Source organism: Podarcis bocagei (genome assembly GCF_964188305.1).
Source record: "Podarcis bocagei genome assembly, chromosome: 14".
Classification (NCBI taxonomy): Eukaryota; Metazoa; Chordata; class Lepidosauria; order Squamata; family Lacertidae; genus Podarcis; species Podarcis bocagei.
Window position 1 is genome coordinate 15,060,652 of NC_138139.1, and position 120,228 is coordinate 15,180,879.

General features: G+C 45.4%; 3 protein-coding genes across 4 annotated transcripts; 2 read left to right on the plus strand and 1 right to left on the minus strand.

Moving 5' to 3' along the window:
• The first annotated feature begins 2,575 nt into the window (after positions 1-2,575).
• On the plus strand, positions 2,576-25,636 carry HDC (histidine decarboxylase). The gene is made up of 12 exons (XM_081170026.1): positions 2,576-2,819; positions 4,327-4,499; positions 8,519-8,632; positions 10,955-11,077; positions 15,086-15,220; positions 16,544-16,687; positions 17,675-17,741; positions 18,049-18,211; positions 18,308-18,398; positions 20,243-20,341; positions 23,689-23,790; positions 24,675-25,636. The coding sequence occupies exons 1-12, from the start codon at positions 2,792-2,794 to the stop codon at positions 25,425-25,427; spliced, it is 1,992 nt and encodes a 663-aa protein (XP_081026152.1). The 5' UTR covers positions 2,576-2,791; the 3' UTR covers positions 25,428-25,636.
• SLC27A2 (solute carrier family 27 member 2) lies at positions 16,743-57,695 on the minus strand. Of its 2 annotated transcripts, XR_014002003.1 has the most exons (11): positions 57,144-57,695; positions 50,721-50,930; positions 48,362-48,520; positions 45,838-45,962; positions 38,047-38,241; positions 37,331-37,421; positions 35,829-36,027; positions 34,363-34,460; positions 30,887-31,017; positions 28,232-28,556; positions 16,743-17,139 (listed from the first exon to the last, which is right to left on the minus strand). XR_014002003.1 is itself a non-coding variant. In XM_081170029.1 (10 exons), the coding sequence occupies exons 1-10, from the start codon at positions 57,619-57,621 to the stop codon at positions 28,380-28,382; spliced, it is 1,863 nt and encodes a 620-aa protein (XP_081026155.1). In that variant the 5' UTR covers positions 57,622-57,695; the 3' UTR covers positions 27,408-28,379. The 2 variants fall into 2 exon arrangements, 1 of the variants encoding a protein (XP_081026155.1); XM_081170029.1 differs by lacking the exon at positions 16,743-17,139 and having other exon boundaries at positions 27,408-28,556.
• A 21,843-nt stretch (positions 57,696-79,538) lies between these two features.
• GATM (glycine amidinotransferase) lies at positions 79,539-114,795 on the plus strand. The gene is made up of 10 exons (XM_081170074.1): positions 79,539-79,687; positions 91,750-91,974; positions 98,462-98,657; positions 100,186-100,376; positions 101,909-102,046; positions 103,536-103,700; positions 107,668-107,731; positions 107,845-107,961; positions 110,716-113,348; positions 113,457-114,795. Exons 1-9 carry the CDS (start codon positions 79,619-79,621, stop codon positions 110,826-110,828), a joined length of 1,278 nt encoding a protein of 425 aa, XP_081026200.1. The 5' UTR covers positions 79,539-79,618; the 3' UTR covers positions 110,829-113,348; positions 113,457-114,795.
• The last annotated feature ends 5,433 nt before the right edge of the window (positions 114,796-120,228 follow it).

Here is a 120,228-nt window from a genome sequence, read left to right on the forward strand (position 1 = left end):
TTAACATTTTATTATGTTTTTACATATGTTGTAAGCTGCCCAGAGTGTCTGGGGCAACCCAGTCAGATAAGCGGGGTATAATAATAATAATAATAATAATAATAATAATAATAATAATAATATCATATTTTCATCGCAGAAATGCTGGAGCGTAAAATAGGAGGCAGGGCTTAGGTCGCTTAGGGCTTTGAACTGCTTGAATTGCAAAACTATTTTGATCCATCACCCTAGTGGGAAAGAAACAGAACAAAAAAGAGAAAAAGGTCAAAACTTCTAGAAACACTGGCTTAGCTTTATTTTGTATTTATCTCAGAGACAACACTCAACACATAGGATATATTCCAGAGGGGCCTTCTGGGGTAAATTGTATATAATGTTTATTATTTTCTGCATTTTATATCATAACTTTTGTTTTCTACATGGTTGCACCATGGTTGGACCCCATTATTATTATTATTATTATTATTATTATTATTATTATTTACTGTGTACAACATTAAGAGCACATTTTATGGAGCATAATAATAAAAACATAGTAAAATGCATAATAATGAAATGATCATAATCACAGTCCCTACCCCAGCTTTAACAGACCATAGAAGATCATTTAACGACCAAAGGAGTGTTTTTGCCTAGAACTTAAGGATATGTAATTGTAATGGGAATTGGGGTTGCTTGTGCGTAAAGGATGCTGAAGTTCTAGGCAACGTTGCCTGGCTAAACCTTTCCCTGGCTGGACAGCCCTTCCTCCGTGGCTGTGTCAGTCACTGGCAGAATCCGTCAGTGGGCGTTTCCTGAATTTCTTCCAACATAAAAATTCCTTGACGCCCAGTCTCCACCTAGCCTCCCTGCGCGGAAGCTTTCTGCGCAGAGTAGGCGTAGCCAGCGGAGGTCCTGGACTCTCCCCGCTGGTCTCTGTGGAAGAGTCTTGGAGCTCTCTCTCCGAAGTCCTTCCCTGGTCCCCTTCCTCCCCGGTGTCACGCTGATAACCTTCCCCAAAGGGAGTGTTCTCTCTCCCTCTGCTGGTTCCTTCTCCTGCATGGTCGGGGAGCCTTACCTCCACTCTTGGCTCCGATGGCAGTTCCCTGACAGTAATGATGGCACCAGGTGAGCCTCTTTGGGGAGAACATTCCACAGATGGGGAGCCACCACAGAAAAGGTCTGTTCTTGTGTTGCCACCCTCCAAATCTCTGAGCAGGGACACAGAAAAGGCCCTCAGATGACAACTGCAGGGTCCTGGTGGGTTTCTAAATAGGCTGGCCTCAACTAGAGCCAGGGCTTTCTCGGCTGTGGCTCCAATCTGGTGGAACGCTCTATCACAAGAGACTAGGGGCCTGACATCTTTCCGCAAGGCCTGCAAGACAGAGTTGTTCCACCAGGCCTTTGGTCAGAGCCCAGCCTGACTCCCTCCTCTGGCAACCTGCACAGAATTTTGCTCAACGGTTGCCATTAATTTGATATTAATTAATTTTTATAATGAAATGTTTTTAGAATGTTGGATTATTTGATTGTTGTTAGCCGCCCTGAGCCCGGCTTCGGCTGGGGAGGGCGGGATATAAATAAAATTTATTATTATTTATTATTATTATTATTCTATGAGGAGAGGCGGTCCTTAAGGTATTGAGCTGTAGGAGGGCCAGGGTACACTTAGCCATTTTCAAGTGATCCAGGGAGGGAAGAGGGTAATTCTTCACAGAACTCTAGCCCAATGGTTGCCATCAATTTGATTTGAACTGATTTTAGAATGAATTGATTTTAGAATGCTGTATTATTTTACTGTTGTTAGTTGCTTTGAGCCCGGCTTCGGCTGGGGAGGGCGGGATATAAATAAATTATTATTATTATTATTGATCTATGGTAAAAAAGGTAAAGGTAAAGGACCCCTGGACAGTTAAGTCCAGTCAAAGGCGACTATCGGGTATGGCGCTCATCTTGCTTTCAGGCCAAGGGAGCCGGCGTTTGTTCACAGACAGCTTTCCAGGTCATGTGGCCAGCAGGACTAAACCGCTGCTGGTGCAACGAAACACCGAGATGGAAGCCAGAGTGCACAGAAACGCCGTTTACCTTTCCGCCGCAGCAGTACCTATTTATCTACTTGCACTGGTATGCTTTTAAACTGCTAGGTTGGCAGGAGCTGGTACAGAGCAACAGGAGCTCACCCTGTCGCAGGGATTCGAACCGCTGACCTTCTGATCGGCAAGCCCCAGAGGCTCAGTGGTTTAGACCACAGTGCCACCCATGTCCTGATCTATTGTATGTTATTTTGGCTTGACCTCTGCAATGAGCTTTGGTTGAATTCAAAACAACAGAGTACTGTATTGCGTCTGAGGAATTTCCCCAGTGAAGAACTCACTCAGTTCCAAATATTTAGCTTCGTGCAACTTAAATTTCTCTCTCTCTCTCTCTCTCTCTCTCTCTCTCTCTCTCTCTGTACCTCTTCCTTCCGTCACTGTTGCTGGTACTACCCTTGTTGGGCAACCTATCGTAGTCATCTTTGTTTCCTGTTGCATTGAAAATATTAATAGAGTCCCTAATTTACTCAAGAGAAGGATGCTAGACATCAAAGGTATTCTTGAAGAGAATCAGGGGAGCAGCAGTTAGGCAGGGAGTCATCATTTCCTAATAACTTGCTGACGTGCAATCTACCATGGCTGGCAGATAAAGGAGGGTATAAAAAGGGGTGGAGAGCGAAGGAGCATCAGTTGAGAAAAGGCAGAGGTGTCTGCAACCCACTTATCCGCTCACACCACAGCTCAGTTTGGAAGAAGAGATTCCTTAAGAAAGCAGAATCATGGACCAAGAGGAATACAGACAGAGAGGTGAGTAAATGGATGAAGTCTTGCTGGAATTCCCACCGGGTTATGATAGTACTTTATAAACTCAAATGGTGCTTACGTTGCTGATTACGTTTACTGTTGTTGTTGTTTTGTCACATTATTATTATTATTATTATTATTATTATTATTATTATTATTATTATTATTTTCATGTGACTTAAGTTGGTTGCGTCCATTAATTTCAGTGGTCTCCTCTTAGCAGAACATTGGATGCAATCCATTATTATGATTTCTAGAACATGCTCGGATTTTTATTGTATTTTTGTTTTTACATTGTGCATCATTTTGTGATTTTGACAAAAATGCTATGAAAACATTATCTATCCATTCATCCATCTGCATCTATCTGTCTAATTATACATACATGCATGCATGCATGCATGCATGCATACATACATACATACATGCTATAAAATAAAGAAAGGTGAAACAAAATCTGCTATTCCTAATAAGAAAAAGTGCTCCATTCAGTCGGACTACCAGTACACGAAATGTGGTGAAGTGCTGTGGGACAGGTCCACTCAGAAGCAAGTCCCAGTGAGTTCCACAGGGCTTACGGATAAATGTGCAGAGGACTGCAGCCTTGGACTCCAACTCCCATCAGCTGCAGCCAACACTGGTAATGGTCAGGGACAATGGGACATGAAGTTCAGTAAGATCTGGAAGACCACCAGTTCCTCATCCCTCCTTTACAAGGTTATCGCATGTATGTTTCTTCAGAAGCACCACTATGTTAAACCAATTTAATTCCCCCCATATCATTTTTATTAAGTCTCCAGCTATATTTCAGAGCACTTGTCATCATATACCTTTTTTTTTTACATGTAAAGTTTCTTCTTGAATTCCCTCACTCCTCCTTTCCTGTTGTTTTTTACTCTTTTTTATCAGCTGCTTTATAACACACATATTTTTATTATCTAAACCCCACTAGCATCAAATCTTTCAATATTCCACTGCTCATTTTTCAAATCCTGCTTGTGACTTCATATATTGGTGATAATTTGATAGATATTCCATCAGCGATTTCCAATCCTACGTAAACACTTTATTGTTATGTCCTCTTATTAATTTGGCAGTCACTTTCGCCGTTTCAGCATATTCCATCAGTTTCACAAGCCATCCCTTCTTAATTGGCAATCCTTTCGTTCAATCAATTTTATTGATAGATAAGGACACGTAAGATTGCAAAGCAGTCATCAGAAGTAAGCTTACACCCTAATAAGCAGGTGTAAGGATTGCAGGCTTAAACCCTCCATGGTTTCATGGCTTCTAGAACAGCATTGTGAGAGCTCTGGCTCCATCAAAAACTGTGAAGTTGACATCAGGCGACATTGAAAGAAATCTCCGTTTGTGGCGATTAATTGGTAGTGGCTGATTCACCCATGCAGGTCATTGTTTTGATACCGTGGTGATGAGCATCTGGGGTGAACTGAGCCCAAAATCGATAGGAAAAGCTGTCTCAAGAGTTCACAACTCCTTTTTCTTCCAGGAAAAGAGATGGTGGACTACATTTGCCAGTACCTGACCAGCCTTAGGGAGAGACGGGTGTCTCCTGATGTGCAGCCCGGTTACATGAGAGACCAGCTGCCAGACAGCGCTCCTTTCGAGCCAGAAAGCTGGGACAACATCTTTAAAGACATTGAGAAGATCATCATGCCTGGGGTAAGGACTTCTAGTGAGATGCAACAGCAGGTGTGGTCTAATTTCATCCCCTACACAAGTCCTTCCTTGAGACCCAATTCTAAGGATCTGTTTGGAAGACTGTTCCTAAAGGAAGGGCAAACAGGGCATCTCTCCCCTTTCATAACAACTTGCATGAAAGCATCCTCCCAATTTTTGTCACAGGCTCATATAAGTTCAGCACAAACAGTTGGGCCTGGTGAGCATTTAATAATAATAATATTATAATAATTTGTTATTCATACCCTGTCCATCTGGCTGAGTTTCCCCAGCCATTCTGGGCAGCTCCCAATCGAGTGTTAAAAACAATACAGCATTACATATGAAAAATTTCCCTAAACAGGGCTGCCCTCAGATGTCTTTTAAAAATAGGATAGCTGCTTATTTACTTGATATCGGATAGGGGGGTGTTCCACAGGGCGGGTGCCACTACCGAGAAGGCCCTCTGCCTGGTTCCCTGTAACCTCACAATGAGGGAACCGCCAGAAGACCCTCGGCGCTGGACCTCAGTGTCCGGGCTGAGTGATGGGGGTGGAGACGCTCCTTCAGGTATACTGGGCTGAGGCCATTTAGGGCTTTAAAGGTCAGCACCAGCACTTTGAATTGTGCTCGGAAACGTACTGGGAGCCAATGCAGATCTCTCAGGACCAGTGTTATATGGTCCCAGCGGCTGCTCCCAGTCATCAGTCTAGCTGCCACATTCTGGATTAATTGCAGTTTCCGGGTCACCTTCAAAGGTTGCCCCACGTAGAGCACATTGCAGTAGTCCAAGCGGGAGATCACTAGAGCAGGCACCACTCTGGCGAGACAGTCTTTTAAATGATTGCCTGATTTAATGATAATGTGTTATACATTTGATGTTAGCCGCTCTGAGCCTGGTTTTGGCTGGGGAGGGCAGGGTATAAATCATCATCATCATCATTTGCCCTGGGCCAAGGGTTGCAGGGTGGTGCCGGCCAATGTGGCTGGCAACCCGGCTGCTTCGCCAACCCTCCTGCCCACCTGGTAAGACTCCTCATCTCCTCCCTTTTTAGAGCAAGCCAGGGAGGGAGGAGGTGGAGGACCTCTGAAGCAGCAACAAAAGAAAAAAATAAAATGTGAAGCAGAGGAGATCTAAACTACCAGTTCCAAAGCAGCAGCAAAACCCCCAACAAAAAGTAATTGGGGGTCAGGGAAAGGAGAGGATACCACCACCATTGCCATAAAGAGGAGGAGACAGAGACTCACAATATGATTCCCCCCAGCCACACACCCCTTAGAGCATGGGTAGGCAACCTAAGGCCCGGGGGCCAGATCTGGCCCAATCGCCTTCTAAATCCGGCCCACAGACGGTCTAGGAATCAGTGTGATTTTACATGAGTAGAATGTGTGCTTTTATTTAAAATGCATCTCTGGGTTATTTGTGGGGCATAGGAATTTGTTCATCCCCCCCCATAGAGTCCGGCCCCCCACAAGGTCTGAGGGACAGTGGACCGGCCCCCTGCTGAAAAAGTTTGCTGACCCCCGCCTTAGAGATTGCCCTGCCTATGTGCTTCCAGCTGCTTCTTCTTGAATGAAGATCTTCATGGGCTGCTGCACTTCTGATGCTACTGGAGTCTCCATAGTTTTTATTATATCTTACTGTTCTCAATGAACTGTATGCTGATCATGTTTACTATTATGGTTGCTTTGCTGGCTCGCACTTTTATGAGGTACTTTGGTTTTAAATTTGTATTACAATGTGAGTGTAGGTTCTTTAAACTCCCGGTTTTCAGAGGGACAGGGCTGGAAGTTCTCTAAATGAAGTCTAACCTGGGTTACAAATTTAGCGGAGGTTCTTAAGTAAACGGGGCCTTCTCTGCAGTGGCTCCCCATTTGTGGAATGCTCTCCCCATGGAGATTTGTCTGGCGCTTTCACCTTTAGGTGCCAGGCAAAAACATTCCTCTACAACCAGGCCTTTCACAGGTTGACATCTGATGTCCTTTTAAATAAGTTGTGGGAGGAGGGGTTATTGGTTCTTATATTTACTATGTATTTTGTGGTTTTTATGTAGTGATCCACCCTGAGATCTGTGGATGAAGGGTGGTATACAAATTAAATTAAATTATTATTATTATTATTATTATTATTATTATTATTATTATTATTATTACAGTGGTACCTCAGGTTACATACGCTTCAGGTTACATACGCTTCAGGTTACAGACTCTGCTAACCCAGAAATAGTGCTTCAGGTTAAGAACTTTGCTTCAGGGTGAGAACAGAAATCGTGCGGTGGCGGCGCAGCAGCAGTGGGAGGCCCCATTAGCTAAAGTGGTGCTTCAGGTTAAGAACAGTTTCAGGTTAAGTACGGACCTCTGGAACAAATTAAGTACTTAACCCGAGGTACCACTGTATTATTATTATTATTATTATTATTATTATTATTATTATTATTATTATTTAATAATCTGTCAGACTCTGGCATTTGCAATATGGAGATAATGCTGTCCTACCTTGTAGGGTTTTTTTTGGTAATGTACATGAAGCATTTTGAAGATTCGAAAAGCGTGGTATCAATGCTCATTAGTTATTATTTTTGTGATGAAAGATAGCAATAGCTGCAAAATTAACAAATGCATTCTGTATAATGGCAAGGTTGCAGAGTCGATCCCCGTATGGGTCAGCTGCATATTCCTGCCGACACACGATAAATAATGAACATAAACAAGAAGAAAACTGTACTGTGATGGCTTTCTTCTTTGAAAATCTGTATCGCTTCCTCTTTATGGATGGGTTTCCATTTCCTCTTAACGGGCATGTTTCGTTGAGATAAATGGTTTTGCTTTAGTGAGACATTTATCTACCAGTCCCACATTCTTCTATTTCCTTTGACATTAAAAAAAAATGCACAGATGCTTCCATCAGATCTGAGATGCACTCGGCGAGGACTGCAGTCCTCCCCCCTTTGCGGTCTAACAACCTAGGGTACTTGAAGATCTTGTGCCTTTAATTCCGGAATTCCGGGGTAGACATCTTCCCCTATCACTTGCCAAGCACCGCATTTCCCGCAGGGGAGCAATCTGCATGACAGTGGTGGGTGGAGCCACAGCCCAAAGTGGGCAGGGCCAAAGTGGGTGGAGTTTGCAAAGTGGGTGGAGCCACAGCCCAAAGTGGGCAGGGCCAAAGCCAAAGTGGGTAGAGTTTGCAAAGTAGGCAGGGAGCTTTGAAAAGCAGCCAAGAGCGACATAGAACGAAGCTGTAGGTTTCACATGCATCCTTTAAATTGTGAAGAAGATAGAACATCACTAGAAACAACAGAGAGGGCATTTGCAGGTGTGGCTCTCTGCTTTAGACCCTCCAAATGTTCCTATTTTCCAGGGACAGTCTTGGATTTACAGAAGCCATCCTGGTTTCTGATTTGATCCCGGAATGTCCTCATGTATCTTTATATTTGTTGGAAGCTGCCTAGAGTGTGTGGGGCTACCCAGTTAGATGGGCACGGTATAAATAGTAAAATTAATAGGATGTCCGTTCAGGATATATCTGAAGGAGCGTCTCCATCCCCACTGTTCAGCCCGGACACTGAGGTCTAGCGCCAAGGGCCTTCTGGTGGTTCCCTCACTGAGAGAAGTGAGGTTATAGGAAACTAGGTAGAGGGCCTTCTCAGTGGTGGCACCCGCCCTGTGGAACGCCCTCCCAGCAGATGTCAAGGAAATAAACAACTATCTGACTTTTAGAAGACGTCTGAAGGCAGCCCTGTTTAGGGAAGTTTTTAATGTTTGATGTTTTTTTATTATTATTATTATTATTATTATTATTATTATTATTATTATTATTATGTTGGGAGCCACCCAGAGTGTCTGGGGAAACCCAGCCATATTGGTGGGGTAGAAATAAATAATAATAATAATAATAATTTTCATGTGAGAAATGTAGGAGGGCAAGTTAAGGTAACCTTTGCTCCTTTTCACTTGTTTTCTGCAGTAATCAACCCTTTCTCACCCTCTCATCAGCTTCTCAACTCTTGTTTTTAACCCAGGTTGTCCATTGGCAGAGTCCACACATGCATGCCTACTTTCCGGCTCTCACCTCCTGGCCTTCACTCCTGGGCGACATGCTGGCAGACGCCATTAATTGCTTGGGATTTACCTGGGTAAATTACACCGCTTTTCTTGGGAGTTTTTATGTTGAATTGATGCTGCTCAACAAAATCATGGTTGTTGACTGCTGAAAGACTTTGTACCTGATTAACCTTTTAAATATACATTTATTATATCAACATTTGTTTCATTTAACTACCTATGTACATGGCTGGCATTTTAATATCATTGCCTCTCTGAGATATTGTCTTCTCTTCAACTAGGCCTTTAGCTAATTAATATTCTACAGCAGTGGTTCCCAATTAGCTAATTACTGAAGACCCCCCTATTTATCAAAAGCCAAGTCAAGGACATCCTACTGGCACTGTCCCTCTTGGGCTTGCTGATCAGAAGGTCGGCGGTTTGAATCCTCCCCCAACAGGGTGAGCTCCCGTTGCTCGTTCCCAGCTCCTGCCAACCTAGCAGTTTGAAAGCACGCCGGTGCAAGTAGATAAATAGGTACTGCTGCGGCGGGAACGTAAATGGCGTTTCTGTGCGCTCTGGTTTCCGTCACGGTGTTTCGTTGCACCAGAAGCAGTTTAGTCCTTCTGGCCACATGACCCAGAAAGCTGTCTGTGGACAAACGCCGGCTCCCTCAGCCTGAAAGCGAGATGAGCGCCGCAACCCCATAGTCGCCTTTGACTGGACTTAACTGTCCAGGGGTCCTTTACCTTTACTGTTTTATCCTGCATTTTATTCTGTGAACCGCCCTGAGATCTTATTATGAAGGGAGATATATAAATCTAAATAATAGTAATAATAATAATAATAATAATAATAATAATAATAATAATAATAATAATAATATCTTTATTGTCATGGCTCCCTCTCGGGAACAACGAAATTACTTGGCTGCTCCATCCACCCAGGTAGGGCACTCCACACAAAATCAAAACAACTATAAAAACACTAATTAAAACAATACAGTATAATACCGCAAGGAAGATTAGATGACTTTCAAAGTCCGGGCTTCCCATTCAGGGCCGAGATCGCTCTGGAGAAGAAGCTGTTCTTAAGACGGCCCGTTCTTGTCTTCATCGTCCTGTATCTCCGTCCCGACGGCAGGAGCTCGAAGAGACAGTGACCAGGATGCGATGGATCTTTTACTATGTCCAGTGCCTTCCTATGGCACCTTGTGGCATAAATCTGCTCTAAGGTGGAGAGTGGGCAGCCAACAATGCTCTCTGCTGCCTTAACAACTCTGCACAACCCCAACCTGTCCTGGGTAGTACAGCTTCCGTACCACACACATAAGCCATAAGTGAGCACGCTCTCAATGGCACAGTGATAGAAGGCAAGCAGCAGTTTCTGCGGAAGATGGTTTTTCCTTAGAATTCTCAAAAAGTACAGTCTCTGCTGCGCCTTCTTCACAAGCCCCCTTGTGTTGACACTCCAGGACAGATCCTCTTGTAATTCAATGCCCAAAAATCTGAACGTTGTTACCCTCTCCACACAGACCCCATCAATCAAAAGTGGCTGGACATTGCTCTTCTGTCTCCTGAAGTCCACCACAAGCTCCTTTGTCTTCCTTGTATTTATGAGCAAGTTGTTAGCTCTGCACCACTCTGTCAGCCGCTCCACCTCATCTCTATAGTCCATTTCACCCTCCCTTTCAGAGATGAGCCCAATCACGGTTGTGTCATCTGCAAATTTGACAACCCTATTACTAGGGTGAGCAGCGACACAATCGTACGTGTAGAGAATATAAAGGAGTGGACTGAGTACGCATCCCTGTGGTGTTCCTGTGGGAAAAAAGATTTTAAAAGGTTACAAAGAACAAAAGAAGAAAAGAAAAAGAAAAGAAAGAAGAAAAGCAGAAATCTAAATAAATTACATAAACTAATCCAATTAAATCTTAATGAAGGTAAGAAAAAATCATAGATGGATGTTTTAAAATTTGCACTTCTCCAAATGTGACAATGCCATTTTCCAGCTAAACAAAACACATACAAAATCACAAATATGCAAAAACAAAACAAAACAAAACAAAACACCACAACCCATCATATTAAGGGAAATTGCTTTGCAGGAATATGCATGGGAAGAAAACTTGCATACAAAGATGTGCATGCCAGGAGAATTTGCACTAAAATGATGATGAGTTTTCACTGGGATTTCAAAAAAAACACAAGCTGCTGTGGGAATGTTAAGGGCTGAACTTAAGAGTGGAAAAAATGAGAAGCTGAAACTGAGAGAGTCAAGTATCCCTACTCACAAGTAGGCTGCAGGTTTAGCAGCTTCCCTTTCCCTACACAAAGCATATTCGTTCATCGGTAGGCTTTGACCCAGTAAAAAGAGATCCTTTCCCTCATCCTGTATCTCTTTCACACTTGCAGGCATCTAGCCCAGCTTGCACGGAACTGGAAATGAACGTGATGGACTGGTTGGCTCAAATGTTAGGTCTCCCAAATTTCTTCTTGCATCATCATCCGGACAGCAGGGGTGGAGGTATCCTGCAGGTAAGTAGCTCAGGAGGGCTGTGTGTTTTCCTTGGTTTTATTTAGTCTGAACATGCTCAGAACTTCTAGTGCAAGAGATGGGGAGCCTGGGGAACCCCAAAACTCCCATCAGCCACATCTAGCATGACCAATGGTCAGTGATGATGCGAGTTCATCAACATCTGGAGGGCCACCATTTCCCTACTCTCTCTTTTTTTTAAGCCTACGGCATCCAGTATTCCTCAGTGGTCTCCCATCCATGTACTAACCAGGCCTGACCCTGCTTAGCTTCTGAGATCAGACAAGATTGAGCATGTTAAGGGTAGTATGTGTCAGGAGCTCGGCCTATACTCAAGTAGGACCCTGGCAGAGACACATGGCCAACTGGCATGTTCTCTCCCTCCTGATCGTTCGGGAGCTTCAAAAGCTTTCTTCAGCCCGAACACCACAGCGACCGATGCCAACCAACACCGGCACACTTAGGGATCCGCAGAGTTTGCGCAACTTGCGTAACAGAGCTCAGCAACTCAGCATTTTGGCTAATCTACTTTATTTACATATAAACACACCCGGAGCACTGCAACATGGCTCCTCTCTCTAGCATCAGACAGCAAAGAGAATGAACAAAGGACAATAGTCCCACTTCACCCAACACATTAACACAAACATCCTGTCTCCGTCACTTCCCACTCTGTGGAGTCAAAACATATACCGTCATGTGATAGACAACAGTCCCATGACTGCAGTCATGGAGCAGGAATTCTAACAGTATGGCCATAGACATCATTTCCCTATCCTTGTTCTACCGTCTTGTCTGGACATGTCAAAATTGATTTACATCCTTCTACTGGGGAATAGTTTGTGACACGCCTCAAACAAAAAAAGAAGCATTATTATATATTTATTTGGTTTTTCAGATTAAAGTTTTACAGTCACATATCCAACATACAACATAGAAACAAGATTCCAAAGAATCTCTTGGGCTTCCCTCCTCCTCTTTGTGGGCCCTATTGTTAGTCATTTCCTCCTGCATCTTTTATAATAATCCAAATCTTTTACCTCTCCACTGTGCCCAAAATTCACCATTAAACTACAACTGTTATTCCAATCCTACCAATGGATTTTAACCATTTACAATGGCTTTTAAGATAAATTATAAATTTTCCCCATTCCTTATTAAAATTTTGGTCTCCCTGATTTCTGATTCTCCTGGTCATTTTAGCCATTTCAGCATAATTTATCAACTTGATCTGCCATTCTTCTCTGGTAGGGACTTTATCTTCTTTCCATCTCTGGACCAACAACATCCGCACAGCCGTGGTCGCATACATAAATAATCTTTTCTAAAAAGAAGCATGATTATAAATGAGAGAGATTAATATCATTTCTTAGAGCAAACAGTAGGTGTCACCACTGGCCTATGATGAAATGATTCATAGATTGCAACATGCAGTGGGGACAAAATGAATTAGCAGTTTGTAGATTAAAACAGCAAGGTACAGTTTTCTAGCGGAAGGAGCCCGTACAGCGGCGTAGCGTGGGTTATCAGAACCCGGGGCAAGGCAAGTAATTTGCGCCCCCTAACCCGGGGCAAGGCAATTAATTTGCGCCCCCTAACCCGGGGCAAGGCAAGTACAGTAATTTACTCTCCCAAGCAGCAGCAGCGAGGCTTCTCTTTCCCCCGCGCTCTCCTGGAGCTGCCTCTTTTCTTTCTTTTTTTCCCCTTCTCCAAGGCTTTTCGCTTTCTCTCCTTAATTGATTCCTCCTCCACACCGCAGCGTTTCCTGGCTGCTTCCCCCCCCTTCCCCTCTCTCTCCTCCTCGCTCTGCTTGCCTTGCCCTGCCCTGCCTGAGGGCGCGCTGAGGAGACTCCGCTCTCCTTTTTGACCAGGCGAGGTGGAAAAGTCTCTTTCCGCCCCCTCGCCAGACTCCCTGCTCGGCAGCGGCAACGGCAGCAGCAGGCGCAGCCAGACGCCAGCCAGCCAGCGCGCCCGCCCGCCCGCCCGCCCGGCTTCCTCTCCTTTTTTTGCCCGCGGCAGAAGGCTTCGCTCTCCCCCTTCCGCGACCTCCTCGCCAAGGTCGAGCGAGCGCGGGCTCCCTAACCCGTGGATTTTAGTAGGGGCAGAGAGCTGCTAGTGCGAGCGCGCCCCCCGCCCATGTTGCGCCCGGTGCGGCCGGCCCCCGTGGCACCCCCCACGCTATGCCACTGAGCCCGTAGTTCAGAGACACAGCGCAAGCTCTGCATGTGTAAAGTCACAGGTTCAATCCCTGATAATTTCCAGTTAAAAAAAGGAGATGGCTAGTACGTAGATGGCAAGAGAAACCTCAGCCAGCTGCTATTCAGAAAGCTTTAGCTGAACTAAATAGCCTGACCTGTATCACTTCCAGACAGAGGCGAACCTAGGCTCCCTTGCACCCAGGGCCAGATTTAGGTTGGATGAGACCCTAAGCTACTGAAGGTAATGGGGCCCCAGCTGTCCTTTGTCAACAGCAAATTGTTGCTGTTTCTTGTGTTGAATATATGCTGTATGGTAATTTATGGACCTAATAGGTATCTAAAGCCATTTGCACTTGTTGCCATGGAACCAGTCCATGCGGAATGTAGGCACCCTGTATATAGAAATGAGCAAACCAGTGATATTTTAGGGAGCAGGCTAACAGGCCGGGCCCGTTACTTACATCATAGGAGCCTACGCAACAGAAAATACTGTTGCTGTATGTAGGTAAAGCTAAAGGGATCCCTGACCATTAGGTCCAGTCGTGGCCGACTTTGGGGTTGTGGTGCTCATTTCACTTTATTGGCCAAGGGAGCCGGTGTACAACTTCCGGGTCATGCGGCCAGCATAACTAAACCGCTTCTGGCGAACCAGAGCAGCGCACGGAAACACTGTTTACCTTCCTGCCGGAGCGGTACCTGTTTATCTACAGTGGTACCTTGGGTTACATATGCTTCAGGTTACATACGCTTCAGGTTACACACTCCGCTAACCCAGAAATAGTGCTTCAGGTTAAGAACTTTGCTTCAGGATGAGAACAGAAATCGTGCTCCGGCGGCGCAGCAGCAGCAGGAGGCCCCATTAGCTAAAGTGGTGCTTCAGGTTAAGAACAGTTTCAGGTTAAGTACGGACCTCCGGAACGAATTAAGTACTTAACCTGAGGTACCACTGTACTTGCACTTTGACGTGCTTTCGAACTGCTAGGTTGGCAGGAGCAGGGACCAAGCAACGGGAGCTCACCCTGTCGCGGGGATTCGAACCGCCGACCTTCTGATCGGCACGTCCTAGGCTCTGTGGTTTAACCTACAGCGCACCCACGTCCTAGTTGCTGTATGTAGGTTTTATTTTATTTGTTTTTTATCTTATATTATGGAAATGTACATCCAGGGTTTTTTCCTTTAATTTTTTGGGGGGCCCCCAAGAGAGTAGAGCCCTAAGTTATAGCTTGTTTAGCTTATACGTAAATCCGGCACTGCTTGCACCCTTGGCAATGAGCTCTGCTGAAGCACCCAGAGGAGCCTCTATGCTTCACCCAGCCACCCAGATCAGAGGAGGAGTGGCCCAGGGAGCATGAAAGGGGGGGGGCTTCTAGCCTCCAACATTTCTCTGGTGAAAATAGGGATGTCCTATTCAATAATAACTGGACAGGCGATAAATGATCTGCTTTGGCCTCTGGCCCCAGTTGCCATTGCCATGTGGCCTGGGAAGGCTACCCAGAAGTCAACATGACCCTCAGGCTGAAAAAGGTTCCCCACCTCTGAGGTCAAACAATTATTATTCAACACTTTTGCAGTGTTGAATATGCAGTGTTGAATATTTGATGCAGTTTCCATCGAAACTTGAGTTAATGGGGTGAAGGTGCCAAATCCACTTTAGTTGTGTAGACTGAATATACCAGTTTGTGACTGAATCGCACTCATAAAATAGTGACAGTCTAGAAGGGACCTGGGTATATAAGAGGGCTTCCTATATACCTGTGTGTGTTTGTGATATAGGTTGCTGTTAATAATAAGAGGGTTTGTTTCTTTCTGCAGAGCACAGTTAGTGAATCAACCTTGGTTGCTCTGTTGGCTGCAAGGAAGAATAAAATTCTGGAAATGAAGGAGTCTGAGCCAGGTGCAGACGATTCTGCTCTGAACTCTCGTCTCATTGCTTATGCCTCAGATCAGGTAAATGAGAGTGTGTGTCTGCATGTATATGAGTTAGGCCCCATCCGGACTATATATTTAAAACAGTATCATACTGCTTTAAACAGTCATGGTTTCCTCCCAAACATCCTGGAAACTGTAGTTTGTTAAGGGTGCTTAGAGTTGTTGACCCCAGTTCTAGGCACCAAAGGATAGGATACAGTGGTACCTCGGGTTAAGTACTTAATTCGTTCTGGAGGTCTGTTCTTAACCTGAAACTGTTCTTAACCTGAAGCACCACTTTAGCTAATGGGGCCTCCTGCTGTTGCCACGCTGCCGGAGCACGATTTCTGTTCTCATCCTGAAGCAAAGTTCTTAACCTGAGGTACTATTTCTGGGTTAGCGGAGTCTGTAACCTGAAGCGTATGTAACCTGAAGCGTATGTAACCCGAGGTACCACTGTATTGGTAATAAGTGCAGAAGATGACCAAAATGATAAATGGTCTGGAAACCAAGCCTTATGAGGAATGGTTGAAGTAGTTGGGTATAAATAGCCGGGATAAAAGGAAACTTTTATGTTATGATAGCCACCTTCAAAGATCTACAGGGCTGCTGCACAGAAGATGGAGCAAAATTGCTTTCTGCTACTGCAGAGGGTAGGACTCGAAGCAGTAGGCACTCATTCTGATTTGTTTGCAATGAGGTTAAATTACTTTTCATCCATGCCTTAACTCACATGTTCCTCATCATTAAAAAGTCTGATCTGTTGGGGAAGTGAGTTTGTTGTGCACGACTTCCCGATCAACTCTGATTGTGCAACATGAATTTAGTTTGGATGCCACTCAAAATTATCAACAGTCTGGAAGTGCCCCGTGTTTTTGATGAAGGCTTGCATGTGTAGGGGTGTCAGTTTTGGAAAAAGAAGGATGCATAAAGGTAAAGGTAAAGGTAAAGGACCCCTGATCGTTAAGTCGAGTCGTGAACGACTCGGGGTTGAGGTGCTCATCTCGCTCTATAGGCCGAGGGAGCCAACGTTTGTCCGCAGACAGTATTTCCGGGTCATGTAGCCAGCATAACTAAGCAGTGCACGGAAACGCCATTTACCTTCTTGCCGGGGTGGTACCTGTTTATCTACTTGCACTTTTTGGCATGCTTTCGAACTGCTAGGTTGGCAGGAGCTGGGACTGAACAACACCTATCCTTTAAGATATATGGGCTGAATATATGCACCAAGGACAAATCTGCTCAGGCCTTCAGCCAAACTTAATTGTAATTGTATTGACTAAATCTTGTTGTAGTATGGGCTCCTCTTGAACAACATTACCAGCACTTGAGTCCCTGGAATCTCCTTGCTTGTCTTCTCAGGCTCACTCCTCAGTAGAAAAGGCGGGATTAATTTCCCTCGTGAAGATGAGATTTCTTCCTGTGGATGAAAATTTTTCCTTGAGAGGAGAAACCTTGAAAAAAGCCATTGAAGAAGACAGAAGCCGTGGCCTGGTGCCCATCTTTGTAAGTTTTGTTCTCTATATACTTGGAAGGCTATTGGCCTTGGCGGTTCTCCTCTACTTCCTTGCAGCGGCGTAGCGTGGGTTGTCAGCACCCGGGGCAAGGCAAGTAATTTGCGCCCCCTAACCCCTAACCTGCCGCCGCTGCCAGCTTCTTCTTGCTGCTGCCTGGTCTGGTCTGGTGTGGTTCTCTCCCGCGCTCAGCGCTGCGCTGGGCGGCCGCTGCACTGTCCCTCCCCCAGATAGTCCCTCGCTCTCTCTCCGCACCGCACGCCTGGCACCCACCCCCTCCACAGTGGGCGGCGACCCGGCGGCTCGGATCGGATTCACACAGCCAGCACTGCAGTGAGAGAAAGTGAGTCAGGTAGGGGCAGAGAGCTGCGAGTGCGAGCGCGCCCCCCCCCAGATGTTGCGCCCGGTGCGGCCGGCACCCCCTGCACCCCCCACGCTACGCCACTGCTTCCTTGGTTGAAGTATTGCTTCTAAGTGTCAGTTTCTGGAAAGGAGAATGCTATTGTGCTTCGTTTCTGCATGAGGTTTTCCCAGAGGCATCTGGGAATAAGATATTGGACCAGAATAAGATACTGGACCAGACAGACAGACAGACAGATAGACAGACAGATAGAACAGCAACTTCTTTAAGGAGCATAAAACTATGGTTGAAGAAAGACAGGTGACACTTGCTTTTCAGAGCTGAAGGTTGTGGGAGCCCTGACGTTGTTTAGAACATGTCCAGCCATTCTTTCCATCTCTGGTTAAAACAAGTTGTGCAGGCTTTTCTAACACTTGCAAAACCTGTTTTCTCAGCAGCTGCCATGGGTCACCCCATGAGCACTGACGTCTCTCCCGTATTGCCTTCAACTCCCTGAAAACTGATGGCCGACTTATCTGCGTCCTGCGAGCAGACATTTTGTTAACCAATAAATTCGTGTCTCTGGTTGTTTTTGGATGTTCTGCTGTGCTTTCTTGACAACGCCCTGTTTTTGTCTAGGTTTGTGCAACTCTCGGAACAACTGGAGTCTGTGCTTTTGACAGCCTTTCGGAGATGGGACCCGTTTGTAAGTAGTCTCAATACTTCTCAAAAGGAACCGTTATAACAAGTCTTAGATGGTGACCAACCCTTTCCCCAAGCAAATCTCTGATTCTAGATTTTATGGCAACGCAACAGCTTGCGCAAGTGTCAGCCAGGAATCAACTTGTGCAGGAATCAACTGTTGCGCAACAAGCTTTCACTAGTGCAATTGTTGCATTAGATCTCATTGTTGTGCAGCCTTTAAATTCGGTCATCTGCTAGTGCAAGGGCAGACAGAGAACATTCAATACATCTCTATACCTTCTCAAACATCACCTTCAATTACTCTTTAGGCTCTAAAGAGGGACTCTGGCTTCATGTCGATGCTGCCTATGCTGGGACAGCGTTTCTCTGCCCAGAATTCAGAACATTTTTGACTGGAATAGAATACGCAGATTCCTTTACCTTCAACCCTTCCAAATGGATGATGGTTCACTTTGACTGCACAGCGTTCTGGTGAGTGTGAGGCTCAAAGCTTGCACACACGTGAAATTCTAAGTCTCTCAATTGCCCCCAATGACCAATTATTTCCCCCGGTCCCCATTTGTATAGGATCAAGGATAAAAACAAGCTGCAGCAAACCTTCAGTGTTAATCCCATCTACCTCAGACATCCCAACACGGGGTCAGCCACGGACTTCATGGTGAGTAAACTGAATGCAAAAGGAGGCTGTTGTAGACCAGACACCAGATTTCTGTGTTTGTTTGCAAAATAGCAGTAGGGGGCTGATTCTCTCCTCCTTTGTCTTTTCTCCCATGAGAAATCCCCCAAATTATTTACCTCCTTAGGCAAAACATACACCATCACCGTCATTAGTAGTTCTTACATATTAGTCTTCTTCTTCTTTGGTGATCCCTCTTAGCCGAGTAAGATTGTCTTCCATGAACACAGTCTTAACAGTAAATCCATAAGTGGCTGTGGAAGCCAATTCTGGATCCACACATCCTTCCATAGTAGGGACATAGGGTTCCAGGCGGGAGTTGATCATGGTGAGAGTTTGCCAAACGTGCCTCCTTCTTAGCATGTTTCTCCCTTTCGTCCTGAGTTTGAGCATCTTCAAAGTCCATGACACCTTTGGTAAAGGCTGTTCTCCAACTGGAGCGGTCACAGGCCAGTATTTCCCAGTTGTCAGTGTTTATACTCCTTTTTTTGTTGTTGTTGCCTTGAGAGAGTCTTTAAACCTCTTTTGTTGACCCCCAGCATTACGCTTTCCATTTTTAAGTTCAGAATAGAGTAGTTGCTTTGGAATACATATTAGTCTCACATTAGTCTCATATATGTCACATATTAGTATGTGACATGTGACTCCCATCAAATTATCCTGGGAATTGTCATTTGTTGAGGGTGCTGAGGTGCTGTGGGTTAAACCACAGAGCCTAGGGCTTGCCGATCAGAAAGTCGGCGATTTGAATCCCCGTCACGGGGTGAGCTCCCATTGCTCAGTCCCTGCTCCTGCCAACCTAGCAGTTTGAAAGCACGTCAAAGTGCAAGTAGATAAATAGGTACCACTCAGGTGGGAAGGTAAACTGCGTTTCCATGCGCTGCTCTGGTTCGCCAGAAGTGGCTTAGTCATGCTGGCCACATGACCCAGAAGCTGTACACCCGCTCCCTCGGCCAATAAAGCAAGATAAGCACCGCAACCCCAGAGTCGTCCACGACTGAACCTAATGGTCAGGGGTCCCTTTACCTTTACCTAAGGTTGCTGAGAGTTGTTAGGAAACCCTTATTCCCCTCGGAGAGTCCCACTCTTGGGAAGATGTATTGATTGTTGAACTGCTTTGAGCACTGCACCTCTGGGAGGGGAATAGGGGGTCTCCTAACAAAAACCCTTAATGAACCACAGTTCCTAGATTCTTTTTTTGGGATGGAGAAGCCATGACTGTTCAAAATGGTATCCTAGTGCTTGAAATGTATGGCGCATATGGGAACTTGGTTTCTGAAACAAGATGGGCTGTGTTTGGATGGGCTGTGGCTAGGAAGGCCTTTGCCCTAATACAATTCTCCAGTTATTCAGTCATGAGGGGGATATTTACTTATTTGCCTGATTTATATAGATTTATAAAAAAATTGTACACCACCCTTCATCTGTAGATCTCAGAAGGAGGCACCACTTTTTATTCGTTCTTTGTTTACCGGGGGGATACTAGGAGAGATTCCTGTGCCTGTTCTCTGTTTAATTCTAACTCAAATGAGGCCTTGTGGGCATCTGGTCTCTGTTTGGATGCACACCAAATGCAGACCATGGCTGATGGGAACTATAGTCCAAAACAGCTGGAGGGCAGCAGGTTTGGGAAGGCTGCAGGAGTGTATTCTCGGAAACGCAGACAGATGCATGAGCTTTCTCTATTGCCAAGGTACAGTCGCTCCCCATCAATAAGTAGAATGAGATCCCAGATATGTAGCTTTCGTGCCCTTGGCAGGTTTCGACATCCAACCCTTCTCCACCTTTTTCTCCTGGCTGAGCTCTGACTGTTGTTTGATTTACAGCACTGGCAAATCCCCCTGAGCCGAAGGTTTCGTTCTCTGAAGCTCTGGTTTGTGATCCGCTCGTTTGGTGTGAAGAAGCTTCAAGACCACGTTAGACATGTAGGTGAACTGGAGGTGGACATGTGTGACTGGGCAAGAGGGAATCTGTCAATTTTGGTTTCTAATTTCCCCCACTCTTAAGTGCAGTTCTAATGAAAATCCATTGTGTGTAGAGACCACGCAGCCAACCCCCTCATTGGAAATGACTCACACAAGGACAAATAATAATAATAATAATAATAATAATAATAATAATAATAATAATAATAATAATAATTTATTATTTATACCCCGCCCATCTGGCTGGGCTTCCCCAGCCACTCTGGGTGGCTTCCAAAAGAATATTAAAATACTGTGATACATCAAACATTAAAAGCTTCCCTAAACAGGGCTGCCTTCAGATGTCTTCTAAAAGTCTGGTAGTTGTTGTTCTCTTTGACATCTGGTGGGAGGGCATTCCACAGTGAGGGCGCCACTACCGAGAAGGCCCTCTGCCTGGTTCCCTGTAACTTGGCTTCTCGCAGTGAGGGAACTGCCAGAAGGCCCTCAGTACTGGACCTCAGTGTCTGGGTAGAATGATGGGGGTGGAGACGCTCCTTCAGGTATACTGGACCGAGGCCGTTAAGGGCTTTCAAGGTCAGCACCAACACTTTGAATTGTGCTCGGAAACGTACTGGGAGCCAATGTTGTCTTTCAAGACCAGTGTTATATGGTGTCGGCGGCCTCTCCCAGTCACCAGTCTGGCTGCTGCGTTCTGGATTAGTTGTAGTTTCCGGGTCACCTTCAAAGGTAGCCCCACGTAGAGCACATTGCAGTAGTCCAAGCGGGAGATAACCAGAGCATGCACCACTCTGGCGAGGCAGTCCGCAGGCAGATAGGGTCTCAGCCTGCGTACCAGATGGAGCTGGTACACAGCTGCCCTGGACACGGATTTAACCTGTGCCTCCATGGACAGCTGTGAGTCCAAAATGACTCCCAGGCTGCGCACCTGGTCCTTCAGGGGCACAGTTACCCCATTCAGGACCAGGGAATCCTCCACACCTGCCCACCTCCTGTCCCCCAGAAACAGTACTTCTGTCTTGTCAGGATTCAATCTCAATCTGTTAGCTGCCATCCAGCCTCCAACCGCCTCCAGACACTCACACAGGACTGTCACCGCCTTCACTGGTTCTGATTTGAAAGAGAGGTAGAGCTGGGTATCATCCGCATACTGATGAACACCCAGCCCAAACCCCCTGATGATCTCTCCCAGCGGCTGCATATAGATGTTGAAAAGCATGGGGGAGAGGACAGAACCCTGAGGCACCCCACAAGTGAGAGCCCAGGGGTCTGAACACTCATCCCCCCCCCACTTTCTGAACACGGCCCAGGAGGAAGGAGCGGAACCACTGTATAACAGTGCTCCCAGCCCCTCAAGACGGTCCAGAAGGATGTTATGGTCAATGGTATGGTCGCGGAGAAGTCAAGTTGCACCAGGAAGTGGTCTGACCATGGCACTTCTTTCGTTTCGCTTTTACTTAGTGTCAGATCACCAACATCCATAGAGGTAAACACCAGGTCCAAGGCATGTCTGCGGCTATGGGTTGGGCCAAACTTATTCAGGGGACAGCCCCATGGAGGCCATGCTTTCCACGAAGTCCCGAGCGGCCCCTTGTAAGGTCGTGTCGGCATGGATATTAAAATCCCCTAGGACAACCAAACTAGGTGTCTCCAGGAGAACATCCGCCACGACCTGAAGCAGCTTGGGCAGGGAATCCTTGGTGCAGCGGGGAGGTCGGTACACCGAAAGGAATCCTGTACTGCCCCTATTGCCCAACTTCCAGAACATGCACTCAGAGAACTGGGTCTTCCCAATAGGACGCCTGGTGCAAACTAATGACTTCCTAAAAATTACTGCAACCCCCCCTCCCCGCCCACAAGGCCTGGTTTGCTGTGCGTAAGAGAAACCTGGTGGACAAGCAGCGGCAAGAACAGGCCCATCTGCTTCATCCAACCAAGTCTCTGTTACATATGCCAGGTCAAGTCCTCCATCCATGATCAAGTCATGGATGGCAGTGGTCTTATGAATCATTGACCTGGCATTGCACAGCAGCACCTTCAGGTCATGTGGGTATTAGGTTTATGTTATTGGGCAAATTTTGGCCACAACTTTATTGAAATTACAGAATTTGAGCGGTATTGGCTTAGGCATTGATTGGACCTGACTGTATCTGACTCCTGCCCATTGTGCAGGAAGTCCAGTAAGGGTAAGCCACTGGTAGGGGGAGCCCCGTCGATGCGAACCATATATCCAGCTGGGATAGCTCAGTTGGTAGAGCATGAGACACTCAATCTTAGGGCTGTATGTTCGAGCCCCACATTGGGCAAAAGATTCCTGCGTTGCAGGGGGTTGGACTAGATGACCCTTGTGGTCCCTTCCAGCTCTACAACTCTATGATTCTATATACATCTTTGTTGGCAACTTTGTGTAATATGCAGAACTTTGGCTAATGAATCGGATAGGAAAGCAAGCTTGCTAGCTAGCAGCCAGGCAGAGTTTTTAAGTGCCAATGGTGAGTAGGTACCCCAAAGTTTCTCCAGCCTTTCTGCATGTTAAAATGTTAACTACATAAAGCTTTGAGGGTGGTCAGGGACATCTCATTGGTTCTGGGCAAGATCATGTTTTCATTTTAATTCTGCATCCTATGAGTTTTGCTCTGTTGGAAATGATAATTGCTTATGCTAAAATAAGAGGACAAAATGATGATTTTTTTTTAAATAGAAGAATGGAGGCCGTTGGTGGATTATACCTATCAAACTATATAACTCATATGAAATCACGTGCAGGATTTGAGATAGGAGCAATGGAAGAATGTAGAAAATGGATTTTGTGGGCTTAAAAAATAAATGTACAGTGGTGCCTCACAAGACGAAAAGAATCCGTTCTGTGATTCTCGTCTAGCGGTTTTTTCGTCTTGCGAAGCAAGCCCATTGACGGATTAGCGGCTTATAGCGGCTTTTAGCGGCTTATCTGCTGATCGGATCAGCTGATAAGCGGATTAGCGGCTTAGAAAAAGGGGGGGAAGGGGAAAAAAACCAGCAGGAACTCGCAAGACATTTTCGTCTTGCGAAGCAAGCCCATAGGAAATTCGTTTTGCAAAGCACCTCCAAAACGGAAAACTCTTTCGTCTAGTGAGTTTTCCGTCTTGCGAGGCATTCGTCTTGCGGGGCACCACTGTAAATGAGTTTTAATGCAGATATTAAGGGGGGATTTAAAAAATCAAGGAAGGAGGGGTAGGAAGTCAAGAGGAAAATTTGTAAAAAATAAACAAACCAATACCTAAGTTTGGAGTTATGTAATAATTTGGAAGATTGAATCAAAATCATTGTAAAACAATAATTGCTTATGCTTTTTTTGGAAACTGTAGGGCACTGAGATGGCCAAATATTTTGAGTCACTGGTTAGAAGTGATCCCCTGTTTGAAATCCCTGCTAAGAGACACCTTGGACTGGTTGTGTTTCGTTTAAAGGTAAGAGCAAATGTTCCCCCTCTAGAGTTTAAAACAACCCACTTCATCCCCACAAAAACAGCTATGAAGAAAGAGCGTAGGAGAGAATGAATCACTGTGAGCATCTCTAGTAGACATCAGATCTCCAATGAAAGGCTGAAGGGAGGTGGAATATAGCCAGGCCATTAACAAGGCTGCTTCCTATCCCTCAGTGCAGATACAGTCTAAGTTACTGGCTGTTTCCCCATCCTAGTTGCTATGGGTGAGGGAGAAAAATCCGCTAATTTATCCACTTCAAGTATAACTTTATAAACTTCTGTCATGCATCCACACCATCCACCAAGTCATCTTTTAATAGGAAAAAGCATAATTTAAGTTCACAGACCTGACTTCACTGGTGTTGGTCCAGATTCCTGGGTTAATCAAAATCTATGATGGGAATTGGTGCATTCAGTTGCATGGCCTCTCTCTTTGGTGCTGACCTTTAAAGCCCACAATGGCCTTGGCCCAGTATACCTGAAGGAGCATCTCCACCACCATCGTCCAGCCCGGACACTGAGGTCCAGCACCAAGGACCTTCTGGCGGTTCCCTCCCTGCGAGAAGTGAGGTCACAGGGAACCAGGCAGAGGGCCTTCTCGGTGGTGGCACCCGCCCTGTGGAACACCCTCCTATCAGATGTCTATGAAATAAACAACTATTTGTCTTTTAGAAGACATCTGAAGGCAGCCCTGTTTGGGGAAGTTTTTAATGTTTGATGGTTTATCGTGTTTTTAATATTCTGTTAGGAGCTGCCCAGAGTGGCTGGGGAAACCCAGCCAGTTGGGCAGGGCATAAATTATGATTATATTATTATTACTTTGAAAACAATTTGTACGTGGATTATCACAATATCTTTTGAAAACAGGGTCCTAACTGGATGACAGAAAAGGTCTTAAAAGATCTGAACAAATCGGGAAAGCTCTTTGTTATTCCGGCAACGGTTCACGACAAGTTCATCATTCGGTTCACTGTGACGTCTCAGTTTACAACCCGAGAAGACATCCGACGAGACTGGGCCCTCATCCAACAGGCTGCGGTGCAAGTCTTAAACATGCATCATACGCCCAAACCTGTCGCCATCTCAGAGGAAGGGGTCCAAGTTCCCAGCGTGATAACCAGCCCCATTTCAAAATCCATAGGTGCTGCTCCCTTTTTTGACTTAGAGGAAGAAGAAAGCAAAAGGCCCCCATGTAAAATAACTGTGCAGCCTCGAAGAGGCTCTCTAAGCCCTTCTCCGTGGTTGTTCGGGGAAAATGTCGCCGTGCCTGAGGATCCTCATTCGGACGACTGCTTCACAGAAGGCAGCCTGAGCCCCACCAACCACAAAGTGCCCTCGTTCTCTGCTCAAAGCAAGAAGAAGACAGCTCGCTCTCTCAGTGTGCCAACAGCTGGCTTTTGGGAAGCGAACCACCCAAAGGCCATGGGCTTGGAGGTCCCCGGAAAGAGAGGATCTTGCACCAGCGAGAAACTCCTTTCCCAATTGCCCAGAGAGATACTGATGCTCAAGAAAAGCGCCCTGAAGAAACACCTGAAATTTTACAGCGTGCCCAGTTTTCCGGAATGCACGATTCAGTGTGGGCTCCAGCTGCCGTGCTGCCCTCTACAGGCCACCGTGTAGTCAGTCCTCCACCCTCAACGGCTGTCCCCCTGCTCTCCTCAAAGCAGCGAGAACCAAAGCCTGCTTATTCTCATGCAACGCAATAATCTATGACCCTCTCTAATAATATATAAAATAATTATATTAGTTACAGAAGACTCTGTGCTATTTTTTTTAAAGCCTGTATATTTAATAAGTTTAAAAGAGAAATAAAACTATTTAGCATTGTGCCTGGCGTTTCATGTTTCATTGCAGATTCTCTGCTTCCATATGGAATTTTTGCATTGTGGGTTGGTAAGCTATCATACAAAAGGGGGTCAGCAACTAGAGGCCATTAGTTCAAAACTGGCCCCTTGAGATTTGGTGGGGTTTTTTTTGTACAATCTTTTTTATTCAGTTTTACACTACGCATTTAAATTCAAACATTAGACGTCAGCATCAGCATTTAGGATTTCCTGAATTTCCTGAATCCCTTCCACCCTTCCATGGTTTCCATATTCAACCTTTTTCGATTGCATCACATATTTTCTCTATTTTTCTTAAATAATCCATTTTTACCTTAGTTTTTAGCACATTACAAACGTTACTCAAATCCTGCCAAAGTTTTTAGTTGTTTACAGTGTCAACAGATGTCATTTTCCTCATGGTATTTTCAGGCCAGGAAACTCTGTACCTGTAGGATTTCTGTCTTTTTGATGCACAAAAACCTTTGCTAGGATGAAAAGTTGTCAACTGTCCTCAGCCTTTTCTAGTTTCAGAAGAAGGAATAGCATCAGCAAATGTTGCAACAAGAGATGCTGTCAAGGAAACCATGTTCTTCTTTCTGTTGGAAAAACACCACAAACCAACAGCCAGAAATAAGTTATACTTGAAACTCGTGGGATCTGTTTTGCAAAATGGTAATTTGTGGAACAAATATTTTACACATGTTAGTACATCGCTGCTGAGTTAGGCGCAGCTACTTTATAGAACAAGGATATCCTGAAATGTGGGGACATTGTCCCAATGATTGGGCAATCTAGAAAAGGGTTGAATAGGTCAAGGTGGTCTGAAGGTTAATTCACTTCCTCCAGGACCATTTTGGTTTCCAGTGATAATGGAGACGTTCATTCAGGACTCAATAAGCCACATGGCAGGAACTCATATGCAGATCATGCAGATTTTAGTGCTAAATTTAGAAAACAGCAAAGACCTGATGAAGAGAGCACAGCAGAGGTTATATTTTTTGAGAATCCTCCGAAAAAACAATCTCTCAAAGGACCTGTTGATGGCATTTTACCATTGTACTGTGGAGAGGGTATTAACTTATGGTCTGTGTGTGTGGTTTGGGAGCTGCACGGCCAGGGAAAAAACAATGCTGTCCAGGGTTGTAAAGACTGCAGAGAGAATAATTGGGTGCACTTTTCCCACCTTAGGTCAAATCTATGCTGCCAGGTGCCATAAGAAAGCTGCAGAGATAGTGCAGGATAGCGTGCACCCCAGAAATGATCTCTTTCAGCTTCTGCCTTCTGGAAGAAGGTACAGGGTGATAAAGACTAGGACTAGCCGCCTGAGAAACAGTTTCTACCCAAATGCAATTCTGGTTTTAAACACAGTATAAGGAGTCTCTATAGGAGTATATTGTATTTTAAAATGGAGTTTTATAGTTTTTAGGGGTTTCTGAATGTCTTATGTAGATTTTCCAATTTCATTGTTCTGTATGGGACAATGACAATAAAGATATCGTATCGTATCGTAAAAGGAATGTGTATGTAAAACAAGAATACAGGAAATCCTATGACAGGAAAGGAGAACATCAGGTCCTCTCTAGCCCAGGATCCTGTTCTCACAGATACTTATAAGAAACCCACAAATGGGATCTGAGTGCAGCAGGACTCTCTCGCCTTGTGATTCCCATTAACTGGCATTCGGGAGCATACTGCCCAGAACTGTGAAGGCAGAGTTGTAAAACAACTTCACCATCACCACTAAAATATCTGTTAAACAAAGAATGTAATGGCATTTAAAATTTTATTTATTTATTTGAATTAATATACCGCCCTATACTCACAGATCTCAGGGGGGTTCACAAAAAAGATCACAATATATAAAATCAAAATAAGAATAACAAAATAACATGCCCCCCCTCCCAAGCTACATTTTAAAGGGTATAGGATGTCAATCAGGTCAACCAAAGGCCTGGTTTAAAAGGAACATCTTTGCCTGGTGCCTAAAGGTATAAAATGAAGGTGCCAGGCAAACTTCCCTGGGGAGAGCATTCCACAGACGGGGAGCCACTGCAGAGAAGGCCCTGTTCTTGCGTTGCCACCCTCTGCACCTCTCAAGGAGGCGGCACATGAAGAAGGGCCTCAGAAGGTGATCTCAGGGTACGGGTAGGTTCATATGAAAAGAGGCGGTCCTTGAGGTATTGCGGTCCTGAGCCGTTTAAGGCTTTATAGGTCAAAACCAGCACTTTGAATTGGGACCGGACACTAATTGGTAGCCAGTGCAGTCAGACCAGGATCAGTGTAATATGCACAAAGTGTCTTGCTCTGGTGAGCAACCTCCCCGCTGAATGCTGCACTAGCTGAAGTTTCCGAATGGTCTTCAGAGGCAGCCTTACGTATAACGCATTGCAGTAATCTAGCCTTGAAGTTACCAGAGCATAGACAACAGTAGTTAGGCTATCCCTGTCCAGATAGGGGCGTAGCTGGTTCAGCAGCCAAAGATGAGGGAAGGCACTCTGGGCCACTGAGGCCACCTGAGCCTCAAGCGACAACAAATGATCCAGGAACACCCTCAAGCTACACTTCAGGAGAAGTGTAACCCCATCAAGAGCAGGAGACCTCGCAGCCATCTGGTCCAGGGAACCACCCACTAGATTCTAGATACAAAGACACAATCACTTTCAAATCAATTTTGGTAACTTTCTAACATTATATAAAAACTGATTCTTGCTTTTACAAACACCACCAACGAGCCGCTTTGGGTGCATTATAGTTTCAGTTGGTTGCTACATATTGAATTATAAATGTCTTCCGTTAGCGGTAAGTATGTCTTTTCTTTGTCATTCAAGAAATACAGGGTGTCTTTGATAGCTGCTGGGTCAAATCCTTCTTGGGCTAACTGCACCTTCCGGTGTTTGAATGTTCCGGTGACCTCAATGGCATCCTGCAACGACAAGGGAAAAGGCAAAATTACAGTGCAATCCTATGCATGTTTACGCAAGTGTACGGCACAGTATTCAGAGGGGCTTACTCTCAGGTAAACAGGATTGTAGCCTTAATATTATCAGTTGGGCGATATCTTTACTGGAATCAACAAAAATGCCAAAAATAATGACAAGTGTCTGAGCTCTCAAGAACTCTTTATCAGGCAAGATGTTACACAAAATATGAGGAAGTGGGGGGAAAGGAAAAGTACAAAGTTTGCCAAAAAATAAAAAAGGAAGTATAAACATTAGTCTGGCTGGTGTAGCTATGAAGTCAGCTTTTAGGTTCAGCTCCAAGGTGTAGGTTAAAGTCGAGTCCATCTCTGTTGGGTTTCAAGTTACACACCTAGGATTCTGAGACTAAGGACGGAATCGCACTGTACATTCAAAGCACACCCCACACATATTTAAAGCACATTCCTTCCCACAGAGAATCCTGGGAATTGTAGTTTCCCCCTCACAGAGCTACAATTCCTAATAATAATAATAATAATAATAATAATAATAATAATAATAATAATAATTTATTTATACCCCGCCCATCTGGCTGAGTTTCCCCAGCCACTCTGGGCGGCTTCCAATCAAGTGTTAAAAACAATACAGCATTAAATATTAAAAACTTCCCTAAACAGGGCTGCCTTCAGATGTCTTTTAAAAAGAAGATAGCTGCTTATTTCCTTCACATCTGAAGGGAGGGTGTTCCACAGGGCGGGCGCCACTACCGAGAAGGCCCTCTGTCTGGTTCCCTGTAACCTCACTTCTCGCAATGAGGGAACCGCCAGAAGGCCCTCGGCGCTGGACTTCAGTGTCCGGGCAGAACAATGGGGGTGGAGATGCTCCTTCAGGTATACAGAACCGAGGCTGTCTAGGGCTTTAAAGGTCAGCACCAACACTTTGAATTGTGCTCGGAAACGTACTGGGAGCCAATGCAGATCTCTCAGGACCGGTGTTATGTGGTCCTGGCGGCCGCCCCCAGTCACCAGTCTAGCTGCTGCATTCTGGGTTAATTGCAGTTTCCGGGTCACCTTCAAAGGTAGCCCCATGTAGAGCACATTGCAGTAGTCCAAGCAGGGGATAACTAGAGCATGCACCTCTCTGGATTAAGTATCCTTAATCAACTATGCCCAAAGAAAAAGCACCCTCTCCTCCTGTGGCGTCCAGGATTCAGAGTCATACAGCCTCTGACTGTGGACATAGAACACATCCATCAGGGCTAGTTGCCACTGGTAACATTATTCTTCATGAATTTAGAACCACAGAATTGTAGAATTTGAAGGGACCATGAGGGTCATTGAGTCCAACCCCCTGGCAGGCAGGAATCTTTTTGCCCAACATAGGACTCGAACCCACGAGATCAAGAGTCTCAGGTTCTACTGACTGAGCTCCTCTTTTAAAGCCATCCAAGCTGCTGGCCATCACCGCCCCTTGTGGGAGCAATTTCAAACGCACTGTGTTAAAAAGTATGTTCTTTTGTCCGTCCTCTTCCAATGTTTAGAATTCGAGAGTTATGATGCATAGGGAGAAAAACATTTCTCTGGCCTTTTTCTCCATTTTATGCATCATTTTATACCTTTCTAAAGACGCCTGCTTCTTGGGAGGAAAGCAATGACAAACCTAGACAGCATCTTAAAAAGCAGAGACATCACCTTGCCAACAAAGGTCCGTATAGTTAAAGCTATGGTTTTCCCAGTAGTGATGTATGGAAGTGAGAGCTGGACCATCAAGAAGGCTGATCGCCGAAGAATTGATGCTTTTGAATTATGGTGCTGGAAGAGACTCTTGAGAGTCCCATGGACTGCAAGAAGATCAAACCTATCCATTCTTAAGGAAATCAGCCCTGAGTGCTCACTGGAAGGACAGATTGTGAAGCTGAGGTGCCAATACTGTGGCCACCTCATGAGAAGAGAAGACTCCCTGGAAAAGACCCTGATGCTGGGAAAGATTGAGGGCACAAGGAGAAGGGGACGACAGAGAATGAGATGGTTGGATGGTGTTCTTGAAGCTACCAGCATGAGTTTGACCAAACTGCGGGAGGCAGTGGAAGACAGGAGTGCCTGGCGTGCTCTGGTCCATGGGGTCACGAAGAGTCGGACACGACTAAACGACTAAACAACAACAACATCCTGTTGACTCTTGCTTGCCTTTTCTCTAAAAAAAAAAAAGCCTGAATGCTGTAATCTATCTTATTACAGGAGCGGTAGAATCATAGATGTGCAGATTCCTACCGTAACTTCCACTAATACTAGAACCTGTTCCATGGTGAAAATGGTCCTTAGTAAGGCAGACTTACCTGGATCCTCACAAAACAAGGCCTTGCATAAGCAGGCAGGTAGTCTACGACGTGTTTGTAGAGTTGTCCCCCATCAAATTCACAGCCGTCTGTTAGGCGTATGGATGCCATGCCTATCCTGCCCTCGTGACCTGCAAAGCAATCATTGGTGCTTGCGTTTCTTTTTTCTTTTTAAATCTCTATTGCATTTTAAAAATTACAAAGAAAGCATAAATTAAACATTACATCCAAATATTCAAAAATCAAAAGGAAAAATACAAAAATGGAAAAAGAAGAAGAAAAAGAAATTAAAAGGTAGATAATATAAAACAAAAAAGAATTAGTCAAGTACACTAAATTGTTCAAAGGGCACAAACAGTAATTTGAATATTCTATACACCAGGTCTCAGAAAGAAATACATTTGTAATCCTTATTTTCTTTCTTTCTTTACAGTTCCGGAAAAACTAGTTTGAATCCCTGCTATATTAGTTGACTTCCCTCTATCTCTTTGAGGCTTCAGCACTTCTCTTAAGTAACAAATATTCTGTAATCATTTATTAAAATCAGTTTATCCCATTATATCTGTTGCTTGTGTTTCTAAACCGCATCTCAAGAAGTTCCTGATACAGCTTACTAGAAAATTTTTCAAACAGTGTAAATAATAAAAAACAGACTGTCTTGACAAATTGTCAAGTAGTCAAGGTATACTTGACTACCTCAGTATACCTGAAGTAGCGTCTCCACCCCCATCGTTCTGCCCGGACACTGAGGTCCAGCTCCGAGGGCCTCCTGAAAGTTCCCTCACTGCGAGAAGTGAGGTTGCAGGGAACCAGGCAGAGGGCCTTCTTGGTAGTGGCGCCCACCCTGTGGAACGCCCTCCCATCAGATGCCAAGGAAATAAACAACTACAGTAGTAGTTGGGTTAAGTACTTAATTCGTTCCAGAGGTCCGTTCTTAACCTGATACTGTTCTTAACCTGAAGCACCACTTTAGCTAATGGGGCCTCCCGCTGCCGCCGCACCGTCGGAGCACGATTTCTGTTCTCATCCTGAAGCAAAGTTCTTAACCCGAGGTACTATTTCTGGGTTAGCGGAGTCTGTAACCTTAAGCGTCTGTAACCTGAGGTACCACTGAATCTGACTTTTAGAAGGCACCTGAAGGCAGCCTTGTTTAGGGACGCTTTTAACGTTTTGATGTTTTATCGTGCTTTTAATATTCTGTTGGGAGCCGTCCAGAGTGGCTGGGGAAACCCAGCCAGATAGGCAGGGTAACAACAACAACAACAACAACAACAACAACAACAACAACAACAACAACAACAACAACAACTTAACCCTCAGACCTTTTCTGTGCAAATCCAAATGAGTTGGAGAAGAGGACCATAGCTGCCTGAAGTCTACTGCTGCCCTACATCAAGAGCGTGAACTAAAAACAGCCAAATTATCAGGCCCATCTCTCCAGTTAGGTAACTGCTTTGGCTACCTGGAGGTTTCAGCTGAACCACGGCTGTTTGACACTGTAGTCATGCTATGTGTGGGATGAGACAGCTTCCTTGTACACATAGGTGAAAGGACTACAGTTTTTAAAGCCACAACCTAAGGGGAAGGGGCTGGAATCGTCTTGATGGAACCAGCCTCCTCCCAGGGCTTCTAAGGTCTATGACCTTGAATGTTATTGACACAGGAGCCCCTAGCCAGGGCTGTGAGAACATGGTTGCATACTTTCTTCTGAGCTAATCTGTGCTTTTTGTCACTTGGAAAGGAACACCTGGCATTGAATACTGTTTACTCAAAGGATTTGTGGTTTGGGATAGAATATTTGGTGCTCACACCTGAATCTGCCAGATGGGCTTAAGTGTTTAGGAGAGATTCTGTCCCTGTGAACTTACGTCAGGTGGCAAATATATAGGATCTATTTAAAAGGGGTGAAAAGGTTTAGCCTAAGGATAATAAAAAAATGTGAAGGGTTACCACGACTTGCTACTCTCCCCCTTGCTGCAAGACCAGTTTGCAATTAGGCATTTCAGTCTTCTATTTGGTTTTTTAGGCCCAAGGGGAGCTGAGCTATATTTCCTTCATCTGCTGTAACATAATCTGAGGAGAGGATAAGGAACTCTGGACTATTATTCAGTTCTCTTGTTGGCGAAATCTTTCCCATGGCAATTAGGTGTTTACCTCTTCAACAGAGGTAGGTGAAAACAAAGGAAAGCAGCTTGAAGCACACTTGGTAATCAAGCTCTAAATGTCGGTGGCAGAAATGGAGCACCCGGCAAAAGACTCCTATTGTTTGCTATTTTTCCTTTTTCTTTTTTAAAAAAGCCGTTTACTGAAAACATAGCACATTTAATCACTTTAATTCTTCTGATTGTTGTGCTTTGTAATGGTTTGTTTTATTGTTTTTAATGTTTGATGTTTTATCGTGTTTTTAATATTCTGTTGGGCAGGATATTATTATTACTATTATTATTATTAATCATGATAATAATTGTATTTTTAAATTTCGTATTCATTGCATTCATTTCTATTTAACTGGGGGTGTTTCAATGCCCCAATGGAATTGTTATTGTGTATTTTAATTTGCATTGATCTTATGATTTGTAATTACAATTTTATTGATTTTATAATTGTAAACTGGTTAGATGCCATTTCAGCATATAAAGGGTATATAAATAAATACATATTTTTTTTAAAGAATGTGCATAATTGTATAAATAGAACTTGTCGCTGATCTGTCTTTTATTCTTTTAGAGAAAAGAAAAGCATATAGTAAAATAAGGCTGCAATCCTTTGCACTTAGTCCTATAGAACTTAGTGTGGCTTTATGTTTGAGTAGACATGTATCCAGTGGTACCTTGGTTTACAAACTTAATCCATTCTGGAAGTCCGTTCTTAAACTAAAGCGTTCTTAAACCAAGGCGTGCTTTCCCATAGCAGCGGGGGACTCAATTTACAAATGGAACACACTCAACAGGAAGCAAAACATGTTCTTATTCCAAGGCAAAGTTCACAAACCAAAACACCTCCTTCTGGGTTTTGCAGCATTCTTAATCCAAGTTGTTCATAAACTAAGCTGTTCTTAAACCAAGGTACCACTGTAAGTTAATATTTCGGTTCATACAAAATATCCACTTCTGTCACGGACTTCCCAATATTTAAAAATTGATTGCATTCATCCTAATCCAACTTCTCTCCTCTGCAACTCAAAATGTGTTTACAAATGCTGAAAAACAGTATTTGGTTTTGTCTAGAAAGTTAATGACTCCCTTCTCTGCTGCTATCTTTTTTTAATGTTGATACATTACTCTGCAATCATGGTTACAAAAAATTCAAATGTGTTATGAGGAAAATACAGAAGGTGGGACAGAGATCTTCTGATCACTTAGGATGAGTGTTAAGGGAGTGTAGCAGCCACAATGATGGAAAGAAGGCCATTTTTCTCTCTCTTTTCAAGAAGACACAAAACTATCACCTTTGACACTAGAGCATCCATACTATACCTGGAATGGGCACGCCATATACATTTGCCTCCTGAATAAAGTTGATCAGTCCCAGAATATCTGCAACTTCAGTTGTAGCAACGTTTTCTCCTTTCCATCTGAGATGGGGGGGGGGCAGCAGGGGAGAAAATCCCATTAAAGCAAACAAACTCAGAGCAAGTAACATTGCAAAATAATGGACACTTGCGCCACTTTCCTTTGCAGAGATGTAGCCATACAAATTAAGTAACTAACCTGCAAGTAATATAGGTAAAGGGTAAAGGGACCCCTGACCATTAGGTCCAGTCGCAGACGACTCTGGGGTTGTGGTGCTCATATCGCTTAATTGGCCAAGGGAGCCGGCGTACAGCTTCCGGGTCATGTGCCCAGCAGGACTAAGCCGCTTCTGGCGAACCAGAGCAGTGCACGGAAACGCTGTTTACCTTCCCGCCGGAGTGGTACCTATTTATTTACTTGCACTTGCTTTCGAATTGCTAGGTTGGCAGGAGCTGGGACCGAGCAACGGGAGCTCACCCCGTCACGGGGATTCAAACCGCCGACCTTCTGATCAGCAAACCCAAGAGGCTCAGTGGTTTAGACCACAGGGCCTAATGGCCACCCTGGGTGGGTGGGGCTAGTTCAGAGCCTGAGACCATATAAACCTCTGGAAGATGCCCCAAACTGAACTTCTGACTAGCTACCACATAGGGCATCCATGGAAATGTTTTCCGGGTTCAGCTTTCGTGGCTCCAGCCCCGACACAATAATACGGAACCCCCTCTTCAAGGCCATTTCATGTTGCCATTTCTGCAAGTCAGTATGTGGACTGACTTGGAATAAGTCCACACATTCATCTGCTGACTATTGGCATCACTAAGTGATGACTTGCATGTTGGTGCTACCCATTTCCGACAGAATATTTTTCATTGTAAGCTCACATATTCAGTAAGAGGTCAACAAAAGAGGGTGTGTGTGTGTGTGTGTGTGAGAGAGAGAGAGAGAGAGAGAGAGAGAGAGAGAGGTGTGTGTTTGTCCCCCAACCTGCACTGCATAGTGACATGATCACCCAAATTCTCTGCTGCACATCATCTTTCTGATGAGCTGCATACATTAAAAGGTAAAGGGACTCCTGACCATTAGGTCCAGTCGTGGCCAACTCTGGGGTTGTGGCGCTCATCTCGCTTTATTGGCCAAGGGAGCCGGCGTACTAAGCATGACTAAGCCGCTTCTGGCGAACCAGAGCAGCACACGGAAACACTGTTTACCTTTCTGCCGGAGCGGTACCTATTTATCTACTTGCACTTTGACATGCTTTCGAACTGCTAGGTTGGCAGGAGCAGGGACTGAGCAACAGGAGCTCGGCAAGTCCTAGGCTCTGTGGTTTAACCCACAGCGCCACCCGTGTCCCTTGCTGCATACATTAAGAACCCACAATTATTTGCTTTCACCTTTTAAAGGTCATAAATATACATAAAAAGCCAACAAACCGGAATGTGTCTCCAACTCGGTCATGGAAATAAATGAAGTTGTTATGGTCAATCATTAAAAGATCACCACTGTTGAAATATAAATCCCCTTTCTGGAACACATCTCTGAGCTTTTTCTTTTCAGTCTGGCTCTTGGCTCCCACATATCCACTAAATGGTGCAAACCGTGTTATTTTACAAACTAACAGTCCCACTTCACCTGTAGGGAACAAAAAACAACAACAGGCAAGTATAAAAAGGCAGCCCCATACTGGGAAGTTTTTAAGGCCTGATGTTTCACTCTGTTTTGTTATGTTCTGTTGGAAGCCGCCCAGAATGGCTGGGACAAGCCAATCAGATGGGCTGGGTACAACCTATGTATCAATCCATCTATTATTACATTTGTTAGTTGCTTTAAAAAATAAATTATCTCTCGCTTGGACTACTGCAATGCGCTCTATGTGGGGCTACCTTTGAAGGTGACCCAGAAACTACAATTAATCCAGAATGTGGCAGCTAGACTGGTGACTGGGAGCGGCCGCCGAGACCATATAACACCGGTCTTGAAAGACCTACATTGGCTCACAGTACGTTTTGGAGCACAATTCAAAGTGTTGGTGCTGACCTTTAAAGCCCTAAACAGCTTCGGTCCAGTATACCTGAAGGAGTGTCTCCACCTCCATCGTTCTGCCCGGACACTGAGGTCCAGCTCCAAGGGCCTTCTGGCGGTTCCCTCCCTGCGAGAAGTGAGGTTACAGGGAACCAGGCAGAGGGCCTTCTTGGTAGTGACACCCACCCTGTGGAACACCCTCCCACCAGATGTCAAAGAGAAAAATAACTACCAAACTTTTAGAAGACATCTAAAGGCAGCCCTGTTTAGGGAAGCTTTTAATGTTTAATAGGATATTGTATTTTAGTATTTTCTTGGAAGCTGCCCAGAGTGGCTGGGGGGACCCAGCCAGATGGGCGGGGTATAAATAAATTATTATTATTATTATTATTATTATTATTATTATTATTATTATTATTATTATTATTATTAAATTAATGAGATAAAATAAAACAGACAAAACCAATCAAAACCCACAAATTTAAAACAATGTATCATACAAAATACCCAAAATGCTCATCTAATAATGTAATATTGACAAGTCCTAGCCACCCCATATAAACACCACCGTAGAGGAAGGCTCTCTTAATTACAAAATATTTGAGTGAATATAAAGGTCTTAGTGACGGTGTCAGGCATGTTTCCTTGGGGATAATGTTTCACAGATGGAGTTGTTTCGTTCACAAGTAGGGAATTTGTGGCCTTCCAGATGTTGCTAGACTGCAATTCCCATCAGCTACAGTGAGCATGGCCAGGGTTCAGGGATGATGGGAGCTGCAGTCCAGCAACCTTTAAAAGGCCTATTGTTTTCCGCACTTCAAAATGATGTGCAAACAAGGCCTACTAAAATGGCAGCTCAAAGAAACAGCAGCACTGAATTTTACCGGCAAATAAAGAAGTAAAACATATGTACCTTTAGGAACTTTTATACAGTAGCCGTCTTCATTTCGGAAAGGTTCATCTTTCTCTACATCATATTTAATCAGGTCATAGCGCATTATTTTCTAATGAAAATGGTGATGATGATAATGATTATTATTATTAATCAAATTTATATACTGCCCTATACCCGGAGGTCTCATATACATCACATTTACATATACATTGCATTTTTCTTCATACAGACCCCCAATACTGTTTATATAAAAAAAGAGAACACTTTAAGCATCATATACATGCATGGAAGTGCCGTGGACTTCTTCAGCTGGTGCACTTGGAAGCAGCGACGGCTGCTGCGCTACCTTGAACATCAGCTGTTAGGCGGTGAGGCTAAGCAGCTCAACAAAGCCCCACTGCCCCTCCGGCTTGCGAGGAGATCCCCCCTGGAGCCTGAAGAGGTCCTCTTTGGGATCTGAGGTAGGTCTCCTTGCGAGTCACTAGGACTCTCCAGGGTGCTCCCCATTTTATGTGATTTCGCAAAAACACACGGGCCTGGAAGGGAACCCCACCTGTATTAATACAGAGGTTCAGATCATGATGCATGGATTCTGTTAGTGTGAGCTTCTGACGACGTTGCTGTATCTTCAAAATTAAACAATCTTTGTAAATATTGTTTTATATACATATTCAATCTGAAGTATCATGTCTAATCTTGGTAAAGAGGGACCACTGAAACACATTTTCACTTACCTTATGCAAATAATTTAATCTTCCCACGGCTCCGATTTTCCCAGTATAGTTCACAAAGCCTACATTGCCTTCCGTGGCTGCGTAAAACTCAAAAATGCGTATGTTTCCAAACCTCCGGATGAATTCCCTCCAAACGTCAGCCCTTAAGCCATTACCCAAGGCAATTCTTACCCTATGGTTGCGATCGTTGTCTTTCTGGAAATAAAAGGAAGAACTCATGATACCAAAAGGGCATTAACAGTGTTCAGTAGAGAATGAGCAAGCCAGAAAATATTGCAGTATTTTATACATGCAAAAAGTAATCCACAATCGCCAGCAGAAGGTGGAGGCTTCTATGAGAAGCACAGGGAGCTGCCTTATAAAGGATTGGAATAATAATAATAATAATAATAATAATAATAATAATAATAATAATAATAATAATAATAATATATTGTTTATACCCCATCCATCTGGCTGGGTTTCCCCTGCCACTCTGGGTGGCTCCAAACAGAATATTAAAAACACAATAAAACATCAAACATTAAAAACTTCCCTAAACAGGGCTGTCTTCAGATGTCTTCTAAAAATCAAATAGTTGTTTATTTCCTTGACATCTGATGGGAGGACGTTCCACAGGGCGGGCGCCACTATCAAGAAGCCCCTTTGCGTGGTTCCCTGTAACCCCACTCCTTGCAGGGAGGGAACCAACAGAAGGCCCTTGGAGCTGGACCTCAGTGTCCTGGCTGAGTGATGGGGTGGAGACGCTCCTTCAGGTATACTGGGCCGAGGTCGTTTAGGGCTTTCAAGGTCAGCACCAACACTGGGAATTGTGCTCGGAAACGTACATCAAAAGTTAGAATTGTCTTATCAAAACCAATGGTGCCCGTTCCCAGGGGCAAAAGTGGGCAGAGAAACCAATGCAAATCTTTACTGTGCCTTATACTGAGTCTGAGCATAGGTCCATCTAGCTCAGGGCTGTCTACACTGACTGGCAAGTGCACTCAGGGGGGTGGGGTCTCTCCCAGCCCTAACTTGGACATGCTGGGGATAGAACTAAGGAGCTTCTATATGCAAGGCAGTTGCTCTACCACCAAGCTATGGCATCCTGTTGTACAACAGGCAAGTTTCTACATACCGTATTTTTTGCTCCATTGGACGCACCAGACCATAGGAGGGGGAGAACAGGGAAAAAATTTTTTTTCTTGTTCTCCCCCTCTAAAACAAGGTGCGTTCAAGGTACATTCACCAGAGCTTGTGGGGCTGGCGGTGGGGGGAAGCGCTGCTTTCCCCCACCGCCAGCCTCAAAGATCCCTGAAGCCTTTGGAGCGCAGCGCCCCGCTGCCCTGCAGAGGTTTGCGCACAGCCGTCCCCAAGCTAGAGCAGCGAGATGGAGCCCTCCGTCTCGCTGTTCTGGCTTGGGAACAGCCTTGCTAGCTTCTGCAGGACAGCGGGATGAAGGCACCCCGCTGTCCTGCAGAGGTTTGCGCGGGTGGCGCTGTGGGCTAAAGCCTCAGCGCCTAGGGCTTGCCGATCGAAAGGTCGGCGGTTCGAATCCCCGCGGCGGGGTGCGCTCCCGCTGCTCGGTCCCAGCGCCTGCCAACCTAGCAGTTCGAAAGCACCCCTGGGTGCAAGTAGATAAATAGGTACCGCTTACCAGCGGGAAGGTAAACGGCGTTCCGTGTGCTGCGCTGGCTCGCCAGATGCAGCTTTGTCACGCTGGCCACGTGACCCGGAAGTGTCTCCGGACAGCGCTGGCCCCCGGCCAACAGATGTGAGATGGGCGCACAAACCCCAGAGTCTGTCAAGACTGGCCCGTTCGGGCAGGGGTACCTTTACCTTTACCTTTACATGACCTGGAAGCTGTCTGCGGACAAACGCCGGCTCCCTCGGCCAATAAAGCCGCAACCCCAGAGTCGGTCACGACTGGACCTAATGGTCAGGGGTCCCTTTACCCTTTACCTTTACCTCGGGTTACATACGCTTCAGGTTACAGACTCCGCTAACCCAGAAATAGTACCTCGGGTTAAGAACTTTGCTTCAGGATGAGAACAGAAATCACGCAGCGTGGCAGCAGCGGCAGGAGGCCCTATTAGCTAAAGTGGTGCTTCAGGTTAAGAACAGTTTCAGGTTAAGAACGGAGCTCGAGAACGAATTAAGTACTTAACCCGAGGTACTACTGTACTGTGGCTTGCCATTGTTTTATTGATTATAGTTTAGAAATTATTTATTGGAACTGTTGAGTGGATTTCTGTTTAACTTTTATATGTTGACTTTATTATTTTATACTGTTCTAATGATTGTTGAATGTTACTTTTTTGATGTGGGTTGCTTATTTTAAAATTTTGTTTTATTGTCACATTTCTGTACTGCATTAGATTGTTATAAGATGTACATTTTTTCTTTCTTCAGCTTGTAAACCGCCTTGAGTATTGTAAGATAGAAAGACGGTATACAAATTGAAAAGATGAAAAGGACACTCTAGGACAGGGGTCTGCAACCCGCGGCTCCGGAGCCGCATGTGGCTCTTTTACACCTTTGCCACGGCTCCGGGGCGGATACTAGCGAGGGGAGGAGGCGCATTGTGCGCCCCGACACTCCCCACTGTGGCGGGCGCTGTACTGGCTGTGATGTCGCATGGGGGCGGTGCATGCGTTAGTCACGCACCGTCCCGACGTCGCCTTCCCGCCCGCTGTCAGATCGCGGCTCCGGAGATATATTTGTTTTAAATGTCACAATGGTTTTGCGGTCCCAGTTGTTTTTTCTTCGGAAACGGGTCCAAGTGGCTCTTTTAGTCTTAAAGGTTGCAGACCCCTGCTCTAGGACACAAGGTTGGGGGCAGTGATGCTTCTGAATGACAGCTACTGGAAGACAGAGGAGGGGAGTGGGCTCTTGTGTTCAAATCCTGCTCAAGAGTTTTCCCCACACGAATCTAGTTGGCTACTAGATTAGCAAGACATGGAGATGGTGTTGGACTTTCGGAGGAAGAGAGGAGAACTAGCCCTGCTGTACATCGGGCAGGGCTGTGTGGAGAGAGTCTCTTCCTTTAAATTCCTAGGAGTTTATCTCAGTGAAGACCTTACTTGGAAATTCAATACAACCCAGGTGGTTAAGAAAGCCCAACAGAGACTCCATCTCCTCAGAGTATTGCGAAAGAACGATGTCAATCAACATTTGATGATCTCCTACCGGTCCACAATAGAAAGTGTCCTTTCATACTGCATCACGGTGTGGTACGCTGGTTTGACATCAACTGATAGGAAGGGCCTACAGGGGGCGGTGAATACAGCACAAGATATTATGGGCTGTCCCGTGAATCCGCTGGATGACATCGCGGAAGAATGTTGCCTCAGGAGAGTGAGGAAAATTCTCAGGGATGATTCACACCCTGGCCGCCACTTTCTTGATCTCCTGCCCTTGGGCAGAAGATATAGAAGCAGGATTAGTCACACCAACAGGGTAAAGAACTGCTTTTATCCGTGGGCTGTTAGGCTGCTGAATGAAAAGATAATAACAGGGCAACTGACTTTAGGGTTTGGTGGGTGTGCTTCAGTAAACAAGAGGAATTAAGACCTGAGAGCTGAGTGGGGGGGGGGGTGCTCGTGTAATCTCACTGCATACAAGTTGTACAAGTGACAATAAAATACAGTGGTACCTCGGGTTAAGAACTTAATTCGTTCTGGAGGTCTGTTCTTAACCTGAAACTGTTCTTAGCCTGAGGTACCACTTTAGCTAATGGGGCCTCCTGCTGCCGCAACTGCGCAATTTCTGTTCTCATCCTGAAGCAAAGTTCCTAACCTGAGGTACTATTTCTGGGTTAGTGGAGTCTGTAACCTGATGCGTCTGTAACTCAAGGTACCACTGTATTTCATATTTATTTCAATTTCAATTTACTATGAGAACAGGATGCTGGACCAGATGGTCTTTGGCCTGATCCAGCGTGTTCTTCTTATGTTCTATCCACATGACACCACAATGGCTAGCTTTGGTCCTTCCATGTATTTCCCCCCCCCCCCCCGCTCTTGCTTTTTTGACCATGGGAGTCCTGAGATTAATTTTTCCGCTTAAAAAGCTTCTCTAGGGGTGAGCTATTATTAACCTGCCGTCCGTCCCTCTGTTTTCCATTCATCCCTTTCCCCCTGAGTAAAGGAGATGATGCAAAATGAAGGCGGTAAAGGCTAGATCTGAGCTATGATCAAATCCAAAAGGAACCGTGCCACAAAAATAATGCGCTTTTTAAAAAAGCCTGGTTATGAACCACTTACAATGTACTGATATTTGTTTATTTTTTTCCAGTTAACATTTCAAATATATGTAACTCTGAAAGGATTGTGATTTTTTGGTGTCCCACATATATTTTGTCTCAGTTAATAAAATTCCTTTAAATATAAAATAAAAAACCAATGCACCTGTAAACAGGGAGAGTGGGACATGAGAAAACGCTGTTACTGAGTGCAGCCGAACCCATGACGGAGCCTTCTCGGTAGAGACCCCGAATTTAGGGAATGCCTTGCCTGGTGATGTGTATCTGATCCCTTCATTCTTAACATTTAGGCACAACATTACTGTTTCACCTTAGCATTCAGTGGCTAAATGATAATATTTCTGGCAATTCTGAAATCATCCGTTGTGAGGGTACGTGGTTGTCATCGTTGTTTAAACAAAAAATGTTTTAAAATTGTATTGTTTTAACAGTTTGCCTCCCTGGGCTCCTTTGGATGGAAACACAAGATGACAATCGAAAAAATAACTTTTGTGTGTGTGTTGCCTAACATTGTGATCTTTATATTTATGTAAAAAAACCCCAACAGTTCTCGCTCCTCCTGTTTCCGTCATGGAAATTAAGCTCCGTGGTTCCCCTTTAATGATCTGTACTGCTAAAGAGTTTTATAACACCCGCAGGAAAAGCAAATCGCATTGCTAAAAGCCACCTTGTTTTGTATTACACCCTCATTATCACAAATATACATCTGTGGGCTTTATTCCCAGCTTTGAAGTGATTTCCTTGGATCAGGTAACTGAGCATGCCAACTTTGACAACAGTCTATGCTGCTGCTGCTGCTGCTGAGAGCTTAATTAAATTCTTAAAATGGCTGCCATAAAAGTCAGCTGGTTTTTGTAACTCTTCACGGGAGAGTTTTCTGTTGGTGGAAATGTGCAGAGTGTTCTTCCAGACACAACTGAAAATCCTTGCTCAACCACTACATTCACACTGCAAAACAGATTAGGTCAAGGTAAAAGGACCCCTGACCATTAGGTCCAGTCGTGACCGACTCTGGGGTTGCGGCGCTCATCTCGCTTTATTGGCCGAGGGAGCCGGCATACAGCTTCCGTGTCATGTGGCCAGCATGACTAATCCGCTTCTGGCGAACCAGAGCAGCACCCCGTTTACCTTCCCGCTGGAGCGGTACCTATTTATCTACTTGCACTTTGAGGTGCTTTCGAACTGCTAGGTTGGCAGGAGCAGGGACCAAGCAACGGGTGCTCACCCCGTCACGGGGATTCGAACCGTCGACCTTCTGATCGGCAAGTCCTAGGCTCTGTGGTTTAACCCACAGCGCCACCCGCGTCCCTTACGCAAAACATATTAACTGCAAGCAAATACAGGAACCTGTCTTAAGATAGAGATAGGTAGAGGAACTCAGTTTTCAGTTAGCACCCGTTAGTTAACCCCCCAACTTTAGCTCTCTTTCCTTTTGGAACAGACCCCTTAACATTTCTTCCAGTGAGATTCGTGTGTCTCTATACTTAGAGTCACATGACACTAGGTCTTGCTTCCTGAACCGGGCTCTAAAGACTGCTCCTTTGATATCCCAAAGGATTGCTGGAGCCATTTATTTCTGTTTGGTTTGCAGCCAAACAGACTGAGGCAGGTGTAAACTTCCCACTCTTCAGTTTAATTGCGTATTAACTGGAAAACCTGGTGTTCAATTAGCTACGCCCCTAAGGAAGATTAAATAAATAAAGTGTTCAGCTCGTGTTTTAGGCTCATGCATATCTCTGCTTATTGAGCCGAAAGTTGATTGCAACCAAATGCAGCCATTTAAGCCACAAATTTTCTTGTGCCTTTCTTTTCTTGTACCTGTATTCAGAGCTGCAGAGCTTTAAGGTCCTGAAAGACAACCCAGATACAGAAGACAATTTAGTCTGCCATAATCAATAAACTCCACCTCCCACCACTTGCAATGGACAACGCAGAGTGGGGTTGCTGGAGGTACTTCAATTGGCATTGCACCAGCAGGTATTCTGATGCAGAACATTCCTGGTGGATTCCAGTCCCTCCTACAGTGCAAAGGGCAGCTGAGAAACTAAAAATTAAATTTCTTAGAATCGTTTAAGTTTCTGATGTACAAAGTCCACGGTACCTTAATTTACCTCCAGCTTGCATAACTTGTGATCCAAGCCAAGTGTAGCCTACCAGCTATGGACTGTAGCCTGACAAACCTTTTGTTTTTGTAGCTGCAGGCAAGCAGTAGAACAGAAGGTTTCTGAAGCTTCTGATGGGCTGACATGTATAGCCGATGGAATTAGATTCAGGTCGGAGCAGGAGGGGGAAACCTCAGGTCCGGGAACTTGAATGCATCCCTCCTTGCCTCTCTGGCCTTTGGGACTTTTCCCAGGTCACAACCCAAATAGGCCCTGCTTCACTCCCTCCTCAAGTGCTTTTGTCTGGCTAGAATGTGCCCAAGACCTCTGATAATGTCTCTTGTGGTCTGGATGGAAGGAGCGGGGTGCATGAGTGTTATGTACTGAAGTTCTCACCCTGGGCCAGCAGGGGGATACTGTAGATAGTTCAGGTCCACATATGAAAATAAGGGATCGAAAGTGATGTTCAGTGATTGGATAGTTACAGAAAGTTGTTACAGTTACGTTGTACTGGAGCTCTATATAAGCAGGCTGACTGAACCCTTCAGTTCAGTTCTGTTCTGGCCTGTGAATAAACAAGAGCTGTTTGAAGAATCACTGTGTCGTCTGATATGTTCACCCACAATTTAACAATGAGAGCATGTGGCAACCAGCCTACCATACAAAGGGGAAATTCACTTTCATTGCTCTGCCCACTTTTGCCTTTGGCTCTAATAATAATAATAATAATAATAATAATAATAATAATAATAATAATAATATTTCATTTATACCCCACCCATCTGGCTGGGTTGGGCAGCTTCCAGGACATAAAAACATAATAAAACATCAAACATTAATAGTGACAATCTGATCCAGTATAAAAGTTGCAATAATGTTAAAATAAACAACTGATATCAGACAAAGCAACATTAAACAACCCATCAGAGTCTAATAGTAAACAGTAAAATTGGTATGTGGCCCTTGGGGAGGTTTTCCAGAAGAGAATGTGGCCCCTGGCATGAAAAGCATTCTCCCCCTCTCCCCCTGGCTTAGAGAGTCACAAGTTGTGCAAGAGCGGCTTTAATCCAGAATGGCTTTGGATCCAACAAATGAACTTGGCCCAAATCTTCCTTTAGAATTAATTTCGCCATCTAAGAAACGGGCCTCTTTCAAGTTCATGTGAAGGTACAATTTATTTATTTTTTACAGAAGCCACAAGTGCTATCAAACCATAGATATAATACTTTAAATGAATGAATGAATGAATGAATGAATAAATAAATAAACAAACAAACAAATAAATAAATAAATAAGGCATTGAATCAAGACCAGTTCTAACAATATCCGTAGAAGCGCTCTCTCTCTCTCTCTCTCTCTCTCTCTCTCTCTCTCTCTTGCTCTCTCTTGCTCTCTCTCTCTCTCTCTCTCACAAACACATACAGAGATGTCAGAGAAATAACTTACCTTGGGCACATTGCATAAATAGCGAAGCACCTCTCCGATGTACTGTATGACAGTTACGTTGTATTTTCTGCAGTCATCCCAAAACTGGGTAGCTGAAAATTTTGAACGTAATGCAAGAGTAGCACCTACAAGCAAACGAGACAGTGGAATTAGATACTAACACACACACCCCCTATTGACGGATATACCGTATTTTTCCATGTATAACACCCCCACCGTGTATAAGACGCCCCCTATTTTGGGGGCTGCAACCAATCATCCGCCCCCACAATGCACTGCCTGTGTATAAGACGAGCCCATTTTCAAACATTATTTTTGAGTAAAAAAATAACCCCTAGTCTTATACACAGAAAAGTATGGTATATATCATCTTCTGATGCTGCTGTGAGAAAATTGCAACCAGTCCTGAAGGACTGCACATTCCTGTCTGAGAGCCCATGTACAGGACCGGGTGGCAGAATTCTGGACTGCGCCAGTTCAGAATACAGGCCCACATTTCTGAACGCCCCCTGCGTAAAAGTGTTCTGTGTAGTAACACAGAACCATTGAGCAGACACTTTGCTAAAAACTCATTCCGCCATCTTGTGTGATGGGTAATCGTAGACACACCCACATAGTCCCTCCCTGGAAATTGAAATATAGATCAACTCCTCAAGGCCTACTACACCCTCCTGAAATTCTCAGAACCCTGTGAATCGGCAGTGCATGGAAAAGGTACAAACAACTAGCTTACGGCGTGGTCAAAGCTAACGCCATCAAGGTTTTAAAAGAACAACTCACTAAATCAGGGATGGGAAATCAGGTCCTTGGTGTTATGTACTGAAGTTCTCACCCTGGGCCAGCAGGGGGATACTGTAGATAGTTATGCAAATGAAGGATCGAAAGTGACGTTCAGTGATTGGATAGTTTTAGAAAGTTGCAACAGTTAACATTGTTCTGGAGCTCTATATAAGCAGGCTGACTGCGCCCTTCAGTTCAGTTCTGTTCTGGCATCTAAATAAAGAAGAGCTGTTTGAAGAATTGCTGTGTCGTCTGATATGTTCACCCACAACTTAATACTCTGGATGTTGTCAAGACTCCCATCTTTCACCAGTGCTAGCCAGCACTACCAATAGGCAGGAATGATGGGAACTGAACTCCCAACAATATCTGGGAAGGCAAGAAGTTCCCACGCCTGCAGCAAAATCCTAATTTGTTTCCACACAGTTCAAACAGTATTATCCCTGAATGAGCACCATCAAAACATATCTCTGTCTGTTTGCACCCATGGTTATTTCTCCCAAGAGCCTCCAAGGGCATGTGGTGTGGGAGCCTTGTGTCAAGATCCCAGGTACCTTCGGGGAAATGTATACGAAGGAACGATGGGGGGCAAAGGGGCAACAAATGCTGATTCCCCCACTCCTGGCTCAGTTCGGTGGCTAGAAGCCGAGTAAACATGCTACAGTGGAATCTCATGGCGTGTCAAGGTCCCCAAGCCAACCCAATAAAACACAATTCACACAGAATTTTTTGTTTAAGGTTTTTGGCATAATTTTGGCCACAACTTTATTAAAATACAGTGGTACCTCGGGTTAAGTACTTAATTTGTTCCGCAGGTCCGTTCTTAACCTGAAACTGTTCTTAACCTGAAGCACCACTTTAGCTAATGGAGCCTCCCGCTGCTGCCGCACCGCCGGAGCACAATTTCTGTTCTCATCCTGAAGCAAAGTTCTTAACCTGAGGTAATATTTCTAGGTTAGCAGAGTTTGTAACTTGAAGCATCTGTAACCTGAAGCGTATGTAATTTGAGGTACCACTGTACAGAAAATGTGAGTGGTTGCTTAGGCATTGGTTGCAACTATCTGTCCCCGCCCGGGGACAGACTGACATTCGCACGCCCGCAAAAGTCAGAAAGGGAAAACATTTTGGGGAGAAAGATGGAGCTGGGAACCATGCCCTCACCTCTCCCCAAATGCGCACAGGGGCTCTTGCATGGCCCTAGCCCCTTGACAGGGGTTTGGACAAAAGTATGGCAAGCCCCTGGATTCCTTTAACGGAATACCCTTGCAGCAACAGCATTGGAGGAACAGGCACCAACCAATTCATAAAAACCAATGCCTAACCGCAACCTTACAAGTTGTGACGATTTGCTACGCGGTAGGCAAAAACCAAATGGCACCAGCCAATCAGCCAAATGGACAAAATTCCTACCAGGCCCCTGCCCCATGACGGGCATAGCAACGTCAGTGGGAACAACCCTAAATATAGGGAGGGTGGGCGAGTAATCTGATGCGCGCAGCGAAAAGAGGAAGTTCAACGCTGCGCGCAGGGAATATAAAACTTCTTGGCTGTCAATCATTAAATGGCAACATCAAATTCTCCCCAACGACAAGAGGAGCCCAATAGCAATGGTGGCTAACTACCTTTACCCGCCCAGCAACAGTGGGATGTCTTGTAAGACCCCACTGCAACACGTGCTCTCCATGAAGGAGAACACGCTTTCCAAAACAAAGTCAAGTTATTAATCCAACTTAGTCCCGCTTACCTTGCAGGATGCAGCCGTGCACCCCAATTAAAAGGGCGGCACTATGATAGAGCGGCAGAGCGGTATAGATAACATCTGCTGAAGTAACACCGCTGGCAATGATCAGAGCGCAGGCCAATAACGTGCGTTCATGGGTAATCAACGCAGCTTTCGGGAGACCTGTGTGAAGAGAAAAGTTTTGTTTTTCATTAGACGGGAAACAAGTACAGTCGTACCTTGGATCCCGAACGCCTTGTGAGCATAGCTGTCAACCGTCCCTTATTTGGCGGGAAACTCCCTTATCCCAGCGCCATGTCCCGCTGCTGTCCCTTATTAATGATGTCCTGTAAATTTCCCGGGTTTCAAAGGAAGCAGCTCCTCTCCTTCCCTCCCTGCTGGCCAGGGAGGAGGGAGGCTCCAACTGTGTTGCTTGGCTGCGTTGCTCACCCAATAAGGAGCCTAAGAACGACTGGGGGGGTGGAGCCTGCATGCCTTGTGCCGATCAAATCGGCCGCATTGCCGGGGGACTTGCCTTTGCTCAGCACTTCTCAGCAGAGAGGTGACGGTGGTTTTCCTTGCTGAATCCCCTTTGCTGGGTTGCTGCACTGTGGGAACCACCGCTTGAGGCTTCGTTTGGCTGCTGGCTGGGCTTTCGGCCTTTGGCTCGGAGGGGCTCACATACCTGTGCTTGGAAAATCTCATATTTTGGCTGCTGATCCCTTATTTTTGAGGCTGCTGGTCCCTTATTTTCAAATCTGTAAGTTGACAGCTATGCTTGCGAGTCAAACATTTTGACTCCTGAACGCCACTAACCAGGAAGTGAGTGTTCTTTTGAACTCGAACATCCCACAGGGCTTCCACGGCTTCCGATTGGCTGCAGCAGCTTCCTGCAGCCAATTGGAAGCCATGCCTTGGTTTCCGAACATTTTGGAAGTCAAACGGCCTTCCGGAACGGATTCCGTTCGACTTCCGGGGTACCACTGTACAGGGCAATGACATCTATGAACCTACTATAACAATTTCCAAACCTCTAATAACCAGAGAAGGGTTTATATGCCAATTCATCTCCTACACCTTATCCTCATTCTTAAAATCTCCGTTCGTGTAACAAACAAACAAAAAAACTCATGTTAGGGAGAAGGCTAAGTTGCGACACATTCACAACATGCATTTAAAACACCATAGTAAAGGTAAAGGGACCCCTGACCATTAGGTGCAGTCGTGGCCGACTCTGGGGTTGTGGCGCTCATCTCACTTTATTGGCCGAGGGAGCCAGTGTACAGCTTCCAGGTCATGTGGCCAGCATGACTAAGCCACTTCTGGCAAACCAGAGCAGCGCACGGAAACGCCATTTACCTTCCCGCCGGAGTGGTACCTATTTATCTACTTGCACTTTGATGTGCTTTCAAACTGCTAGGTGGGCAGGAGCAGGGACCGAGCAACGGGAGCTCACCCCGTTGTAGGGATTCGAACCGCCGACCTTCTGATCAGCAAGTCCTAGGCTCTGTGGTTTAACCCACAGTGCCACCCGTGTCCTTAAAGCACCATAATGCCACTTTAAACAGTTGTGGCTTCCCCCAGATAATTCTGGGAGCTGTAGTTTGTTAAGGGTGCCTCAAGTTGTTAGGCGGCTCCTATGCCACTTCCAGGATTTCCTGAGAAGATTGATTGTTAAACAACTTTGGGAACTGAACAGATAGTCATAATTAACGTTTGTCGGTTGTTTTCAGTGGGACTAAAATGTAGCCAACTTAGCTTGGATCCAGCTTGGGTTGCTACTGTTTTTTTCATCCAACAGAAGCCATTCAAAAAACAACAATCCTCTCTTTTGTTAGTAGAGCAGTCTCACATCCATGGGCGTAGCTAGGATTTCGGGGGGGGGGGCAGGCCTTTTGTTGCGGGGAGCAGAACCTCAGTTAGCTATGTATTTTTACTGATTTTACCGCCCCTTCCTTACCCTACTTGGCTACGCCCATGCCTTACATATGCTTTTGTTTGCAAACTACCACATTGCTTAATAGAATAGAATTTATTATTTATACCCTGCCCATCTGGCTGGGTTTCCCCAGCCACTCTGGGCAGCTTCCAACAGAGTATTAAAATACACAACTACAGCTAGTTTTGTCTCCCAAGTTTTAGAGACTTTAGAGACACTGTGCTCTTCCTCAGGCACTTTCAGTGAAGTTTTGCAATATGTCAATTAGATTTCTTCAGAAGATATTTTAAAACCAGCCAGTGAATAAAATAAGCCAGCTGCAATTCTGTACACCCAGTTACCTGGAAATCAGTCCCACTGAACTAAACAGGACTTATTTCTGCATAGGGTTGACTGTAGACCAAGGAATCCCTAATTTGTGGGTTTTTATTATTATTACTGTACCTGTAGTCCCAGAGGTATATATGTACAGGGCAGGACTTTTAAAAGTGACATTTGATCTCCAGGACACTGGAATAGGCTCATCTGAAGCAGCCTCCATTTTGTCAATGAAACTGTCGATCCCCTCTGTCTCGGAGGTCCTGCTTAAGTAATAGATAGTCACATTCTCTTCCTTCAGGACTGGAAGCACTTCTTCAATGGCTGATGCTAATTCTTTAAGGAGGAGAGAAGAAATGGTTACTTGAAGGCGGGGAAAGGCCCATTATTCAATAAAGGTTTGTGCTGTGATGTTTTACTCTGAAATGTTTTTGCAGTGCTCTTCACAGCATGGCCAGATTTGGGGGGGGGGGGGGAGGAAAGGAAAGGAAAAAGAAAAGAGTTGTGTAGAGGGAGGGAATTTCAGGAGGTGTAGCTTCGAAACCTCAGAAAAGTCATGTGCCGTTGCTCATTTCCACAATGGCGGAACAAGTAAGGTAAAGGTAAAGGGACCCCTGACCATTAGGTCCAGTCATGGCCGACTCTGGGGTTGCGGCGCTCAGCTTTATTGGCTGAGGGAGCCGGCGTACAGCTTCCGGGTCATGTGGCCAGTATGACTAAGCCGCTTCTGGGGAACCAGAACAGCGCACGGAAACGCTGTTTACCTTCCCGCCGGAGTGGTACCTATTTATCTACTTGCACTTTGACGTGCTTTTGAACTGCTATGTGGGCAGGAGCAGGGACTGAACAACGGGAGCTCACCCCGTCGCGGGGATTCGAACTGCCGACCTTCTGATCGGCAAGTCCTAGGCTCTGTGGTTTAACCCACAGCGCCACCCGCGGACAAGTAGCACGGAACAAAACTTGCAAGGTACGTGGGAGATCAACTTTTGGTGAAAAGGAGAATGCAGGTCATCAAGTTACAGTTAAATGCCACTCACATATACAGTGGTACCTCGGGTTAAGAACTTAATTCGTTCTGGAGGTCCGTTCTTAACCTGAAACTGTTCTTAACCTGAGGTACCACTTTAGCTAATGGGGCCTCCCGCTGCCACCGTGCAATTTCTGTTCTCACCCTGAGGTAAAGTTCTTAACCCGAGGTGCTATTTCTGGGTTAGCGGAGTCTGTAACCTGAAGAAGCATCTGTAACCGGAAGAGTCTGTAACCCGAGGTACCACTGTAACAGGGTCCACAGCAAACATCTTGCCAAATTTATTTCCACAAATATTTAGTGGTGCCATATAAAGGAAGGCAAAATACTGTGGGGTATCAGAAACACAGGTGTCATATTTTCACGATACATCTGGGAAAAGGCTAGCCGGCATGTTTCCTAACAATCTGAAATTGCACAATGCCTGGATTTGTGTGTCACTATAAGGACCCTCAGGAGATTGTTCATTATCAAGTGTGAGGCTTCTCCAGCCCCACCTGCGTATGTCAGCTATTTCCAATGGGAGGGTGACGCAATATCCCAGGGAATTTCCTCTTTCTTTCATGAATCGTTTCTGAAAGACTCCCATAATGACATGGAAAATGTATTTGCGGTTATCTGTGTGCTCCTGTTCCACCCTGCATGAGAGACTGTGAGCCACTGTGAGCATGGTTCTCTTTTTGGAAGGCATTCCCCAAACATGAAGTGGTGACACAGATGTGTATGGCTCAGGGGTTGGGTTGTGACCTCCAGCAGGGCCTTCTCTGTGGCAGCACCCTTATTAGGGAACTCTTCCCTTTTGTCTCCTACATGATCATCACTTAAACACAGCATTGTTCACTTAAGCATTTTCGCCCGTGCATTTAGTACAGTGGTACCTTGGTTCTCAAACGCCTTGGTTCCCAAATGCCGAAAACCCGGAAGTAATTGTTTGAGTTTTCAAACGTTTTTTGGAAGCTGAACATCTGATACGGTCGTTGGCTATTGTTTCCGGGGTGCCTGCACCAATCAGGAGCTGCACCTTGGTTTTCAAACATTTCAGAAGTCAAACAGACTTCCATAATGGATTAAGTTTGGCGCTTTGGTTTTGCTGTTTATTTAGCTGGGAGCAAACAGTGGGAGTTCACCCCATCGCGGGAATTCGAACTGCCGACCTTCCGATCGGCAAGCTCTAGGCTCCGTGGTTTAGACTACAGCGCCACCTGCGTCCCAGCTCTAAACCCAAATGCCAGTCAGTATCAACAAGAGAAGTACCATTATTCAGAACAAGGTACTGGGACATTTTGCTGTTATGTAAAGTATTAATGTAACAACAGAATAGAAGCAGAAGAGTAGAATAGAAGCAGAATTTCCAAATCTTGTAAAAGGCAACCCCCCCCCCCCGCAAACCTTAAAAGGCAGATACTGCATAGACAATGGTATCTCGGTTGTTGAATGCAATCCATTCCGAAAGACCGTCTGACTTCTGAAACGTTTGACAACCGAGGCACAAAAAGGAAGTTTCCAAAGTCAATGGAGAAAATGGAAAAACACGCAGCGGAAGCCGTTCGACTTCTGAGGTGCGTTCGAAAATGGAAGCAATTACTTCCGGGTTTTCGGCCTTTGAAAACCAAAACGTTTGGCTTCCGAGATGCTCGAAAACTGAGGTACCACTGTCGTTGACTCTGGCCCTGCATAGCATCCCTGGTTCTTCTAATTTGATTGCTGGCAATCTGAGGTGGTAAAACTCTGTCTGGATGTAACCACTGCAGGCCCATCTAACTGAATATTTCCCCATCTAAAATATTTCTGCAGCATGTATGAAGAGAGAGTTCTAGCTAAGTTAGAGGAATCTGGGGGGTCAGAACCACCCTGAAATCTCATGAAGAAGGACGATATGTAAGTCTAATAAAGAAAACAATAAATAAAAATAGTGTAATAAAGAACATTCAGCCATCGAAGCCCCACCAGCAACCTTAGGTTTACCTCCTTTCTGGATATGAGAGAGGAGTTTTGCAAAAACCAACCAACTTACAGCCTATGATTCTGCCTTGACAGAAGATGCTCTCAAGTAAATAATTTATACATACTATTGTTTCTCTTTCTCGGGTCACAGCAATTACAAGGACAGATAAGAGAAAGGAGGAAGGAATTGCATTGCACTTCCAGAAACTATCATTTGCATAGGGAGGCTGATATTAGACCATCAGTGTATCAGATGAACTTGTTCGGTAACTTGTTTGTAGTTCTGTTTTCTTAATTCAGGTCATTGTCTAATCCTTCATTTTCCACAGGTAGGATTTTAAAACTCATACTTTATGCCAAGTAAACAACGACAATTATCCATTATCTCATGTAGATACGGATATATCAGCAATGTGGGCATGTTTACAAGAAAATGCAGGCTAACGTTCAAACAAGGTATCTCTGCTAACTATTTAACAGGGAACACCTTCTGCCTCCTATTTTTAAGTTACTACCATTACCTGTGTAAACCTGAGGTTGCAAGTTGTTTTAACCCAATAACAGGTTACTTCCAACATTTCCAGAGCACTTTTCAAAACAAACAAAACTTGTTTAAACTTGTATGATAGTACCCAGGCATATATTCTTGTTACAAATCTCACTATTCTGTCTGTTTGGATTTTTTTTAAAGAAAGCTTAGTTATTATTTATATTCCACTTTTCCTCCAAGGAGCTCAAGGTATTGTGCTTTCCATTTTATCCTCACAACAGCCCTGTGAGGTAGGTTAGGCTGAGAGATAGTGACTGGTCCAAGGTGAGCCAGCAGGCTTCGTGTGGCTGAGTGGAGATTTGAACACTGGTCTCTCAGGCCCTAGCCCAGGGGTGGTCTTTGGTAATCTTTCATAACATGGCGCCCTATGCAAGGCCAAAAATTGGTGACCCCAAGTGGATCTTCTCAAGTTTGCATCTCCTCAGCTCAGACCTCCGGAACGAATTAAGTTCTTAACACAAGGTACCACTGTATCATTTTTGAGGCAAGGCAACCATCACAGACTTGTATAACTAATTTAATGATTCCTAAGAAGGCATTTGATCCCTAGCATGGAATTTGCCTTTTTTCACAGCCACTGCACACTGAGTGAACATCTTCATTAAATTATTGACTATGAGTCCCAGATCCCATTCCTTATCTGTCACCTCCAGGTGAGACCCCATGGGCATATATACTTGAAATTAATAACAACAACAACAACAACAACAACAACAACAACAACAACAACAACAACTACAACAACAATAATATGTCCCCAAATGCATCCCTTTACACTTGTTTACATTGAATTGTACCTCACATTTCACTGTCCAGTCACTCAGTTTGGAGGGCTGCTTAGAAATTTCAGTGTGGTTCTTCTCATATAGATTATTGGATTGTCACTTATCAGTCCTCTCTTTGCCACTGAAAGTCATATTGATACTTGGTCATAACTGATTCTTGCTTCTTAATGAGCCTGTATCTACGACCAATGATTGTAGATGTACCTTTGCTCTCACTCACTACTCACACTGACCCAATGTCAAACTGCTGATAGAGCTTAATAAAAGATATGGAATGGCAACTATTCAGGTCACCCTATTGGTAGGGATAACCTCTTTTCTCCAGAAAGTCTCCTATCCCTTTCACAGCTACACGAGAGAGAGAAATGCAACAGGGGATACCATGCTCCATGCCCAAAGTAAAAAAAAAGGTTGCACCTGTGGAACTGCTGCCTAGCATGAAGCTTAATAATAGGAAGCAGATTAAAAGTGTCATCTGCATTTTAATAATATTGCTGTCAAAACAGTGAATAATCTTGTGGAACCTCACATTTATGGTGAGCATGAGGATTTTTCCCCCCAAATGTTCACCCAACCACTTCTTGTTCTTCTATTACCTCTGATGAACAATACTTCTTATTATTATTATTATTATTATTATTATTATTATTATTATTATTATTATTGCAAAACCTGTTAATCAGAGGCAACAAAAGTGGAAGACTGGTGCTTCAAGGCTCCCTCCCTCAAACCTGGTTTTGAAAAAAGTTGTTTTCTATTGACTTGATGGTGTGCAACACCAGGTTACCATGCCATCATCTCATTCTTCCTTCAAAGAGCTCAGCACACACAGCTCCACCATCCTTTTGGGAGCTCATACTCACAACACCCCTGCGAGGTGGGCTAAAGCTGAGATTGTCCACATGACCCAAGGTCACACTGTGGGATTCTGAGCGGGTTTCACACCACCATAGGAGCTAACTCCTAGGGGCTGAGGTACCTCCCCCCCATAAAACACAGTGGTACCTCAGGTTACAGACGCTTCAGGTTACAGACTCCGCTAACCTAGAAATAGTGCTTCAGGTTAAGAACTTTGCTTCAGGATGAGAACAGAAATCTTGCTCCGGCAGCGCGGCAGCAGCAGGAGGCCCCATTAGCTAAAGTGGTGCTTCAGGTTAAGAACAGTTTCAGGTTAAGTACGGACCTCCGGAACGAATTAAGTACTTAATCTGAGGGACCACTGTATTTGAGAGGGCCAAGGCTCCCCCAGAGTTGATGAGCATTGCCACATCATGTACACAGTGACACATCATGCAATCCATTATATCAGGGTGGGGCTTACCTGCCCCCCTCCCATATTTTATTCAAGTTGGCACCCCTGCCCATCACTCTAGCCACCAGTGCTAGATTAAACTCTGTGGAGGCCTCTACTCTAGGCAGACGAAATCTCCGGAGGGGCCCTCACAAATTATCTCCTAAAACCTTCTTGATTTTACCAACTCACCATTGCTTCCAATCAGCTACTTGAGAATATTCTACTAGGATCTGGGCTCAGTGGGAACGTGCAACGCACTAGCTCACAGAAAGCTTCATATCTGGAGATGTCTCATGGGAGTGCTCTAGTGGGGTAACACTGAACTACAAAAGGTTGGTTGTAATTTTCTTTTGATCCTTGGTTGCAGGGGCCCTAAAGGCATGGATACTGCTAGGTGGGCGGCCATTAAAAAAAGGTTAAAAAACGGTAAAGGACCCCTGGACGGTTAAGTCCAGTCAAAGGTGACTATGGGGTTGCGGTGCTCATCTCGCTTTCAGGCCAAGGGAGACGGTGTTTATCCACAGACAGCTTTCCAGGTCATGTGGCTAGCATGACTAAACCGCTTCTGGCGCAACAGAACACCGTGACAGAAACCAGAGCGCATGGAAACGCCACTAACCTTTCTGCAACAGCAGAAAGGTACCTTTTTACCTACTTGCACTGGAGTCATAGCTGTCAACTTTCAGATTTGAAAATAAGGGATCAGCAGCCTCGGAAATAAGGGATCAGCAGCCTCACCTGTCCCGGGGGCAGTCCACGGGATATCTAACAATCCGGGATAGCAGTGGGAAACAGCACTGGAATAAGGGAATTTCCAGCAAAAAAGGGGGGGAAGGTTGACAGCTATGACTGGAGTGCTTTCGAACTTCTAGGTTGGCAGGAGCTGGTGACAGAGCAATTCAACCACTATCAGCTGGGGGGGAGGGGGAGAAGAGGAGGTCCTCACCTGGGTCGGCCAGCAGCACTTTGGCGCCGCTGCACTGGAAGCAATGCACCAAGGACCTGGCCCTGATGTTGCAGTTGAGGCAGGCCATGGCGCAGCCCAGCTTGGCGCAGCCCAGCCACAGCCACACGTAGGCGGGCTGGTTGCCCAGGAAGAGCGCCACGGTGTCGCCCTGCCGCAGCCCTGCGTGCTCCCTCAGCGCCCTCGCCACCTGGTTGCTCCGCCGCTCCACCTGCTCGTAGGTGTACACCTCGTCTCGGAAGAGCAGCATGGGCTTTTGGGGAGCCTGGCGCGCCCGCTGCCTGAACACCTCCACCAGCGTCCGCGGAGGGACGCGCGAGGCGGCGCGCCGAGACCTTTGCGCCACGCGCACCAGCTGCAGGAAGAAGCCCAAATCCTGGAAGAGGTAAGGGCACGCCAGGTTCACCAGCAGAGGCAGCAGCAGCAGACCCGCCAGCGCCGTGTACAAGCCCGGGAACATGGTCTCGACGGCGCCTTGGGGAGACTCGACCCCCGGCGCCAGCTCGTCGCTCCTCTCTGCCCAGGCGCGCCGAGCGCACTGAGGCGCCTCGCTTGGTTACCGGCGCAAAAAGTGACCGGCTCCTGCCAAACGAGGGGCGGGTCCAGCCAGCCAGACGCGAGCGCGCGCTCACGCTCCCTTTCTCTCTCCAGGTTTCCAGCCCGCCTGTCTTCTCCAGAAGCGGAGATCAGGAGTCTCAAACTTCTATTTCTTTGGCGATCACGAGTAAGATTGCCTTCCATAAACACGGTTTGGGGTTTGTTTTGTTTTATGTGTGCGCGCTGACCAACGCACAGTCTTCGCAGTACGGTTCTATTCCAAAGGCGTGAGTATCGTTTTCCCAGTAGTGATGTATGGAAGTGAGAGCTGGACCATCAAGAAGGCTGATCGCCGAAGAATTGATGCTTTTGAATTATGGTGCTGGAGGAGACGCTTGAGAGTCCCTTGGACTGCAAGAAGATCAAACCTCTCCATTCTGAAGGAAATCAGCCCTGAGCGCTCACTGGAAGGACAGATCGTGAAGCTGAGGCTCCAATACTTTGGCCACCTCATGAGAAGAGAAGACTCCCTGGAAAAGACCCTGATGTTGGGAAAGATTGAGGGCACAAGGAGAAGGGGACAACAGAGGACGAAATGGTTGGACAGTGTTCTCGAAGCTACCAGCTTGAGTTTGGCCAAACTGTGGGAGGCAGTGGAAGACAGGAGTGCCTGGCGTGCTCTGGTCCATGGGGTCACGAAGAGTCGGGCACAACTAAACAACAGCAGAGTATCATGACGACTGGTAGATATCTTATGTGCTGCAGCCTTCATCCGCCTTCACAAGCGGTTTAACATACCGCTTGTTTTTTGTTTTTAAGTTATTATTGGGTTTTATAAACAAGAATAATGTTATACAAAAAAGTACGGTATACTAAGTTTTCTCATGCCATTTGTATATCACATACTGCTTGTTACCATCTGCCTGTTCTGCTCTTGATTCCTTTTTTAAAAAATAAAATAAAATTTCAGGATACAAATATATTTTTTTCTAAAAAAATTATTTTAACTGGATTTTACAAAACTGAAAATGAAACGACGAGTAAGGCATGATAACAAAAAGATGGCACCCTCACTCTTCCTGGTACAGAAATGGACCAGAAGTTGAATCCCCCCCCCACAGTACTGGCCATGGGACAGTGTCCTTTACCCCATGGGGTGGGGGTGGGAAAGTAGGCTCCTTATGAACGTGCACAGATCTTCCCTGCTGCAGAAGCAGGAGTGCCAGAGGAGCAGCCCTGGTGTCCCCCAGCACCTGTGGGTGGTGGCCTCACTCTGCCTAATGGTAGGGCCCCTGAGGGCTTGGTTGGTTCTGTCCTCAATGTATCTTAGACTATGTAAAGCAGGGGTTGGCAACCAAAGGCCCATGGGCCACAAGCGGCCCACGGGGGTCATTTAACCGGCCCCGAGCTGCCCCCAAACCGAGCCAAAGTTGTTGTTGACCTTGGGTGTGTGTGTGTGTTTGTGAAGTTGTTGAGCTTTACTCATAAAGTCTACTGAGTTCAATGGGAATTGCACCCAAGAACCTATGCATAGGATTGCAACCTAAAATCAGAACAAAGGGATTTGCAGAAGTGTTAATGGGATTAATGCTTCTTATGTCTGGTCTTCAGTTGATAAAATCGAAATCATCAAATCAAATCTTTGTTATGGTCATAGACCAGCATAAGGAAGGGGGGTGGGTGGGTACAGTCATTTAAAAACGATTTTAAAAACTAAAAAGTATTTAAATTCTATAAAAATCTAAAGGAAGCAAGGAAAGTCTAAACGAAGAGTTAGGAACATTAGACGGGAGTGGCAGAGCATAAGCGGTTAGTATATATATATAGCTGTCAGTCTACAGAGCACTCTGATATGTGCTCATTAAATCTAGTTTGTGACACAGGTCATCGTCCGACGAATTTTGAGCACTGCTGTGCAGAATCTGGCAACCGTGTAAGTTGTAGCAGGGTTGGTATCTGAAAGCAGCTACAAGGTATAGAATTGTCCTGTGTACCCTGGGTATAAGAATGCAGTAATGGTAAGATGAATCTAGTACAAATGTCTCTGTAATAAAGGCACTGTGGAAGCACATGTTCTGTTGTTTATAAAATTGAAACTTTCAGCGCAGGGATGTGCAATAGGGTGTCCAATCCTTGCAACAAGGTAGCTAAAGGACAGTACTGAAACAAGGTAGCATACCATAATTGCAGTAGGAAATGTGCAAAAAATGGACACACTTGAGACAGCAGAGCAACACTAAATATAGAAAGCCTGTGCAATTTATGCTCGTTCATGTTAAACTGATATTATTTCAAACTTAAAAGGTAAAGGGACCCCTGACCATTAGGTCCAGTCATGACCGACTCTGGGGTTGCGGTGCTCATCTCGCTTTATTGGCCGAGGGAGCCGGCGTACAGCTTCCGGGTCATGTGGCCAGCATGACTAAGCCGCTTCTGGCAAACCAAAGAAGCACACGGAAACGCCGTTTACCTTCCCACCAGAGCGGTACCTATTTATCTACTTGCACTTTGATGTGCTTTCGAACTGCTAGGTTGGAGGAGCAGGGACCGAGCAACGGGAGCTCACCCTGTCGCGGGGATTCGAACCACCGACCTTCTGATCAGCAAGTCCTAGGCTCTGTGGTTTAACCCACAGCGCCACCCGCGTCCCATTCCAAACTTAGGCAGAAAGAAAACAAGCCTTTAAAACAGATTGGATTGACATCACCCTTTTTGCTGGCATATGTTCCCCTGAGTTGTCAGTTCATGTGACTGAGCAGAACTGAGTTAGAATCCAGTGTAAGTTTCCCCTGCCTCATCCTGCTCCCAACCTGGAACACCCATTCAGGGCTTGTGCAGGCAAAAGCTTAGTCTTGGCTCAGCCCTAGCTGAGCTGGGATGACCCAGTTGCTACGGCATATTCTCCTGCTGAGCTGGGATGTGGAGCTTACACTGGTGTAGCCCGGCTGTGCCAGAAATAGACTGGCTATGCTGGAGTCCTGCTGGATTCCAACTTGCTAGATCTGGTAGATATTGGGTTTGGATTGCTCCCTTAGTTTGCCACTAGGGAGCGAACGTGGACCACAGTGCATCAGTTCTCTTTAGGCAACACTGTAATCGAACAACTCTACAAGCAGAAACCCTCATAGTAAATATTAGAACAACAACAAACCAAACAGAAATCTATTTCCTCTGTTTACTCACCACACACTTCATTATTGCCTCCCAGAGCAAAACTTTGGAAAAAGAAATCAGGAAGCAGTTAGAGGTTTTATTAATTGCTCACTGTTTTGAGATTGTTTTTATTGTTTATTAAGGGTTTCAAAAGAACCATTTTGTAAATTCATTAACAGAAAAACAAGCATAAGGCATAGGGCTAAGACAGTTGTTGATAACATTACTGTACTATTTTTAACACTTGCTTGATCCAGGGGGTTAGAAGGATCTCTGCATACAGCCTATTTTCCCCCAACCCAACTCATAACAGTATGATTAAGCTGACAAGTAATAATATATTTTTATTACTTTGATTAAACGTGCGAACTGCTTTGAGGCTTCTGTTTTAGAATGGAAAGGTGGGGTTTTAAAAAAGTTGTTTTTATGAAAATACAAACGCATGCTTTTGACAATGTCATAAACAAACTTGTATTAGAGATCTTTTTTTTACAAATGTCTACATTTATAAAACGACAACCCATTAAGTACTTCAGACGGCACCGCAAGTTTAGTGGAAAAGGGAATAAAACTTTGCCAGGCTGCCGCTGGACTTCTTACCGCTCAGGGTTATGAGGAGTGTGTAGTGATTTTTCCTACTGCTTGTTAAAGTTTGTGCCTAGGTATGCTCTGACCTCGATGTCTTACTTTTCCCTGCTCCATAATTGGCTCGGTTGTGGGGGTCCTGGCCATATTGTATGTCTTGGAGACCACAGAAGGCTAAAGACATTCACGTTATTTTTAACATGCAGTTTAGCATTGGATTTCAGGTGATTTATAGCCACGCAGAGCTCTTCCTAGAAGAAAGTTGCTTCGAATGAAGCATATCTGTTGCAGAAACCCTAGAGGCTGCTGCCGTTTCGATCTCTTTCCCCCTCCTCAACCTCACGATAGTATTTCTCTACTGTCATGTGAAACATACATGCCTGCCTCATGATTTGAACTTGGGCTAGATTCCTGGCCTAGGGCCCACATTCTCCCTTTTTCGGAGGAGATTGCTACAGGGATGTGGCAGTGTTCAGACCAGGCCAACAGTCATTCCCATTGGCTAATGGTACCCACAGTGTGGACAGGCTGCAAAAGGACTGAGAGTTAGAGAGAGACGGGGCTAAGACCTGCCATTAGGCTGTGAGGCAGCTGCCTTGAGTGGTACAGTCAAACCTCAGTTGTTGCACGTAGTCCGTTCCGGAAGACCGTTCGACTTCCGAAACGTTCGGCAACCGAGGTGTGGCTTCTGATTGGTTGCAAGAGCTTCTTGCACTCAAGCAGAAGCCATGTCAGGTGTTCGGGTTCCGAAAAACGTTCCAAAACCGGAGCATTTACTTCCGGGTTTTCAGCACTGGGGAGCCGAAACGTACAATAACGGAGGTGTTTAGGAACAGAGGTTTGACTGTGTTAGGAATGGCAGTGAGATGTCCTGTGGCCCCTTAGGCTTCTGCCTTCGGGAGAATATTGCCCTGACACTAGTGTTGAAATAAGATTCAGCTGCCAGACCTGATCAACTTATTAAAAAAATTACTAACATTTATTATCAATTAGTAATTGTAATTTTATTATAAATATATGAAACACAACAAGTAATCATTGCTTTTTTATTATTGAAAATTAAGAATAACCATAATTCGATTTGATTCATTATACAGTCATACCTCGGGTTACAGATGCTTCAGGTTGCATTTTTTTGTGTTATGGACCGCCGAAACCTGGAAGTACCGGAACAGGTTACTTCCGGGTTTCGGCGGTCGCACATGCACAGAAGTGCTAAATCGGCTTTGCGCATGTGCAGAAGCACCGAATCACAACCCACGTGTGCGCAGACGCACCACTTCAGGTTGCGGGCGTTGCGGGTTGCGAATGTGCATCCTGCACAGATCACATTCGCAACCTGAGCATCCACTGTATTTCTATGCTGCTTTTCATTCAAATGAATCCAAAAGCAGTTTACAAATAAACAACAACAAGAACAATTTTGTTATTTATACCCCGGCCGTCTGGCTGGGTTTCCCCAGCCACTCTAAGCAGCTCACAGCATATATCAGAACATACTAAAACACCAAACATTAAAAACTTCCCAATACAAGGCTAACATGATAGAAAATAACAGAACATCACAAACACAGTGTAAATCATATAGAATAATTAAGAAATCATCAGCGAAACAATTGCAGTCTGCAAAACACTGTTGCCGAAAGCAGATTTCCTTCAGAATGGATAGGTTGGATCTTCTTGCAGTCCATGGGACTCTCAAGAGTCTCCTCCAGCACCATAATTCAAAAGCATCAATTCTTCAGTGAACAGCCTTTTTTATGGTCCAGCTCTCACTTCCATACATCACTACTGGGAAAACCATAGCTTTGACTATACGGACCTTTGTCAGCAAGGTGATGTCTGCAACAGTATAATGCCACCTTAAACAGTCATGGCTTCCACGGATGGGACATAATATTTAAAGAACTAGCTTTGGCTATACATACATACATACATACATACATACATACATACATACATACATGTATGTACATGTATACATACGTACATACATGTCTGGGTCATCCAGAAGTACATGGCGCCTAACTGGATTTTTTTTATTGCACTATATTTCGTATTTGTCATTAATGTCATACATATACCGTAACTCTGAGTAACAAACGTAGCATGTTCTGAAGCCGCGAGAAGTAAGCTGCCTAGAAGCAGCATGCTGTATCTAAGCCTGATTTTGTTTATTTCCAAAAAGAGGAAATACTTTGCCAAAGAAGATAACGAAAAGGGAACTCACATCTGCATAAAATATGCACGCACCAATTCATATATGTATATATTCAAATTTAGAAATAATTAGCATAATTTAGATAGGACTGAAGTACCGTATTTTTCGCACTATAGGACACACTTTTTCCCCTCCAAAAATGAAGGGGAAATGTGTGTGCGTCCTATGGTGCGAATGCAGGCTTTTGCTGAAGCCTGGAGAGCGAGAGGGGTCCGTGCGCACCGACCCCTCTCGCTCTCCAGGCTTCAGGAAGCTATCCCAAGTCTTGCAAGCCCGGCGGGATGTCCCGCGGGCTCGCAAGGCTTGCGGGCAGCAGCCTGCACCCAAAAGCTGGGGACAGCGGGGAGGCGCAGAGCCGCCACCCCGCTATTCCCCGACCTGATCTGGAGGCTGGCGGGGGGAGAAGCAAGCCTGCTTCTCCCCCCCACCATCCCCACAACCTCCAGATCAGGTCGTGGAAAAGCGGGATGGCGGCGCTCCGCTATCCCGCTTTTCCCCGACCTGATCGGGAGGCTGGCGGGGGGAGAAGCAAGCCTGCTTCTCCCCCCCACCAGCCCCACAACCTCCAGATCAGGTCGTGGAAAAGCGGGATGGCGGCGCTCCGCTATCCCGCTTTTCCCCGACCTGATCTGGAGGCTGGCGGGGGGAGAAGCAAGCCTGCTTCTCCCCCCCCACATCCCCACAACCTCCAGATCAGGTCGGGGAAAAGCGGGATGGCGGCGCTCCGCTATCCCGCTTTTCCCCGACCTGATCTGGAGGCTGGCGGGGGGAGAAGCAAGCCTGCTTCTCCCCCCCCCCCATCCCCACAACCTCCCGGCTTCAGGAGAGCCCCACCGCCAGCCCCACAAGCTCGGGGGACAGCGGGAGAGGCGCAGTGCGCCATCCCGCTGTCTCCCGACATGGTTTGGAGGTTGGCGGAAGGCTTCCTCCTCCCCCAGCCCCGCAAGTTCCCAGAGCGATGCCAAAGCATGGCTCTGGGTCCCGTTCTGGGGGAGGGGGAAGCTCGGGCTTCCCCGCCCCAGCCCCGCGCCTGGGGGGGGGGATAAATTTTTTTTGCCTTTATTTCCCCCCCCCCCAATCTAGGTGCGTCCTATGGACCTGTGCGTCCAATAGTCCGAAAAATACGGTACGTCCTGCCCTCATAGCCGGGAAAATTATGACTAGGTGACCTGTGTCCCTGCTCATTCTGCTGCCCAGCTGCTGTTGACCTTTGATGGGCAACTTCAAAGCCGCTCCTGCTTTCCTTTCATAGGCTTCTTTATCTTTCAGCCAAAATTGTTGTGCAAGAGAATGCATAGGCAAGTTGCTGGTTGCTTCGTTGCACAAGAGATGGGGCGATTTCCTGCCTGATGAGTTTCTACTAGCACAACTGTAGCGCTGGATCCCTCTGTTGCATAGCTGTCAACTTTTCCCTTTTCTTGCGAGGAATCCTATTCAGAATAAGGGAATTTCCCTTAAAAATAGGGAAACATGCAGAAAACAGCATTCTTAGAGAAATCAAAGACTGGAACTGAGGGAAGCTTGGAGGTGGGTTTGGGTGGGTTTTGTGTGGGAGGGTGTGGGGGAGGAAAAATGGGGGGGAATAAGGATGATATGTTTCTGGATAATATGTTTTGTTTTAATTTTGAATAAAAAAAGTTTATAAAAAAGAGAATTTTTTTTTGGGGGGGGAGGGAAACGTTGACAGCTATGCTGTTGTGTAACGTTAAAACTCACCCGTCTGCTAGCGCAAGCAGCCCCAGGCAAGCAGAGAGAGAGCGCGGGATACAGCCCAATAGCATTTTGCACCATGTACACAAGTCCCAATGCACATAGATGCAAGAACACCAAAGACCCTTTTATTTTTTCAGGGAATATTACACGTTCCCCATTAAATCCCGAGTGCACACATGATGCTATGCTGTTAGCAACCCCTCTGCAATTCTCAGCTCTAAGACTGCTTTGGGTTCATCGTAAAGGAGATTAAAAAAATAAATTGTTTTTTTTAAATACTTTTTTAAATACTACGTGGCAAACTGGAAACGCTGAGCTGCCTGCAGTGTCTTTCCTGCAAAGAGCATGCATGCAAAAAAATGTGTGCTATTGCAAATCTCTCCAGAGCAGTTCTGCTTAGCATTTGTGACTTGAGAATATTGTTCTTACAATCTGGGCCACTGGAAACCGCAGCTGGCGGGCTTCTCTTCCACCCATGCTGTGAGCAGCAAGCTCTCGAAGGAATGTTGGTATGAATGAAATATATCCCAGAGAGCAGCTTCCCGAAACGTCCGTGCCTTTCACTACTCAGCACTGTACTCCCTTTCAAAATAGCAGAGTGTAAGATGTCACGTATTAGAACCACTGACGGCATGGACTGGAGTGTATTGACACAGAAGGAAGCGAGCCCCATTTGGAAGACAGGAATGTAGCTCAGTAACAGAGCACAGGATTTGTGTGTATGTTCAATCCCTGGGAGGACTCGGAAAAGCGGGAAGCGCAAAGAACTGCTGTTACTCACTCTAGTCTAGGAGTAGTGAATGTGGAAACTTCCAGATATTGTGAGTCGAGGACCTGACACCCGCATGGGATTAAGACACAAAGACACATTATTTTAGGTTAATGGGCAAAATTGTTGTTGTTTAGTCGTTTAGTCGTGTCCGAATCTTCGTGACCCCATAGACCAGAGCACACCAGACACTCCTGTCTTCCACTGCCTCCTGCAGTTTGGTCAAATTCATGTTGGTAGCTTCGAGAACACTGTCCAACCATCTCATCCTCTGTCATCCCCTTCTCCTTGTGCCCTCCATCTTTCCCAACATCAGGGTCTTTTCCAGGGATTCTTCTCTTCTCATGAGGTGGCCAAAATATTGGAGCCTCAGCTGAAGGATCTGTCCTTCCAGTGAGCACTCAGGGCTGATTTCCTTCAGAATGGAGAGGTTTGATCTTCTTGCAGTCCATGGGACTCTCAAGAGTCTCCTCCAGCACCATAATTCAAAAGCATCAATTCTTCGGCGATCAGCCTTCTTTATGGTCCAGCTCTCACTTTCATATTGTCTTTGTCCATGGAGTTTTCTTGGCAGGGATACTGGAGTGGCTTGCCGGTTCATGCTCCAGGTAGATCATATTTGGTCAAAACTCTCCACTATGACCTGTCCATCTTGGGTGGCCCTGCACAGCATAGCTCATTGCTTCTCTGAGTTATTCAAGCCCCTTCGCCACAGCAAGGCAGCCACAACTTTATTGGTTACAGCATGTGAGTGGCATTGGCTTAGGCACTGGATAAAACAGCAATACATGACTCCACCCCGCTCAGCGGGGAGTCATTTCAGGGGTTAACAACCAGTGGGAGGAGCTTGTTGATGCAAATACAACTGGAAGCTTCCCCATGACGTCACCGAGGAGGGTCGTGCTATGGCCCTAGCCACCAGCAGGGCATTGGGCAGGATCCACGACCACCGGATTCCTTTAACGGAATACCCAAAAGAGGAGGGGTAGATGATGGCCATACTCAATCCTCCAACACAGTACACATATTCCAGTGCCTAACTGCCAATACCAAAACAGTTGTGACAAGGCAACCAACCGAAGTCCATAGCAAGGTCAATACGCAGAGGCAGCTGACCTAAAAGGGAGGGAGGGCAGGAGATCCATAGCTGTCAACTTTTCCCTTTTCTTGCGAGGAATCCTATTTGGAATAAGGGAGTTTCCCTTTAAAAAAGGGAAACGTTGACAGCTATGGGGAGATCCGATGCAAGCAGGAACCGACTGGGGTCAGAGCGCTGCCGCGTGGCTGTTTATATGCAGCGAAACCCCGCCCACCAGCCGGCCCTATTGGCTGGCTGAAAGGCTTGGCCGCGGCAGCAGAGGCAATCAGAAGCAGGGAGCCGAATATGCCTCCCTGCTGCTCCCGCTCACAACTCCTCCCCTCTGGCAGGAGGAGAGGTCTTATTGGACTACAGCTCTGATGTGTTCAGCCAGCACAGACAAGGCTGAGGGATGATGTTAGTACAGGAACATCTGGAAGAGCCAGAGATTCCCATCCCTGTCGTATGCTGAATCTTTTCCCTCCCTTCGGTTTTCTGATGCAATGAATACAAATTTTATTTGGCAGGTTTTAAATAACTGGTGAAGGCTGCGGAACTCACCAATTACAATTTCTTTGCTTGGTTGACAGGGCTCGAACTACAGGGGTCCAGAAGAGGCTCATCTCTCCCTTATATCAGGTGGTGGTAGTCCTCTCAGCTACTGTTTTTAGAAGGATATATGGAGAACAAGGGGACGAGGGTGGTGCTGTGGTCTAAGCCACAGAGCCTAGGACTTGCTGATCAGAAGATCAGCGGTTCGAATCCCCACGACGGGGTGAGGTCCCGTTGCTCGGTCCCTGCTCCTGCCAACCTAGCAGTTCAAAAGCACGTGAAAGTGCAAGTAGATAAATAAGTACCTCTCTGGCGGGAAGGTAAACAGCGTTTCCATGCACTGCTCTGGTTTGCCAGAAGCAGCTTAGTCATACTGGCCACATGACCCGGAAGCTGTCTGCGGACAAATGCCGGCTCCCTCGGCCAGTAAAGTAAGATGAGCGCTGCAACCCCAGAGTTGTCCGCGACTGGACTTAACGGTGAAGGGTCCCTTTACCTTATATAGAACAAGATTTGGCTAAAGGTGGGAGGAGTCAGGGGTGGGGCTTGTGACTTTCATTGAGGTCCTCCAAGCTCCCCCTTCTTTAGATCCATCACTATGAAAAATTATACTCTTCTAAGTTCTTCAAAGCGGATTCTTCTTCTGGGTGTTCTCAAAACATAGCTCAGATTAAATAACTAACAAAAGCTGGTGGTCAGTGGAGTGGAAGAAACTGAATTTTGAGCTCTATTGCTCAACAATTTCAGGGAAGGATATAAGTTAAACTGGTTCATCATCACACAGGTTAGGTATGTTGCACTGACAGCATTTATCCTAGCATTATAAAGTGTTCTGTGTGATCAGTGATCTGTGGCTCACTTATGGGGCCATAAGGGAATCTGTAGCTGGGCAGATAACCTCAAGAGCCAACCTTTTGGTTGTTGTTCCAAATGTGAATTTTTCCCTTTCCAGAATATACTTCCCCTTGATTTCATTGGATGGCCTCAACTTGTAGTGTTGTGCGAGAATTTTACAATCCACTTTCTCCAGTCCATGCCATAATTTTATCAACTTTTAACATGTTCACTCTTGATTGCATCCCCCGTCCCTCTCTGATTTCTAGGATAAATGTCACAGGTACACATTTGAAGTACATTTAACACATATGACTTCCTCCGAAGAATAATGGGAACTGTAGTTTATTAAGGGGGCTAGGAATTGTAGCTATGAGATGTAAACTACAGTTCCCAGAATGCTTTGGGGGAAGCCATGCGCTTTAAATGCATGGTGTCGATGTGACTTGGGGTTCACATGATTCTTTAGAACAGACATTAGTTTATAGGCTAATCTTTTCCTGCGGGAATTATTGGGGGCAGGCACTTAATGTTATCTACGAACTCTACCCTAGCTCCCCTCTGAGTACATTGGTACCTTGGTTCTCAAACGCCTTGGTACTCAAACAACTTGGAACCCAAACACTGCAAACCTGGAAGTAAGTGTTCCGGTTTGTAAACTTTTTTTGGAAGCTGAATGTGCTCCATTTTTAGTGTTACGCCTCCATTTGAGTGCCACACTTCTGTTTTGAGTGTTATGCTGAGATCTGTCTGTTTTTGCTATTTATTTTGCGTTTTTGTTTTTTGCGGCTCTTTTCTTTTGTTTCTGTGACTGTGTGGAACCCGGTTCAGCTACTGATCGATTGATTGTGTGACTGCAGTACATTGTTTATTGCTTTCATTTTATGGATCAGTGGTCTGGTTAGATAGCAAAATTCATGTTAAACTGCTGTTTTAGGAGTTGTTTTCAAAAGTCTGGAACGGATTAATCCATTTTGCATTACTTTCTATAGGAAAGCCCACCTTGGTTTTGGAACGCTTTGGTTTTGGAACGGACTTCCGAAACGGATTAAGTTTGAGAACCAAGGTACCACTGTGTTAGGAACCTTCTAAAACAGGAGCTATGGCTATGGGGGTCATCTCCTAGCTTCAGGTGGGCAGGATCCTCTTATTCCACCTGTAATCCAGGCACTGCTGACTGCCTGGCAGGTGGTCCATTTGTGAAAACTGATGTTCAATTTGTCTACTTTCCAACCTCCTGGCGAGAAGGCTGGTTATACTGGTGAGTTGCAGGAGCTAAGCAAACAGGCATTTTTCATTCAGGTGGCCAATTTTATTTTATTTTTTTTAAATCTAAGGTTGGCCTGAAATGAACCGAGACTGAGAGATAACAGCTGGCCAACGGCCACCAAGAGAGTTAATGGCCAAGCTTATGTCTTGGAAAGAGGATTTGTATTATTGGAAATGAGGACTCAATACTTGGCATGGGGATTTTTACAGTTCCTGCAGCAGCTGCAAAAAAGGAAAAGGAAAAACAACAACGAGGATTGATTTTTTTACGTGTGAGTAAATTGCAGCCGGTCAAGTCTAAATTTAAATAGTGAGGACTTCCGGGTTGGCGCGATCGGGAAATGGCGGATTCCCTCCGAGCTCCGGAGGGAATCGGCTCAGCGGTGGATGGGTCTTTGCCGTGCCGGCGACACGGGGACCCTTAAAAACCGCAGGCGCGGAAGCCTGCGGACTGAAGACTCGGCGGGTGCCTTAAGCGCCCCCCCTGATTCGCAATGAGCCTTTTTAAAGGCTACGGAGGGGATACAGGGGACGGCGTGGCACTGAGAGTCGACCGCTACCGCCGCTGAGCGAAGCCGCGAGCCATAACCGGAGAGCGCTGACTTCCTTCCTTGAAATTCGGACTGAAAAAAGAACCCGTGAGTAATTTGGAACTGAACTTTAAAACTTTTACCTTTTGAATTTGAGACGACCGGGGGGTGTGCTAAAAGGAAGTCCCCACACCCCCCCTTGCAGACGATCCAGAGCAAAGAAATAAGAACTAAGCTGGAGTGCCTACCCTGTAAAGGGTGAGTCTTAAAAAGTCAGTAACTTCCAAGATTTAGAAAGGTAAATTTGAGCAGGAGAGTGGAGTGTTGGAAGAGTCTTTGTTTTGTGGTAAACAACCCTCCCTCCCGGGCCCGGGAGCGACCTGATTTGGAGCCTGTATAGAGGAGCAGAATTTGACAGCTGTCAAAAGCTGTCAAATGGACTATTAATAGTGAAAAAAATTGCTGTTTAAGACCTCTCCGGATTAAAAGGAGTTACAATTGAACTAAAATTTTGAGAAACAAAGAAACAATAATAGGACAGAGGATTGTTGGAGAAAAGGTTACTCAGTAACCAGATTCCCTCTAGGGGGAATTCTGTGGAATTACAATGGCTGTGGGTGGAAAGATACTGAGAGAAATCGAAAGAATGTTCTCACTGGTGGGAACCCTACAGGAGCAGACTACAGCTATGAGTAAACAATTGACGACCTTGGATTTGGAAACAAGTAGTTCTGCTGAAAGTAATGAGGGCCTGAGTGAGAAAGAACCCACAGCTGAATTTGAAACAATAAACAAAGAAGAGGAGAAGACAAAACAAGAAAGAGAACAAGTTATCTGGGAAAGTACTAACCAGAAGCCGGCATCTGGAGAACATAAGCAAGGAGACTATTGGATTAAATCCACTTTAAGCCTACGAAAGATACAGAAGATGAAAGTGGAGGCCCTGGGACTTTATGGAATTCAGGAGCTCGAAATAAAGAAGTACAATTGGGGCCTCCACATAGACTTTGATTTTGACTATCAGCAAGACTTAGGCCTCGTGGAAATTCCTCAGCAGTTGCCTTTAAATATGGGAAGAGACTATGGACTGATTGGATTGATTGTTAAGGAAATCTTTCGAGACTCGATGATAGACAAAAAGGACTACCAACAAAACCGGCGGAGAGGGACTAAAAGAGAATTGAGAGCCTCGGATATCCGGAATCCAGGCTAAAAACTGTTAATTTGGACATGTCTTGGGAAAGGACGCAAAGCGGGGAGGGGAGGGAGGGAAGTATCAAATTTAAACAACACTCAAGACCAGGGGGTTTAGTATTAAGAAAATTATGTAAGAAAAAATGAGAAATCGAGGGAAGAGAATTGGGGTCCAACTTAGGGAAAATTTATTTTTGTTTTTTATAAAAGGACTAACATTAAGATGGAAGAAATGCCAACTTGCTGACATAAGTTTGGGAATAGGGATGCAGGGGAGGGGGTGGGGGGAAGTCAAAGACTAGGGTTAGAAAATAAGATTTTCGGGAACTATCCATGTTTGTTGTTTTTTTTTATGTTTGTTTTGGTGTGTTGTTTGTGTTTATATAAAATGTGAAAACCCAATAAAAATATTTAAAAAAAAAAAATAAATTTAAATAGTGAGAGATAAAATACTGATTATCTGTTTTTTTCTAAAAAAGAAAATACAGTGGCAACTTGGTTGTCAAACAAAATCCGTTCCGGAAGACCGTTTGACTTCCAAAACATTCGACAAGCAAGGTGGAAAGGGTGGTCAGCAAAGTCAATGGAGAAGATTGAAAAAAAGAAATGGAGTGGAAGACTTTCGACTTCCAATGTGTGTTCAAAAATGGAACGTTCGGTTTCTGAGAAGCTAAAAAACCGAGGTACCACTCTGTTGTTGTTGTTGTTTAGTCGTGTCCAGCTCTTCGTGACCCCATGGACCAGAGCACGCCAGGCACTCCTGTCTTCCACTGCTTCCCACAGTTTGGTCAAATTCATGCTGGTAGCTTCGAGAACACTGTCCAACCATCTCATCCTCCGTCGTCCCCTTCTCCTTGTGCACTCCATCTTTCCCAACATCAGGGTCTTTTCCAGGGAGTCTTCTCTTCTCATATGGTGGCCAAAGTATTGGAGCCTCAGCTTCAGGATCTGTCCTTCCAGTGAGCACTCAGGGCTGATTTCCTTCAGAATGGATAGGTTTGATCTTCTTGCAGTCCATGGGACTCTCAAGAGTCTCCTCCAGCACCATAATTGAAAAGCATCCATTCTTCAGCGATCAGCCTTCTTTATGGTCCAGCTCTCACTTCCATACATCACTACTGGGAAAACCATAGCTTTAACTATACAGACCTTTATAGCCGCAGCCAATTGGCCCATAACAATTTTCTGTACCACCAGCTCTTAAAATTTTGCTAACCTGTGGGTCACTTTTATGCTTCAGAGACTTCCACATTTTCTTACAATTTGGTTGCCACGTGTTCAATTTCTCATACAATTTCTGAATCAAAGTGTGACTTTCTGTACCCAGATTGCTGCTGTTCTGAAAGTGTGGGTTCATCAGGACTCAAACTGAGGGGTCATTCAGATTGTTCTGTACTGAAGTTCTCACTCTGGGCCAGCAGGGGGATACTGTAGATAGTTTTCACTCAGGTCCACATATGCAAATAAGGGATTGAAAGTGACGTTCAGTGATTGGATAGTTACAGAAAGTGGTTTCTGTTGCATTGTAGTGGAGCTCTATATAAGCAGGCTGGCTGAACCCTTCAGTTCAGTTCTGTTCTGGCCTGTGAATAAACAAGAGCTGTTTGAAGAATCGCTGTGTCGTCTGATATGTTCTCCCACAACTTAACACAGATTTTCTGTGCTGCTACCCAGTGCTGGTTCCACCATGAAGCAGAGTGAGGCAGCTGCCTCAGGCAGCAAATTCTGAGGGGTGGAAAGTGGCTAGAAAGGTGTTCCATGTGGTCTGCCCTGCAGCCCTGCAGCTCTCTTGCTGCCCTCGCATGACTGGCGCACCAAGGAGACAACCCAGCTCAGGTGGCACGCTCCTCCCACCCCACTGAGGTGTGGATCTGGATTGGGGGTGACAAGCATCAGTGGCAGATCTTGCCTCCAGCGCCAAAAGGCCTTGGGCGGGCACTGCTGCTACCTCACTTGATGATCTGCAAATTGACGCATCTGCTTAGTCTTCCCCAAACCTGGTGCTCTCTAAATGTTTGGGCCACATCTCCCATCAGACCCAACCAGCAAAGGTTTGGAGGGCACCAGCTTAGGGGGAACTGGCCAAGGCAGTTAAGCGTCCTCAGGTCCTAGAACAGCTCATCTGCTCAGGCTGACAATTAGAATCATAGAATCATAGAGTTGGAAGAGACCACAAGGGCCATCGAGTCCAACCCCCTGCCAAGCAGGAAACACCATCAGAGCACTCCTGACATATGGTTGTCAAGCCTCTGCTTAAAGACCTCCAAAGAAGGAGACTCCACCACACTCCTTGGCAGCAAATTCCACTGTCGAACAGCTCTTACTGTCAGGAAGTTCTTCCTAATGTTTAGGTGGAATCTTCTTTCTTGTAGTTTGGATCCATTGCTCCGTGTCCGCTTCTCTGGAGCAGCAGAAAACAACCTTTCTCCCTCCTCTATATGACATCCTTTTATATATTTGAACATGGCTATCATATCACCCCTTAACCTCCTCTTCTCCAGGCTAAACATGCCCAGCTCCCTTAGCCGTTCCTCATAAGGCATCGTTTCCAGGCCTTTGACCATTTTGGTTGCCCTCCTCTGTACACGTTCCCGTTTGTCAGTGTCCTTCTTGAACTGTGGTGCCCAGAACTGGACACAGTACTCCAGGTGAGGTCTGACCAGAGCAGAATACAGTGGCACTATTACTTCCCTTGATCTAGATAGTTCTGATCCTCCTGGACAGAAAAGGACTTTAAATGGACTCCTTGTCTGTGTCTAGCTTTGACTGAACAACAGGATCTTATTGAGCTCTGGGGCATGCTCTGGTTATGTTTGTGTCTGACCACATGGTCCCAATTTTTTGTTTGCTCATTAGTCCTGAATTCTGGATTGGTCCTTGGTGCTGACCATTGATTCCTGCTTAACCCTTGGCTCTGATTCCTCAGGTCTCACTCCTGGCTTGTTCCTTGGCTTTGAACTCTTATCTCCTGGTGTCAGGCTTCAGGAAATTGGCTTCCTCCGCCTGTGGCAGTAGATAAGCAGAACAAAAGGAAAGGAGTCTTCTTAATCAGTTAGAAACTTCAATGATAACAGCAAGAGAACAAAGAATCCATTTTCTAGGAATGGCGGTGCTCCCAATTAACGGTTCCACCCACTTCCTCGCTAGTCACCCCCATCACTACCGCATCTTGTAACCTCATCTCGTAACCACTGTGCTTTCTCTGCTGCCACCTTACCAGCTCTTCTTGATTTTTGGGAATCTTGACAGTGAATCTGTTAACTCTCTCCCTCCTGGTGCTTCTTCTCCTACATCCCCCGAAAATAAGACTTACTTCCAGTTTTGCCTCTCGCTGTAATATGAGGCATCCCCCCCCAAATAAGACCTCCCCGATAATAAGGCCTCCCCCAAACATAAGGCCTCCCCGGAATACCCTGTTTTCCCGAAAGTAAGACATCCCCCGAAAATAAGACCTAGCGCATCTTTGGGAGCAAAAATTAATATAAGACACTGTCTTATTTTCGGGGAAAGAGGGTAGCTGTTCCCCATCCAGTATTTCCCAGCTTCTGCCTTCTGAACTATGTCCCTCTGCAAACCACTATTCCAAATCTATACTGTCCTCCTGCTCCTGGGAAGTTTCAGGATCCTGATCAAGAGCAGGGGGAGGGGGAGGCTCCCACCATTCCTCCTCAGAGCACCCCTCCTCAGCACAGTCCCTGACACCTGGTCCCCATGTCCAGGGTCATCTGGGACAGCTTGTCTATAGCTCAGCTCTGACAGGGGAAATGATATTAGATCATGCTTACAACTCTTCAGGGTCTGCAGGTAGGGATGGATGACCCTACCAATTTCCATCTCTCATTCTTCCACTCTTAAACTCAGTTTTCCACATTTCTGTAGAAATATGTGATTTTTTAAAAAGCTTCTTGTGAAAATTCACCAGCATTTTATGCGAATTTCTCCTAACGTGCACATTATTAAATTCGTTTTGAGTAATAAACACATTTCTGCAAGCAATTTCTCCTAATAACGATATTTGAAAGTTACTTCAGTGTATATATTTTTCTGCAATGTCTATATCTTTCTGCACGTTTTCATCCAATGTATGCATTTTTGTACCCATTGTTGGCTGGAGAAACAGAGAAGTGCAAATTTCAAAAGAAAATTGTGTATCCCTTCATGTATTGGGTAAACACATATGAATTAGGTGGTTCCCATTAAGATGCAAACCAAACTGAGTTTATTCCTTGTCCCTAGCCGTATACTCAGGACAGTTGCACTAGAGTACAGAATTGCTTGAATTTAAATGTGTTATTTAGCACGGTGATTCTGCTGGCACTGCAAACCTGTTTGCCCCTTGCCATGACTTGCAAAGTCAGAATAAATGATGAAAATTATACATATTTTTTTGAAATGAAGTAATGCAGTAAAATATAAACTATGTGATGACAAGTAAGCAAGTCCATGCTTCATATGACTTGTAGAGTTCAGCTTTTCTTGGTGCAAATGCACACAGCCCCTAGACATATGCAGACTCAGAGTTTTCCTAATTAGTCAAGTCATTTAGAGGTGAACCAAAGTTTCAAAAACAGCTGATCTGTCAAGTTGCTTAGAGGTGAACCAAAGTTTCAAAACCAGCAGATGTCATAGAGGGGGACCTTTAGAGTTAACCTTGAGCCAATAATTAATTACCTAAGTTGGGGCTATCTGAGTTTAATGGCCTAGAATTTTTAGGAATCTTAATGGTCCAAATCCTTTATTTAAATTTTCTTTTCAACTGATGCCAGTTTCAGTAATAAAAAGCAGAGGATTCTCTCAACTGAATTCCATTAACCCAGTCTTAGCAGATGTCTGAGTGCACCATTGAATTGGGGCCATAATATTCCACTGGGGGGGGAATTAATTTAGACTTGACTTAAATATGCATTTCTGTACAAGGCATAAATATCACAAGTGTGTTTTCACCCATGGAGGCTCTTGCTTTAATTGGGTATGTAAAATAAACATAAACCCTGTGATGGACAGAACGCTCATTTATTTTATTAATGCCTTTTCTTTCTTTCCTGGAGGCAGAGCAATCAGAGGGACAGTGGGACGCAAAGAATAGGGTGTGAGAGAACTTGGGAGACCTGGCTGAAATTCCTTCTGAGCCATGAAGATTGAGAGGTGAACTTCAGCCAGCCGCCTTTTCTCTCTTAGAGCTCAAGGGAGGTCCCATATAGAGTGCATTGCAGTAATCCAGTCTTGAAGTCACCCATGCCTGAGCTACTGAGGGCAAACTTTCCTGGTCCGAGAACAGTCATAGCTGTTATACCAGCTGCAGTTGATGAAGAAGCACTTTTGGACATTGAGGCTACTTGGAACTCAGAAGCACCCACAGACTATATACAGTGGTACCTCGGGTTACATATGCTTCAGGTTACAGACTCTGCTAACCCAGAAATAGGACATTGGGTTAAGAACTTTGCTTCAGGATGAGAACAGAAATCAAGCAGCGGTGGCGCGGCAGCAGCAGGAGGCCCCATTAGCTAAAGTGGTGCTTCAGGTTAAGAACAGTTTCAGGTTAAGAACGGACCTCCGGAACAAATTAAGTTTTTAACCCGAGGTACCAGTGTACTTAGGGGACGCAGGTGGCACTGTGGGTTAAACCACAGAGCCTAGGACTTGCCGATCAGAAAGTTGGCGGTTCGAATCCCTGCGCCGGGGTGAGCTCCCGTTGCTCAGTCACTGCTCCTGCCAACCTAGCAGTTCGGAAGCATGTCAAAGTGCAAGTAGATAAATAGGTACCGCTCCGGCAGGAAGGTAAATGGCGTTTCCGTGCGCTGCTCTGGTTCGCCAGAAGTGGCTTAGTCATGCTGGCACATGACCAGAAATTGCTGACAAAATTTGAACATTTGAAAAGGAGAAGGTTTTGATGTGCCTGAAATTGAAACTTTTAAGAGACTTGAATTTTAACATCACAATAGACAAGAGTATTCAAAATGATTTGTGCGGTAAAACATTTTCTTTTGTATTTGAGAAAGATCATCAAATATTGTTGTGTTTCACATTCTTGCAGTTTAAAATAAATGTAGCAATTTCAAGTTTTTTTGCTTTTCTTTTTTTCTCTTCAAGTATGTTGCTTTTCAAAAGGGAAGTTCGCATTTTTTGGGGGGTGAGGAGGGGTGGGTGCAAGGAGCCTTGCCTAGGACACAAAATAGCAACCAATCCTTCTTCACAGGAAACTTTGGGAAATGTAGTTCTGGGAGGAGAATAGTGGTCCCCTAACAACTCTCAGCTATCTTAACCAAACAACAGTTCCCAAAATTCTTTGGGGGAAGCCATGACTGTTTAAACTGGTGTGATAAACGTACAGTCATACCTCATGTTGCGTTAGGTTCATGTTGCGTCTTTTCGGCTTGCAAACATGGCAAACCCAGAACTTCCAGTGTGGTGTAGTGGAGAGTGTGGAGAGCCAGTGTGGTGTAGTGGTTAAGAGCAGTAGTCTCGTAATCTGGGGAACCGGGTTCGCGTCTCCGCTCCTCCACATGCAGCTGCTGGGTGACCTTGGGCCAGTCACACTTCTCTGAAGTCTCTCAGCCCCACTCACCTCACAGAGTGTTTGTTGTGGGGGAGGAAGGGAAAGGAGAATGTTAGCCGCTTTGAGACTCCTGAAGGGGAGTGAAGGGCGGGATATCAAATCCAAACTCTTCTGTACATTTATCACACCAGTGTATAATTCCGGGTTTCACCGCGTGCTTCGTGCATGTGCAGAAACATTCTGCTTGCTTCGCACATGCGCAGAAGCACTATACCACGCTCCGCGCTTTCGCAGAAGTGCCACTCTAGTTGCGGGCTTTTTGGAGTGCAAACGGTACCCCGAAACAGATTGCGTCCACAACTACAGGTACCACTGTATAGTGCAGATGCAGCCTAGGTCAGGTGTCAACGTTGGCTTCTGTTATTGGTACCACAGCACTTTATTGTGTGAATGTGACCTATGAATGTTTACTCAGAACTAAGTACCATGATAAAGGGACGAGGGTGGCTCTGTGGGTTAAACCACAGAGCCTAGGACTTGCCGATCAGAAGGTCGGTGGTTCAAATCCCATTGTTCAGTCCCTGCTCCTGCCAACCTAGCAGTTTGAAAGCACGTCAAAGTGCAAGTAGATAAATAGGTTCCGCTCTGGCGGGAAGGTAAACGGCGTTTCCATGTGCTGCTCTGGTTTGCCAGAAGCGGCTTAGTCATGCTGGCCACATGACCCGGAAGCTGTACACCGGCTCCCTCTGCCAATAAAGGGAGATGAGCGCCGCAACCCCAGAGTCGGTCACGACTGGACCTAATGGCCAGGGGTCCCTTTACCTTTTAAAGTACCATGACCGGCTTTATCCAATGCTAACCCTATTTAGAACAGACCCACTGAAATTAACAATGCTAAGGCTGCCATGTCTCTTAACTCCAACGGGTCTAGTTTTTGCAGGGCTAGCACTGGCTACACATCCTATTAAAGGGGCTTATATTCCCGGGCACAGGCCAGCAGGCTCCCTCATCCATTTTTAAGTGGGGAAACATTCCAGAGAATTGCATCCTCCATGTGGAGTCTGAAGTGGTGCAGTCCGGGGGTGGGGGGGGGGCGAGTGGGGGGGGGGTGCTCTACCACTTCCTTTTGCTGCACGGCGCAACAGATCCAGCCACGGAAAACAAGAGATCTCCCCGTACCCCACACCCCCGTGGCTTTCTTAGAAAAGAGTGAGGGGCGGATCTGAATGGTCGTCTTTAACCCTCTTCCCCATTCATCCCTGCCAGAGAGGCGCCCCTGGAGGCTATAAAAGGCAACGGAGGCGCCTTGGCCGGACGCCGCTTGCTAATTTGGGGCTCTCGCCCACCGCCTCCCTCCGCCCCATCGCTTTGGGCCAGCCAATCGCGAGGCGGCAGCTGCTATAAAGGGTCGCAGCCGCCCCACTGCCTCTCGCTTTTCGCTGTTTAGGTTAGGCGTGCTGTGTGTTCCCCGGAGGGGACGAGAGAGGGATCATTCCTGTCGCCAGAGCCGCGGAGAGAGAGAGATGCTGCGCGTCCGGTGCTTGCGAGGAGGGAGCCGGGGAGCCGAAGCCGTGCATTACATCGGGTCCAGGGTAGGTGCGGAGCCCCCGGTGCGCGCGATCTTAAACCCAGAATGACCTGGGCGCTCGGATGGCTCGCTCTGGGCAAGGGAAAGAACAGTTCTCCAAGGATCGAGGCCATGCGCTCTATTTATATGGGTGCAACTTTAACAAAAGTATATTTTTAAAATATTTTTTCTTTAAAAACAACCCCGTCTCACTTTGCGCCATGAAAACGTGCTAGAATTTGCAATGAAATGTTTCTCTCACTTGGGACGGTGTTAATAAATTAACATTCGACTACTTTCTAGGCAAGGCAAGCCCCCTAAACAGTATTTTAAACCAGAACTTAATTTGGAAGGAAGAAGGACATGATTGGGGGGAAAGTGAATCTGTGCATGTGCAGAGTGCATTCCTCTCGCCGCTGGACGCTGCTTGCTCATCAGAGCAGGACTTACGGAGTATGAGCGTGACTTTGCTGAGGCTTGGAGACGCTCTTATCTTCTCCTTTTCGGAAAGGGGCCGGGCTATGATTAACAGCTTCTCTTAATTCTTCTTTCTAGGGACTGGAAGGAGTGTGCGTGTCTTGAGAGAAAAGTGGAATCTGGCAAAAAGTCAGGACTGAATGTTTGGAATTTCCAACGCAAGCACATTCTTGCTTTTGAAATTTGCATTGGAGAGCTACCCTTGCTGAGTATGAATTTTCAAGACCATATATTTAACTTTCGGGTTTAAATGCCTTTAAAAAACCCAAGGCAATGCTTCCATTTTTATAGAACTATTTCCATAACTCAGCTTCTCCAACATTCCATAATTTGGGGATGTGTGTGAATGGTTTAAATTAAAATATTGCTTACAAGTTTGGGAAGCAAATCCAAATTCACTTGAAACTCTTCCCCTCCCCCGTCCCATTGTCCAAATTGCTTCCAGCTATTAATTTACTCATCTCTGGCCCTTTGTAGGGTATAAAATATTTTTTTTTTAACCTGATGTGTGCATAAAAGAAAAAAACAGCTTGTGAAGATTGCCTAATTTCTTCTTCTTGAGCTGATGATCACATTGCACTAACCTTAACCAAGCCAGTCTCTGCTCGCACTGCAATCCTTGCAATAATCATAATTGCAAGAGTCGGAGCTTCATATTCTGTGGAGTTGTGTATATGTCCGGATTGCATATGCAGGGCAGGTGAGAGAGACAGAGGGGCTGCAGGTGTGTTTTAAAGCAGCTGATTGGGCATGGGGTTCGGTACCAGCTGAACAGCATCATGTATGCTACTTTTACAAAATAATGCATACCCTTTGTGTGCATATATGTACCATTTCACAATGTCAGGGACTGTAAGCTTTAAAAATGGTCAAAGTGGTGGAAAGGGGTGGTCCTCATACAGGCTTAGATATATGCTTCCTGGCTGCATCTGAGGAATTAATACTTTTTGTGGTTGGTTGGTTGGATGGATGGATGGATGATTCCAGTATGAAAGTGTGACCATGTGCTGTATCCAAATACACAAATTTGTGGCAAGAGCATTCCCATTCCCATGCATGCAGGAGGTGAGAGGGGAAAATGTGTACAGTGGTACCTCGGGTTAAGTACTTAATTCGTTCCGGAGGTCCGTTCTTAACCTGAAACTGTGCTTAACCTGAAGCACCACTTTAGCTAATGGGGCCTCCTGCTGCTGCCGCGCTGCTGGAGCCCGATTTCTGTTCTTATCCTGAAGCAAAGTTCTTAACCTGAAGCACTATTTCTGGGTTAGTGGAGTGTGTAACCTGAAGCGTATGTAAGCTGAGGTACCACTGTACTGATAAATTGGGGAGAAAACTTACCTTTCTCTGGATTGCTAGGTTTATCACACAATTACTGCAAACAATCATCTTGCATATCCTTAACCAAAGCAACATAATCCCGGTATTATCAACCCAGCAGCGGACCCTGGGGTCTTAAACTTCAGCGGCAAAATTCAGTGCCCCCCCATTCTACATCATAGTTGCGGTGCCCCCCAAGTCCCCATGCCTCGTGCAATCGAACTGCTTGCGCTCCCCTAAATCCGTGTCTGATCAACCCCTTTCCATACCGCTTCCTCGTGGCAAAACCTGCATTGCTAAACAGTAATTTGCTAATGAAGTACGTGTGTTGTTGGACCCTAGAAAGCAAACCTTTAATTCAGCGGTGGTGGTGATGGGGTCTGTCTTGATTGAAATATGAAGGAAGGAGGATTAAACTATCAAATGGAGCTGTGAAATGGTGGGTGTGACACAGAGGGTGCTGAAATGGAGAGGGAAAGGTTGGGAAGCCACCATGAATATATATAATATACAGTAAAGGTTGCTTTCCTCCTGGCTGCAACTCAGTGGTACAGAATCTGCTTTGCACACATGTTCACCTCCTAGTATCTCCAGGTAGAGCTGGGAGAGAATCTTGTTTGAAACCCTCAATTGGCTACCGCCAATCAACATAGACAATGTTGAGCCAGGTGGACCCAATGGCCTGACAGCTTCCTGTGTTCCTCTGTTGCTTCCTAGGCCCTTGTCTTGTCATGTAGAATCATAGAATTGTAGAGCTGGTAAAGGTAAAGGGACCCCTGACTATTAGGTCCAGTTGTGACCGACTCTGGGGTTGTGGCGCTCATCTCGCTTTATTGGCCGAGGGAGCCGGCGTACAGCATCCGGGTCATGTGGCCAGCATGACTAAGCCGCTTCTGGTGAACCAGAGCAGCGCACGGAAACACCGTTTACCTTCCTGCTGGAGCAGTACCTATTTATCTACTTGCACTTTGACGTGCTTTCAAATTGCTAGGTTGGCAGGAGCAAGGACTGAGCAACAGGAGCTCACCCCGTCGTGGGGATTTGAACCGCCGACCTTCTGATTAGCAAATCCTAGGCTCTGTGGAAGCCTCGCTGGAAGCGACCCCAAATGTCATCTAGTCCAACCCCCTGCAGAGCAGGAATCTCAACTAGAACATACATGGCAGGTGGCCATCTTGGTAAAGCTGCTTTGGGCACAGTTAGTGGAAAGGCAGGTATGGATCTTTTCAAATAAGCAAAGCAATGATGGGTGTTATTTTGTAAGTCCGATTTGACTAAGAATGCCCAGTAGGTACGTGATGTGAACACGCTCAACTGTCTCCTTCTGCGCTTTTGTGTGTACAGTGGTACCTTCGGTTCCTGAACGGCTTAGTTGTCAAACAACTCAGCTCCTGAACACCACAAACCCGGAAGTAAGTGTTCCAGTTTGCGAACGTTTTTTGGAAGCCCAACGTTTTTTGGAAGCCCAACGTACAACGCGGCTTCCGATTGAGTGCAGGAAGCTCCTGCAGCCAATTGGAAGCCGCGCCTTGGTTTTCGAACGGTTTCCGGAGTCAAACGGACTCCCAGAACGGATTAAGTTCGAGAACCAAGGTACCACTGTAATCCGTTGTGAGCAAGTTAACTGAAAGAAGGTTCCGCCTTGTCAACAGGACTTAAATTCAAGTCCTGGAATGTGCACTTTAGCATTGTGGACTATCAGGTAAGAAGTTAGCCTCCAACACGCCTTGTCTTACCAGGGAGGTGTCAACGTTCAAGGTGTGCCATTCTTCTCAGATTGACACACAGCAGTTGTGTTGACAGCTGTAAGAGATTCCTTCCTCTCCTGCCCCAGACTGTCCATGTCTGCTAGTTGTGAAGTTGGCTATGTATTTCCTGCGGTAAACAGAGGCGATAGGCATCTGAATACCACTTGCTGGAACATACATTTAGGGAGGCTGCTGTTGCGCTCCTGTCCTGCTGCCTTATACAGCGGTACCTCGGGTTAAGTACTTAATTCGTTCTGGAGGTCCGTTCTTAACCTGAAACTGTTCTTAACCTGAAGCACCACTTTAGCTAATGGGGCCTGCTGCCACCCCGCCGCCGGAGCAGGATTTCTGTTCTCATCCTGAAGCAAAGTTCTTAACCTGAGGTACTATTTCTGGGTTAGCAGAGTCTGTAACCTGAAGCATCTGTAACCTGAAGTGTATGTAACCTGAGGTACCACTGTACTGAGCTGCCTTATACAGTGGTAGCTTGGGTTAAGAACTTAATTTGTTCTGGAGGTCCATTCTTAACTAGCAACAGCCTTCCGGCATTCCAAACTGGCTTGTCTCCCAGCCCCACCTGGAGATGCTCAGGAATGAACCTGGAATCTTCTGCATGCAAGGGAGATGCTACTTGCACTGGGCTGCAGCCCCTCCTAAAAAGCCCAGTCAAAGGCGACTCTGGGGTTGCGGCGCTCATCTTGCTTTCAGGCTGAGGGAGCCAGCCTTTGTCCACAGACAGCTTTCCTTGTCATGTGGCCAGCAGGACTAAACCACTTCTGGTGCAACGGAACACCTTGACAGAAACCAGCGCGCATGGAAACACCATTTACCTTCCCGCAGCAGTGGTACCTATTTATCTACTTGCACTGGCGTGCTTTCGAACTGCTAGGTTGGCAGGAGCTGGGACAGAGCAACGGGAGCTCACCCTATCACGGGGATTCGAACCTCCAACCTTCTGATCGGCAAGCCCAAGAGGTTCAGTGGTTTAGACCACAGAGCCAACCGCATCCCTCCTAACGTCTGGCTGGCTGCAGAATGCAAGACCAGAGAGGATGTTGGTATGATCTAGAAGAGTTTGTATGTTCCTAAAAGTACAATTACAGCTAACATATTGGCCACATCTGGCCACATGACCTGGAAGTTGTATGCCCGCTCCCTCGGCCAATAAAGCGAGATGAGCGTCGCTACCCCAGAGTCGTCCACGACTGGACCTAACGGTCAGGGGTCCCTTTACCCTTTTCCTTTTTATTGTAGATGCTGCTGATGTCTTCTTGTGTTAGAGCCTAGATCTGATCTGTCTTGGGCGGGGGAGGGGGGGAGGCAACACTTTCAATTGTGTGGCTCCCCTTTGCATCTGCCAGCACATCTCACATAAAGGTAAAGGGTAAAGGGACCCCTGACCATTAGTTCCAGTCGTGGCTGTCTCTGGGGTTGCGGCGCTCATCTCCCTTTATTGGCCGAGGGAGCCAGCGTACAGCTTCCGGGTCATGTAGCCAACATGACTAAGCCGCTTCTGGCGAACCAGAGCAGCACATGGAAACGCCGTTTACCCTCACGCCGGAGTGGTACCTATTTATCTACTGTGACGTGTTTTCAAACTGCTAGGTTGGCAGGAGCAGGGACCAAGCAACGGGAGCTCACCCCGTCGCGGGGATTCGAACCGCCGACCTTCTGATCGGCAAGTCCTAGGCTTTGCAGTTTAACCCATAGCGCCACCCGCGTCCCACGCCTCACATAGGGAAGGGTTATTTCCCTCCTGCCGTTCCCTCTCTTTTGCTGAGCCAGCAGTCATGCATACCCCTCCCATATTGGGTCGGGGAATGTTGATCATTAACAGTCTGCAACAGGATAGGGCATATTTGCTCATCCGCAGCATCGCTGTCTAGCCTTTCCCAACAGCTGGTGTGGAACAACTGCAACCAGCTTCTTTTAAGTGGCTTGGAATGCTCAGCTTTGCAGAGCAGGGAGAAATTGCCCTTAAGCCTGATCCTGTTATGCCAGAGCAGTTTTTTTTTGGGGGGGGAGGGGAGCAAGCCAAGCGTATATCCCTATATGTTGTGCCTTGCATGGAGGTAGATGCCCCAGCTACAGAAAAGTGCCTTCCACTGTGTACACATGGCACTGGAGAACTGGAGCCAGTCCTCTTTCCCTTATATTCTACATTCTGGGTAGGAAGATAAGCCCCTGCAATGTGGCCCTCCAGGCCTCCTATCTGGCCCTTCCCAGCTGCACCCCACTCTCCGCAGGCAGTGTTAGAAACTCAGATATATAAGCTAGGCACCAAATGGCTCCTTAAACCAGGGTCAGTGTTGCCAAAACGGAATGCCTAGCTGCCATTTCTGGGCCAGATGTTTCGAAAGTCATATTTTTAAATGTGACTTTTTGGTTCCTGAAATTCATTCTGATTGTGCAGATGAAATATAATGGGTAGAAAATTCTGCAGGATGTGTTGCTGATGTGTGTGAAGACAGTCAAGGGAAGTTTTTAATGACTGATGTTTTAATGTATTTTTAATCTTTTGTTGGAAGCCGCCCAGAGTGGCTGGGGAAACCCAGCCAGATGGGTGGGGTATAAATTATTTATTTATTTATTTATTTATTTATTTATTTTTGAGATCTCCAGGGACATACCTCCAGATGGTGGAGACATTAGGCCAGGGGTCAGCAGACTTTTTCAGCGGGCAGCTGGTCCACTGTCCCTCAGACCTTGTGGGGGGGGGGGGCGGACTATATTTTGAAAAAAAATATGAACGAATTCCTATGCCCCACAAATAACCCAGAGATTCATTTTAAATAAGATCACACATTCTACTCATGTAAAAACACCAGGCAGGCCCCACAAATAACCCAGAGATACATTTTAAATACTGTAAATACATTGATATATTTTAAATAAAAGGACACATTCTACTCATGTAAAAACACCAGGCAGGCCCCACAAATAACCCAGAGATACATTTTAAATACTGTAAATACATTGATATATTTTAAATAAAAGGACACATTCTACTCATGTAAAAACACACTGATTCCTGGACTGTCCAAGGGCCGAATTTAGAAGGCAATTGGGCTGGATCCGGCCCCCAGGCCTTAGTTTGCCTACCCATGCATTAGGCAGCATTCTGCCCCCCCAGGGCATTTTCACTTGGTTGCAAGTGGCCAAAAACCAGGTGCAAAACGTGCCTGGTGAATTTCAAACTTTGCACCCTGCTTGAGTGATTTTGCCTGGCTGGAATGAGTCCTTGAGCTGTGACCAGAGGGATGCATGAGCGTGTCTAGAAACCAGCCTCGTACAAAAGGTATTATTTATGTTTTTTTTCTGATGACTGTTGCCTCCTTCCACTGCTGACATGTGGTACCCAGAAGGTTGCCCAGAATGGAACTTGGCCCATGGGCTGCAAGAGTTTCTCCACCCCTTGAGACAAGGTGAAGCAGCCTGGATGAAGAGCAGTGCAAGACAGCCGTGGCTGCAATCCTCAGGCAGTGAAGGGAGTTCCAGACCAGTCAAGCATCACTACATAAACATCAGGGGGGATTGTGCCAGACAATTTCCTGCTTGTCTCATGTTAATTGGAACAGACCCTCCAGAGTGGCTGGGGAAACCCAGCCAAATGGGTGGGGTATAAATAAATTATTCTTATTCTTATTCTTATTATCCAGGTGTCCCTCTTTTCCAGGGACAGTCCCAAATATCCAGGGATAGTCCCAGATTTACAGAAGCCATCCCAGTTTCTAATTTGATCCCGGAATGTCCCACTTTTCCTTAGGACATCCCTATTTTCATCAGAGAAATGAGTTATCCAACTCCATAGCCATCTGAAGGCAGCCCTGTATAGGGAAGTTTTAAAATGTTTAGTTGTGTTTTTATATATGTTGTAAGCTGCCCAGAGTGGCTGGGGCAGCCCAGTCAAATGGGTGGGGTAAAAAGAGTAAAATAATAATAATAATAATAATAATAATAATAATAATAATAATAATAATAATAATAATAATAATTTATTTATACCCCGCCCATCTGGCTGGGTTTCCCCAGCCACTCTTGGCAGCTTCCAACTGAATATTAAAAACAATACAGCATTAGACATTAAAAACTTCCCTAAAGAGGGCTGCCTTCAGTCTTTTAAAAGTAAAATAGTTGTTTATTGCCTTGACATCTGCTGGGAGGGCGTTCCACAGGGCAGGCGCCACTACCGAGAAGGCCCTCTGCCTTGTTCCCTGTAGCCTTACTTCTCGCAATGAGGGAATTGCCAGAAGGCCCTTGGCGCTGGATCTCAGTGTCCGGGCTGAAGGATGGACACTGAGTGACTAGTGGGGTGCCACAGGGTTCTGTCTTGGGCCCAGTCTTATTCAACATCTTTATCAACGACTTGGATGATGGACTCAAGGGCATCCTGATCAAATTTGCAGATGACACCAAACTGGGAGGGGTGGCTAACACCCCAGAGGACAGGATCACACTTCAAAATGACCTTGACAGATTAGAGAACTGGGCAAAAACAAACAAGATAAATTTTAACAGGGAGAAATGTAAAGTATTGCACTTGGGCAAAAAAAATGAGAGGCACAAATACAAGATGGGTGACACCTGGCTTGAGAGCAGTACATGTGAAAAGGATCTAGGAGTCTTGGTTGACCACAAACTTGACATGAGCCAACAGTATGACACGGCAGCTAAAAAAGCCAATGCAATTCTGGGCTGCATCAATAGGAGTATAGCATCTAGATCAAGGGAAGTAATAGTGCCACTGTATTCTGCTCTGGTCAGACATCACCTGGAGTACTGTGTTCAGTTCTGGGCACCACAGTTCAAGAAGGACACTGACAAACTGGAACCCTTAATTGCTAATCCCTACTTTCATGGTAAATACCAGCACTTTGAATTGGCCCCAGAAATGGATGGGAAGCCAGCAATTCTATAATTTAAGGATCATATTGTAGGAGAAATGTAAGATAACACAAGTCTGCTAACACTTCTCTGCGTAGCTTCCGCTCAATAAGAGTCACAAGCAATCCCATCTGAGCATGGAGGAAAGTGAGATGTCTTTTGTGTTATTTGCCTAGAAGTGTGTGGCTCCCCTCCCCTCCACCTCACTATGGGTAGCAGCTGTGACAATGTGAACATCTGGGACGAGCGCAGTAGCTGTGAGACACGCTTAAGTGTCACAGACCCACCCTCCAGCGAGGCCGGTTCTTTTCATTTCTGCCACAGAGAAGCGTCAAAAACAGCTCAAATGAACCTCGGGTTTCAATTTGGCATGAAATGTATAGCTCTGAATAGGAGCGACAGATAATTTCCTCCTTGGGTTCTGCCACCTAGCATTATTTTTTCACAGTTTCAAATTAATATTTGTGAAGGGAAAATAGGGATGCCTCAGAAGAAGAAGAAGGCGAAAAATAGGATGGCACGATTTCTCTCTTTCACCTTGCAGGACTTAACTTTCCAAACTGATTATTCTGCAGAGTTAAAGAGAGAGAGAGAGAAGGAAGAAAAAGTTATGTTGATTAGTTAACTCATTGCCATCCTTCAGCAGAGAATGTATCACACCTGCACAATCCAAGTTGGTCAGATGAGCTCTGCTTTAATCAACCTTTGTAGGACCAGCTCTAGATTTGAATGGGCTCTTCCTGCATTGGTGAGCTTGCCTGGCACTGGGACCAAAGGAGAGCCATTTATGTTTCCCACAATGCCTTGAGAGAGAATGTTAGGCAAGGAAATTCACATGGTGGCTTAGAGCTTGAGAAGCTAGGGAAGGTGTGAGTGCTTGGAATCGGCCTGGGCATTTGCCCGAGGTTGCCAGGTGTTGGTGCCAAACCTGATTTCGGTAGTCTATGTGCTGTAGTGTGATGCAATGGATAGAGAGTTGACTTGGGTCACATGAAGAGCGTGCATTTAAAGCACTCTTGTGCCACTTGAACACACATGGCTTCACCCGGGGAATCCTGGGAACTGCAGTTTGTTGAGGATGCTGGGAATCATAATTCCTAACAGCTCTCAGCATCCACAACAAACTCCAGTTCCCAGGATTCTTTGGAGGAAGCCATGACTGTTAGAGTGGCACAAGAGCTCTTTGGGTGTATGGTATGGATGTACAAGACTGGGATAGCGCAGTTGGTAGAGCATGAGATTCTTAAATCTCAGGGTTGTGGGTTTAAGCCCCACGTTGGGCAAAAGATTCCTGCTTTGCAGGGAGTTGAACTCGATGACCCTCGTGGTCCCTTCCAACTCTTCAGTTCTGTGATTCTGTGATTCTGTGTCCAGAGGAGGGCAACCAAAATGGTCAAAGGCCTGGAAACGATGCCTTATGAGGAACGGCTAAGGGAGCTGGGCATGTTTAGCCTGGAGAAGAGGAGGTTAAGGGGTGATATGATAGCCATGTTCAAATATATAAAAGGATGTCATATAGAGGAGGGAGAAAAGTTGTTTTCTGCTGCTCCAGAGAAGCGGACACGGAGCAATGGATCCAAACTACAAGAAAGAAGATTCCACCTAAACATTAGGAAGAACTTCCTGACAGTAAGAGCTGTTCAACAGTGGAATTTGCTGCCAAGGAGTGTGGTGGAGTCTCCTTCTTTGGAGGTCTTTAAGCAGAGGCTTGACAACCATATGTCAGGAGTGCTCTGATGGTGTTTCCTGCTTGGCAGGGGGTTGGACTCAATGGCCCTTGTGGTCTCTTCCAACTCTATGATTCTATGATGGGGGTGGAGACGCTCCTTCAGGTATATAGGACCGGTATACAGGTATAATAATAATATTAATAATAATGACATAGGACGTCCCTATTTTCATCGGAGAAATGTTGGAGCGTATGTTGGAAGTATGGGAGAGCCGTGGCTCTGTAGCAGACCATCTTTTGTAAAGATCCCTCTGCCCGGTGAGGTGTGTTGTGTCATCTCCTGGCTTGGATACGTTTACAGTAGCAGCTTTTGTCGACTGCTCACTCCCGGTGCTGAAATTCTTACTGCTTGCTGTCCGATTCATGAAGCGCCAGCTGCTGGCCCCGCTCCACCGAATGTTTTCTGGTGATATAGGGCAGTCGGCACAGTTGCTCCCCTTCCTCGAGCGCTTTGCGTTTACTCTCCCTCTGCAAATAGACCCTGCGCAGCTGCCCAGGATCTTGCATGCAACACAGCCCCTCCTGTGGAGCTGCTGAGAGGGTTTGTGGGGCCCAGAGCAAACCCAAATCGGGTCCCATGCTTCTGGTCTGGGGTGTTGGGGACGGGACTTGTGTACACTTTTGTGCCTGCACCTGATTTCACTTACTGCATTTTCAGAAAAACATACAAGTTTCTTGGGGACTTTTTATGAGCACAAGAAGACAGCAGTGCTAGAGCTCGTTCCTTTTTCCTAAGCTGGGTTTCCTGAACTGGGTCTTTGTGCTTTGAGGCTTGAGAGTTCTCTTCAAGCACAGGAAAATAAATTGCGCTGTTCAGCATTAGTCTTCCGATTTTTGTGCAACTAGCATGAAGGGCTGAAGGCTTTAAAAAAGTGTCTTTGACTGAACGTGCTTTGAAACCTCCCTTCGAACCATTTCCCTTTCTTTGCTAATTGTAGATCTGAAGAGCAGCTGAAAGACATTGCGGGGGGTGGGGGCTTGCAGGCATGCCCCACCCCCCACTTTTACTCATTGTGCGTTCAGGTGAATGTTTGAGCACTTGCAATGTTCCTGCTCACAGGGAAAAGAAATCACGATTCTGCACATTGCTGGTGCAAGCAATCTCACACACGAGGAGTTCATTTGCACAGATCATGCATGAACCTGCTTGCAGGTGGGCGAGGCGCTAAAATTTACTTTCTTTTTTAAAAAAAGAATCTTTCCCCACACGAAAACAAAGATCACTACAGCCAATCACAAACAAACAAACAACTATACCCTAGGCCAACCCCAACCTCTCTCACCACCAAAGAAACACAAATGTACAGCAGAGAGCCTGCACGAGCAACGCTGACACCAAACCCTACATGCATTAAGCAAAATAGAGCTTAAGCTTTTAATGTTTAATAGATTATTGTACTTTAGTGTTTCGTTGGAAGTCGCCCAGAGTGGCTGGGGAAACCCAGCCAGATGGGCGGGGTATAAATAAATTATTATTATTATTATTATTATTATTATTATTATTATTATTATTATTATTATTATTATCATCATCATCGCCACCGGACACCCCCCCGCACCCATCTCCCCCCCCCCATGTCTCAACAAATGAAACTGATTTGTAAAAATGTTACATGGAAAAAATACGAGAGACATTACACATACTTCTGTAAAACAAGAAAATCTTTAATAATAATAATAATAAAGAATCTCGCCATTCAAATACTCGAGGCAAATGAAATGGAGAACCTTTCTTCCCTAGAAGAGAATCGTTGTCTTGGCCGCTGTGAGGATGGAGCTTCTTGGGTGGGTGTGTATGTGTGTGTGTGTGTGTGCGCGCTGTCAAGATCATGAGGTCTAGCCCCTTGGCTCCTCGCTTAGCAGAATGATGTTTAAATAATCTAAATTAATGAAGTGACGACCTCCCCCCCACTTTTTGTTTTTTCATTAAAGCTTGGACGCGTCTTCACAGGATGGGTGCAGCGAACTTTCCAGAGCACCCACGCGGCTGCAGCCTCCCAGGCGACCTGTGCTGTTGCTGATGAAAATAACAAGGCCCCTGACCCTGTTCCCGAGGATTGCCCTGTTTGCTCATACAACGAATGGGACCCGCTGGAGGAAGTCATTGTGGGGAGAGCCGAAAATGCCTGCGTTCCTCCTTTCTCTGTGGAGGTCAAGGTAAACCATGTGCTGTTTACGTCGCAAGACTTTATGTATGCCTTTTGCATCTCCCCACTTCTACAAACCCTGGAGAGGTTTTGCAATAACAGGCTTTTACGATGTCTGTTTTGCTATGAGTACCGAAGACTTCTAATAGCATTTGCGGGCTTCTTTCTGTCTGGGTGCCTGCCTGCTATCCCCAATCAACTTGTAAATAAAAGTTATTGCAAGAAAAAAAATGGCTTGCTTCCAATTTCGTAGCTCTTACAAGGAGGGAATTGCAAGCTCAGACAGACAGTCTGCATCTAGAGTAGAAGCCTATGTATCATTCATAGAGTCCTGAGTCGTTTAAGGCTTTATAGGTCAAAACCAGCACTTTGAATTGGGCCCGGAAACTAATTGGCAGTCGGTTTAGTCAGTGTAATGCGGACTGTAAAACTATTTTGCCCCAGTGAGCAGCTTGGCTGCCGAAGTCTGCACCAGCTGAAGTTTCTGAACAGTCTTCAGAGGCAGCCCTACGTATAACACGTTGCGGTAATCTAACCTAGAGGTGACCAAAGCATAAACAACAGCAGTTAGGCTGTCCCTTTGCAGATACAGTAGGGGTGCACCAAAGCTAATAGAAGGTACTCAGCGCCACGGACGCCACCTGAGCCTCAAGTGACAGCAAGGGATTCAGAAGTAACCCCAAGCTGCATACCCGCTCCTTCAGAGGGAGTGTAACGCCATCAAGAGCTGGCAATCTCCCAGCCATCCAGTCTGGGGAACTGCCACTCGCAGGGTCTCCGTCTTATCTGGATTGAGCTTCAGTTTGTGGCTCTTGTTTCCATTTCCGACGCAACACACCCGTCTAGCACCTCCACTGCCATGCCTGCAGATGTAAAGGAGAAATAGAGATTTGTGTCATCAGCATATTGTTGGCAACATACTCTAAACCTCCGGATAACCCTGTAAGTAAAGGGTGGCCAAGTTCTGGACAGTGGTACCTCGGGTTACAGATGCCTCAGGTTACAGACGCTTCAGGTTACACACTCCGCTAACCCAGAAATAGTACCTCAGGTTAAGAACTTTGCTTCAGGATGAGAACAGAAATCGTGCTCCGGCGGCGCGGCGACAGCAGGAGGCCTCATTAGCTAAAGTGGTGCTTCAGGTTAAGAACAGTTTCAGGTTAAGAACAGACCTCCGGAACGAATTAAGTACTTAACCCGAGGTACCACTGTATTCTTGTAGTGGAGCCGGGGGTGGGGTAGGCTACCTACTCTATGCAGCAGTTGTAAAAGTGTGGGGCTGAAACTTTATTTCACCCCACAAAATCTCTTCTAAGTGCTCAGTAGCCTGCAGTAGTAAGAGCAGCCTTCATCAAGCTGGTTTCCTTCAGATATTTCGGAGTGCAATTTCCATTAGCTCTGGCTGACACATGGAGGAAACATGGAAAACTGCTTTTGAATCAAACCAGGGATGTGCAGTGAAAACTTTGCCAGATTTTTTTTTTATATAAAACACACACACTTGGGGCCATCAGATCCGGCACTCGGGCTGCTGGTTGACAAGCCCATATTAATTTTATTGTATCCTGCTTCTGCACTTACTTTCACAGTTTATTTAGAGAGCAAACCCTAAACACGCTTGCTAAGGAGGAAGGATTACTGAGCACAATGAGAATTACTTTAGAGTCAACATTCATTCAGCTGCGCTGTCAGCCCAGCATTCATTTTCCAGATCTTGTTTGACATTTGCATGCTGCCAGATTAATCTGGCTGCAAAGAACACTATCGCCTGCAGGTAGAGAAGTAAATACACTGATAATATTTGAGTGGCTTGACAGTTGTGTCGGCGCATGGAAGCGATGCAGTTTAGCAAGTGAAGCAAGAAACCGCTAAGAGACGGAGCTGCTTCACAGGTCAATTCTCGGGGAGGTTGCAAAGGGTTTGCCATATCTTGAAGACGCTGCCAGCTTGAGATGGTTAAAGAGGTGCACAGAGCCCTTGCTGCCACTTCCCCATGCCTCTTTCCCAACTCGGGTTGGCAGTGCCTGCGGCGTGCAGAGCAGCCCAAGCCCAATCCTTGCTGTGACCTGATCTTTGCTGCGACAGCCTCACTCCACTGCAGCGCTTCTGCTTCCGGGGTACAGGGCCCTCTCAAACATACACATGCCCCCCCCAACCCAGACATTTCCTTTAAAATGTAAAAATCTGCCAGGATGGGCGTGTTGGCACCCAAAAGGAGGACACGTCCAGGTTTCCCCAGATGTCTAGCAACCCTAAAGGTAAAGGTAAAGGAAGGAGTATGCAAAATTGGTTTATAAGAACAAAGGTGAAATTTGAATAACATTATGTCAAGCTTGAATATATGACAACAAAGGGAAAAATTGGAGACATAATAGTTGAAACGTATAACTTAAAATAAGTGTTGAGAGAAGGTGAAATATTGCTGAATAAGATTTTGTAAAAGGGAACACAGAAAAGGGAGATGTGGGGGAGTCAAGAAAGAGGGTTATGTAAATAACATTCTTGTTTCTATGTCTTTTTTTCATGCTTCCCCCCCCTCTTTTTTTCTTTTGATGTGTTTAATGTCTGTATTTTTGGTATTGTATTGCTTTTTGTGATTTTGTATTTTCTTTGTGTTTTTATTTGTGAAAACTTAATAAAACATTTATAAAAAAATAAAATAAAGGTAAAGGTAAAGGGACCCCTGCCCATTAGGTCCAGTTGTGGCCGACTCTGGGGTGGCGGCGCTCATCTCGCTTTATTGGCCGAGGGAGCTGGTGTACAGCTTCCGGCTCATGTGGCCAGCATGACCAAGTCACTTCTGGCGAACCAGAGCAGCGCACAGAAACGCCGTTTACCTTCCCGCCGGAGCGGTACCTATTTATCTACTTGCACTTTGATGTGCTTACAAACTGCTAGCTTGGCAGGAGCAGGGACCAAGCAACAGGAGCTCACCCTGTCACAGGGATTCGAACCGTCGACCTTCTGATCGGCAAGTCCTAGGCTCTGTGGTTTAACCCGCAGCGCCACCCGCGTCCCGTCTGGCAACCCTAGGGTGGCACAATTTAAAATGGAAACAGATGCCCCTAAATATTTTCTTGGATCCATGGATCCAAGAAGTGCAACAGCGTTTCCTGTTCAGAATGAAGTTTTAGTCATGCTTCAGTCCTTCGTTTATTAGCATGCACCTCTTTTAGGAAACTCGGTAGAAGGAAAGTCCTCCGTGTGGGTGGGATTAGCATGGCTGTATGTGTTTTAGCAGAGGAAAATGCTCTCTTTAGTAAGGCTGATTTGATAGGCTGATAATGGAAAATCAGTTCTCAGCATTGCTTATCAAATATGAACAAATGTCAATGATAGAGAAACTAATATGCATTTTAATTGCATGTAGCTGATTGAGGGTTTAAATCTGTTGTGAACATGATGAAAACAAACAGAGCATGCATTTGAAAGTAGCATTAGTAATCATCACCATCATAATCATAGCATTTCTATAGGAACTTGAGGACATTCAAAATGTTTCACATAATGTTACGGCAAGTGGTATTTGTAGTATGATCAGTATTAATGGTAGTAATAGCATGTAGATGTTTGTTGTGTGTGTATATATATATGCACTCTGGTCTAAACCACTGAGCCTCTTGGGCTTGCTGATGGGAAGGTCGGCGGTTTGAATCCCCATGACAGAGTGAGTCCCCGTTGCTCTGTCCCAGCTCCTACCAACCTAGCAGTTTGAAAGCACGCCAGTGCAAGTAGATAAAAAGGTACCGTTGTGGCAGGAAGGTAAATAGCATTTCCATGCGCTTTGGTTTCCATCACAGTGTCCCGTTGTGCCAGAAGCGGTTTAGTCCTGCTGGCCACAGGACCCGGAAAGCTGTCTGTGGACAAATGCCACAGCCTGAAAATCCCTCAGCCTGAAAGCGAGATGAGCAACACTACCCCATAGTCACCTTTGACTGGACATAACCGTCCAGGCGTCCTTTACCTTTACCTTACCTTTACACAGTATATACCATACTCTGCCACTATCTATCCTCTTAAATCGTAATTTAAATTTTAAGCCTCATAGGGGCAGCAGGGATCTTCCTTTTAAGGGGGTGTGGTATCACCATATTCTGTGAAGTGCTGGGTCCATTGAGAGCACTACATAAATATCAGAAAACGGTGTTTCCAAGCAGACGCCTATAATCTCGTACTTGTGTGGCTTCTGATAAGAGTCTCCAGGCTCCTGGAATGACACCAGGGGAAGTTTGCGACACAGTTTCCCAACAGAGTTGAGAGGGTAGCAAACCGCTTTTATATATTTTATTTTTAAAAGGGTGCTTTTAAATTATTTTTTTAAAGTGCATTTATCACAGCCTGCAATGAGCGGTTTGACATGTAGGTTACGAGTTGCTGAGCTGGCAGTCTCTGAAGGTCGTGCTTATGTTACAGGTTTCATTCCAGGCCATTTCTGAGTCTCCAGGACTGAAAATCTCGGGCTGTGTACTGTACATTTGGCCGCCACTGCAGCAATTCATCTTCTAGCTGTCTAAAGGCCTTCTTAACATTTCCCTGCTGAAACTTAAATACAGTCACAGATGTTCACTGTTGGCTGAGCTCATTGCTCTGCTGACCTCTTTTTTTAGCAGCCGGTGGGGGGGGGGGCAGTATTTATTTATTTTTTAAAAACCACATTCACTTATTCATTGACTTGTTCAAAGCCTTAATACGTGGCATTCACATATAATGTATTGCATATGTGCAAAGCTTTGCTTGCGTTCTGTGGAAGGCGGCTGGCTGCAACACTCATTCCACTACAGTGGTACCTTGGGTTAAGTACTTAATTCATTCTGGAGGTCCGTTCTTAACCTGAAACTGTTCTTAACCTGAAGCACCACTTTAGCTAATGGGGCCTCCTGCTGTTGCCGCGCCGCGGGAGCACGATTTCTGTTCTCATCCTGAAGCAAAGTTCTTAACCTGAAGCACTATTTCTGGGTTAGTGGAGTCTGTAACCTGAAGCGTATGTAACCCGAGGTACCACTGTATTAGCTTATGGGGTTTTTTTTTGCATGTACATAAGAGGAAGGTGACAGATGTATTGTACAGTGGTACCTCAGGTTACGTATGCTTCAGGTTACAGACTCCACTAACCCAGAAATAGTACCTCGGGTTAAGAACTTTGCTTCAGGATGAGAACAGAAATCGTGCTCCGACGCCGCAGCAGCAGGCCCCATTAGCTAAAGTGGTGCTTCAGGTTAAGAACAGTTTCAGGTTAAGAACAGACCTCCGGAACGAATTAAGTACGTAACCAGAGGTACCACTGTATTGGTATTCTTGCTGCTGCATCCCTGAAACTGGAAGTTTGTTTCAGGCATTTTATACCCTGCCTTTGAAGGAAAAATGACCTTCGGAGCAGCTTAAATAAATCAACTACTAAGGTGGTTTCTGACTTGAGGCTCACCGTCTAAAAAGTCATGACACGTGAGGAAAAAGGAACTGGAGGGAGGAGGAAGAAAGCAGGCTCAAAAAAGAATGTTTGGGTCAGGCACCCCCTTCCCTCAGGCAGCTGACTTAATGGCAGTCACTGCACCCAATTCCTACATGTCTTAACTAGGGATGTTGAACAATTTTGATGGAAACAGGAGTAGAAATTGCCAATGTAATAATGTTCCTTGTGTTTTTATATTTTGCTAGAAGAAGCCCAGAGTGGCTGGGGCAACCCATGGGTGGCATATAAATAATAGAGGGGGGAAAGGCTGACGCGAGGTTGCCCAGTTAACTTTGTGCTGAATGGGGATTTGAACTCAGGTCTTTCTAGTCTAAGCCCAGGACTCTATGGAAAACTGTCCGGCAATCCCTCTTGCTCATCTCAGTGGAATTTCTCCAGCTTGCAGTTGCAGTGGTGCCATGTGATTCAGGTGCCATGTGAATAGCAATAATTTTTATTTATTACCCCCACATGGCTTGCTTATGACAATTTAAAATACATTATTTATTTATTTATTTATTTATTTATTTATTTACCGCCCTATACCCGGAGGTCTCAGAGCGGTTCACAGAATAAAATCCAAATATAAAACCACAAAATACATAATCAAAATAAAAACAACAACCCAATAACCCCCACTCCAAAAAAGCACATTTCAAAAGGGCATAGGATCCTCACAACATTCAAAGTAAGACAATTAACAAACCTAGACAAGAGCCAATCATTGGAAAGACCATGATCTCAGAAATGTTTGCAGCGATATTTATTGGCAACCAAATTAGCCAGGTGCCTTTCTGATACAAAGACAAAAATCGCTTTGAAATAAGAGTGGGAAGGGAAAAAATTAGCTTTGGTTGTTGAGCAGATGTAATACTATTCAAAAATAGTTTAAAAAACTTAGAATTACAGAAAATGCAATCATCTGAATATACAAGTCCTATGAGATTGACATACTTTTGTTTAACTGTTAGTAGATGAATACAGAGTGATTCTTTGCAATGTTAATATACTGCTGGTTCATGTCTGCTTTTTCTTTATTGATTACCAGGCGAATACCTACGAGAAGTACTGGGGGTTCTATCAGAAATATGGAGGCCAGAGTTTCCCCCAGGATCACGTGAAGAAAGCAATTGCTGAAATCGAAGAGATGTGCAATATTCTGAAAATGGAAGGAGTGATTGTGAGAAGACCAGAGCCACTTGACTGGTCGACCAAATATAAAACGCCTGACTTTGAGTCCACCGGTAATTGCTCAGTGACTTGGAATGTGCAGGATCGATTTAGAGCATGCCCACATCTAAGTCGTACATGTAAAGCACATGGGAATCCTGGGAAATGTGGTTTAAGGGTGCCGGGAATTGTAGCTCTGTGATGGGTAAGCTGCAGGATTCTTTGGAGGAAGCCATGATTGCGAAAAGTGGTAAAAACATGCTTAAAATGTACATTGTGGATGTGAACCACGTCTCCGTCTCCTCATTATTTTATAATGTATTGTTTATTCGTTATTGATGAGATTTGTTTCCTCTTTTTAAAAAAACAAAAAAACTTTAAAGTCCTCGTGACAATTCATAAAGGACAACAAGAGCCTACCGTTAAGCAACTTAGTGTATTGCTAGCTATAGTTTCACAGGGACTTCATGTTGTTTACAGTAAAATAGTACAGTCCCTTCTGTTAATCTAGATCAGGGGTTGGCAAGGCTTACTGAAATATACTTGGAGTCGAGAGTGGATTTCATGCTCTTTATTCAGCTCATAGTGGTGAGGAGGAATGGAAGTTCCCCCAGAATATCTGCTTTATATACATTATTTACACAATGGACCCCACATGATTGGCTAATTCCGGGATTCTCCTGTAGGCCAATCAGGTTGCGGATTCACTTCCACCTGGAGCTGGATTGGGTGGCTCCTGTGGACCAATCAGACTGCTGCATTCTGGATCCTATTGTTCTAGGACCAATCAGGCTGCTGCATTCTGAATCCTATTGTTCCAGGACCAATCAGACGGCTGCATTTTGGATCCTATTCAACTCAGTACATAACACTTACCTTGCCTGGGCCGGTTCACTGCCATGGAGACCCCTCCGTGGGCCCGATTGCGGGCGTGTGTGAGTGTGCGTGTCCACAATTTTCAGCATCTGTGTCTGCGCAGACACGATTTCTGGCGCTACTCGGCGAGTCCCCACACCACGCTGCGCCAGTTTAATGCAGCACGCAGGGACTCGCCGAGCGGGTGGCTCGGTTTGGGGGCAGCTCGTGGGCCGGTAAAATGACCCCTGTGGGCCACTTGTGGCCCATGGGCCTTAGGCTGTCGGCCCCTGATCTAGATCTTGCTAGGCCTACATAGACATCACTGTTATGCTGTTGTGATGTGCTTTAGGCACACAGTGGAGCAGCCATGATGGATTAAAATGGATGACACGCTAAAATGTTTGTCTGCCCCATACAAACTACTTGAAATTGAGTGTAGTGTTTTGCTGCTTTTTGATAAAGGCTTGGCATTCTGGTTAAGAGTGGCAGAAACAGCCATGTCCCCAAAAGAAGGTTGGGTCCTAACACATTTTGGCAAACCGACGCTGGGAATCGAGTTGATTTGTTTCGGTTACATTCAGTAGCCTGTGGTTTGTTTGTTTTTTCGCTTGATGTGTGGAAGCTTCACTCCCTCTTCCACTGGGTTGCTACTGAGCAAAATCGAACCTTGACTGGGATCCGGTGTGCAGGATTTGTGCTGCTGTTGATTGGATCCCCATATCAAACACTTTGTTCTTTTGGTAGGGATGTACGCAGCTATGCCAAGAGACATTCTGCTGGTCATTGGGAACGAGATCATTGAAGCGCCGATGGCTTGGCGCGCTCGTTTCTTTGAATACAGAGCGTATCGGCCCATCATCAAAGAGTACTTCCGCCGCGGATCAAAATGGACCACAGCACCAAAGCCCACCATGGCTGATGAACTTTATGACCAGGTATTATTATCCGTTTGGCTTTCAAGCAAGCAACTATGGTGGCAGGAGCAAGGGTACCTTCCTGGTGATATTGGAGTACAACTCCCATCATCCTTGACCATTGATTGGCCATGTTGGTGTTGGAAAAACGCCCTGGGAAGGCTGCCAGTGTGGTGTAGTGGTTAAGAGCGGTAGTCTCGTAATCTGGGGAACCGGGTTCGCTTCTCCGCTCCTCCACATGCAGCTGCTGGGTGACCTTGGGCCAGTCACACTTCTCTGAAGTCTCTCAGCCTCACTCACCTCACAGAGTGTTTGTTGTGGGGGAGGAAGGGAAAGGAGAATGTTAGCCGCTTTGAGACTCCTTAAAGGGAGTGAAAGGCGGGATATCAAATCCAAACTACTACTACTACTACTACTACTACTACTACTACTACTACTACTCCTCTTCTTCTTCTTCTTCTTCTTCTTCTTCTTCTTCTTCTTCTTCTTCTTCTTCTTCTTCTTCTTCTTCTTCTTCTTCTTCAAACTTCCCCAAGTCTCCGGAGTATTCCCCTTTATAGTGGAATACCGCTTTATAGTGGGAAGGTAAATGGCGTTTCTGTGGAACGCCCTCCCATCAGATGTCAAAGCGATAAATAACTACCTGACATTTAGAAGACATCTTAAGGCAGCCCTGTTCAGGGAAGTTTTTAATCTGTGATATTTTACTGTATTTTTGGTTTCTATGGAAGCCGCCCAGAGTGGCTGGGGAAACCCAGCCAGATGGGCGGGGTACAAATAATAAATTATTATTGTTGTTGTTGTTGTTGTTGTTGTTGTTGTTGTTGTTGTTGTTGTTATTGTTATTATTATTATTATTATTATTATTATTATTATTATTATTATTATCGTATACATCATGTGAGTGTCTGAGTGAGCGTGAGAAAGGAAGTCTGTGTTGTCTCTTCCTTCTGAGTACTATTGGAAGTTGTCAGGTAGTTGTTTATCTCTTTGACATCTGATGGGAGGGCGTTCCACAGGGCGGGTGCCACTACCAAGAAGGCCCTCTGCCTGGTTCCCTATAGCTTTGCTTCTCACAATGAGGGAACCGCCAGAATGCCCAAATCATACTACAAATCATAGTACCACTCGCTGGAGCAGCTCGGATAGATAAAAATCCTAACAGTTGACAGGGGCTGATGGGAGCTCAATGCCAACAATAATATCTGCAGGACCATCTGTGTTCCTCGCCCCAGAACTCAGGGTTTGGCCCCAGCATGACTGCATTGGCAACCCTCCCTGCTAGAACTATCAGCCCTGTAAAAGCTTAGGCCAGGCTTCCTCAACCTCGGCCATCCAGATATTTTGAGACTACAATTCCCATCATCCCTGACCACTGGTCCTGCTAGCTAGGGATCATGGGAGTTGTAGGCCCAAAACATCTGGAGGGCCGAGGTTGAGGAAGCCTGGTTTAGGCAGATCAGAGGTTGAGAAATGGCGCCGTGTGATTGCCCTGAGTAGTGGGAACAGTCCTAGTGAAGGCCTGTGTGTGTCTTTTGTCTTTCTGAAACCAGGATTACCCCGTTCGCACTGTGGAAGACAGGCACAAGCTGGCTGCACAGGGCAAATTTGTCACAACTGAATTTGAGCCGTGCTTTGACGCTGCAGATTTCATACGAGCCGGAAGAGACATCTTTGTGCAAAGAAGTCAGGTGAGCAGATCGGTTCCTTTTTTTGCAGTATAATTTTTTATTAATTTTTTCAAACATCTGCACCATAATCTTCTTATCAAATAGTTACATTGTTTCATAAATTGACTTCCCACTCTCATTTCTGCAGTCTTTTTACTCAGACCGCCTCTACTGCATTATATCTTTATCTATTACAAAAGTTTCTCTGGTGCAATTATTTTATCATTTTTTTCTTCCTCTGCTTTTAGCTAGAATCCAGACTTCAATTTCATTTGGCTATAGTGTTTTTAAAAATAGTCCATTCTTCTATGAAAAGTTCACCATTTTGATCTCTTAATTTCACTGTCAGCTTTGCCATTTCTGCGTAGTCCAACAACAAAATTACACCCATTATTCGTTTTTTAGTTAGATTTATTTGTTGGTTAGTACCAGCTTTTATGCTGACTTTGAAAAGCCTGCTGAAAACTTTTCTATTCCGCTATGCCTATGCAGACAATTAAGAATACACCCCCCCCAATGCTCTATTGATGTTCAGTTTAAATATCTGCCTCTCTCTGTCCCTCCGTTGCGTCAAGTTGGCGGAGTTTTGCGCTTTGGGAATATGTTGATCGGAGTTAATGCGGCATGCGTTTGTTAGTGGCGGAGTTTAGATGAGTGATTTATGTCATTCCCCCTTTAAAAAAGCTCAGCAACTCTGGTCAATCCTCAGTGACAATGAGTAGATCAGGTAGATCACTGCCATTTTTTTTAAATACTGGGAGTAGATCGAAGACTCTTGGGCGTTGGACGGGCCTGATATATGGCTTACTGTTATGCTACAACAGCAGCGAGAATACTTATTGCAAAGTATTGGAAGACACAAGACTTACCCACTCTGGAAGAATGGCAGATGAAGATGATGGACTATATGGAACTGGCAGAAATGACTGGCAGAATCCAAGACCAGGGAGAAGAAATGGTGGAAGAAGACTGAAAGAAATTTAAAGATTATCTACAGAAATACTGTAAAATTAATGAATGTTAAAATGATGTTGGGCTGAAAATAAGCGGTTTTTGTATCAAGGCTAATAAGAACATGTAAATATAGATAGTTATTTGGATGAAAATATATAGTTATAATAGGTTACGATTATAGAGTAAAGACAAATGAAAGAGGGTAAGGATTTGCTGAAAGGACTTTGTAAACAGGAATACAAAAGGGGAGGTGTGAGGAGGTCAAGGAAATATGCAAATGAACTTAAAGATATTGAAAAATGGATTATTTCTTTTTAAGATATTGTTCTTTCTTTTTTCTCGTCTTTTATTTTTTTTAACTACTGGGGTTTTATTAGGTCTTTTTTCTTTTTTTGGTAATTTTCTTGTTAGCTGTTGTTCTTTTTTCTTTTTTCTTTTTTGTATGTGTTGTGTAAAATCTTAATAAATATTTTATATAAAAAAGAAAAGATATATGGCTTACTGTTGTTGCAGATATTTCTTCTGAAACAACTAAAAGTCTAAATCTTGCTCTCAGGTTACTAACTACTTGGGTATTGAGTGGATGCGGAGACACCTTGCGCCGGAATACAGAGTGCACACCATCTCTTTCAAAGACCCCAATCCCATGCACATTGATGCCACATTCAACATCATCGGACCGGGCCTCGTACTTTCTAACCCAGACCGTCCGTGCAATGAGGTAAGGGCTCTTCAGACATATAAGAGCAGCCCTGTAGGATCTGGCCAAAGACCCATCTATTATTGCTATTAGTATTATTATTTATTGAATTTATATACTGCCGTCTACCCGGGGGGTCTCAGGGTGGTTCACAGAACGAAATCAAAATATAAAACCACAAAATAGGTAATCAAAATAAAAACAGCAACCCAATAATGCCCCTGCCCATTTTAAAAGGGCATAGGATGTTAATCAAATCAACCAAGGAATGTTTTTGCCTGGTGTCTAATGAAGGTGCCAGGTGAACTTCCCTGAGGAGAGCATTCCACAGATGGGGAACCACTGCGGAGAAGGCCCTGTTCTCGTGTTGCCACCCTCTGGACCTCTTAAGGAGGAGGCACACGAAGGAGGTTCTCAGAAGATGACCTCAGGGTCCGGGTAGGTTCCTATGGGAAGAGGCGGTCCTTGAGGTATTGCGGTCCTGAGCCGTTTAAGGCTTTATAGTTCAAAACCAGCACTTTGAATTGGGCCTGGAAACTAATTGGTAGCCAGTGCAGTCAGACCAGGATCGGTATAATATGCTCAAACCGTGTTGCTCTGGTGAACAACCTGGCTGCTGAATTCTGCACCAGCTAAAGTTTCCGAACAATCTTCAGAGGCAGCCCTATGTATATTGCACGGCAGTAATCTAGTCCAGTATCCTGTTCTCACAGGGGTCAACCCATGGGAAAGCAGGACCCCCAATCACAAGAGCGCCCCCCCCCTCTGCAGCTTCCGGCAACTGGTAGTCAGAAGCATCGCAGCCTCTGACCATGGAGGCAGAACATAGCCTTTGTGGATAGTAGCCCTTGATAGCTTTCTCCTCCATGAATTTGTCTAACCCTCTTTTGAAGCCATCCCAAGTTGGTAGCCATCACTGCTTCTTGTGGAAGCAATTTCTGGTGTGTTTCTAGGCCTCTTCCCTGCGGCACTAGCTGATTATGTGCAGGGAGTTTGATGCAGGAGAATATTCAAACATCCTGTTCACACACCTCCATTCTTAAAGTGGTAGAGTCCTAACAGGGGAACGGAAGAGCCCTGTTGAATCAGACACAATGGCCAGTCTAGGCCCACGGGTGCTTTCGGGAAGCTTGCAAGCCGAAACTTTTCTGAACCCTTTGAACAAGTCGCTAGGTGTCTCGTCAGCAATTGTTAACTAAGCCAAACATTATTTAAGCCCTTGTTTTTGCAGCTGACCTTGGGCAATTGCGTGCAAAGGTTGTGGTTCCTTTTTACAGCTCTTAAATTTGTGTGGGCTCTCCCTTGGACTCCTGATCTGTTTTTGCTCCAGCTAACAAAAGGACTGTACAGTGGTACCTCGGGTTACAGACGCTTCAGGTTACATACGCTTCAGGTTACAGACTCCGCTAACCCAGAAACAGTACCTCGAGTTAAGAACTTTGCTTCAGGATGAGAACAGAAATCGCACAGCAGTGGCGCGGTGGCAGCGGGAGGCCCCATTAGCTAAAGTGGTGCTTCAGGTTAAGAACAGTTTCAGGTTAAGAACGGACCTCTGGAACGAATTGAGATCTTAACCCGAGGTACCACTGTAGTGAGGGAAGCAGGTGGCACTGTGGGTTAAACCACAGAGCCTAGGACTTGCCAACCAGAAGGTCAGCGGTTTGAATCCTCGCGATGGAGTGAGCTCCCATTGCTCGGTCCCTGCTCCTGCCAACCTAGCAGTTTGAAAGCACATCAAAGTTCAAGTAGATAAATAGGTACCACTCCGGCGGAAAGGTAAATGGCGTTTCCATGCGCTGCGAGATGAGCGCCGCTACCCCAGAGTCGGTCACTACTGGACCTAATGGTCAGGGGTCCCTTTACCTTTACCACTGCAGTAGATTGCTTCATTTAGCAGAACTATTGCTCCGTTTGTTACCCTGCAGCTTCCTTGGGCAGAAAGATGCATGTAGCCAGTGCCAGATTTACGTATAAGCTAAACAAGCTATAGCTTAGGGCCCCACTCTCTTGAAGCCCCCCCCCCAAAAAAATAAAGAAAAATAAAGCTGGATATACATTTCCAAAATAAAAGATAAAAAACAAATAAAATAAAACCTACATACAGCAACAGTGTTTTGTGTTGTGTAGGCTCCTATGATGCAAGTAATGGGCCCCAGCTGCTAGCCTGCTCCCTAAAATATCACTGGTTTGCTATTATTATTTCATGTTATAGCAAGTTTCTAGAGACTAGATTATGAGTCTTTGTAAATTGTGTTTCTAAAGGAAATTCTGTTATTGCCAAATGCCAGTGTGTTTGCATTATTAAGTTTGTTATGAATAAGAAATCATTTTGATTTAGAGCTTAATAATTATTTCACTATTAATATACTTCTTAATTGTATTTCACTATCAATATACTTCTTCTTAATTGTATTTCAGTTCAACAATTGCTTTGATAAAATACATATTTTGTTATATGCAAATGGCTTAAGATACCTATTAGGTCCATAAATTACCATGTAGCATATACCGGTATTCAACACAAAAAACAGGGACTATTTGTTGTTGACAAAGGACAGCTGGACATATAAAGGGACCCATTCCCTTCAGTAGCTTAGGGCCTCATCAGACCTAAATCTGGCCCTGCATGTAGCATATGGGGAATACGTTTATCTACATGAGAGGAATAGCCTACAAAAGCTGGCATGAGTGCTAGAGGGGAAGAAATTAGTGTGTGCTCCCTTTTAAAATATCTTATCTGGTGGGGGTGCTAGAATCATCTGACGGGCCTCTATGGGAAGGAGAATAGTGGACAAGATGGACTTTGGGTCTGATCCAGGATAGCTCTTGATCTTCCTTTGCGGTGGGTGGCCAAAGGAGGATGTGGAGTGTTTTCTAGGGTGCTATCTGCACTATAATTTAAATCAGTACAATACCGCTTTAAACAGTCATGGCTTCTGTGGCAACCTTCCTTAGTAAAGATGGGAGTAAGGTAACATGACCGGATTTTGGGGTGGTTTTAAAATTTAGACTCTCCCTGTCTAAATTTTTAGAGGTCTGCATGTCTAGGCCTGCACTGATTGCGTGTCAGTTGAGAAGTACAAAGTACAATGTCATTGCATGTGAAATATAATATATTGAAACTGGATCCTATCAGACTGCAAACATTTTAGGAATATTTGAGCAATTGGAAAATATTAGACACCAGTGTCAGCACAATACATTTAGCTCCAGACTGAGATTGCATTCACATGGCAGTCTATTCCATTTTCATAAAATGTTTCCCTAACTGATAATTTCCACATTATTTTTCAGCTTTCACACAATTTAAAAGCCACCTCTGGAGCTATTGTGCTATATAGTAGCACTCGCTTCCATATTATTTGCAAATGGATTCTTTTCTGGAAGCAAATAACATGGACTTGGCTGCTAAACTTGAACTATATTTCACTATAGTTACAGAAGGGGCTTTTATGATGTGTGAAAGCTCAGATATAATGTGGAACTTAAGGGAAAGATTGAAAATGGAATGAAGTGCCATGAAAAAAAGGATGCTCGATGTCTTTCTTTGATGTGCAAGTAGAGAGCCCTCTTGTGATGAAAACTAAGCAATGCAACTTCTGCAAACTATACTACATTTTCTTATAAAGACCTTGGGACCAAACTAGATTTGATGCAGAATGCATATTTTCATTTTAGCATGCATGCATTTTAACATGCAAACGCTAAGAGTAGCAATGGCGATCATAATAAGGATTGTAGGAGGCAAGGTCACGGGTTTGATCCCTGTATGGGTGCACATTCCTGAATTGTAACGGGTTGGACTACTAGATTATCAATGGAGTCCCTTCCAACTCTATTATTCTTAACCCTTTCCTCTCCTTCTGTGATCCCGCAAGACACACCCTCTTCTGTGAGTGCTTGTTTGCATTGGGAATAAATCCCACAATGGTTTAAAAAAATCTCTTCAAAATTGAATCTCTTCAGTTTGAATCTCTATCTCTTTTAGATCGATCTCTTCAAGAACGCAGGCTGGACGGTGGTTCACCCTCCATTGCCCCTGATCCCTGATGGTATGTTTAGCTTATTCCCAATTTTGAAGACGAGTTTTGCAAAGCAGAAGTCCCAGACTTCACCCACCCAATGGGAGTGCTAAATATTATTTCCTGTTTATATTTGCATCCAGACCACCCGTTGTGGATGTCCTCTAAATGGCTCTCTATGAACGTCCTGATGCTGGATGAAAAACGTGTGATGGTCGATGCCAACGAAACTCCAATCCACAAGCTGTTTGAAAGTCTCGGTGGGTCAAAATGTTTAGGGATGTGCATAGTTGCCAGGAGAGGTTATATTTATTAGATATTATCCTTCCTTCATTCCTCACGCTTGTGAGTTCAGCAGAATGCATCCCTTTGCAGCTTAAAAGGGAAGCTTAGATAGGTTAGTTTTAGCCTTTTAATTTAAGTAATCCAGGATGCTTTAAGGAGGACTGGATTCTCCTGGTATTTCCTATGTTCTCCAACCCTGAAAACAATAATCACTTATTGTTGTTTTTTTAAAAAAGTAAAACAGTCTTGTAAAAAGTAAAAAAATGACATTTACTCATTCAGTATTCCCCACTGAAGAACAGCAGAGTTAACAGCAGCTTTGTTCAGGCAGGCTTAAAATGGTAATCCAGTTACAAATACATTCTTTAGTCTAGTTCAAAATGGAGTCGGTGTGGCTCAGACATTGCTGGGATGAGGCGAAAGAGCAAAGAGAATGTGCCCAGCCGGGTGAGGAGATTATATGTGGCTACACTTTCCCACTGTCAGGGCACATTGGGAGTGGCTCTCAAGAGTTCTGTCTAGCAAACTTACAGGAAAACTCTATGAGCTTCAGCTCCTATCATGTGCCTATCTAGCAAACCTGCACTGTTGGTTTGATTGCATTGTAAATATCCCATGCAATGTAGTGTGTAAAGGTAAAGGGACCCCTGGCCATTAGGTCCAGTTGTGACCGACTCTGGGGTTGCGGCGCTCATCTCACTTTATTGGCTGAGGGAGCCAGCGTACAGCTTCCGGGTCATGTGGCCAGCATAACTAAGCCGCTTCTGGCAAACCAGAGCAGTGCACGGAAACACCGTTTACCTTCCCGCTGGAGTGGTACCTATTTATCTACTTGCACTTTGACGTGCTTTCGAACTGCTAGGTGGGCAGGTGCAGGGACCAAGCAACGGGAGCTCACCCCGTTGCAGGGATTCGAACCGCCGACCTTCTGATCGGCAAGTCCTAGGCTCTGTGGTTTAACCCACAGCGCCACCCGCCTCCCTAATGTAGTGTGTAAGTGAAGCTTAAAGGAGCAGCTAATTGGCAGGGCTGCAGTGGCATGACAGAGAAGGTGAAAGATATGGCTCTGCCCCAGGGCCTCTCTAGGCCAGAAACAGAAAAACCTGTGACTCCTCTATGCAGTTCCTACCATCCTTGGCAGCGGCGTAGCGAGGGTTGTCAGCACCCGGGGCAAGGCAAGTAATTTGCGCCCCCTAACCTGCCGCCGCTGCCAGCTTCTTCTTGCTGCTGCCTGGTCTGGTCTGGTGTGGTTCTCTCCCGTGCTCAGCGCTGCGCTGGGCGGCCACTGCACTGTCCCTCCCCCAGATAGTCCCTCGCTCTCTCTCTGCACCGCACGCCTGGCACCCACCCCCTCCACAGTGGGCGGCGACCCAGCGGCTCGGATCGGATTCGCACAGCCAGCACTGCAGTGAGAGAGAGTGAGTGAGCCAGGTAGGGGCAGAGAGCTGCGAGTGCGAGCGCCCCCCCCAGATGTTGCGCCCGGTGCGGCTGGCCCCCCCTGCACCCCCCACGCTACGCCACTGATCCTTGGTAATGCTGGTTGGAGCTTATGGGAGTTGGAGTCCAACCGTCAGGCCACAAATTTCCCCATCCCTACTCTCTGGCAACTCTTAAGGCAGGTGTGGGGGACTTTTGACCCTCCAGATGTTGCTGAACTTCAAAACCCATCACCCCTGGGCTATGCCAGCTGGGGAAGACGCAGAGATATGAAGAACCAGATTTAAGCCTGGAAAAATAAGAAATTTGAGAGAACTGAAATTGTCTGAGCCATTTAGGGGTAGCTTGGCCAAAATGGCCTTGCAGGAGGATCCCCACTGTTGGGAGAGGGGGTTCAAGCCCAAATCTCCTTAAAATATGCCCCAAACACTCTATGACACATGCTGTGTTGTAAAGATAAAAAAGGTAAAGGACCCCTGAATGGTTAAGTCCAGTCAAAGGCGACTCTGGGGTTGCGGCGCTCATCTCGCTTTCAGGGCGAGGGAGCTGGCGTTTGTCCAGACAGCTTTCCGGGTCATGCCTTCTCCTAATGTAATGCCTACTTTTGACAATAATGAGTTAATTCCTCGCTCTGGGCATTCGTAGCCTGACAGTGCTGTGACACACATTATTTTTTTAATGAAATTTTTACCCCACCTTTCCTCCCAATCTCATTTTGCTGCATTCACTGGGGGATATCCAACACTAGTCATAATAATTAGTTAATAAGCTATTGAATTCAGTGGGTCTGGGTAAAATAGGTAAAGGACCCCTGGACTGTTACGTCCATTCAAAGGCGACTATGGGGTTGCGACTCTCATCTCGCTTGGCGAGGGATCCAGTGTTTGTCCACAGAAAGCTTTCCGGGTCACGTGGCCAGCATGACTAAACCACTGCTGGCACAACAGGACACCGTGACAGAAGCCAGAGCGCACAGAAAGGCTATTTACCTTCCTGCAGGAGTGGTACCTATTTATCTACTTACACTGGCGTGCTTTCAAACTGCTAGGTTGGCAGGAGCTGGGACAGGGAGCTCACCCGTTGCGGGGATTCGAACCGCCGACCTTCTGATTGGCAAGTCCTAGGCTCTGTGGTTTAACCCACAGCGCCATCCGTGTCCCCTGACTGTGTTGTAAATGAAGGAGGAGCTGGCCATGGTACCAGACATGTTTGCACAGCTCCTCATAACCCTGTGTGTAAATCTGAGTCAACCTTCACCAAAGGGTCTTGCTTCGCTTTCTTTTCATCTGCAGGCATTTCGACAGTCAAAGTGAACATCCGCCACGCCAATTCCTTGGGAGGAGGCTTCCACTGCTGGACCTGCGACATCCGCCGTCGTGGTACCCTGAAGTCTTACTTTGATTAGGCAGGGTGCAGCTTTGTGAAGCTGCACGCGGTTAAGTTTGCATGAGCTAGGCGTAGGCAAATGAAGACGAGGAGATCGGTTTCATCTTTCTGCTTAAAAAGGGTGCGAGTGCATGGACTGCAATACTTGGGACAGTGCCCACCTCCCCACCCACCCCAACGGAGGTATCATGAACATTGTGCCCTAAGAGCCTATTCACACATTACACAGAGGCAAGCCCAAAATGTGCCTGTATGTTCCGTGGTTTTTTTGGTCCCCCCCCCCCCATTCATGCATATATTTGTTCAGAAGCTCCACTGTGGTGGACATGGCTCATTTCCAGATGCACAGGATTGCAGCCGTAAATCACTAAATCCACGTATCTTTTTTTAAAATTCCCTTTTTAGAAGATGCCTACATTTTCAAAGGGCTCCTGCTCCTCTTGGTTTGATCCAGACTGTTAGTTGCTGTTGGGTCCCATCTGAAATCAGTAGAACACTCTGTTGGTTAGAGCATGGCGTTGATATTGCCAAGGTTGCAGTTTCAGTCCCTCGGGGTCCCTTCCATTTCTACAATTCTATGGAAGTGACCTGTTGCTGACCTTATTTCCATAGGACCTCAGTGCCTCTGGCATACTCTGAATCTACAAAGCACTGCTGAAACTTTTGTTACGTGAATACAATACTGGTAACAACACACACAACGTAACAGGCTGTATGCAACTGTGTAAATTCTATTTCAAAAAACAATTCAACAGATCATATCACAATATGTAATTCCAATGGCAAACTTATCATATGACCGGAACATATTCTGAGAGATTAAAGTCCAGCGGATTGATCAGGAGATACAGTCTATTCAGCTCTTATGTTAGGAATATAAGATCCTGATTTGACCTGACTGGAAGAGTCTGTGATCAGGAGAAGGAATACCAGGAGGAATGGATGAAATTCAAAGACTATTTAGCTAAGTATGTTAATTGGAAAAGCTTGCAAATATTAGATAAGCTTAGGATTCAAATATGTGAGGATAGGAATTAAGATGTTTAAAGCTAAATTAGAAAGAATGAAAGATGTTAAGTGATTAAGTTAATTTTTTGAGAAAATTGATTTTGGAAAACTGTTAAAATGATATACACTGAAATTCAACCAGGGGGATTTGAGGAAGTCACGTAACAATGTTATCAAGATTGGTTTAATTACGGTTGGGATTTATGTTTGTTTGTTTGTTTGTTTGTTTGTTTTAAAATTTTGTGGAAAATCAATAAAAAAATTGGGGGGGGGGGAGATCCTGATTAATCCGCTGGACTTTAATCTCTCAGAATATATTCCGCTCATATGATAAATTGGTCTATGGAATTACATACTGTGATATGATCTGTTGAATTGTTTTTTGAAACAGAAGTTATACAGTTATATACAGCCTGTAAGGTTGTGTGTGTCGTTACTCTGAATCTAACCTTTCCTGTATTGGTTCTGTAGCCTTTGAAACAACTTGGGTGCGCCCTCAAACCCTGTAATGTGTGAAGTGGCCCTTAGCTCGTCTAGGCCAAAGTTGCAACTCCTCATCAGCAGTACAGGTCTTCTGGCTGGCTTTTTGAAAGACTTCCACCTCCCCGTGAAGTTCCTTCTTACCTTCACTTCCAGGATGCACAAACTTCAACAGTACTTTTCAGCCTCATAGAGGTCAACTGGTTGATACTGCTCTACATCTACCTCTTTTCAAAAAGGCAGCTAGAAAGGTTAGACCTGATTTTTAACAGAAATCTTTCCAGTATCTTTTCTAGTTTGAGTGTGTTTGTGGATACACATCACACTTCATAAAATTTAAGGCAAAATATTTAAATACACAGATCTTATATGGACCTTGGTTTTTACTGATTTTGTATAAGCTATTTAGGTTAGTTTGACTTGTGTTGTTGTTGTTTCGAAAAGGTTAAGCCCCACGCTGATGCGGCTGTAACTGAATTAATTAATCATGTAGGAATAATATAATGCCCTCTGTGGACCTGCCTGACACCCATTCATTGGAGTAGGGGAGCTAGATGCTTGCAATCCATCACACAAAGGCTAGGGATCCTCGTGAACTGAATTTGGTCTGCATTTTTAAGCAAACAAGCCTGATTTGGGGGTTCCTGGTTTGCTACACAGATTGGCTCAGTGCTATCCTTCTATTTCCCTCCCTTCTCTGTTCTTTGCGATACACTTCTGGAAGCAGTGGCGCGCTTCACACATTCGCCAAACTATGACATGCATGTCTCCTGATGTACGCTGTCAGAACTGTGCCTAACTCACTCTCCCTTTCCTGCGCCGACAGGAAGGAAACCATTGTGCCTACGGCTTACGGCTCGGTGCAAAATTGATCCTCGAAGTCTGTTTCTTTCCAAACAAACCACAAGAGGGAGAGCTTTTCTCCAGCAGCATGTACCAGGATTGTTGCTTGTTCACAGCACACCATAGCTTGAGTTTCTTCGATGGGTGAATGCAAAACCAAGTGTGTACCTTGTCATGAAATGCACACCAAAAGAATATGCGGGAAACTGTGTGATATAGAATCATAGAATCATAGAGTTGGAAGAGACCACAAGGGCCATCGAGTCCAACCCCCAAATATAAAGTTATACAGTATTTGCAAAATTTGCCGGACCAGAAAAAGACTGATCTCTCCATCCTTAAAGTTGGCACAACCTTTGCCCTTTGAAATGGGAGATTCCTAAAGGTCCACCTTAGGAGGCCAGGCCCTCATATATAACTCTGAACCTCATGCTTGTCCTAGATGACTCAGTTGTTAGAGCATGGTGCTGATAACACCCAAGGTTGCAGGTTCGATCCCCTTATGGGTCAGCTGCATATTCCTGCACTGCAGGGGGTTGGAATAAATGATCCGCAAGGTCCCTTCCACCTCTACAATTCTATGATTCTACTTAATATAATATAGAATTTTGCACGATGCAGAGAAAATGGGTAGGTAATTCCCCTCCCCCCCCCCAGCTAGAGCTTGGGGACTTTAAATGAAGCTGAATGTTGGGAAGATTCAAGGCAGACAAAATAAAAGCCCTCAAGAATGATGATGATGATGATGATGATGATAATAATAATAATAATAATAATAATAATAATAATAATAATAATAATAATAATAATAATAATATATTATTTATACCCCGCCCATCTGGCTGGGTTTCCCCAGCCACTCTGGGCAGCTTCCAGCAGAATATTAAAATACAATGATTCATCAAATATTAAAAGCATCCCTAAACAGGGCTGCCTTCAGATGTCTTCTAAAAATCTGATTGTTGTTTATTTCTTTGACATCTGATGGGAGGGCGTTCCACAGGGCGGTGATGGCTATCAACGTGGATGGCTTTAAAAGAATAGACAAATAAACGAATAAATATAAAAGAATAAACAAGTAAGGCTATGTTTTACTTCTGCTGCTTCCGAATGCTAGCTGTTGGAAACCACTGGAAGGGAGAGGGGTCTTGAGTTCAGGTCCTGCTTCCAGGTTCCCCTTAGGTCTCTAGTTGGCCACTGTTTTCATGAGGTGGTGGTAATGGCAGGAAATTCACGCACATAGCCCCTTACTCCAGTGGATGGGTCTGCAGGTGGGTCAGGAGATGGGGCATGGCATGGTCACCTTCCTACACAATCACATCCGCATAGTGCTTTCTACAGCTCTAGACTTTGCATCTAGCGACCTGGTTTAGGAAGTAGTTCTTATTTCAATGTATCTTCTCTCGATGAACATCACTTCTGGTTTGTTTGTTTTTAAAGTTCCCATGTGTGCCAACACATTTGATTTTGTGAGCTTGTTTAGATAAAGGAAAGGCTTTTTATTGTTGTTGTTGTTATTATTGTTAATAATCCTTAGCAGAAATGCCAAATCGTGGGAATTTTAAGGATACCCACCAGTGCTGTAAATTAAGTTTTCCATACTGATTTCCTCAATATGTATTTTTATGCCGATAAAACATGTTTGCATTTGTGAACTTTTGGTGTTTCTTGTTTTGAGGGTTGGTTTTCTGCCTGGGACAAGAATGGCTACACCCCGACCCCCACTCACCCCAGAAAACCCAAATCCTCTCTCTCTGTGTGTGTGTGTTTCTGTCTTCAGACATTCACACTAAACATTTAAGGCACATTCAACACACATTTAAAACACATTACTTCACCCCCAAAATATTGGGAATGATAGCATAAGGGTGTTGGGAAGTGTAGTTCTGTGACAGAGAAATGATAGTTCCCAGAGTTCTAGGATGTGGGGAGTCATGTGTATTGAATGTGCTTTAAATACATCTGCTCTCTGTCTGCCTCCCACAACCCACAAAACCCATTTTCAATAGGTTATTGTATTTTAGTGTTCTGTTGGAAGCCGCCCAGAGTGGCTGGGGAAACCCAGCCAGATGGGCAGGGTATATATAATAAATTATTATTACAGTGGTACCTTGGGTTACATACGCTTCAGGTTACATACACTTCAGGTTACAGATTCCGCTAACCCAGAAATAGTACCTTGGGTTAAGAACTTTGCTTCAGGATGAGAACAGAATCGCACGGCGGCAGCAGGAGGTCCCATTAGCTAAAGTGGTGCTTCAGGTTAAGAACAGTTTCAGGTTAAGAGCAGACCTCTGGAACGAATTAAGTATGTAACCAGAAGTTACACTATATTATTATTATTATTATATTTACTGTTCAGTCAGCTGTAAGCCTGCAGATACATTTATTGATTTCATAAAATTTATACATTGCTTGGTGGTAAAAACACCTCTAGGCAGTTTACGAATACAGTGGTACCTCGGGTTAAGTACTTAATTCGTTCCAGAGGTCCATTCTTAACCTGAAACTGTTCTTAACCTGAAGCACCACTTTAGCTAATGGGGCCTCCTGCTGCTGCCGTGCCGCCGGAGCACAATTTATGTTCTCATCCTGAAACAAAGTTCTTAACCTGAGGTACTATTTCTGGGTTAGCAGAGTCTGTAACCTGAAGCATTTGTAACCTGAAGCGTATGTAACCTGAGGTACCACTGTAAAAGATAAAACAAATAATTTGTTTTCAACCATACTTCACAACATACAGAAGTCAAAATACTAAAACGGATTAGAATTACCTTAACCTTCTACGCACCTGGGCAGGCTTCTCTAAACAGGGATGTTTTTAGCAGGCGCTGACAAAAGTACAGTGAAAGCACCTGCTTGTCTCAAGAGGCAGGGAGTTCCAAAGTCCAGGTGTTGCCACACTAAATAATCAAATTCTTACAAATGTGGAATAGGTATGAGGTAGCACTTGTAGTCAATAGGACCCATGCTGTCTCCCCACCAGCAGTCCCTTTCTCCATGCAGAGCCCAGTCTACATTCGGTCATTTCTCCTTGTGACAAGCAACACTGAGCTAACCAGGTGTCCTCAGGGCACAGTCATTTGCATGAAAGGAGGATGTTCCTGATCAATTTCATGACCAATCAGGTGCTTGCTGAAAAGTTCCAACTTTGCCCTGCCTTGGTGCCTTCCAGATGTTTCTGGTGTTCTAAGAAAAATGGCTCCCTTTCCCTTATGGGTTATTCCAGAACCTATCTAGAGTCCTTAAGTGGGTTCCCTATCGGTAGGAGAAATAATAGAGGCCGACCAGAGGATATGGGACACTGATATATACCAGAGTATATAGGACAGAGTAAGGGACACGGGTGGCGCTGTGGGTTAAACCACAGAGCCTAGGACTTGCCGATCAGAAGGTCAGCGGTTCGAATCCCCACAACAGGCTGAGCTCCTGTTGCTTGGTCCCTGCTCCTGCCAACCTAGCAATTCGAAAACATTTCAAAGTACAAGTAGAGAAATAGGTACCGCTCCGGCGGGAAGGTAAACAGCATTTCCATGCGCTGCTCTGGTTTGCCAGAAGCAGCTTAGTCATGCTGCCCACATGACCCGGAAGCTGTACGCCGGCTCCCTCAGCCAATAAAGCGAGATGAGCACCACAACCCCAGAGTCGGCCACAACTGGACCTAACGGTCAGGGGTCCCTTTACCCTTTACCTTTAGAGTATATTGAGAAGCAAAGCAGCTGGTAAGCCTGATCTCTATTAACTGTTGCAACAGGGTCCCCACTCGCCACACACAGGAGGGCGGCATAGCTGTCAACTTTTCCCTTTTCTTGCGAGGAATCCTATTCGGAATAAGGGAATTTCCCTTTAGAAAAGGGAAACGTTGACAGCTGTGGAGGGAGAAGGACCCTGAACAATGGTGCACAAGTCCTTATATAGACTTTTGAAATTGTCCACTCTGTAGCCCATGACCCCTCCTCTCCAAAAAAATCATACATACATCACAGAAGGTCTGTTCTTAACCTGAAACTGTTCTTAACCTGAAGCACCACTTTAGCTAATGGGGCCTCCTGCTGCTGCCGTGCCGCCGGAGCCCAATTTCTGTTCTCATACTGAAGCAAAGTTCTTAACCTGAAGCACTATTTCTGGGTTAGCAGAGTCTGTAACCTGAAGTGTATGTAACCTGAGGTACCACTGTACTTGCAAAACCTCAGACTTCTGCAAGCGCTTGAAATGAATGCTTGCAAAAAAAAGAAAGAAAGCATCATTTCCTGTCTTGTTTTTGAAGAGCTGCTTGTGGGAAAACAGGCATGAGGGATGCTCCCACCACAGAGCACACTCTTGCTCTCAAGTCTAGCCGTTATCTGCATCTGTTTCTAGAATGCTTCATAATTGTTGTCAAATGGCTTGAAAAGAAAAAGGCAGTAAAAAATTGGGATGCTGCAACGCTAGAGGGCGCTGTGAAAGCAGCTAATTGTCCAGGTCGGAATCCGCTTGAGAAAGTAGTTTTATTGGTTAGATTTTATTTCTTAGCTGACTTTTGCGATCATAAGAGACTGAAGTAAACCTGCGCACCTTTACCTAGAAGTAAGTCCAAAAGAGTAGTGTAAACCTTACTCCCAAGTAAGTATCTTGTAGGATTGCAACCTTCACCGAGTTCCATAGGTGCCAACTCCCCAGGATCCTGGGTGCCCAAACACCCACAAATTTCCCCATGAAGGGGCCAGGCACCCACAAATTTCGGTGCCACGGCCGTGCACGCTGTGTGGCACCCACGGCCCCAGGCACCCACAGCCGCGGGGCCAAGTTGGTACTCCTGCTGAGTCTAGTCCAAATGCCGTTGTTTGTTGAATTCACTATAGCAGGAGTTAGGCATTACAGTGGTACCTCGGGTTACATACGCTTCGGGTTACAGACTCCTCTAACCCAGAAATAGTGCTTCAGGTTAAGAACTTTGCTTCAGGATGAGAACAGAAATCGTGCTCCGGCGACGCGGCGGCAGCAGGTGGCCCCATAGGCTAAAGTGGTGCTTCAGGTTAAGAACAGTTTCAGATTAAGAACAGACCTCCGGAACGAATTAAGGACTTAACCCGAGGTACCACTGTAGTTTAATGTTGCTAAACTATAACTCCCATCAGCCCTAGCAAGTGTGCCTAAATTAAGACTTCTAGAGCTCATTTTAAGGCACTATCAACTAAGCAATAAAAACCATCCAATTAAAGAAATGAAATAGTTCCATCGGAAAAGAGATTGACTGTTAAACCACTTTCAGACCCTCCAAGTGCCCCTATTTTCCAGGGACAGCCCCAAATTTACAGAAGCCGTCCCAGTTTCTGATTTGATCTCGCTTTTCCTTAGGATGTCCCTATTTTCATCAGAGAAATGTTGGAGGGTATGGAGTTATGAGACCCCTGAGCCAATGAGATAAGCAACCTAGACAACCTTTTGAAGACATGAATGGTTTTTTAAAAAAATGTTTAATGTTTAATTATGTTTTTATATATGTTGGAAGCTGCCCAGAGTGGCTGGGGCAACCCAATCAGAGGGGCGGGGTACAAATATTAAAAATGATGGTGATTATTATTATGGAATAGGATGCCCCTATTTTCATCGGAGGAATGTCGGAGGGTATGCACTTTGCAAACTGCAGCTGTGGGAGGCAATAGGAAGGTCTCCTAGCAATTCTTTGCCCCTGTAACAAACTACAGCTCCCATAATTCTTTGGGGGAAGCCATGACAGTTTAAAGTGGTATCCTACTGCTTCAGAGGTCTGGCGCGAATGTGCCTCAGGCAGCTTCCTATGTTCCACAGACACACACACACACCATCTTTTCCCACACTACCCCATACATACCTTGAGGCTTATCTGGAGGAAAATATTCAGATCTTGCTTCTCTGTTTGCTGACGGCATTAGCATTGTAGATTAACCTGTTCTTGTAAGTCTGTTGACCAGCTCCTGGGAACCCCGAGCTCCTTACTGATAACAGAAAGTAAACCTCCTATGTAAAGGTCCTATATAAATTTCCTGCAGGGAGACAGAGGAATACAAACTTTTGTATACGCATATACTCAAAGTTCCTGGGAAATGGGGACAATTGGAGAGTCTGCATGGTGGTGGAAGGGGTTCCCCCCCATTCACATTAATGTCCCTCTAAAAAGGGACGCTGGTGGTGCTGTGGGTTAAACCACAGAGCCTAGGACTTGCCGATCAGAAGGTTGGCGGTTCGAATCCCCGCATTGGGGTGAGCGCCCGTTGCTCGGTCCCTGCTCCTGCCAACCTAGCAGTTTGAAAGCACATCAAAGTGCAAATAGATAAATAGGGACCGCTCCGGCGGGAAGGTAAACGGTGTTTCCGTGTGCTGCTCTGGTTCACCAGAAGTGGCTTAAGTCATGTTGGCCACATGACCCGGAAGCTGTCTGCGGACAAATGCCGGCTCCCTCGGCCTATAGAGTGAGATGAGCATGCAACCCCAGAGTCGTGGCCGACTCTGGGGTTGTGGCGCTCATCTCACTTTATTGGCCGAGGGAGCCGGCGTACAGCTTCCGGGTCATGTGGCCAGCAGGACTAAGCCACTTCTGGCGAACCAGAACAGTGCACGGAAACGCTGTTTACCTTCCCGCCAGAGCGGTACCTATTTATCTACTTGCACTTTTACATGCTTTTGAACTGCTAGGTTGGCAGGAGCAGGGACCGAGCAACGGGAGCTCACCCCGTCATGGGGATTCGAACTGCCGACTTTCTGATCAGCAAGTCCTAGGCTCTGTGGTTTAACCCACAGTACCACCCGCGTCCCAATGTCTCTCTATGTGATTTCCCCCCCCCCCACATAAAGGGACACGGGTGTCACTGAGCCTCTTGGGCTTGCCGATCAGAAGGTTGGCGGTTCGAATTCCTGTGAAAGGGTGAGCTCCCGTTGCTCTGTCCCAACCTAGCAGTTCAAAAGCACACAGGTGCAAGTAGATAAATAGGTAACGCTGCAGCGGGATGGTAAACACTGTTTCTGTGCTCTGTGGTTTACGTCACAGTGCCCCATTGCGCCAGAAGCGGTTTAGTCATGCTGGCCACATGTCACAGAAAGCTGTCTGTGGACAAACACCGGCTCCCTCA

What these genes read in the sequence shown, in the direction of transcription:
- SLC27A2 (XM_081170029.1), bottom strand. Translation starts at nt 57,621, where the DNA reads ATGTTCCCGGGCTTGTACACGGCGCTGGCGGGTCTGCTGCTGCTGCCT. An exon ending in GATTAAATTATTTGCATAAG is followed by an intron (nt 37,422 to 38,046) that starts GTAAGTGAAAAT and finishes CATTTTCATTAG; the next exon opens with AAAATAATGCGCTATGACCT. An exon ending in ATATGGCGTGCCCATTCCAG is followed by an intron (nt 31,018 to 34,362) that starts GTATAGTATGGA and finishes ATTGCTTTGCAG; the next exon opens with GTCACGAGGGCAGGATAGGC.
- GATM (XM_081170074.1), top strand. Translation starts at nt 79,619, where the DNA reads ATGCTGCGCGTCCGGTGCTTGCGAGGAGGGAGCCGGGGAGCCGAAGCC. An exon ending in TGCATTACATCGGGTCCAGG is followed by an intron (nt 79,688 to 91,749) that starts GTAGGTGCGGAG and finishes TTTTCATTAAAG; the next exon opens with CTTGGACGCGTCTTCACAGG. An exon ending in CAAGCTGTTTGAAAGTCTCG is followed by an intron (nt 107,962 to 110,715) that starts GTGGGTCAAAAT and finishes TTTCATCTGCAG; the next exon opens with GCATTTCGACAGTCAAAGTG.
- HDC (XM_081170026.1), top strand. Translation starts at nt 2,792, where the DNA reads ATGGACCAAGAGGAATACAGACAGAGAG. An exon ending in GGGGTGGAGGTATCCTGCAG is followed by an intron (nt 11,078 to 15,085) that starts GTAAGTAGCTCA and finishes TTCTTTCTGCAG; the next exon opens with AGCACAGTTAGTGAATCAAC. An exon ending in GGTCAGCCACGGACTTCATG is followed by an intron (nt 18,399 to 20,242) that starts GTGAGTAAACTG and finishes TTTGATTTACAG; the next exon opens with CACTGGCAAATCCCCCTGAG.